Source organism: Taudactylus pleione, unplaced genomic scaffold, assembly GCF_031769625.1.
Source record: "Taudactylus pleione unplaced genomic scaffold, aTauple2 ptg000004l, whole genome shotgun sequence".
NCBI lineage: Eukaryota > Metazoa > Chordata > Amphibia > Anura > Myobatrachidae > Taudactylus > Taudactylus pleione.
The window spans coordinates 9426207-9570385 of NW_028284407.1; the positions used below are offsets into that span (position 1 = coordinate 9426207).

Consider the following 144179-nt stretch of genomic DNA (forward strand, 5'->3'; position numbering starts at 1 on the left):
ACAGTTGGTCTTGTTTGCGCTGGCAGGGTGGGTCAGCGTGGTGGATGGAGCCTGGCTGGATGCGCAGGCTGCGGCAGGTCGGCGTCTCCGTGTTTGGGATGCGGGCCGGTACCTGCGTGTGTGCCACGTCGTGCAGCGGGACGGCCGGGTGAGGCTGTTCGGATGAGGGATGCCGTGTGTGTGCAGTGAACGCCGGCTCCTCGTGGTTCCTGCGGCTGTTGGCGCCCAATGTGGGGCGGGGGCGGGGAGGCTGAGAGCCGGGCGTGTCACGGTCACAAGGCGGGGGTGCCGCTCGTCGGAGGTGCTGGCAGCTCCTTGTGATCAGCGGTCGCTGGGACAGCAGGGGGGTTCTGCAGCAGGAAAGAAGGTTTCCAGGACGTGATGGTAGGTGTGTGTCTCCAACGCGTTTCGGCTGTGCCTTAATCATGGAGGTTACTGTTACATGGTGCAGCAGTGTTTTAAAGGTTGGTGTGGAGGTGGGTGTGTACGGAATTGGCCAATGGGGGGGGGAGGTGTGTGCACTGGGCGTGGTCAGGAGTTGATGGCAATCTGGAGGTGTTCTGTTGTTGGAGGCCAATGGGATATTGCCGGATGGTAAAGGGTAATGACAGGTGTGTGGGCGGGCTTAATGACGAGTGTGCAGGTCTGTGGGAGGTGATGCTCTGGGGAGCGGAGTGTAGCGTGGTGGCAATGGTTAATAACAGGGTGATCGGACATGATAGGGAAAGTTGGTGTGGCGATATGGGGCACAGCCGCACCAGTAGCTGCAGCACAACAAGAACGGCCATCTAACCTGCCGCTGTATACCATCAGAGACTGCCGACCACCACCCCCAAATCGCAACGCCTACACAGGCACCTACCGGTAGGTAAGTTGTACAAATTGCGGGATGCCGCCACATCATCTATCCTTACCAGACTTCCACCTACACTGTGCCGGGCGTTAAGACTGTCGACCAAAGGTCCAGCAGGGACAACGTGCTGGTCCAGAACTGCACGGAAAAGGAGCCCCCTAAAAGGGTCTACCCACCTTCCCCCCCGTGCACCCATCCTGCTCTTCCCCCTACTGCTCCTGGGTCAATTACCCTCTAGTAGCATTGTGCCTACCTACCTTAAACCAATAAAATTACCTTGACCCAACACCACCGTCTACGTCTCTCTGTCATACAGATCACTCTTACCCAAGCACTTTACACACTGCCCCACCATATAGAGAGCGCGCCTTACCCAGCTTTTACCAGTCTCTAAACTAGGTAGGAACAGGTACTCCTACCACAGGCGCAGCACTCTTACACCCCCTACCCCCATACCTCCAGATACACGCACATCCCCCTCCCCCCACCTCTCTTCCCCCCCATTACTCTTTCCCTCTCCCTCCTGCCTCAATCCACCCCCACAGTCATATCAGTGAGCGCGGTTCACCACCCTTTATTCACTTCATTTGATCAGAAACCATTTAACCTACCAGTGTGCTTTAGGACTGAGGGAGGTACCAAAGCAACCAACAGCCACCCCCACAAACATGGGGAGAACATACATACACCACACAGATAGGACAGTGGCCTGGATTGATCCCACCACCCGTGAGCTGTAAGGCCACAACGCTAACCACTGTGCCACACATGCATCATAATGCGGCTGGGGATTTTGCCTTTGATTGGATAACATGTTTAATGCTTTTATGCCACACACTATTGCCAGAACTTCTGCTACTTTTCATAAACTAGATGGAACATTGTATTGTTTATAGTAGGTAAATAGGCAAAAGAAATACTCTCTTCAAAAATTCCCAGTTGTCTCCAGCATTTCAGCCTAGTAGGGTTAATTAGCCTTAGTGACCATTTAAAAGTTCCCGTGTCTCACATATATATATATATATATATATATATATATATATATATAGCCATCAAAGTTTTCCAACTGGGAAGTTTATCAAACTGCAGTTGAAAAGGACAAAGTGTTTTGCAGGCAGGTGAAAGACAGTTTTGTGGAGGACAGATAACCTCCAGCATAGGACTTGGTAGCAGAGATGCACTTAATGAGGCCCCGTAGGATCAGCTGGACGATGGAGAAGCACCTAATTTCCTGTGGATTTCTCTCCTTAGATGCAGCACAATTATCACACTCCTGGTCTGCAGATTTCTACATTGTCTGCATTAGTCAGATTGAGGAATTTGAGGTATTAATCATGAGTGAAGCCGTTATTTATCTCCTACTGGGTGAGAAATAATCATTTTGGTGCTAGTGGGGCAGCAGGCCAGAGGTATCAAATTAAGTAAAATATGTAAACATTACTATGGATTGCTTCTTTGATTAATGGTTTGATATCTACCCCCCAATAAAAAAATAAATAAATCTGTGCTGGCACCTGCTAGCAGAATCACTAATTATGTTTAGGTTCGGATCTGACCTTCCTCGGGTAGTGTTAGGTTATCCTGCGGTCGCATTGGATGTATAAATTATTATACACTGGTGTATTTAACACCCCAGTTTGGTTGCACCAGGTAGATATGAGACCTCACTAATCTGCTATTGGGGAACCTTGCACTTCCCTCTGTTTTACTTCCTGCTGCCGTCATTCTACTCACATCGTGACTCCGCTCCTGTCCCCTGCAGCAATGTCTTCACTAATACCTCTTTTCCACCAAAAACCCGGATCCGACCAGGGTGTTCAGACATTGTTCCAAATCAGATCAGACCCCATTTACACAGCACCATCGATCTGGGTTACTCCCAGGTCAGCCCCGTTCACACTGAACCTGGGTCTGCCCTGCTAAACTTGTGAGGTCATAAAAAGTGGGAGGTGACTGCTCCACAACACCAATCAGCTCATTTTAGGCATGACCCTGGTCTGATAACCTGGGTTGCGCCGTTTACACTGCACCATTACCCAGGTCCATCCTGGGTCAGACCCTGGGTAGCTACCTGAGTTGGATTGCCGGGTCACTTGACCCGGGTTATTTTTCAGGGACCCTTTTACACCGAGCTGCAACCTGATAACGTGATGTGTTCTAGATTTATTTATAAACCTTAACTTGCTATAAAGGATAATTAAATAATTCACACCAATACAGATTCTAAAATAAATTACAATGTTTTTACTTAAAAACAGTGTAATTATACATGTATTTTGCCAATGCAGAGTTACAACAAAATAATTTTGTGACACCCAGTGCAGCATACCAGTCAGCCAATTTCATACATACATACATACGACAACTGCACCCAGCACCCTCGTTGTGTGCTCCCCCCTCCCTCTCTCTTTGGGGAGTTTTTATACTTAATCCTGGCTATACCTCCAATTAACCCAATGGGGAATATTAACTTATTTAATATTCATACGTACTAGACCCTAATTGTTTATATGTCCTAACAAAAATATTGACAATATAATGTTATCTTCTCTTTCTGTTCTCATTTAGCCTTCAGCTCCTGCTTCTTGTAGACCAAGACTATCTGATTAACTCTTTTTATTTATAAAATCTGAGACTGGCTGTCTGCTAGTTTGCTCGCATTAAAACTGACACAGATTTAAACCTACAAATTCTGATTGCTGAACCATTAAAAAGAATGGCTGCTTCATCAGTTCTAACCTATCCATATCTCCGCAGTTAATCACACCTACATAGAAATAAACACTAATCTCTATATACTTAATAATACATAATTTAAGATACCTTTGGATAAAATATTAAACAAAATGACTGATGCAACAGGGACTCATTTACTTACTTTAGAGAGGGAAGGGTAGGCCTCAATCCTCTCCAGGCCTGAGACCATTCGACAAATGCGACCCAGCTGCACCTCACACAACTATACTAATACTGAATATCATCTTAAACATTTTTATATATTATACATTGCAATATAGGGAAAAATAAACGAACATAAACATGCATATATTCGTGAATTGCTGAAGGAATATGTACGACCCAGCAAAACCCCAGGTTTTTGCTCTGGTGTAAAAAAGGGTATAACACAGTCGCACAAGTGAATTACAGATTGTTCTATATTTGTCCTCTTCAACCAGCAGATGGAGATTAAGGTGCTGATGCATAATTGCATGCAAAAATAGCGTTTAACAGAGGTTTCCAAACTCCATTTCGGTCCACGTTTTAAGGATATCCATGCTTCAACACAGGTGACTTAATTAGTACCTCAGTCAATTTGATTTTATTATCTGGACTTAAGCATGGATACCCTAAAACCTGGACTCTAATGGCAGAGTATGGGAGCCCCTGGTGTATACACATCCATGAGCAGAGGGGTACGTGTGTCCAGGTTGGTACTGATAGCATATACGCATAGTCAAGACAGGTGCAAAAATGACCCCACCTAACGTGTATATGTGTGTTTCTGCTGGTCTGCGCGAGTCACATAAGGCAAGTACTCCATTACTGTACGTCAGACCACATTCCCCCTCTAAGCAGGCACAAGTGTCAGATGTGTCCGGTCTGCATAGCTTTGAGAGCATGGGCCGAGCAAGAAAGTTCTCAGACCCAGATCAAATACATTTTAAATGTATGTGCAAACCATATAGTGATCATAAAACCTCCCAATGATTCCTGTCCTGTGACCCAAGGTTGCAATTTGTATAAGCAACTTGATATTTACAGCAATAGCCACTAAGTTACAGGATCATTTGAAGCTCTTGCGTTTTCACAGCACGTGTGAGGTCGCCGGCCCAATTCATTTATCTCACTTAAAAATTGTAGTGTATTCATTGTATTTTGCACCATTATATAGAAACACTAGTTTATTTTGGGAGAAACGTGGATACAGTCGGACCTATTCATCATTTCAGGTGATCGCTCCTGCGTCCCTTACAGGACCAAAGTGGCACGTGTCCCTGTATAGTAAAGGTCTTAGCGCTTGACTGCAGGTTCTAATGCCATCTTTAGATGTCGTTATGCCCTCTGAGCCCAACTCTCTCCTATGGGAAGGAGGGCCGGATCCCTCCGCCCCTTGCTGTGCACAAACGCGTGGACCAAGTTTGCACATGTGCCCTCACACTGCCCGACAGTGTAAACTTTCACCGTTACTAATTAGCAGCTCCAGAGCAATTCTCATTTGTAGAATTGTATCGTTAACTGCAGATCGCACATAAAGTTATAGTATAACATTGAAAAAAAGAAATAAAAGTGTAATGGCTGCTTTGGAAACCTCAGATCAAATCCTTCTGCCCTCCTCATTAGTAATTTATGAGATATTTCAGTTTGACAATGAACTAAGGATCAATATCTGCTCCCCCCTCTTCCTTTCTTACAATGTGTTTTGTTTTTCAAATATATTTTCCCCACCGTGAAATCATTACCCATACTAATTCCCACAGGTTGGATCATGACCCTAATCTTTTCAGTAGCTACAGTAAAATATTCACACTAGGATGCTATTTTCCTGTTGTATGTCAGAAGGCATATTGCAGCAAATGCTTCACGCACCTCGGAGTGCAGCTTGTGGAACTGATGAGGTGAGGATCACTGCAAGACAGCTCTGTGCTGCTAATCACAGGACTGTGGAAACACATACATCATCTGCCACACGGGCTGGCATTTCAAGTAAAAACCTTCACATTGTGTAAGTTGTCGGACAAATGATGGCCCGTATGTATGTGCGTCTCTGCAGATGGTTCACCGTCTTCAGTCGGGGGGGGAAGCTGAGCTCGGCGTTTTTCCCGTAGACACAATTTAATATTAGTGACACAGTTTATGTCCTCTGCAAAAACAATAATGGAAGATAAGGTGACATAAATTATTTGCAATCATTTGACATATGCTGGGTATTGTCTATGCAATAATCTCTCGGAGTGTCAGTTCGCGATATGGACCGCGCCACAGCCATTTTGCATCATTTTCCTAAAGCTTCCCCGTGGTGTAATTTTACATTTAGACTATTGGGAACTGAAAGCCAAACAAATCCTATTACATTTAGTCACTCGCCAAGTTAGCAGGATAAGAACACTGAATGGCAGCAGAATTAGCCATTAACTTTTTTTTATTTTTGAAGTAATTTCTGTGTCTGTTGTACACCCATCAGCCGTAACTTATAACCATCTGCCTAATATTGTGTAGGTCCCTCTTGTGCCGCCAAAACAGCTTTGACCCATCGAGGCATGGCCTCCACAAGACCTCTGAAGGTGTCCTGTGGTATCTGGCACGAAGACGTTCGCAGCATATCCTTTTAAGTCCTGTAAGTTGCCAGGTGGGGCCTCCATGGCTCGGACTTGTTTTTCCAGCACATTCCACAGATGCTCGATCAGATTGAGATCTGGGGAATTTGGAGGCCAAGTCACCACCGTTAACTCTTTGTCATGTTCCTCAAACCTTTCCTGAACATTTTTTGCAGTGTAACAGGGTGCATTATTCTGCTGAAAGAGACCACTTCCATCGGGGAATACTGTTGCCATGAAGGGCTATACTTGATCTACAACAATGTTTAGGTAGGTGAAATGTGTCAAAGTAACATCCACATAAATGCCAGGACCCAGGCGTTCCCAGCAGACCATTACCCGAAGCATCACACTGCCTCTGCCGGCTAGCCTTCTTGTCATAGTGCATCCTGGTGTAATCTTGTTCCCGGGTGAAATTACGCGTACCCACCCAACTGTCCACGTGATGTAAAAGAAAACGTGATTCATCAGACTAGGCCACATTCCATTGCTCGATGGTCCACATGCCCATTGTAGGCACTTTAGGTGGTGGACAGGAGTCAGCGTGGGCACCCTGGCTAGGCTGCAGCATTCTAGCAGATCAGCCCAACGTGCATGCGCACCAGATGTCCAGGACAAGATGAGACCTCTCTTGCTGTGCTGTAACAAAGAAGCTCTGTACAATGGGAGGAAAAAAGGTGTGGGCATCTTTAGTATGACAGGGGGCTTACCTGCCCCCTAACTCCACCTACAGAGGATTCTATTCTCCATGCAGGTTTGCTAACTTTCTGTCCTAGGACGTGGCTACTGATTGGTTGTGTGGATGCAGATTGTCATACAGTAGTGGTGGATACTCCCAGGAGAGAACCACTTGGCTCAGACAGCAATCAGACACACACTAGGTCCAGCCAAGTCGCTTTGATCCTGAGAGGACGGGTCATGATGGACAAAGCTGTAGTTGATGGGTTAGAGCACAGGTTCTCAAACTCTGTCCTCAGGACCCCAAACAGCAGTGGCGTATCTATAATGGGTGCAGTGTGTGCGGGGCACATGGGCCCCAGAATCCAGGGGGGCCCCGCACTGCACACCCTGCGCTCATATTATTTTAAACTTGTTCGGGTGTCAGCGCTGCTCAGAAGACCGGAAAGTGGCCGCCACAGCCATTTTTCCGGTGTTCTGCGCATGCGCAGTAGACTCTGGTGGCTGGCCAGCCGCGTCAGTCGGTCCCGCATGGGGAGTGTACACGGGCCCCCTCCTCTCTTAAGACGCCCCTGCCAAACAGTGCATGTTTTGCAGGTCTCCTCACAGAATTGCAAGTGAAATAATTAGCTCCACCTGTGGATCTTTTAAAATGTGTTAGTGATTAATGAATACACCTGTGCACCTGCTGGGTGACCTGGAAAAGGTGAACTGTGTGGGGTCCTGAGTTTGAGAACCACTGGGTTAGAGAATGTAAAATCACATGGGACAAAACCGAAGTAAAAAAACAGGCTAAACAAGACTTTGTGAATTGGAGGTAATGAGAGCCTACTAAAAGCTGCCTACAGGTAAGGTCTCTACAGTAAGACCTAACTGACTTGACCTTTAGCTAAGTGCTGATTGCAGTAAGTGAAAAAGAATATGCAGATGTCAGTGTAGATGGTGCACTGCCACCTGTCCAGGGATGGACATCGGAAGCCTGGCATCAAATGGCTGCCGGGCTTCCAACATCGAATAACGCAATGTGATGGCTACTAGACATTGCATCAAAACTCTTCCATGGTTATACTGTGCTCATGTGCAGAATCAATCAGGGCTTCGCGCATGTGCAAATTAGCTGAGCTGTGGCCGGGCACCACTTCAGCCATCGGAAAGCTGCATCGGCTTCTGATGTCCATCCCTACTCCTGTCATCTGTACCTGGTATTGCGGTGGATCCTCCCACGGTAAAGGTGTGTGCAGTCACCTGTAGCGGTTATAGTGGCAGATCCTCACAGCATGCTTATCTGCTGTATCCAAGACAACTACAATAGACCAGATAACAACTGTCTACACAATAGAATTCTCTGAAATTTAATTATTTAATAAAAAAAAACAAGTTGCAACATGTATATCAATAAATGAACACACGATGCCCATGTTCAGGCAGCTGAGCGATTATTTGAAACTGCACATGAGCAAAAATGTCTGAAAATCCCTACGGCGCATGATTTACAGGGTGTACGCAGAACGGCGCTGTTACGATCAAATTAGATGTTATCAGAAATGTGGAGGAAAGTGACGGGCATTCCTGGGCGGTGACTGGGAGCTGGCTAGTAGTGCGCGCATAAACGGGGCGTTTGGAGGGTGTGTTATGGGAGCGTCATGGGCGTGTAGGTTCAAGCGGCTACGTTTACAGACGCACAGGCATAGGAGGCCATGGTCAGGCGGAGAAACTGCATCTGCCATAAGGGGACGTCGTTTAAACCCTGGTTGTCGGAATGGCGACTCTCAGAATCCCGGCGCCGGCATCCCAACAGTAAGTAGTAGGGTTAGGTTTAGGCTGCAGGGGGGTGGGGAAAGGTTTAGGCTGTAGGGGGGAGGGTTAAGTTTAGGGGTAGGTTTAGAATACTTACCAACGGAATTGGTATGTTATACCGCCAGACGCCAGCCCGGCAGATGAAATACCGATGCTGGAAGGCCGGCATATGGAGATCCCGACAGGGTAAGTATAAAGGCTATCACTAACCCTCCCTGCCCCCTCCTAACCCTCCCTTAGGGGTGCCTAACCTCCCCCCAGGAGTGTCTAAACCTAACCCCCTCCCTGCACCCCAAACCTTACCCTCCTGGGGCCTAACCCTAAGTCCCCCCCTCCCACGGCTCCCAATGCCCGGCTTACCTACGATCGGTATGCCGGGCGTTGGGATTTCGTCGTGGGGCTAATAATAGGCATCGGTATTTAGATGCCTATCATTAGTCCCATGCCGGGATTTCACTATCTGGAAGCCGGCGGTCGGCATTTCGACTGCCGGCTTCCAGACTACATTCGCTTACCAACAGGTGTTGGTATCCTGACCCTGTCGGGATGCCGGCATCTGGAATCTGACTGCTGGGATCCCGAGCGCGGGCATCCCATACCCAACCTGCCATAGGGCTGGTGCAACTTTTGCTGGTGCAACCGATGGTGGCAAATAAGGATTCACCAATCAGTATTACATCGTGCATGGGCTCTAAAAATGGGCGTCTAAGTCCTTGACATTGGGCTGCACAGATGTACACTAAGGGAGGTACTTGTAGGCCATTTGCATAAGGTCACCACTTTAGATGCCAATAGACGCTGCTGCGTGCGTTTCTGCGTGCTACTGAGAATCAACCCCATAGAGTTAAAAAGATATATATATTTTTTTTTTATTATTTTGTGCTTGAATTACTTTGTATGTAATGTGTAATATTGTATTTGTTTAGTATTTGGCCAAAATCATTAGATGTGTATTTGCTCTTTTCTATGATAAACCATCTGGCACTGTTATGTATGTTCCCTAAAACCGCCATACACAACCAATATCAACACAATGCACAAAAAGCACCGTGCGTTTCTAAGTCCTAACATTTCATGTGCGATGTTAGGCCTCTCACAGCAAGTAAATGTGTCAGCTTCTGATCATCCATCATAAATCATCATGATCTATACTATCAGCTGAGTTGATAATTCAGATGTATGATTCATTGGTGGCACCAAGGTTTCCTGGGCTCACATGACCTCCTCCAGTGTAATGGTACAAAGCCGGCCATTTACCACGCTGTTCCAATCTTTCAGGCACATCAGGCTGTTGATGTTTTCATTGCTTAACATTAATAGCCAACCTTAGCTACATCACTGAGGCAATGTAAAGTCTCAGGTACAGAAAACCAGTTGTGAACCATAAAATTATGTTTTTTAAAAAAATGTTAATTTTAAAAACCAATATATTTTTAGCATAGTGTAATAGAATGGAAATGGTCCAAGAAGAATGTGGCTATCTTTAAAAAGGCAAAACAAGTGTAACAGGATTAGTGGAAACGACTTGATGCAGAGATGTACACATTGCTGATATTTACTCAGTTGACCGATTATCGGTAATCTGTCTAAAGGTGCATGCACACTAGACGATATGCTCAGTGAACTATATCATGTAGTGTTCCCCCTGCAGTGCCGGGCTCAATGTCGTTAACGATATCGTTCAACGCCGGCACCCTCCCTCATCTCTGTGCTTGCAGAACCTGACTATATCATCAGGTTGCCCTGCAAGTACGGGCGATGAAAAATATCGTCAATGACCAGTGGGAGCGCGCATCGCTGGTCGTTGACAGCATACACACTGGCCGATATTGTGAACGAGAACAAAATCGAAATTAACATTTTCATCTTATTTTGTAGAAATTAAGGAGTGGGGCCATTCATGGATATCGCCTGCTAACCTTTCACTCCCAATCTGGCCCACTGTCCCCATACTATTCCTCCCAAAATAATGCTACATTTTCAGAGCTTGAAAGTGGAAACCATTGCCATCTTCAGATGGGGCTGATTCCCGGACCCCTGCACCTTCCTATGGTAATGAGGTCCGGGTATGCAAAGATGGATCCCACCACCCCTGTACTGCTCGATCCGCCGAACACCATGTTCTTTGTGTGCATGCTTGAACCTAAATCAGACTCGGCAGTCTCCACACAGGTGCAATGTTAAATTGCTTTAGTGTTTTAGTAATTACCTCTGCTACTTGCAGCGAGGTGGATACTTAATTATCGGGGGCCACTCAGCCCCTGCTAATGACTAGGCCCCTAAATAAGATAAACATTCTGGTAAACACTAGAAAATTAATTTCTGAGAGTTTACTTATAAAGACTATTAGCCGCCTAGGAAGTATCCAACTTACTTTCCTAATGTAAATGACTATTTCTATATTTGCCTCTTTGTTTTGTTTATCTGATCTCCCCTTTCCCCATCTTTTATTTAAGCTGGGTACACACTATATGATATATTGTGTAATCTTTCAACCAATCTGCACGACCATCGAATAGTGTGTGCCCCCTATCCGTTGTTTTCACCCGTAGTTCATTGCATCATCCCATTGGATGTTTTGCATGGCGTTACATGAAGCATGTAATGATATATCGCGTTGTCATATAATGGATCATGTAGTGTGTACGGCGATGTGATATATCGTTACATCACATCACCGCGTTGCTGGGTCACACCCAGAGGCATCACCGGGACTGGTGAGACCCAGTACGCACACTATGGGCCTGATTCAGACCCGCTCGCAAGCGAGTCGATGGTGGGAAATTACGCATGCACGGCGTGCGCAAGCCCTGGAGTGAGAGAGAAATTCTCTTGCTCCGTGGCTTGCTACAAATGGGGCGAGCTGTTGATGTCGCCCCGTTTTGTGGGCGGTGGCTGTACAAACGGAGGCATTCCTGAAGGAACGCCTGCCGTTTCTGGGCGGCCCTACTGACATCACGAGTGATGTCAGCAGTGAGCTCTGGGGCTCACGGCAGATGAGACCCTACCACAAGGGTCTCGCGAACAACACCTGGCCGCTTGCTAAAGCTGTGGGTGGTCACCCACAGCTTAGCGAGCGGCCAGGAGGCCAGGTTATTTAAAACAAAACTGCCACCCTGATTCAGAGCAAGTGCTCGCTTTTTGCGAGTGACTCTGAATCAGGCGCAATATCCCCCCGCGTACGGCAAAGCCGTTTGCATCCAAAAGGGACGTGGCCTGACATGAAATCACAATCATATCACTCTGGGGGCGTTACTAGCAGAACCCCCGGAAATGCTGGGTTGCCCCTGGAGACTAGTCCTGCACTGCCAGCTCCTCCTCTGTGACAGGAGCCGGGTGCTACAGGAGAACGTCACACTGCAGCACCCGGCTCCTGTCACTGAGGAGGAGCCGGCCTTTTGGTGTCGCCCCCTCCCGGGGTGACATCCGGGGGCGGCCCGCACCCCTATTGTGGTGCCACTGGTCACACCAGCATTAGAACAAAGTCTATTTATGTGACAATGGATTGGAGAGAGTGCGGTTTCAGCATATTTAGAACAATGGGCCTGATTCAGAGCCGAACGCTCTGACCAGAGCGCTTGCTCTGAATCAGGGCCCTCCTCCATGAAAATGGAGCGGCTTCCTGACCGCTCGCATAGCTGTGGGTGACCACCCACAGCATATGCGAGCGTCCATGATGATGGTCGCGATGGTCGCGACCATCGGGCTTGCGACGGAGACCCTGCGGTAGGGTCTCGCTGCCGCAAGCCCTGGAGTGATTTTGGCTCTATCAGAGCCAAAATCACTCCCACTGACATCACTAGTGATGTCAGTGGGGCCGGCTTCAGACGGTAGGCGTTCCCATGGGAACGCCTCCGTCTGGCAGGCACGCCCCCGGCATGCCCACCAAAGGGGGCGTGCTGTCAATCAACATCGACAGCACGCCCCCTTTGGTGCGAGACCCGGAGCGATGGAGAGCCCGTCGCTCGCCGGGTCTCGTGTATGCGCACTGCGGAGCTCCCTCCGTCGTGCGCAATTCGCAGTGGGGGAACATCGACCCGCTTGCGAGCGGGTCTGAATGACCCCCAATGTCTATTTATGTGACAATGGATTGGAACAAGTGTGGTTTCAGCATCTACAATATTAATACCGGTACTTCTACAAAGAAGGGAGAAGGTATTCCTGCAGTTAGAATAGTAACTGGTATTCTCATAAGCATAATTAAATAAAATACATATTTTTAGATTAGGGGCCTTTTAAATACACAAGAGTGACTATTTCACAGGTAAATTGTTTTACTGGACGAGCTAATACATTTACCTTTTTCTCTGCTTTTAGGGTAAATTCAGTATAGTGCAATGCCATTCCTGATCTCATTCATCTCTGGAGGCCAGCTACAGATAATGGAATTACTGACAACTCCACTCTCCTCTCTCTCACTGCGCTTGATCACGGATTAAAACCAACACTAAGTTCTATTGTTCTCATCTTCCTTTCCCTTTTTATTTTGCTGGACATTTAAATGAAGAAAAAGGTTTAATTAATGTGCTTAACATAAAACCTGGGGAAGAATCTGGCAATAAATTATAATGATCTCTGCGAGCAGACTTCCGGCTTCCTCGGTGATAAAATTGTGACTGTGCAATAGGTGGCAGGAGGATACATTTATACTGAGGCTACTACAGACACTGACAAATGAGCTTTCACTGGACAGTTTCCACTAGTATAGGATGGGTCTCTGTCACAAGTCTTTATGAAGTGTCATATTGTCATACTATATGATTAGGCCGTATTAAAACAGAGTTATGCAGTTATATCGGAAATTGGTACTTGGAACGAGAGGTAGGATCAGGTAGGGTGTGGCTGGTTTTTAGTAGATGGGCCTAGCACCAGCCGGGTTACCTCAGCCACTCCAGCTCGGCCCCCTCCTGTCTTGTCCCGCCCCCACCATTCCCTATTCTCTGGGTGCCAGGTCCCTCTTTCCCGTCGATGTGCTGGGAGACTGCGGAGCATGCCCAGGCTCCCTCTGCATGTTGTGTATGTTGGGTGTGACGGGCACACACACACAATGACACAATCTCTATCACCCTTCAGTTTTATATAATAGATGTAGTCACCTCTTCAATATAGAGCCATATTCAATTTGAAGCGAAAAGCCGTTTTTACGTGTTTTTGGCAAAAACTCGCCGATGATGTAATTTTTGCCTGTTTTGGTTTTATGCAGTGTAATAGGCAAAAAAGTTTAGCCTATGAATAGCAGGCGGATAAAAGTGCAGAATTGGGGTTTTGGGGTGCAACATTGCGGGAACCCCGTGCAGCCTTCAGACAGTCCCACAAAGGGAAACTGTGTAAAAAAAAAACACATGAGGACACCCCAAAAAATCACTTTGAATTTGGGGACAAAAAAAAATGTTGGAGGACAAAGTTAAAAACTAGCGAACTAGACTCTAGGGGAGTCCCCAAGTATGCCCCAGGTGTTTTTTTGATTGCAGGTGCTTGGTGCAGGAGGATTTTTCATGATTTTTTTCAACTTAACTTTAGCAACTTTTAAATTTGCTGGGATAAGTTATTTTTTGGGATAAATACTCCTGAATACTATTCTTCACCACTTATACAAAAACGCTATTTAGCAGCTATAGAGCCCATTTAAAAACACCAAATACCTTCAGCAAGCCAAATAGGGGGGTACCATAGTGAACCCCCAGGTCAGAACATATTTTGGGGGGTGACAGGCCGATTTCCCCAAATCTAACAGGACTTTCCGCCTGTTCAAGCTTCGCCGGGTCCCGTTTTCGCGTACTTCCATATTGAATACGGGGTAAAGCGGGGACGGCCGCGATACTTTTCCACCTACAAAAGCCGCGATGTAGGCGAAAAGTCTGGGAGGTGAAAAAGTATTGTGGATCCGCTGTAATTGAATACAGCTCATAGTCTTCAGTCATAGTAATAGTGGCAACACATTGTAACACTGGTTGTGACATTGCTGCCTGAAGTGCTGAGGCCTTGGGTTCACAATCTGACCAGGGATTGCATGGTTTGTGTTCAAAGCCGGTGCTGCCATTAAGCTATACGGCCTGAGGTTGTTACAGAGGGGGACCATGGTTAGAGGTACCTGAGCTGAAGGGGAAGCATCCAGCAGCTTCTTACATGTGATGCTTATGAGTGTTATCCAGGAGGAAATCTGGTATGTTAACTGGCTTCCGACTACAGTGTTTTGGCATTTGTGTGTCTGTGGCAGGAAAATTAGACTGTAAACTGCACTCTGGCAGGGACTAATACGAATGAATAACCATCTATGACTGAACAGCGCTGCAGTCCCAGTTAACCTTGCATAGTATGAACTAGAGAACTAGATACCAACAAGTGGGAAACTAATTAATAGACTTTCTGGTTTCCCTTTAAGTTTTTTGTTTCACAGACCTATATACAGCATAACCTAAGCCGAGTCATAATTTCTTTATGCAGCCCTTGGATGTGTCACAGAACTGCTCTGATGAAATAACTGTATCCAATACACATAACTGAGCTGACTGGCGCCATATCCAAGCAAAACACAAAACCGTTTATATAAAGGAATGGTGGAATACAGAAATAAACAAGAAAGATATAGCAATGCAGTTAAAAATAGCTGCAGGTTGGGATGGGAAAAAATAAAATTATGTACCGGTATATTGAAGGTCAAGCCCCCATTTAATGGGCCACTAGGACATTTAATTATGGGACCGCCAAAAATGTATCCACATTTACATACTATATATGTAATTTGAAAATAACTTAAAGATATTACTGTAAATTAACCTTTATGGAAGCTGCTGACTGAATTTAATTTTGTGTTGTTATTTCCGTCTTTTTATGAGACATTTTCTAATAGTTTCACCAGCCATTCCCTCATATTGTGTAACGATGAGCAGGGTACTTACAGCCATCCAAGACTCCATGTTTACCTATGTGTCACATTCTACTAAATCATTATTCCACACTTTCCTTGTGCTACCAAGTGACATCTTTTTTGGCCATTTACATATTATGAGTAGACTGGGATCTCTGTGGTGTTAAGATGTTCTCTGCTGTATAATTCCCCTTATCTGTGTAAAAGAAGCAATGCTCACTATCCATTCTTATTATCTGGGCTGTATTAGATAATATTTATTGAGAAGGAGAATGTAACATTGAAAAATTTGCATTGTATACAAGGTCAGTGGCATAAATACAGGAGACAACGGAAGACGGTCGCCTCAGTGCGCAAGTCCTGATTGGGGCACACTGACCTCCTCCATTGTTCCATGTTCTGCTTTATGCGCCACAGAGCAGTAATAAGCAGGGAAACCAGGGGGCATGTGCTGTGTTCCTCCCTCTCCCAGGGCCCCCACCCAGGTGTCCGGTCTCTAGGGACAGATTTCAAACAAAGAAGCCGCATCAATCTACATAAAAGGGGCAGGGCAGAGCCTGGGACCTGCTAGCAAGAATGGAATACACTGATCAGCAATAGGTAGTATTTGTGTCCTGGAGTGTTGGTAGCTAATTGGGAGAGGAGTCTGTGTGTGTCTGGGTGCTGCTGCTGCTGGGGTGTTGGCAGTGAATGCAGGGGGAGGAGAGTGTGTCTGGGTGCTGCTAGAGTGTTGGAAGTGAATGTGGATGGAAGTGGGTGAGAAGAGTGTGTGTCTGGGTACTTCTGCAGTGGTGGAAGTGAAACCAGGCAGAGGAGAGTGTGTGACTGTGCTGCTGGTGTATTGAAGGTGAATTCAGGGGGAGGAGAGTGCATGTCTGGGTGCTGTTGGGGTCTTGGAAGTGATTGTGGATGGAAGTGGGTGAGGAGAGTATGTGTCTGGGTGCTGCTGGTGTGTTGGAAGTGAATGCAGGGAGAGGAGTGTGTGACTGGGTGCTGCTGGAGTTTTGGCAGTGAATGCAGGGGGAGGAGAGTGTTTGACTGGGTGCTGCTGTGGTGTTGGTAGTAAATACGGTTTAGGGGATGTAAGTGTGAGTACTGCTGGGACTGGGGCATTGGCTGTGAATGCGAGTACCTCACCTCCGGGCTCCTTGTATGAACTTATGCCCCTGATCAGCAACTGTATGCGCATGGCATCCTTTCAGCGTTACCGTCACCGCTTCTCTCTCTGAGCACAGCTGCTGTCGTGCAAAAGTGTCCCCAACCTACCATGGTGCACTGCGGCCCTTAGGAGCGGAAAACGGGCTGTCCCTCTCAGGATGGTTGGGAGCTATGGCATGGTGTTGGTCTACACAGTGCCATGTGTGACACACTGTACATTCTCAGAAGTGCCTGTCCTTGTATTGTTTTTGGCAAAGTTGTCATCATAGTCCAGAGATCAGAGTTTGAATAAAGCATTGCTGGGCCGCTGTGGGCTAAAACTGAGAGCAGAGTGTCAGCGGCTTTGTGTGTGTCGCTATGATCCATCCTGCATGTCTGTGTGTGGGTGACGGACATCCTGTCAGCCTCTAACCTAAATTCCCTGCATGTCTGAGAGACAGGGACTGCGGACTGTGCAGTATTTTTATAGTTTAATTATAGTTATTATAGTTTAATCAGCTTTAACTATATTTCTGTCACAAATATTTATAGCTACACTCTTTTCTACAGCAACAGTGATATAATCCGATGGTGTCCAAATCTAATCTTGCCTTAGGTGGCCCTTTCGGGGGAGATTTATCACACCTTCTATAAAGAAATGTGGAGGTGTTGTCCATAGCAACCTATGAGATTGTGGCTACCATTTTATAGATCGAACTACATAAATGATATCTAGAATCTGATTGGTTGCCATAGCCAATATCTCTGGTTATCCTCTTCAGAAGGTGTCAGGTGTGGGAACGACATCTGAACACAGGAATTTACCATTTTAGTTTTATGTTTTCAAATGTAGGTAGTATTTTATGAAGTCAAATCAATGTTTTCTCTATCTCTGTTTCATTGATTTGGAATTGCTGTATGTGCAGAACTACTGTGTCTCTGCGGGATGTAGTTAGAATCCCGACACACGGGAAAACGTCTTTTGGAATCCCTACTTAGTACTAAAGATAAACGTCTAAATACAGACGCCTATCTTTAGCCCGACAACGGAATCCTGACAGACGGCCTCCCGAACTAAGCGGGAGGGTTAGCTGTTAGCTGAGGGGGTGTGTGGGTGGGGGGATTGCAGTGGCAAACGCAGGATTCCTTGAGGGGGGTTTCCAAATGCTTGATTTTAGAGTGAGTGTGGCCAGTCCATGAATAGAGCATAATTTGCACTTATCCAGCTTTGCGTCATACAAAGTGTATTGTGTGTCATATTTCCAGCATATACAGGGCCAGCAATCACAGTAAGCCATTATATTCAGAAGTGTGGCCATTCTGTCTGAGCTGAATGTTTTTATTTCAGATGTAGGCACCATTCCAGAGCATTGGAGCAAGTCCGGGTGTCTGAGGGAGCAGCAGAAGAACATAGCACTGCCCTGGACATACTGTACATATTAGTCTCATTATGCACTGGATAGTGTATTATTATACAGTATAATTAGGCCTATAGATGGTCTATAGCAGAGAGAGCACCCTTAACAGTGTATGTTTTTCAGATCTCCTAGTTGGTGCATAGGTGTATTTATTCAGAGCTGTAACTAGACTTTTTGGTGCCCTGTGCTAGAGAGAGCATTGGCGCACCTGAAAAAGGGCCTGGTCTCATGGGGAAGGGCCAGGGAAGAGATAGAGGAGGCCAGGAGATGCTGGGGATAAAAGAAGAGGAAGCTCCAAGCGAGAATAATAATAAACAGAAAAACTGACAGGCCCAAACAGCGCCCCCTGCCCTGCAGTACCCTCAGGTCGCACCACCCTAGTTACTGCCCTGTATTTATTACTGGCTGACACATGTTAAAAGGTCCACAGATGGTGCTAATTATTTCATGTGTGATACTGAGAAGAACATGCAGCACTAGTACAATTCTATTATATTACTATTTCTATTTTGGTCATAGTGTGGGTTGCGTAGGGGGGTTTCCAGGCAATCGGAACCCCCCCACGTTTGCCTATGGGGGGAGGGTTAGGTTTAGGCACCCCCGGGGGGACTTAGGGTTAGGCACCGCTGGGGGAGGTACAGGAAGGGGGACTTAGGGTTAGACACCACCCCGGCAGTTTTATGGTTAGGCACCCCTAAGTGGAGGGTTACGGTTAGCGGAGGGGGGGGGGGAGAGTAGGGTTAGTTCCCTACCCCGTTGGGATTCTGCTGTTTCGGGCTTCCGGCGTCGGCATTTCCCGCCGGGATTTCATATCCAACTCGTCTCTACAAGAGCCTTGCAAAGCAGTCAGTGTATATTCCATTGATATATCTGATTCAATTCACTCAGGGGTCTGACACAGACTAATACTTGACGCACGCTTTGTAATCTGTTCAGATCTATGAGCAATTTTGTCCCATGTTTGAAGGGTAAAATTGCACAGATCAAATTGGATGGCAAAGTTAAATTGTGTTATATTAGAATAGAATTTGGCTGCATACTCTACCCTAGAATTTAATGGACTGATACAATTGACTCTTCAGGCACAGGGCACAGCTACTGTGATAACAGCTGCAGCTCCACATTTTAAGGACACATAATAGTAAAGAGCAGAATGTACTGTACATATCCGAAAAGGTTGTCCTAAGTGTTGTGATTGGCTCACATCCTACCCTGGGGCGACCTCAGTAGCCACGTACATCCCACTGCTTTCTAGTCCTCGAGCTTCATTAAGATCAATGCGATGTGGCCATGTGTTTCTTATAAGCTATACAAATCTATACACATCAGTTATTTGTTATAATAAAGCAGCAAAACCTTATTTTTGCTGCACAATGAAATGTTGTAAGAACTTCAAAGGGATCCAGTATGATTTACCGCCGGCCGGTGGTTCTATTCCCGACAGCGGCATCCCGGCAGAGGAGAAAATTCCGATCGTCCTCAGTACGTATAAACTAACCTGATTCCCCCCCTAACCCTCCCTTAGGGGTGCCTAACCCTAATCCCCCCTCTGTGTGCCTAAACCTAACCCCCCCTTCCCCGCCGCCTAAACCTAAGTCCCCCGGGGGGGCCTAACCCTAACCTCCCCCTCTGGGGGTGCCTAATCCTAACCCCCCCTTCCCCTAGCCTAAACCTAACCTCCCGAGAGAGGGTGCCTAACCCTAAGTCCCCCCAGGGAACCCTAATCCTAACCCCCCCCCCCCCAGCGCGACTGTCCGCGCCCGTCACCCGGCTTACCTTCAATCGGTAAGCCGGGTGTCGGGCTCCATGCATCGGGAAAATGACAGGCGCCGGGATTTCGACGCATGTCATTTAACCCTTGCCGGGATTATATAGTCGGGAAGCTGGCGGTCGGGATTCCGTCCATCGGCTTCCCGACTGTTTCCCCTTCAAAGAGCACAGCTACAGTGATAAAGGGATGTAGTCAAAAGGTCATCAATCAGAATGTCGACACTCACATTGTGACACCACAGTGTCAATAATTACCATGTCAACATCGTTCAAATTTCGACAGGCAACATGTTGACATTAGGGTTAGGTTCTGGATGATTAGGCTTCAGGGAAAGGTTAAAGTTAGGCACTAGCAGGAGGGTTAGGGGTAGGAATCAATGGTTAGAGATAGAGATGAAATACTCACCAGAATGCTGCAGCATCGTAGGTCCAAACCGGAAGTGACGGTCACATGACCGCTGGAACCCGGAAGCCGCAATGAACCTGCTGCAGCCGTCAGGAGCAGATAAGTCACCGCTAGGCCACCAATGACGATATGTCAACATTCTAACATCACTGTCTACATGACGAATGTCGACATTAAGAGGGAGATGTACTACGCCTAAAGAGTGATAAAGTACCAACCAATCTGCTCCTGTCATTTTTCAAACACAGCCTGTATAGTGACAGGATCTGATTGGTTGGTTCTTTGGGCCCGATTCAGCATGGATCGCAAGTCAGCAATCGCACGCACCTGCTCGCTGCAAAATTATGCAAATGAATGCGATCGCAGTACTATACCAGGACGCCCACCACTGTATAAAGCCGCCCACTTCCCATTACATATATCCGCAATTCAGCGTAAACATCAGACCCATACGCACAGTTGTGGTTGAGCTGACCCTGACTCACAACTGCGAAACTTCCTGTCGCCATCTAGACCTCTGGCTGTGTATGCCCTCACAGGGGCTTAATTATGCACACCCCTGTAACGGCGTTCAAATATACAGGCACACCTGCGTTCCTTCGACCCCACCCCCTCTCCACCCCCAAACGGCACTTCCTGTCAATCATTTGTCAATGTCCCTGCATATCCGCTGCGTATGCAGCGGCCGGTTTGCGCACGCGCGATGCAGTGCAGAACGCAAACATCGACTGGGTGCATGCATCCGCAGACTTGCGATCCAAGCTGAATCAGGCCTTTTATCTCTCTATCACTATCCAAACGCTTAGTACATCTCCCCTTAGGAATGTCATATCATACTACACCCAGTGATACCATCTGCGGCCCCACATTTTAGGGCTAGAAATTCAGTTATCTCAACACAAAATAGATGACAAATACTGGTCTCCTTAATGTTTTACTTAAGGATACATAAATTATACACCGTTTTCTTCACGGAATCCCTCTAAACGCTGCTTGTCGGCATGCCCTGTTAACGCTATTATTACACCAGATTTATGCCGCTCTCTACCCCATCACTGTTCTGTCCCATGGCCTACACACATCAACGTCTTTCTAAACCTGCACTTGCTCAGACAAGATTATAAACCCCAGCTCCATACAGCGATCTGTTTCTGATTCGGTATGAATTGTACTTATTTTGCTTCCAACTGCTTTTGTCAATCTCCCTGTATACTGAATTACATTTCACAGTATGCGCTAATTATTACTGCACTTATTTATGGCCCAGATTTTAATTATGAACCCCCGCACACCCTATAAAAATACAATTACACAAGGATAACAAGCGCTCCAGTCCACTAAATCATATGCCTAGTTTCAGTTGGCTGCTTGTTTGTTTCTTGTTCATCAGGGTTTTACAATCTTAATTTACAAACATTGTTACATTTTAATGCGCAGTAATACCAATAGAACATTGATTTTCATCATCCTCAGCTGTAGCAAAGGCATGTTTAGGAATTTGGCACTGTCTGTTTCCATAATTGATTGAAAGGATTAATCGATGTTGGGGGAAATATGCAAATAGAAGGTGGTGACCAAACTCTGAGTGTTACATAACAGTCTATGAAAGGGAACAAAAAGGAATGCTAATACTTCCCTTGGGTTGCAAGGATGTTGATACCGTAGATAGTAAAATTTTATTACATACTAAACACGCTCACATATACTTACCTTCTCCCCTGTGATCGGTCCCCTTGTCCAGTAGAAATCGCAGGGTTTCCCTAAAAAAAAAAATACCTACCTCCTAGTGCAGGTTGGTCCTCTTCTCCTGTAGAGTTCCGGCCTTGGCAAAATAGCAAAATGCCTTATCCCGTACCACGGACACTGTTCCCAAATACATCTCTACCCCGGTAAATGATGGAGACCGGTGGTTGCAGTCATTTGCCGACCGCTAGCCAATCAGAGGCCGCTCTAGAGTAAACGGCCGCTGATTGGCTGTGAGCCGCATGGCTGTCAAACAACAGCCACGCGTGTCACAGCCAACCAACTGCCGCTCTAAAGTAAGCATACAATATTTTATGTGATTTTTTTTATGCAATTTGCAGTCATTTTGTTGTTCATGTGAATCAGTGTACCTCCATTCCCTTTCTGTATTCCTGTGCAAATCTGTTTAAATACTTTAAATGAAGAATATGCAACAATAGCAAAAAACTTTTTGCAGAACCGCATATGTGCACATAATTTAACAGTACTTTCTTGCAACTCGTAGGAACCAATCAGTGCTGCCGAGAACAATGTCTGGTCCCCAATCAGCGGTGTTTTAGGTCTGGAAAGAGCTTGTGTGTAGTTGTTCGTGGCCCCATTCCCCCCTGATAAAATGGAGCTGATGTATGTACAGAAAATCACAAAGACTCAGGCACTATGGGGGTCATTCAGACCCGGTCGTTAGCGCTGATGCGCTCGGACCGGGTCGATGGCCCCCTACAGAGCATGCGCACGACAGCTACGACCGACAGCACCGGTCGTAGTGGGTCTTGATCCAAAGGGGTGAGCTGTCGATGTTGATTGAAAGCTTGCCCCGTTTGGAAGGCGGGCCGGGGGGGTGGCAGCCCAAACGGGGGTGTTCCCATGGGAACGCCTACCGTTTGGGGGTGGCCCCACTGACATCACTAGTGATGTCAGTGGAGAGCTTCCGGCTCAGACAGAGCCGAAAGCTCTCCGGGGCTTACGACAAGGGAGACCCTACCCTAGGGTCTCGTCGTAAGCCCCGTTGGTCGCGATGGTCTTGACCATCGCGACCATCACCTTAGGCGGTCATAAGGCTGTGGGTGTTAACCCACAGCCTTACCACCGCAAAGGAGGACGTCTTGAAAATTCAAGAGGTCCTCCCCTCCCCTCGACCACACGCTCTGTGCGACTGGCTCTGAATGAGGTCCTATATTTCCGGCCCTATATTCTGAAACTTGATGCCGGGCCAGTTTTCCAGTGACTTTTTCAGAAGCATGGCGCTGGCACATATTTTCAAAGAAATGAATGGAATGTAGGCCCTGATTCAGAGCCGGATGCTCTTTCAGAACGCTTGCTCTGAATTAGGGCGTTTTTTTTTTTATGGAGCCGGCCACCTGGCCGCTCGCTAAGCTGTAGGTGACCACCCACAGCCATTGCGAGTGGCCAGGTGATGGTCGCGATGGTCGCAACCATCGGGGCTTGCCAAGAGACCCTTGTGGTAGGGTCTCGTTCCCGCAAGCCCCAGTGAGCTTCCTGCTCTAAATAGAGCAGGAAGCTTACAACTGACATCACTGGTGATGTCAGTGGCGCCTCCCACAAACGGCAGGCGTTCCTTCAGGAACGCCTCAGTTTGTGTAGTCACCCACCCAGCCCACCACTAAAACGGGGAGAGCTGTCAATCACAATCTCGTTTTGGTGCGAGACCCGTAGCGACGGAGCGCCCGTCGCTGGCCGGGTCTCACGCATGCGCACGCCGGAGGTGGCACATGCGCAGGGGGGCAAACATCGACCCGCTTGTGAACGCATAGCGCTTGCGAGCGGGTCTGAATCAGCCCCATAGCGCTAGCAGTCAGGTAAGTAAATTTAATGAGATCCATAGGATTCCATGATACGAACACTGCCGCGGCCCGGCATGCTGCGGCGTACGCGTGCATGGCAAGTCGCATGCCGTGATGCGTGCGCACGTTTGCCGAATCGTCGGCAAAGATGAGCGAGGATACATCTGTAAATATGTCACCGGTCCAGATGCAGATACTTCTTGCTCACACAGCCTTGATGAAGGTGTTACTAGTGCAGGTGCAGCCTAAGGGGTGTGACCAAATGTACACCTCCAAGCTGTGGGCCTGATTCAGAGCCGGACGCTATTTGCGGACGGTCGTTCAGGAAAAGGGGGTGGCTATTCAAATGAACCGTTCGCTCTTTGCGGTCTGTTCATGCCTCCATGTCTGAATGAGCGAACAAATCTTGCGGTCGTTTTTTGGATAACTACGCCCCCTGGCCGCTCGCATCCTACATCATGTCCGCTATTTATTAGATTAATCGAGTACATCGACCAGCGTATGAACTGCTCGCTATTCTTGTGGTTGGTTTTTCCTACCACAATCTTGCGAGCAGTTCTGACTATAAAATAACCCAGTGACGTGGTCAATGACGCTGCTGTATTAATTATGCACACCCATAAAATGCCCGTTTTGATCTTTAAGCATGCCTGCGTTCGGATCTCCACTCCCCGTTTTCAAGCACCTTCCCCTGTTACCACCCACATACGCCTCCTCCTGTCACTCAAAATAGCAGGCATTCGCTATTTAGCGAACAAACGATTTTCGGCCGCACTGACTGGTTCGCGCATGCGTATTACGATCCGTACGCATGCGCAGTTGGGCAAACATCGCTCGGAACGAACGAGCGGCCGCTTACGAGCGGCTCTGAATCAGGCCCAGTGCTCATAGCTTCAGCAAAAGTGTGTGCTGTGCACACAGACTGAGAGGGGTGGATACGCACTCAGCTTACTTGGAGTCCAAAGCCCATCTGCCTCATCAGCATTGCCTCTCCAGGGCCCCCAAGGGACGCCCAGCTTGGATACTTTGTATCATTCACTCCCCTGTCGGTGCCTCTGATTATAAAGGAATATTTGGGACGGCCAGCATCACTCTCTAAATATCCAGGCAATTGTAATAGTTATTTTTCAAAGCAGTAGAATGATAATTATTAGCTTTTCGGGAACTTTTTGTGCACATACTACATATAGTAATATGTGTCCCACATTGTGCAATATGCAGATGTCACAGAGACGGATGATATTGTACAATGTAAAGAGTACATTTTACTCTCAATCCATACATTCAATACAAAGTTCTACTCTAGCCTTATAATGATTTTTTCTGCTCTGCAGACATTTTCCCTACAGTGTTTGGGTGGCAGAGTAATCCCAATAATACAAATTTTATACCTGAAAGCATGGCGACGGCAATGATCTAAATAACTGGATGTCAGAACACTTCAGTGTAAGTCAAAATCTAAAACGAATAAATGTCATACTAGGCAAATCTCTGAAATAACATATTTTGCTCTGTGAGAGCAGTGTGTGAACGCTGCATGTGAAAGTTGGTCATTTGTTTTCATCCAATATCAAAACACACAACGTAATAGTCCGGAAGACTCCTGAATTTCTGGGAGTCCTCCTGGAATCCTGGGACAGTTCGCCACCTTCCTGGATCCCGGTTGTCTAGGGATGGCCATCGACCATCGATGATTCATAATCATCGATAGTTTATGGTCGATGTCGAATGCTTTTACCATGGATGGGGGAGAACCAGATGGTTTCCCTCCATCGATGGCACAGTATAACTAAATTAGAGATGTGCGCCGACCCTCGTGTTTTGGTTTTGTATTTGGATCTGGATCCCCCCTTGTTTTTGATCCGTTTTGGTTTTGGAACTGGATTTTTTCTTAAAAAAATCATAAAAACAGCTAAAATCACATGAAGTGGGCCTGTTTTTGCTCCTACAGTATAATTAACCTCAATAACATTTATTTCCAGTAATTTTCAATAAATTTTGACCACCTCACAATATTATTTGCTTCATCTAGTTAAGGCCAAAAGGTTGCATCCAGCTAGCTGGCTGGCTAAGCTAAGTGACACAGTGGGCGGCACTAACATGTGGCAGTTCTGCTTCTAATTTCCAACACGGATACGGTGTGTTATACAGTGTGGGTTAGATACACCAATAGTGCACTTACTGTGACAGCAGTGTCGGCAGAGCGGGGTTGCTGATGGTGTCCTCAGTACATGGAATGGCAGTGCTGCGGTGCTGGCAGTGTCCTCAGTGAAGGGCACCGGTGATGTCGGCAGTGCGGGGGTGCCAGCGGTGTCTTTAGTGCAGGATGGCTGGCTGTGTCGGCAGTACGGTGGTGCCAGTGGTGTCTTTAGTGCAGGTTTGCTAGCTGTGTCGGCAGTGCGGGGGTGCCATCAGTGTCTTTAGTGCAGGTTTGCTGGCTGTGTCGGCAGTGCAGAGGGTTGCTGGCGGTGTCCTCAGTACATGGAATAGTAGTGCTGCGGCGCTGGGCTGGCAGTGTCCTCAGTGAAGGGTACTGGTGATGTTGGCAGTGCGGGGGTGCCAGTGGGGTCTTTAGTACAGGTTTGCTGACTGTTTCGGCAGTGCGGGGATGCCAGCGGTGTCTTTAGTGCAGGTTTGCTGGCTGTGTCGGCAGTGCAGAGGGTTCCTGGCGGTGTCCTCAGTACATGGAATGGCAGTGCTGTGGTGCTGGCAGTGTTCTCAGTGAAGGGTACCAGCGGTGCCGGCAGAGCGGGGTGCCAGCGGTATCCTCAGTGCAGGTTTGCTGACTGCGTCGGCAGTGCAGGGGTGTTCTCAATGCAGGGTGCCGGCGGTGTCCTCAGTGCATGTGTGCTGACAGTGTCGGCAGTGCAGGGGTGCTGGTGGTGTCCTCAGTGTGGGAGTGTCGGCAGTGTGGGGGTCACTGACTGTGTCCTCAGTACGTGGGGCAGCGGTGCAGGCAGTGCCGGCAGCGGTGGTGACGGCAGCGGGGATGCTGCCAGGTGGGGTGTCGGCAGCGGGGCGTGCCGGCAGTGTCAGGCGGCGGGGGATGGCGGGCGCCATCTTCTTTTTCTTCAAGTGCATTTTCAATGGGCTTAACGCTTATTGCCTGAGAGCCGTGACAGACGGCTGTCTCAGCCAATCAGTGTTAAGCCCACTCAATACAAAACCTCGTAACCCGACAGCGGGGTCGCGAGGTTTTGCCTCGGATGAGGGATCTGGGGCAGGCAGGGAGTTCAGACCAGGACTGGGTTTTTTTCTCTGGATGCAACCACATTTCAAAGACATACTGGTAAGGTAATTAGTTTCAGATTAAATTAAACCTAGTGTGTGTGGGTCCTTGTGGGAGTACAGAGTGTAAGCTCCGCTGGGGCCAGGAGAAATAAGAATGATTATTCTCCCTTAAAGTGCTGCATAATATGTTGTTGCTATATTAAACAATGTTAGTAAATAAATTAGTGCCATCTGCAGTGTGTAAATGGCATATATACTTTCATTATTCTAAATTAAGCAATTTATGTGCAATGTATCAGATCAAAATATTTAATCATTCACATAAAAAATTACAGGTGTCCTCTAATACTTCAAACCTCACAGAGCCTGCTGTGATCCTGTGTGATATCAGACTAAGGTACTGTATGTCCATATGCAAATGTACTTTATTAATATAATTAATAACATTTATATAGTGCAAGCATATTTTGTTGCACTTTAAAATCAGTAGCAAAACAGTTATAAAACATTTCTTATATCAGACAAACAAGGGATGGACATTTGAAGCCAGTCATGAATTTGAGGATGGGCTTCCAACACTGAATCTTTCCATCCCATGATAAGTAACGATTGCATAAAAACCATTCGATGGAAGTACCATGGTGGTGGTTTGTGCATGTGCAGTAGAGACAGCGGCGATTTTTAAACAGCTGTATTTTACCATTGCTTCTACTCCATTCGATGACAGAGAATATCGAAAAAGCTGCCATTGAATGGAAAAAACAGTACCATAGCAAAGAAATGACTGTCAATGTCCATCCCTAAGCAAAGAGGTAAGATGACCCTGCAATTGAGTCTAAGCACAGAAAAGGTGGGGAAAGGGACACCTGTAAATTAATGGGTAAAAATTCTAAACTGCGCTGACAGAAACAGCAGGAAATAACCCTCATAGGCTCTTGTCCACCCTGCATACAATTGCATTTAATACATATATAAGCACATATACTATGTGTAATGCTTTATGTACACAATTCACACCAATCATGGATTTGCCTTATTATAATTAACATGTTGCTTGCAGGTTCTTGGAAATAGCATCAGCTAATATCAGTGCATCCTCCCTACCTTTACCTATTGCTGTTTGCAACTGATAATGTTCATGTGCTGCACTGATAAGAGACACAGGCGTTCCAATTATCCTGTGTGTTTCCTTTCTCTGCCCTGTGTATTTTGCTCCCCTCCCCCAACACACACATCCTCACTTGCAAATCTATCTCGTTCTTGTGTATTTTATTCAAGTCTTTTTTATTTTTATCCAGATTATTTCCCAGTCCCTGTGTGCACTCTGCACATTATGTTGTATGTACATGTTGCCTCAGAACATATAAATGTCATGTACAACCTTAAATATAAAACGTTGAAAAGCTATGTTTGTCGATTTCTCTGTTGCAATCACATATATTAACAAAAGGCGCCAACTAGTGGCTCATTCCATATTGCAACCTCCTCTACCTTACTGTACAGGAAGTGGACGAGCTGCTAGCTTACACTACACACATTTCAGTAATATTGTTATAACCATTTACAGACAGGCAATATTTTGCACAAAAAAAATCGGAAAGGGGGTATCCCCCAGATGTCCCCCAAGCCCACTAAATTGTACCTGCAAAAATACTTGAAAACTATATGGTAATAGAAATTTAGAGATATTTGTTGCATGCATTTGCAAATACATGGTAAAGCTGGGCATCCACTATACAATTATCTGTCAGATAACTGTCCAATCTGGCTGGTTGGAATGAAAACCTGGTAATGTATGGGAGCAAATGACAATCGTCCATTTGCTCACAAACACTGGAGAATAGCCAAAAATGGTTGTTCAGACAAATTGGTTAAACTTAAAACACACACATGTAACCAATTTGAACATTTTTTTTTTGTCCTTTTTTCAGTGTTTAAAACCATATGATCGACTGTCATTTGCATCCATACATTACCAGGTTTTCATTCCAACCAGCAAGGTTAGACAGATATCTGACAGAAAATTGTAAAGTGGATGCCCATCTTAATGGTGCATACACACGGTCAGATTTTCCTTCAGATCTGAACGATAACAATTTAAAAAATCGTTCAATCGTTCATATCTGAAGGAAAATCTGCCATGGGAGCCTTCAACGATGAACAATGCGCGTTCCCGATAGTCAGATAACGATATCTGACGTGTTTGCAGTCAGATTTGGTCGATTTCAGTCATTTTAATGCAGTAAAAAATCGTTCAATCAATCAAATCGTTGGTAAAATCATTCAAATTGTTTGTAAAATCGTTCATCTGTCACCGTGTGTATGCACCATTAGCCACCAGATCATGGCTTCTCTGATACTGGTGGTCCCTACATTGCATGATAACAGTACCCACTCTGGGCTTTGTAATTGTCTATTGTAAGGCCTCATGGTAAAGGCACATACAGAAATACATCCATATTGAGAGCCAACTGGGAGTCACCCCTGGGACCTCCAGTATTAGAGAAGCTGTGAGCTGGGGGACATCTGAGGGACACCCCCCTTTCTGTTTTTTTTTTTGTTTAGAATGACCCCCTCCCTTTCATGCGCCTGAAGAGTATTGCCAAATTGATATTAGCAGATTCCACTTTATGTTTAATATTTTGCACAAGGTTGTGCAGTAGTTATATTAGTTTTTTTTAATATGTGCTGAGAAATATTGTTGCTCCCAACTATTTTCCTGCTAGTTTTCATTGGGCGCGGCATATACAGTATATTGTATAACTTACGTCAATGGTAGATCAGCGGACTTAACCCATGCCACATGAACACACTCTACACCATTATGGAACCACCACCAGCCTACACTGTGCCTTGTTGACAACTTGGGTCCATGTCCTCATGGGGTTTGCGCCACACCTGAACCCTACCATCAGCCTGAAACACCTGGAACAGTGACTCATAGGACCACACCACATGTTGGTAGTCCTCCATGGTCCAATTAGTAGTGTCACAAGCCCAGGTGAGTAGCTATGTACGGTGTCGTAGTGTTAACAGGGACACTCTGGTGGGTTTTCTGCTTCCATATCACATGGACGCTAAAGAACGCAACACTGACTTGCTGGATCTGCATCTGTACCTTCTGTATTGAATGTGGATGTGATTTGAGCCAGTATCGCTCGTCTGTTACCACGTACAATTCTGGCCAGAACTCGCTGGTCATGATCATTAAGCACCCATGGTCGGCCACTGTGCTGTCCACTGTGGGTGGTAATGCCTTCCATGAGATATTCCTGGTACAAAAATGACACCGTAGATCGAGGAATGTTGAATGTCTGCACAACTTCGGAAATGGAATATCCCATCTGTCGTACACCCACTATCGTGCCCCATTCGAACTCCAATAGTTCACGTTGCCTTTCCATAAGCAGCTTAGCCGGTGTCCAAACTGACTCAAGAGATGTCAGATGACAACTGATGCAGGTCTGAGCATTTCCAAGACGTCATGGTACGTTGACGCCACCTACCATTACCTTTACATACTGCTATCCCATGACTTTTGGCATTTCAGTGAACAAAAACATTTTCTCTGTTTTCAATAAAATCAATCATTATTCTGTTTTATAGGGCTATATTTAAGGGATATATAAATTGCAAAAAAGTGTACTATTATCAGTGAAATGGGCTTATAGTGCTTCAATGTCTACAGAGTCAGTATAATGTGAAGGTGTGACCATTATTTATTCACTAACTCAGTGACAAACAGCACCGGTCTTGGAGGACAGTCCCAATTTCCCATGAAAAAAAGGTACCTGTCCTTACAGCTTGTGACCATGGCTAGATGGAGGTTGGTATGACAGCGCATAGGGTACGGCTGAGGTTTTCATTGGCTGACATTGGCCAGCAGTGGTGGCACACAGGCAGTGTATGACTGACATCAGTAACATACTAACCAATATCCCCCCCACTCACACATCCATCTGGGACAACCTGGCTCCAATGATATTTCTTTCTCTGTTTGGACTAGACAGGTTCTAATGTTTCTTACAGAAATCACACCCCTCTGGAGCTTCCCGACTTTTGCAAAACTTAAAGACAATGACCAAATTCCAGACTGGCTTTTTTTTTTCAGTATTGCTAATTTTCTTCAATACATGCTGTAACAGCAACACCTGAACACAGCGCAGGGACCTATTTATCAAAGCATATTTGCGGGACATTCCCCCAAAACACCCATTTTTATTGTACCCATAAAAATTAGTATCCCCTGAGTGTATGTACGGGGGATTACAGATATCTGCTGTTTTTGTTCTCAAAAGCAGCTCCCATAGGTTTCTATGGAGGCTGCTTAATTGCTGAATTTAGCAAAATCCGGAATGCAGAGCTACAGTCCTCAGAATGCTACGGGAGAGGAGTTCGTAGGATCCCTCACTGGTGATGTCTGCTTGTGCAGTACCGCACTGGGAGGCAGAAGCCTATGCCATCATTTTATTGTTTTACTGATCGCCGGGTTGGGCTCCTTTGGGAGTCCCTGAAACCTGGTCATGGATAAGGACACACGTCACAACATATTCATACAGTGTAGGCAGCAGAGTAAACACTGCCGAGGTTTTCTTAGGTGGTACTTGGTCTCCTCATGCACCTTTATGTTGGCATCAATCTGGACTGGAGGGCACTCTGCTTCACATTTTTGGGGAATGTCCAAAAATGTAATCTGTTTGGATAGCAGTTCATTAGCTTATCTTCACTATCATTACAGTTCGGATGCCTCGTTACTTGACAAATTTTATTTTCCTTCGATCCACCCAAATTCACTCGGGGATTCATTTGTCATATTTTGAATTCCACTTAATGTAAAATTTCCGCTTGATGGTAAAAGGTGGAATCCCTCACCTCTCTTCTGTATTGTGGAGCGAGCAAGTCTAGTTTATAAAATGGAGCATACCATGTGTATCATTGCTAACACCCTATCAAATGTTCCTCTATTCCCTTGTTAGATAACCATAGGACCCCTCCATCTCTCTAATTTGGCCTCTAGCTTCTCAATGGTTGTGCCCGGAGCCCAGGACCCTGTGAACCTGTTGACACCCGCTTACTGTTATAACTCTACAACTGTTATCTATCACTGGCATGAATGACCTGTGTCATCTGGCATATATTAATTTGCTTCATTGTTTCATGTTCTTTGATCAACCTCCAATATAAATTCGGCACCTGTATACTGTTGGCTGCATTTACCCCTTACCCATCCCAATTTTCCATTCCGTACTGCAATGCCCTCTCTCCCCCCCCCCCACTCCGCTCCACTGACTACTGTTTAATTTTTTTTTTAAATATATATTTTTTCCAATAAACAATGTTTTTATAAAAATAAAACCTATCATATCATTTCATTAGCTGCTAAGGGCAACACCATAGTTTTCCTGTGCACTAATACAAATATCCCATGTTACAAAAAAGATAGTGATGTGAGTTGTCTTTATACGTCATGCCAAAACTGTGCTCACGAGGGCGGCTGGGATGGTCGCCCAGGGACCCCCATACACAGGGACCTCCCACACATGGCTACATCAGCCATGTGGGGACACTAGCATATGTGAACTGTGGTGTCTGTGTGGTTTGTGAACTTGAGGTGCTACAGTGTGTTTAACACATTTGTAGTGCTGGAGGTATTTACATAGTAAACTTATTACTAACATCACTAGCATGTTATACTGACAAGTTAGTTGCCCTGGTTGCGGCCCCCACAAACCTTAATCCGTCCCTGCTCTTGAGCTCAGCAATTTTTGGTTATGCATCTGAATGTGGGCTGATTTTGCTGGCGATACATGGGGCCATGGGTTCTGTACTGTGAAGTCCTGCATTAATTATACACGCACATGAGTTAATGGGAACAGCTTGTGCAATTCAATTAGAAATGTCAAGTTATGGGCATTGCTGTTATAATGTGTGTAATTCTGCAGCGCGTGACCTATGGGAAGTGCACGATAAAGTGGGGAAATCATCTTACACCCCCCAAAAGTGGCAAATAAGATAGCAGGACAGTGTAGGAGGCTTTTAGTGACCATAAGTAAAGTATCAGAGGCCGTTACATTGTGTCACATGGTTGATTTTGACAACTTTTAAAAAGGATAGTCAGCATGTGTATTTCTGCAAATAAAAATGTATCCAGTATTTACATGTACATTTACATATCTCTGTTGTGATATTTAAGCGTTTATATATAACTTTGTAAAATATTGGAAAAAACTATTTTCCCATCAATTTACCTCAACACACATCTTCCTCATCACCAGATGTGACAAGTCTTTATTGGTTATATTTTCTTATTTAAACACCTCTAAATACTGCACTGGGCCTGATTCAGAGATGAACGCAACTGCAAATCGCACGCAGATCGAGCGATTGTTTGCTATTGCGCATGCCTATGCATCGCAGTGCGCGAAGGCAGTAGTGCGATCGCCCTGCGTTCACGCAGACCACGGAGGCCTATTGCAGATTGATTGACAGGAAGTGATCGTTTGGGGGTGTTGACTGGTGGTGGTTAGCGAAACGCAGGCGTGCCTGGCCGTTTGAACGCCGTTACGTGGGCGTGCATAAATTAGCCACTACAATTGCATACGCAGCTCTATGTGGCAGAAGAACTCCCTGGCCTGCGTCAGGTCAGATCTGCCGCAAGGGTAAAATGGCCGCCGATGAACTTCGGTGTTACCGATGTTTATGTAGGTATGCGTAGTCGCACGCAGGTGAGAAGGCAGTAGTGGGCGTTTTTATGCTCGGGTGATCTTTGCTAACATTAGCATATTTTTACAACTGCGTTGCGTACGGAAACGCAGTTGCGATCGCATTAGCGGCCGTCTCTGAATCAGGCCCTGTGACCCTTATACATTAAAAAAAGGAATTTTCCCTAGTTTTCACCTACACTGGCGATGTGAGCTAAAAGAAGCGATTTCTCCCAGTGAAACCCATGCAAATTTCTAATTAAATAGCACTAAAAAGTCTCGCAACCTAGTTTGCGACTAATTAAATTCAGCCCATGGTCTCACAGACCCAATAGCTAATGTATTATCAATTCTGAAACAAGTAGTCTTGTGGGTATATTTACTAAAGTGCAGGTTTTTAGAAGTGGAGCTGTTCTCCGTAGCAACCAATCAGATTCTAGCTATTATGTTCTAGACGGTGCTAAATATAAAGTAGAATCTGATTGGTTGCTATGGGCAACATATCCACTTCTATAAACCCGCACTTTAGTAAATATACCCGTGGAGCATATAATCCTCATAGGGGGGAAGAGATAAACTGAAAAAAGATAAAGTACCAACCAATCCGCTTCTGTCATTTTCCAGGTTGTGTTTGAAAAATGACAGGAGCCCATTGGTTTGTACTTTATCTCCATCCACTTCTCTTCAAGGCTTAGTACATCTACCCTTTGGGGGTAAGACAATTGCCCACAATAATTTTTTGTGTGGTAAAAATGGGACTTTACCACAATTTTTTTTTCGAGTAATTCAAATACCCTCAGTTTTTACTGCAGGAAAAACATATAGGATCTGGGATAAGTTCCAGGATCCATATGTTTACGCAATCATGGCCAAAAAAATGGTACTTATCGGGTGTTTTGTTTCACCTGCTTCCGGGCAGATGGTGTAGGCTTCCTGTCAGCAGTCCAGCATACGCTGCTGTCTGCTGGGATGCAATGGGACAAGGGACACAGGGCCTGATTCAGAGCCGGACGCTCTGAACGAGCGCCCGCTCTGAATCAGGGCATGTTTTTTATTTTTTGCGAGGCGGCCTAGTGTATGCTCGCATAGCTGTGGGTTACCACCACAGCTTATGCGAGCGTCCATGATGATCGGGCTTGCGACGAGACCCTTGCAGTAGGGTCTCGTCTGCCGCAAGCCTGGGAGTGATTTTGGCTCTATCAGAGCCCAAATCACTCCCACTGACATCACTAGTGATGTCAGTGGGGCCGGCCCCAGACGGTAGGCGTTCCCATGGTAACGCCTCCGTCTGGGCAGCCACGCCCCTGGCACACCCACCAAAGGGGACGTGCTGTCAATCACCATCGACAGCACGCCCCCTTTGGTGCGAGACCCATAGTGACGGCTACCCCGTCGTTATTCGGGTCCCGCGCATGCGCACGACTGAGGCGCCTCCGTCGTGCGCATGCGCATTTGGGAAACATCGACCCGCTTGCAAGCGCTCAGCGCTCGCGAGCGGGTCTGAATGAGACCCACTGTGTGTGTGTGGGGGGGTTGCTATCACACTGATTGCAGCCCCCATGGATCTGCCCATGGCTGAGGGGCTCGCAGAGCCCCCCACTTCAGCACGGACCTTTTTTTCCCTAATGGGGGTACGAGTAGGCTACACCCACCGATAAGTTCAGAGTCTCCGAGGCTTATTGAAATAGCCTGCGGAATCAATTAGCCGGTGGTAAAGTATCGCAGCTAATTGAATTATCCCCTTAGTGTCCAATGTGCCTTTTTTCTTGGCACAGTCCCTGGTTTTAAAGAGGTGTCCCTGGCAATTGTTGTCCCTGGGAAGTAACTTTTTTTCTATATTGACAAAATGCACAATAGCATTCCTCTATTTCTTTTAAGTTCAAAAGAGTGCTATAATGGAATTCAATAAACATCTATATATTAATAACAGAAGGATGACTTTTATAAGTGACATACTTCTATTTAGCCATTGCCTGAGCAGGGCACATCATATACCAAAATAATGGTCTTGGTCCATAGATTTGTAGAAAAATATTGGTGCTGTAATTTCGGAGTTATGTGGCAAAACGTCCACCCACCATTTGCAATGCATCACCATTGTGCTCTGGAAAATGGGACAGTTGGTGAACTCTCCCTGTGCACCCTGGAACATGTGACCTGCTAGATAGTCTGGAAACTGTGTCAGTTACTGAACTCTCTCTGTGCACCTACTGGGTGACCTGGAACATGTAACCTGCTGGGTGATCTGGAAACTGGTGGCAGCTATTTGCAGCCACATATATCAGCGCGTCTTGCGGGGACCTCAATCACAGACTGCGGTGTTATTTCATTATTCACTTCTCCACACTTTGTTTACACCAAAAATGCCCATGCCTAGAGGCCGGCCTTGAGGACATAGACGTGGTGGAACCCTTACAGGTTGGCCAGAGTGCGCAGTTCAAAAATCTTACAGTCAAGAATATTATCGTCACAACCTTGGTAGAGGAGATTAATGGACATTTTTTTAGACTGCTGTCACAATGTGGTTGTTGCACCATATTTAGCAGAACTCTTTATGACAAATACCCTCAAATTATGGACTCATTATCTCCGCATCCTCGGTAACTAATATTCAAAATATCCTCCATAACTAAAGTGGTTACCGCCGGGATTCCCTAGTAATATCTAATAATAATAACATACCTTATGCTATTTTAGATCTATGTAGATGACAGTATTGCACGTGATGTGTTTTGATGCATCAGCAGCTGCGTTGCTAAATACTATTTACAATGTTGTCAACTATACGTCTGACTTATGGTGTATACACACGGGCCGATCGATAACGATATCGTCGTACAATCTCCCGGGTGTACTGGATGATCGATATCAACGATCGCAGGTCTCTATAGTAACCTGGTCGATATCGACCAGGTTGGACTGCATACATGGTCGATGGACGATATCGAGATCATCCATGCGTGCCCGCGCATCGCAGGTCGTTGGCCACCGAAAAATGAACGATAACGATATGATCAATGTCGTTCATATCGTCCATTTTAATTGTACTGTGTGTACGCAGCTTTAGACATCTTGGAGAGACAGCTCAGGGATGTCATGTGTAAATTCAGTACAACAGCTGAGAGGCAAGGCACGTCACCCACACCCCGCATAGTGTGATTTTAGGGTCTGATTTTGACTTACGCAAATCTTTAAAGTACACCTTTTAGTCACCAAATGAGCCTGGTTCAAGTTTCCCGAGCGAACGATTTGGTCGCATTTTTGACGCATGTTCACGCAAAAATTGTACTTATCTTGAACCACTTGCAGCTCCACATAAAATGTAGGCGGCTATACGCATTTTTATGTGTATGCAAAAGTAACAGTTTTATTATTAACATGAAATCGTACCCTACGTATAGTCAGAAACCTCTTAACTGCAGGGTTGTCGGCTATAATCAAGATATATACCTGATAGACAGGCGTGTAGTGTAAATTGCAGGAACTTCTTATCCAGAGGGGCCTAATCCATTAAAATACTTCTACATGTCATATCTATATTTGTCATATGCCTGCACGGAACAGATATACTTAAAGTTAATACTGTTGTGACACAAAATGATGGCATGTTACATAACCACTGAAGACTTGGACAAGAGTTGGTGATTAAAAAAGCTATTCATCAACTTGGGAAGACTTATGGAGCTGTACACCCTCTTGTCCTACGCCTGGTTATAGAGTGCATACTTCAGAAATGTGACCCCTTATCTGTGATTCGTATCTGCGCTGACTTTAGAAAGCCTTCCAGTAAAACTCCTGGGTAGATTGTGAAATCTCTGTACAGCAGATGGCAGGTAGTGATACAGACCGAGACATCAGCAATAGAGAACAGGGGACATTTCAAACCCGAAGATACTTATCTCAACTTCTCTCATTAATATTTATCGTACTGTACAAAATCTAAGGACACTGCAGATTTACCTGGCTGTGGTTTTAAGGGGCAGATGTTACTCTCACTACCTACATGATGACATTGAGTATATTGGAATTATGTTTTAACTCTGCAGTGAATGAAAGCACTTACTGTAGCAAGATAACACCTGTTCTTTTCCTTATTAAGTTTCACTTTTATACTTATACTGGTCATTTAAGGTATCAGGGGATAGAAGGATGGTCACTGAGCATCATGCCTGCCTTCTCTCCTGGAATGCCTGTGGGCTTCCAGAGAACTGTAGGACAGTCACCTGAATCTGCTTCCTTCTCCACTAAAGTGGACAGTTAAGGGGGCTTGTTGATGCAACTTGCAGTGAATTGTGTAATCGTATCATAGTGGCCCGATGTCCCAAAATGCGGCATATGGATGGTCATCGGTGAATTAACCATTGATGGTGCTATCGGTGGTTGGTCTCAATAGTATGAAACCATCGGCTGGGAACCATCGATGGTTTCATCCACTGCTGGTCATCTCTGCTTTAATTCTTGCCGGGCAGGTGGCCAATCAGGAAGTGGGTGCGGGGCATCGTGGGTCGTGTTGGGGGTGGAGCTAGGCTCCACATCCCGGCACATGGGGAAAAATCCCATCATGTGTCTCCTTGCCATCGATGGAGGAGAACCATTGGATCTCCGCCATCAATGGCAAAACCATTGTCCTTTGGTGGTTAACTATCGATGGTCATCCCTATTTGGGCATTGAGCAGAAGGTAGAGAGCCGCAATGACGTGATTCATAGTGCCATGCTCTCTTCATCTTCCATCCGCACCTTCCCCCGTTATCTCCCAGAGTTCATTTTCAAAATGTCTGTTGTTATGCTAAACCAGAGGTTCCCAATTGCAGCCCTCAAGGCACTCCAACTGTTCAGGTTTTAGAGATATCCATGTTTGAGCACAGGTGGTTAAATCAAATTGACTGAGGTACTAATTAAGTCACCTGTGGTCAAACATGGATATCCTAAGTTTAAACTTGGACTATTAGGGTACCTGTGGTCAAAACCATTCCCAGAAATGTATATATTTATTTTATCTTGTTCTTAGCGTCTAGAATGCATGAGCTGCATATAAGGTATGGATTGCAATTCAGCCGCGTGTTGATTATTATTATTAAATCCTTATCATATGGCACCACAAGGATTCCGCAGCGCCTAACAAAATACATGAACAAATGAGCACACAAGAAATCGCATATTAGCAGTACAAAACAATGCAGGACAAGGACATGGGGCCTGATTCAGACCCGCTCGCGAGCGCTATCCGCTCGCAAGCGGGTCGATGGTGGCCCAGTGCGCATGCGTACGACGGAGTCGGCTCCGTCGTGTACATGCGCGAGACCCGGATAGCGACTGGCAAACCGTCTCTCCGGGTCTCGTACCAAAGGGGGCGTGCTGTCGATGTTGATGTCAGTGGGAGATATTTCGGCTCTGTGAGAGCCGAAATCTCTCTGGGGCTTGCGGCAACAAGACCCTACCACAAGGGTCTCGTCGCAAGCCTGATGGTCGTGATGGTCTTGACCATCGCGACCATCTTCCTGGCCGCTCGCTATAGCTGTGGGTGGGCACCCACAGCTATGCGAGCGGCCAGGAGGCCGCTCTAAAAAACAAGAAGGCCGGCCCTGATTCAGAGCGAGCGCTCTGTCAGAGCGTCCGGCTCTGAATCAGGCCCATGGTTCATAAACTGATATTCTAGTAGACATTCCTAACTGCAGTTTTACAACTCTTCCTAATGCTGGACAGATGTGTTACAATCAAATTGTATTGGATCACTGCAACCCGATTGGGTCTTAAAGCACGTTTTTAAGTCTAAATTGATTGTACACCATTTCTTATTGGCTACACACAGGCTGCATTGGAGTAACAAGGTTTTGACATGAGCGGGAGAGAACATGGGAAAAATACAATATATCCGCAGCACTGCCAAGAACTCAGGTTCCAGACAATTCTTAAGGTGCCCGGAACTGGCACTACGCCAACGCAACTTGCAGAAAAAAACAAAAAAGTGTAGTAAGCCGGCACAGTTCTGATCGGGATTTCCTCAAGAGGAGCACCCCCTGGCTACGCCACTCTTGGGCTGAATCTGAGCTACAGGACTGTTTTTCAGGTCAACTACAAATAATACAAAAGGGGGTCAGATTTTCCATCCGCTAGACTAAAACCCATCTGATTGCATTTAAATTGTTTAGGGTGAGGATAGACACTGCCAAAAGAACAAATCTGCACATGTGTAAGCAGCTTAACTGTGTGTATGGCAAATAGAAAACATCAGTTTAATCATTGGCAAAGGCTACAGATGTTTCAAAGACGCTGACTTGATTTTACATGGAAAATATAAGGACCCCCTTAAATAACTAATGTTTTGGTTTACTACTGTGCATGAGTAAGACTGAATTGTGTATATTTCTCCTTGTAACTGATGTCACGGGTTGTACGTGCTGAATTTCCCTAAGCCGGCCGCACTCAGGGCCTGACGGAGAAAGGATCGCAAGTTCCAAAACGCACGCTCCCGGCCGATTCCTGCCTTCTGCGCGTGCATAGGCATCTCAGTGCTCTAACCAGCCACTGCGATAGGGACTGAGGGCCTGATTCAGAGCCGGCTATTTGCGCTCGCTTGTTCAGAAAAAGGGGCTGGCTATTTAAATTGAGCGCTTGCTCTTTGCGATCTGTTGACGCCTCTATGTCTGAGTGAGCGAACGGAACATGCGCTCGCTATTTTGTAAAGACACCCCCTGGTCGCTCGCATCATACGTCATCTCCGGTATTTATTAGATTAATCGAGTACATCGAAAGGCGTCTGAACTGCTCGCAGTGCTTGTGGTTGGATTTTCCTACCGCAATCATGCGAACAGTTCAGGGTAAGAAACAACCAAGTGACGTGGTCGATGACGCTGCTATGTTAATTATGCACACCCTTAAAACGCCCGTTTTGACCGTTTAGCATGCCTGCGTTCGGATCTCCACTCCCCGTTTTCAAGCACCTTCCCCTGTTACCACCCACAAACGCCTCATCCTGTCACTCAAATTAGCAGGCACTCGCAATTTTGCGAACACACATTTTCCGACCGCACTGACTGGTTGGCGCATGCGCATTACGACCCATACGCATGCGTAGATGTGCGAACATCGCTCGGAGCGAACGAGCAGCCGCTTACGAGCGGCTCTGAATCAGGCCCTGAGATTTACTATGCAGACCCATCGCAGAGTGATTGACAGGATGTACCGTTTGGAGGTGGTGAGGGGGGGTTGGTCGGAGAAGCGCAGACGTGCCAGTGCGTTTGAACGCCGTTACAGGGGCGTGCATAAATTAGCCACAGCGTCGACATACGCAGCCTGAGCTGTAGCTGGGGACAGGAAGTTTAGCACTGACCTGCCGTAATTGTGCGTGAGGCTCCGGTGGTACTCGATGGCACTGATGTTTTCGCAGACTTGTAAGGTATTACGGGTGTGAGTAAAGAAAAGTGGGCGTCTTTATGTTGTGCAGCGGCGGCACTGCGATCGCAGTCATTTGCATAATTTTACGGCAGAACTGTGTAGGCGTTTGCTTCCGCGATCGCTTCAGCCATCCTTGCCCAACTAGGCCCTCACTGCGATGTGGCAGGAATCTGCTATCGCTGATGGTCTCAGTAAGTTTTGCTGCATCTGTAAATAATATATAATAATAAGAAGGGGGAAGTTGTGTTTCCACTTGTAAAACATAATGAGAAAGATAAAATGATTTGCAGCTGATAATACTAGAGAAAAGACTGTATTACTTTGGCATCATTTGTTGTACTTGGATGCCCAGTGTAATTCTAGCATGGTAATATAAAGTCTGAGGACCTGATTCAGACCCGCTCCCTAGGATGGGTTTGCTCCTAGATGTCCGATTTATGCATTGTGCGCATGCCTACGCATCGCAGTGCGTGTGCGCAAACCAGTGCAAGAGATCGGGAAGCGTTCACTTGCTGCGCATAGATAGCCCAGCAGAGCGAGTGACAGGAGAGGCCGTTTGTGGGTGGTGACAGAGGCTGGCCATTAAAAACGGGGGAGTGGAGATGCGAACGCAGGCGTGCCTGAGCGTCACAACGCCTTCTTAGAGGCGTGCATAATTAAGAGGCAGCATCATTGTACACATCACCTGCCCGATTTTAACACTCAAGTGATCGCAGTGCTTGCGGCAGGGTATGGTCAACCACTAGCTTTGCGATCACATCCGATGGTACCCGATGTACCGATGGTTGCATACACTTCCTGGACATGACGTGCGCAAATGGGCATTATAAGACTGGCTGGTGGGCGTCTGTATACACAAATCGATCGCACGCCAAGACATAGTGGGCGTGGTTATGCCTTGCCGTGCGATCGCCTGCCTTGCCAAATTTGCATGCGCTGGGTGCGAGCGTACGCATCTAGTGAGCGGGTCTGAATCGAGCCCTGAGTTATATGGGAAACTTGTTCACAAGAGGATTTAATGTATCGGTAACTATATTGGATGGACAATTAATGTAACAAGTTCCCCTTCAGTCTAGCTGACCATAGTGGGCTGGTAAGGTTTTTAGATGCTACAATCACTTCTAGCTAGCCAATTAGCTGCCATATTGTATTGTAGAGTTTACATAGAATGGGGGAGATATACCAAGCCTTGGAGAGAGATAAAATTGAGAGAGATAAAGGGCCCCATTTATCAACGATGCATAACCTCTTTATGGTTATATCTCTCAGGTTATATCATCCTTTCTGTATTTAACAAACAGCCATAATCTAAAATTACAGCTCGCTCTCGTCGTTTTAAAGATGGCGAGAGCGATGCGGTCCCCATTGCCGGCAATGGGGACCCCGCAGCAGCCCTTCCGACTTCAGTGAAGCCTTCCAGGCACTGCTGGGTCCTCGCCGGGAGGGGTAAGTAATCCTAAATACCAGAGGCACATTTGTTTGTAACACTGCGATACTAAATGAAATAGGTTCGTTAATAAATGGGGCCCGTATGTACCAACCAATCCGCTCCTAACTGTCATCTTACAGACTGTGTTTGAAAAATGACAGTTAGGAGCTGATTGGTTGGTACTTTATATTTGTCCACGGCTTAGTACATCTACCCCATAATGTGAGGAGTTGAGGGGAAACCTTATTAACAACTTTTCTGATGATTGTCACAAGAGACGGTGGACTGGGCCGGGCTAGCAGCTCTGCATTGGGGCATCATTGCTGTATAGTGTATAGAGAATAAGACCATAAATATATATAGCAAGCCGGCGGCAACTGAAGTGTCCCAGTCTCGGCTGTTGCCATGGTGACCAGGCAATGTTACTAAAAAGTGCTGACTGTAAAATTCCCAACATCATTTCAGGAACACTAAAAACAGTGAAAACATTATCTGATGTGACCCAGGGAACAGGGTGTATTAATACCTGGCACACCAATTATCATCTGTGCAAATGGCGATTTAATGGAAAGCATTTTAATTTCCCAACTACAAAGGAATTCAGAACTGACACTTTAATAGGCAAGGTGAACATAATGGTTATACAGTAGCTTCTCATGCAATCAAACCTTCGTTATGCATCCTAGTATTTTATTATCCCTTGCAGCAGCTGTCTGGTGTTGAGTGTCGCTCAGCTGACTGTCTGCTATTATTCATTCTTAAGCCAATTTCCATTTTTGATTTCCCTAATTGTATCATATAAAAAAGATACTGGAGCGCAGGGCACCAACGTGTGCTAATTTTCACCGTGCAATATAGGATTCGGTCACTGGGAATGTTCAGCAGCAGTAAGAATGCACCTGGAGCATCAGATCTAGTGGGAATAGGGTTAGAGGATCAATTTACTAAACATTTGGCAGCAAAAAAATTGGTAACGCTTATAAATGGGCAAAATAGGACACAGTGCATTTTCCATACCCCTTCCCATTATAATAATATCAAATAGGCTGATTTTACCAGAGCTGGATTAGGGACCACATATGGGCCAGGGCTGATAGTGATAAAGGGTCTATCATGAGAAGCAGAGGAGGTGTGACCTGTGCTGGGTGGGTGTGGTCAGTGCCATATGGGTGTGGCCAGTGCTATGTGGGTGTGTACACCCCCTACACTATCAGCCTCAATGTCTCCTTAAATATGTCAAAGAGATAAATTATGTGATTTTGTAATAGAAATACAATTTTGACGATTTTTAATTATGGTCAACTGTGTGGCCAGTTGTGAGACTGTTTATCATCATCCTGAAATGGTGATGGGCCTATTTTGATGTGGAGGACTGGAGATGTAGTCCCATCCGTCCCATTATTAATCTGACCTTGGGTTTCACTCAAATTTAAATAGTTATGTGGCTAAGGAGAAACGCTATACATTTTAGTTTACAAAGGTTTTGCAATATCTGTATACAGGCAGTCAGACTGGCGTACAGAAGCGTACAAGGGCCTGATTCAGAAATGCATGCAAGCGCAATGCTGATAGCAGATTCCTCATTATCGCTAATCTGCACGTGCGCAGGACCCATTCTGTGAGTGTGCAGAATGGGTCCTGCTAAGACGCACACAAGCCCTTGAATGCCTGAGATACAGGCAGAGACATTTAAGGGGCGGTGCGGCATTCCAGGAAACAGCATGATGTGTAAAATAAAGATATCAGTGTACCTTACTATTATCCCTTTCCTGTGTGATCTGGAACCCATAGTGTGCTGCACTGCCATGCTGTCCTAAACATTCTGGGGGAGATGTATCAAACCTTTGACAGAGATGAAATTGAGAAGTTGTACAAAGCAACCAATCAGCTTCTCTAATTTCATAGACTGTGTTAGACAAATGACAGTTAGAAGCTGACTGCTTGCTTTGGGCAGCTCTGACCTCACAGCATACTGAGAGCATATATATATATATATATATATATATATATATATATATATATATATATAAAGCTAGTGACCCTCACAACAATTATACCAGCAGTGCCCCATTTGGGGAATATACCAGCTTTGTGTAATGAAGTTGAAGAAGTGCCCCAAGGCCATCATTGTTCTGGTACTGTGCCCTAACTTTTGGGACATAAAAGTTGTTTTGTGCTTATTTTATTGCCTAAGGAATCGTTAGATCACAAGTGTCCACCATTTTTTATTTTCAAATTATGGGTGCCCTACCAGCAAGACCTATGGGGGGGGGCCCTAGCAATATTTAGGCACTTCATCCTCAGAATGATTCTATGACACGGCCCATTGCACAAATACCTTTGTCATGTACTTTGCACAGGACCCCTGAATGTCCAGCTCATCTCCTGCATTGTGGCAGATTCATGATTGTACATTCCCATTTGGCAGCCACTTTACGTCAGTCTCACTTTTTACATTCCCAACTTCCAGCCAATCCTCTATTGCAAAAATGCACATACCCATCCTTCCTCAGCTCCCCTAATTTGCACAAACCCCTTATCAGAATGCACCCATGCCGCCCATATTACACAAATAGCCCTCATTGCACAGAGCCCACAATGCCAACCACTCGGCACAGAACCTCATATGTACATCTCTTTTCATTACAGAGACAGCATCTCCATAATGGTACTTACCAGGTCACCATCACAGATAGAGTCCAGTGCATGTGGCATGTGCTCTGTCTGGATGTTCCAGTCTAGAAATCAGAAATCATATTGACAGATCGTCTTAGACCAGCCCCAGTCTCCAGGATGGCAGTACATGAAAATCACTATCCTGCGAGAGGGAGTATATGATTTCCATGTGTTGCCTGGATCACTACTCAATGCTGAATTGCACTGTACAGCCCTGAATTGGGTCCCCTCTGTGCACTAGGCAGGAGCCTTGGTTGCCTCGCAGACTTGCTGGCTTTGTCACTCACCTACCATCACTTTCAAGTAGCCTAGTTTACATGGTACCGTCCATGGAAGGGAGACAGTGCCCAAAAACTGCCAGTGTCTTGACATGATAGTAGGTCTGAGTTTCCCAAATGTGGTTCACACGGCACCCTCATTTAATTAGTACCTTAGTCATTTTTATTTAATTACCTGTACTCAAGCATGAATATCCTTAAAACCTGAACTTTTAGAGTTCCCTGAAGATTGGGTTTGAGAAACACTACAGACACTGGTGTAACTACCGTGGGTACAGGGGGTGCGACCACTATGGGGCCCCCATAGGTCAACTTACGCCCCAGACTACAGTAGGTGCATTATGGAAAACCTTTGGCCCAGCCTTACTATAAAGGAATAAAAGTGACACTATGCATACCACCAAGCTGTAAATTAATTGTTTATTGCAGTTCAGACCAGGTCATGGCGCAAAGCCATATCTGGGTGTTTTTAGTTTGGGGCGTATAATTATGCGGGGATATCTAGTATTATTACCCAATGTGTCTATGAGTCATATTGCATTATGTACACTGAGACAAAATTAGTTAAGCTTTATCCCTTTCATTGTTCAACACAAATGTGTTGGTGCTATTATTTATTTATTTATATATAGAGAGGCACCATAGTCAGTAGCGCTGTACAGAGAATATTTAATCATTTACATCAGTACTTGCCCCACAGGAGCTTACAGTCTAAGGCCCTCAATCAGATCCGCTCGCAAGTGGGTCAATGGTGGGGCACTGCACATGCGTGCGCAAGCCCCGGAGCGAGAGAGAAATTCTCTTGCTTCGGGGCTCGCTACAAAAGGGGCGGCTGTCGATGTTGATCGGCAGCTCGCCCCGTTTTGTAGGTGGGGTGGGGGGTGGCCAGACAAACGGAGGTGTTCCTGAAGGAACGCCTGCCGTTTGTAGGCGGCCCTACTGACATCACCAGTGATGTCAGTAGGGAGCTTCCTGCTCTGTTAGAGCAGGAAGCTACCTTGGGCTTGCGGTAGACGAGACCCTACCGCAAGGGTCTCGTCGCAAGCCCAGATGGTCGCGATGGTTGAGACCATCACCTGGTCACTCGCTAAAGCTGTGGGTGGTAACCCACAGCTTAGCGAGCGTCCAGGAGGCCGCCTTTCTAATCAAAAGCGGCCGCCCTCATTCAGAGCAAGCGGTCGCTTTTTGCGAGCGGCTCTGAATGAGGGTCTAAATTCTTTCCCCATACGAGGTTGGGATTGAACCCATATTCCCAGCATTGCGCCGCCCTGCTGCCCACGTGCAAGTATAACACTGCGCTGCCGACTGTTTCATTGTCACTGAAAACTTAACTTGAAGGAGATTATCGTGAGATATATTTCACTCCTGAATTATTGCAGCAAGTGCTGGAATTATTAAACAGCAATGTTTTTGGCCATCCATCTTTATTGTCTTAACACAAAGGGAAAATAAACCAGAAATGTCACCGCTGTAGAGATAAGGACGCGTAACGCTACTCTGAATAAATGTCCATCATTGCTGAAGACAGACCAATATCCTGACATGTAAGGGGGCGGGGGGGGGGGGGTGAAACAATCTGATGAGTTAATATCAGGTAAGTCTGTACCTTTAACACTGATACAAACATGTTATACTTGTCACATTAAACTAATTACCATTAAAGTAATAGACGCCTGTCTTGAGACAATTTTAAAAACGTTTATCTAATCCCAAGTGGAATCCTAATGCTGACAGGGCTCACAAGTGGAGAGTGATAAAACTTTGCACAATATAACATTACAGGTTTTTGTGAGAATAAATCTTAAAGGTTTTCAACAAATATTATAAGAGTTGTCATAAATCAAGCTTCATTTTAAACTAGTTATTGCTTGTCCCCCTCTGATTAAAATAAGATTTTGGGAATGCAGTGTCATATTCACTTCATGCTAATACTCTTGATAAAAACAGTGAGAGCTGGAGGATTTTCTGCAGGCCGGGCTCCCCCTGCTGGCAAGTGAAGGAAGCACACAGTCAACAAGCCACATTCCAGAATTGTTCTCTCTTTTCAGAAACGCTAAGAAAAACTGACGTAATAGATGGGGCCATCGAGCTTCTGCAAGAAACAAAGATACACTGCATGCTGCATGCATTGCTAGTACTGCATCATTATAATTTATTTTATCAATTACAATGTTACAGCAAGCACTATGTGCAGATAGCTTTAAAATTGCTAAATTAAAATGATAATGCAATGGCAAATGTGTCATTGAGGATGTGAATCCCAGTGTCTTTAAGTCCTTTGTGTACAATTAGTTATTTTGTGATATATATATATATATATATATATATATATATATATATATAATTATACACCCATTCAGGGCTGCCATCAGAAATTGTGGGGCCCCGCTCTGTGCCAAAACAGACAGGGCCCCTTACCTTGGGGGGGTGAATGGGCAGTTTGTCAGAAGTGGGCGTTGCTGTGAATAATGTGGGTGGAGCTACAATAGAGGTGTGGCATCAATTGGTGGGTAAAACCAGTTTAAATAATGATGTGAGAGCAGTGTGAGGGGACGAGAGCACGGTGAGGATGTGTTAACGGGAGTCTCTGTACCTGTTCTCTGTACCAGGAATATAGAATGTGGTCAAGCGCTTCTCATTTGTAACCAAAGTAGCTTTCTTAAACAAAATAAACTGTCTTAAATTAACTGTGGTACCAGAAAGCGCTAAAAATTAAGTGTAATAAATACAATAAATATGCCTGAAATGATAGCAAAAAATATATAATATAATAAAATATATAATGTATAATAAAAACGGATCTGCAGGGTGTAATCAATTAATAGGACATACATAAAATGCACACTTGAAATATGTTTATAGCCCCTTTTGTATGAATGTGGTGATTAACCTCTCGGGTTCCGGCACAGTAAGTACTGAAAAACTTTCTCTGTCTTACCCTACCGAGTGATCTTCTGTTCACTCCGTTCCAGCTTTTAGCAAGCGGCTGTATGATCACTCTGCTCCGTCCTGAGCGCTGTTAGCGGATAGCCCAGGGAAGTCTCCACGAGAGAGAGTAAAATCACTGTTGCTTGGTGACTTCCTTCACCAACATGTTTCGTTACAATGAGTAAAAAGTTACTAGGAATATCTGGGTGGGAAGTGGGATCCCCCTGCAGTGGAAGCCAGGCAATGAAGATCCTGACAGGTAAGTATTTTTTCTATTTACTAATATATATATAGTAAATTGTTTTCCTATAGCTCATCCCCCAGTAGCTCCACCCACAGTTCCGGAATCCATTTTTCCAGAAAAATAACCCAGTATATGCTTATATGATATGTGTGTATGTATATGTATATCTATCTTTGTATGAAGGTTTTAAAATACAATATAAAGATAGAGCTGGGTAGTATATTACTTGTCCTGTATGCAAACAACAATTGCATTTGCACCCATTGCAGTGCAATATGGTTTGCTTGAATGCACATTCTATACCCAGGCAAAATTTGTACCTAACTGCGCACATGAAGTTTAATTCTGGGGGACAACATTACACATTTGACAACATGGGCGATGTTTGGCTTGTGATGTGCCACCATTAGGAGGGGTTACTTACACGCCGTTCTGACGGCACATCGCCAACATGACAGATCATGGAATTGCCCCCTCTGTGTACTTTTCCACAGAGTCAGTAAATTCAGCTAATTATATATGACATTGTTACATTTCATATAAAACCCCCTTTCCTCGTGTGATCGTATTTACAAGGCAACTAGTATTAATGAACAATTCTTTTATAGTGTGCTAAATATTTAAGAGTTGTTAAAAGACATTAACATCCCAGCTGAGACTCTTAGCTTTGTATAATCTGAGGCAAAATGTATTATTTAACCACATTTTATGGCCTGCAATAAGATCTTCGCCATACTCTTGTGTCTATGTTTTACTGGCTTTTTAATTGCCACCCGGGCTCTTTTGTTTCACAATTGTACATCAGTACAATAAATATGTTATTTTTAATGTGTGGAATGTTGTTCTATAATGCCAAAAAGTTATGCGGAAACCATGTAACACCCAGTCAGACCGTAGTTATGTCATTGACTTTTTGGCAAGATGACTGGCAGCCTGTGAGTGTCCTGTCTGTTCTGCTGACGCAATGTGACACTACTTTGGTGGTGGAACCTCTCTTAGGGACAAGAGATCACCTGGGTGTTTTGCGTGTACATATAAACACACAATGGTTTATTAAACACTATGCAATATAAAGGGTTGGGTATGAAATCCCAGCTGTCGGGATGTCGCTGGTCAGAATACTGACACCCATAGGAATGCAGGTAAGTATTTTGCTAATCCCTACCCTAACCCCTACCCTAACCCTCCCTGGTGCCTAACCCTAACCATCCCCCCAATGCCTAAGCCTAACCTCCCCCTCCCCATACCCTAAACCTAAGGCCCCCTCCCTGGTGCCTAACCCTAACCCTCCCCCTAATGCCTAACCCTAACACCCCGATACTTACCTTCGGGATGCCGACGGTCGGGACACTGGTGCAGGGATCTTGACCTGTCAGGATTTCGGCGCCGGTATTCAGACCGTCGGCATCCCGCACACCGTGATGCCAACTACATCCCAATATACACAGTGGCCAGTGGATGAAAGGATGTATCGGGTTCATTGCCAGCCATGCAGAGGCCTCTGTCTTCTAAGCAGAGTACTTATAATGTCCCTCATTGGAGGTTGTACATAATGCACAAGTGCAGCATATTACAGCACAGAGAACAAGTTGTGCATTTAGACCTAGAATATTGGACATTTTATAGAAGGGGAGATGTACTAAGCCTTGGACGGAATCGGTATGAAATACCGACAGTCGGGATCCTGGCGGTCAGAATCCTGTCGCCGCGATCCTGACAGGGTTAACATACCAACATTTGTTTGTCGGTATGTTAACCCTCTCCCTCTCCCTACCCTAACCGCCCCCCCCCCCCAATGCCTGAACCTAATCTCCCCCTCCTGGCACCCCTAACCCTCCCCTCTTACTGCCTGACCTTAACTCTCCTCCTAGGTTGGGATGCCGGCACCGGGATTCTGACTGGCATCTGTATTCTGGCGCCGGTAATGTAAGCATCGGCATCCCAACCGCCGTGATGCCGAATGCACACCCCTTGGACATAGCACCTAATTCAGCAAGGGACGCAGTTGCTAATACGCACGCAATCGGCCGATTGTTGCGTTCTGTGTATGCATCGCAGTGTGCGTGCGTGGACCAGCCACTGCGATCGGGACTGCTGTCGCAGTGACTACACTGACCCATCGTAGAGTGATTGACAGGAAGTGCCGTTTGTGGGTGGTCGGGGAAACGCAGGCGTGCCAGTGCGCTTGAACGCCATTGCAGGGGAGTGTATAAATTATCCACTGCCTGAGGCCTGATAGCGTGCGTGGAAGTTAGCAATTTTTGAGTAAGGTCAGAGCCTGTACAAGTGTGTGTGAAGCTGCGACAGTACTCGATTGTACCAATGGTTTTGCAGTCTTGCTAAACATTAAGGATGTATGTAAGGTAAAGTGGACGCAATGAATTAGCATACTATCGCAGTTGAACTGCGTGCGTAATCGCTATTGCATTCGCAGTTGCTTTCCGTAATGAATCAGGAGATTCCATAGATAAAGTGGAGAGAGATAAAGTACCAACCAATCAGCTCCTAACTGTCATGTACTAGTTTGCCTAGAAGACAAAGGCCCTCATTCAGAGCCGCTCGTTAGCGGCAGTACGCTCGTTCCGAGCGATGTTCGCACATCTGCGCATGCGTACGTTTTTTAGTACGCATGCGCGAACCAGTCAGTGCGGCCGAAAATCGTTTGTACGCTATATAGCGAGTGCCTGCTATTTTGAGTGACAGAATGAGGCGTATGTGGGTGGTAACAGGGGAAGGTGCTTGAAAACGGGGGAGTGGAATTCGAACGCAGGCGTGCTTAAAGGTCAAAACGGGCGTTTTAAGGGTGTGCATAATTAATACAGCAGCGTCATTGACCACGTCACTTGTTTTTTTTAAACTCAGAACTGTTCGCAAAATAGCGGTTGAAAAAACCAACCACAAGAATAGCGAGCAGTTCATACGCTGTACGATGTACTCGATTAATCAAATAAATAGCGGACATGACGTATGGTGCGTGCGGCCAGGGGGCGTTTTTATCAAATAAACGAGCGTATGTTTTGCTCGCTCGTTCAGACTTAGAGGTGTGAACAGACTGCAATGTGCGAACGGATCATTTGAATAGCCACCCCTTGTTTTTGAACGAACGACCGCAAATAGCGAACGGCTCTGAATGAGGGCCAAACTCCCCTTGGCTTAAGTATTTTAGCTCTGATACAATATCCTTGTAAGGGACAGTCTGATAACACATTAGTGATTATTTATGTGATCGTGTATTTTTGGTTGCAAATTACAAGGTCATTAGATGTCATTGAGGAGTTCTCTGCCCACGTAGAGCTGTGATGGGCTACAGGCAGCCATCCGATCCAATGATGACTGGCACTTGCATACACAGTTCTCCGACAGTATTGCGGTGGTGCCATTTCGCTGGAAAGTAAACTAAGGGCAATGAATAGTTATTGTTGGAGCTGTCTGATTGGCTGCCAGGGTTGATAATTGGATGGCAGTTGTTCTAACTTCTTACCAATGACTGTAATCATAATATGGGTGTGATTATCAGACAACTATATTAGTGGTCATACCCAATACACTTGGGGCCTGATTCAGACCCGCTCGCTAGGATGTGTTCGCACGCAGCCAGCTGATGTTTGCATTCTGCACATGCACAGTGCGCGCGCGAGAACCAGTTTATGCGATCACGAAGCGCTCGCTGTGCATAGACACCTGAATGAGTGACAGGAGAAGCCGTTTGCGGGTGGTGACAGAGGTTAGTTGCTGGAAATGGGGGAGTGGTGGTGCGAACGCAGACGTGCTTGAGCGTCTTAACGCCGTTTCAGAGGCGTGCATAATTAAGACGCAGCGTCATAGTACACATCACATGGTTGTTTTACACACTGAAGCACTCGCAGTAGGGTATGGTCGCTTCCGATGGTACTCGATGTTACCGATGGTTGCATACACATCCTGGTGATGACATTCATAAGTGGGCATCCTAAGACAGGCTGCTGGGCATCTGCATACGCAGCGCGATTGCACGCCAAGACATAGACATAGTGGGCATGCTAATGCCTTGCCGTGCGATCGCGGATTTGCATACTTTCGCTGCGTGCGTTCGTTTCTAGCGAGCGGGTATGAATCAAGCCCTTGGTTCCAATCAGATATTGATCATGATTGCTGTCTTTTTGTCTGGGAAACTGCTGTTCAGTGTTTGACCAGCTTTACATTCACCCCTTCACCACCCAACATCCCTTTGCATAAAAAATGTGCCGCGTGGGATATTAGATTCCATAGGTATAGGTAGGGCATCACTAGGAATTGATATACCCAACTAGAAAACTTCGAAGGGATTTCCCCCAATCACCATCATTTCTACTCTACTGCTATATTATGGCACATTAGAGTGCCATGCAATAGTACAATACACGTCTCTGTGAATAATACACCCTAAAGATCACAGCAGGAATGACCATTACTTTCAATTCTACTTCCCTATCCCAGCACCTGTAAATGTTTATTGTGCAGACTTCGCTTTGGTGAACGTCTGGATATGCAGAAGCTTGTGAAGCTGTCTCCACCAGTCTCCACCTTAAGGTTGCAATAGCGAAAGTGAATAGTTTCCAGGTTCACAGATAGTTGCTTATTTATAGTAAATGTAGAATCAACCATTGGCACATTGATAATAATCATTATGTGAAGATCCTGAGCTTTCTAATTATTGATGTCCCATCTTAACATGATAACACAAGGATATATTTATAAAATGTTTATGTGTTATGGCCCTGATTCAGAGCCAGACGCTCTGACAGAGTGCTGGCTCTGAATCAGGGCCGGCCTTCTGGTTTTTTAGAACGGCCTCCTGGCCGCTCGCATAGGTCTGGGTGACCACCCACAGCTATAGCGAGCGGCCAGGAAGATGATCGCGATGGTCAAGACCATCGGGCTTGCGACGAGACCCTTGTGGTAGGGTCTCGTTGCCGCAAGCCCCAGAGAGATTTCGGCTCTAACAGAGCAGAAATCTCTCCCACTGACATCACTCATGATGTCAGTGGGGCCGCCCCCAAACGGAGGCGTTCACATGGGAACGCCTCCGTTTAGGCAGCCACTCCCCCAGCCCGCCCACCAAAGGGGGCGTGCTGTCACTCAACATCGACAGCTCGCCCCCTTTGTTGCGAGACCCGGAGCGACGGAGTGCGCGTCGTTATCCGGGTCTCGCGCATGCGCACGACGGAGCCGGCTCCGTCGTGTGCATGCGCACTGGCCCACCATCGACCCGGTTGCAAGCGCACAGCGCTTGCGACCGGTTCTGAATCAGGCCCTATGTTCAGAGCCTTCATCGAGAATAAGGGTGCTCAATGCCAGCAGTGCCAGCCAGCACCCCTTGCCTGGTGCATCCCATGATTGGGCTTTACCCCTTTCAGGGTAGAGGAGTGCTTCCCCAGGCAACCTGCAAGCGACTATGTGGCCCCCTTGACTTTTCGCCGTGGGTGATGGCACCGGTTACGCGCCCCTTGTTATGGCACTAGTTGTGTTTGTCTTTTTCTAGGACAGTCTTGGAATTCAGACTCCTGCAGTGCATGGATTAATGGAACCAATGGTCATAGATTGTGTTGCTGCACCAGACACTCAAAGACAATGATGTAGTGTTTGCTATTGTGGGAGCAAACGTCATGTCACAGGGGTGTCCCAGCTTTCAGTTTCAGAGGTAATAGGAGAACTGGGAATATTACAAGCCAATGATAAGTCAGTGGTTTCATTCATTTCAAAACAGAGATGTATTCACTTTCCTCAAGGCAACCTGATCCCTCGTTGGATTTATCAGCCTATATATATTTAGCTTGAACATTCCAGCATTATCTCACTGCTCCATAATTGCACTGGATAAGATCCATACCATTAAGTGACTGGTGTTTCAAAAGTACTCTCTGCTTCCATCAACTATCAACATACCACAAAGGTCTACACATGTGTAACGCATTTCTACATGCTGATGGCTCCAGATTTACACTTCTCTAATTTATTGCTGAAGTAAAATAAGAGAGAGGGAATGGGAGATAATTTAGTGCCTTAAATATTGCGGATTATATAACTGCCATTGTAAATCCATCTACTCAGAGGCCCCACTTAGAAGCTTTACATCTGGAGCTGGAAATGCTCTATTAAAAACAATTGTTGCTTATGTTAAAATCAGTTGTAAAACATGACTTTGATTTTATTAATGGCCCGTAATGCTAAAAACAGGCTTATGAAATATATATTAGTGGCCGGGCTTTTACAGAAGAGTTTAACGTAAGTACCCCAAATGTAAAAGATGCTTCATTTTAAATTTATAGCGGCAGAAATACAGTTTATGCTGAATATGATGTAATGCTGTAACAGCTAAGACGGTACAGTTAGCTTTATGGCTGTTTTGCAGCTTATCTCTGATGCAGCCAGTAATACAGGAGCTACTGCCACGTACAGTTATTACTGACAATATAAGGGGAAAATTAAAAAAGCTTCATTTCTTTTTACATGTGTTATAGGCAATGTTTCATCCATATGCGCTGTTACACAGACAACTGGCATGCAGCAGTATTGGGCAGCGCAGACAGCGCCTGTTGCTGTGGAGTTTGTACGTTCTCCCCATGTTTGCGTGGCTTCCTTCTGGGTTTTACGTTTTCCACATTCCAAAAAACATTCTGATCGGTTAATTGGATGCTGACAAAAATTAACCCAAGTGTGTATGTACCCATGTGATAGGACAGATGCACAGAGATGGTTTGTCTTATGGGTGTGTTATGGGTGGGTCTAGGGCGTGTCACATGGCTGGTGCAAGTTTCGGTGATGCCACCAATGGCGGAGTCTAGAGACGTACCAGGTAGTATTCCAGCATCTACGGTCTCCATCTTCGCGCATTCATATGCACAGATGTACACCAGGGAAGGACATTGTGGCGGCATTCGCATAAAGTCACAGACAGGGGAACGCCAAAAGTCGCAGACGCTATCGAGTCTATGTCCACCTTTGAATCAGGCCCATTATTGTGTTATCAATAAGACTAAATACATAAATATTTTTTATTGCCCAATTCTCATTTCAGTTGTCCATACAGCGTTACATTCTCATGCCCCTTGGGAATGAGATACGTTTATCTAGATGGAAACACGTCGTCTGGTATGAGGGCAATGAAGGCTTTGTCCTTATTGGGATATTAAGTTGCCATTGACAGTTATATGGCTTTATGTATTACATGTTTAACTGGATATTTGAGACACTGCATTAGTTATGGTGAAATGCCAATGATTGGAATAACATTATGTAGAATCTCAGGGGTCTGTCTGGGAGTTATTGCTTTAAGAAAAAAACAAGCAATATAAATAGTTCAGAATGAAACTTTAAGTTGAGTGGATCTAGCGTGAGTGACTGTATCAGGGCCGGATTAAAACTTGTGTGGGCCCAGGGCAACTAAATTGTGGGGGGCCCCTTCAACCCGCATGGAGCCTAACCCTTCCCACCCACACGGAGCCCTCCCCCCTCCCCACTCCACCCCCCAAGCCACATGGAGCCCTACTGCCTCCATCCCCACCCCTGATTACTCACCTGTCACCTCCTGATTCTGGCAGAGCTGTTTTGTAGTCCCCTCCTCAGCTGCACTGACATGTCACGTGACGCCGATGAGGGGACTCGGGAGCCGTCCTGTGCTGTTTGCAGCAGCACTGACTGTAGAACACAGCTGCAGGACCTGAGCCCCCACCTGGGAACAGGGACCAATGGGCACCTGTTCTCTGCAGGGTCACACCGACCCTGTGTGGGGGCCCCTCCATCAGGTTTGCCGACTTTCTGGCTGCCTCTTCCGGGAGGGAGCAGCCAGATCGGCATGACAGGTGGGCGTGGCTATCTTGAGGAGGCGGGGCCGGCCAGACGACATGTATTTGTGGGCGGGGCGGGGGGGCAGGGTCACGCGATCGCATAATTTTGGCCCTGACCCCGCTACACAATGCCGATATTACAGGCATTGTGAAGCAGAGGGCGGAGCCAAAATGACGCGATTCAGCGTGAATCGCATCACCAGAACCCCCTGCTGTGGGGGTTTCTAAGGTAATTGCGAGGGGGATAGGAGGGGTGGGCGGCAGCCGGGAGGATTGCCTGCCTTCCCGGGAGGTCGGGAGCGGCACCCGATTTTCGGGTAGGCAGGTATGCCTTTATGTATGGGGGCCACTGGGCAGCCGCCCCTGTCGCCCTCCCCTTAATCTGGACCTGGACTGTATATCACCCATGCAAAAATACTCCTAACGTCTTCAACTGGCTACAGTGAAAATTAATGTGGAAAGTATTTCAATTATATATTTGTGCACCCAAGACATTTAAAATGTTAAAACATCGTAAATACTGGGAAGTAGAGATGAGCGGTTCGGATTCTGTGGAATCCGAACCGCTCCGAACATTGGGGATCCGAGTCCACCCGAACCCTGTTCGGGTGTTCACCGCCTGACTCGGATCCCCGTTCGGGGCCGAACGGCGGCCGCCTGATGTCGGATTCTCACTAGAGAATCCGACATCAGGTCTCCTCGCGTGTAGGGCAGAGCGCAGTGATAGCGCTCTGCCCTACACAGACACACAGCCGCCAGCGGCAGCTGTGTGTTTGTTACAGCAGCCAATGAGAGTCACACAGACTCTCATTGGCTGCTGCACGGAGGGAGCCGGCTGGAGCTCACACATGAGCTCCGTCTTCCGGCTCCCTCCTCAGCGTGTGACAGAGCGGACGGCGCGGGAGCGGGGATACAGGTAAGTTTTATTTTTTTTATTTTTTTACTTGTCAAAGGTCCGGGGGCGCTACTGGGGGGGGGGGGGGTCTGCACTACTGGGGGGGTCTGCTACTGGGGGGGGCTATACTACTGGGGGGGCCATACTACAGAGGGGCCTGCTACTGGGGGGGCTATACTACTGGGGGGGGGTCTGCACTACTGGGGGGGGGTCTGCTACTGGGGGAGGCAATACTACTGGGGGGGCCATACTACAGAGGGGCCTGCTACTGGGGGGGGGCTATACTACTGGGGGGGGGTCTGCTACTGGGGGGGCCATACTACTGGGGGGGATCTGCACTATTGGGGGGCCATACTACAGAGGGGCCTGCTACTGGGGGGGGGGGCTATACTACTGGGGGGGTCTGCACTACTGGGGGGGGTCTGCTACTGGGCAGGGCTATACTACTGGGGGGGCCATACTACAGAGGGGCCTGCTACTGGGGGGGGCTATACTACTGGGGGGGGTCTGCTACTGGGGGGGCCATACTACTGAGGGGCCTGCTACTGGGGGGGGCCATACTACTGGGGGGGCCTACTACAGGGGGGGCCATACTACAGGGGGGGCCCATACTACAGGGGGGGCTACTACTGGAGCAGCCTACTACTGGGGGGGCCTGCTACTGGGGCAGCCTACTACTGGGGGAGCCATACTACTGGGGGGGCATACTACTGGGTGGCATGCTAATGGGGGGCATACTACTGGGGGGGCCTGCTAATGGGGGACATACTACTGGGGGGGCCTGCTAATGGGGGGCATACTACTGGGGAGCATTCAACTGGGGGCACTGCATAGTGGACCGTACTACTAAGGGGACTGCATAGGGGGCACCACTGCTGGGGGACATTGTGTAAGGGACACCGCTACTGTGGGCATTGTGTAAAAGGGTCACTACTGTGGGCATTGTGTAAAAGGGGCACTACTGTGTGTCGTAACATAAATAAGAGACACTACTTTATGGTGTAATGTGAATCAGGCCCTATGTGCGGTGTAATGCTAATAAGATTGTGCACTGTGACTCCTAGGGCCGTAGCCCACTTTGTAAACAAGTACTGTGACTCTGCTGGCCGTACCCCACTGGGTGGGTGCACTACTTTTCATTTCTGCCACTGCTGTGTGGCAATGTGTCATAGATGTGATTTATACTGTGGTGTCTGTGTCGTTGTGCCGCTGCTTTGTCGCTTAGTAACCAGTCAGCTCACTGCAACCTTTGGCCAATAATGTTGAAAACAATATTATAAGCTGTGATATGGTCTAAATTGACTGGAAATTAATGTTATTGAGGTTAATAATACTCTAGGAAGAAAAAAAAGACCAATTTATGTGATTTTAGCTTTTTTTGTCAATTTTTGTAAAAAAATCCAAATCCAAATCCAAATCCAAATCCAAAGCCAGTCACCGCAGTTTGGCAAATCCAAATCCAAATCCAAAGCCGGACGACGAATTAGAACCAAATCCAAATCCAAATCCGGCAAAAATGGTCCGGCGCACATCCCTACTGGGAAGTCAATCTGACCCTTTTTTAGGGAGTTTTGTTTGCTCCCAAATGTAACACTTTCTGACTGAATTACCCAGGGTCTATTACCTAATTGATGAAAACACCACTTTTATAGCAATTAAACAACTCTATGTTAATCTAGTTAAAAAGTCAGCACTAAGGGGGTATATTTACTAAAGCGTGGGTTTTTAGAAGTGGACATGTTACCCACAGCAAACTGGGAGACTTGCCCTCACCTGCAGGAGGCTGGGAGTGGCACCCAAGATTCGGGAGCCTCCCGGCAATTGCAACTGCTCACCCGGGATAGAGACACCCATTACAGCTTTTGCACATCTGTAAGACCTCGCAATCCTGCGTATACATCGGTAACATTGAGTAACATGGGACCCTCACGCAGAATTACAACAGCACTGACCTTACTCAGAAATTGCAACTGTTGTCGCACACAGTGAGTACTAAAGCTGCGAATGCCGTCGCAGTGGCTAATTTATGCACGCCTAGGAAACAGTGTTCAAACGGGCAGGCACGTCTGCGTTTCTCCAACCACTCCTCTGTCACCACCCCCAAATGCTGACGTCCCGTCCCTCCATCTGTGATGGCTTTGTGTCTGTGTAAGTGAACTCATGTACTGCTGTGCATACGCATGTGCAGTAGTCACCATCGGCCGATCTGCGCACACTGTTGCAGTTGCCATCCATGATAAATCAGGCCCTAAGTTAATTCATAGCCTACTGTTAGTTCTATTTAAATTCTGTTAAAACTAGGGCAATGCAAAAGAATGGTTTAGGGACCATGAAATGATAGATCTGTTGCCACCTCGGGCCTCAAGGCACACAGTCCAGGTTGTAAGGATAGCCATAGTTGAGCACAGGTGACTTAATTAGTACCTCAGTTATTTTGGTTAGGTGCGTACACACTGGGCGATAAAGTGGACGACTGAACGATAACAATATCGTTCAGTCGTTCATCATTTTGGTGTAAAAAAATGGACGATATAGTGAACGATAACGACAATGTGCGTTCGTTCATTGGGCAAACATGCAGGCCAACCTGGCGATATCGTCAGGTTGCTGCATGTTGGGGAATGGGGGAGAGAGCCGCGCGCTGGACGATATTGTTAATGATATCGTTCAGCGGGTGTGCTCAGTGTCATGAACGATATTGAGCACACCCTGCCAGGGACACACTAGACGATATCGCTCAGGGAGCATATCGTCTAGTGTGTATGCTCCTTTAAACCATCTGTGCACAAGCATGGATATCACAAAAACCAAGTCTGTTACATACCTCCCAACATTCTGAGTCCCAGAGTCGGGACCTCCGCACGCCAAGGGCGTGTGTGCCCTAAAAAGGGGGCATGGCCGGCTCGTAAAGGGGGTGTGGTCTGATGGCACACCCCGTTTACATCACTAATGGGGCGTGCCCTGCATCTCCAAGATGTGGGGCTGGCCCTGGGCTTCCCCCCGTACTGTGAATAGATACTGTGCATCTATTCTCGCTCTGCATACACGCTGCTCTGCTATGCAGAGCAGCGGTGTATGCTTCCAACTTCCGCCCCACCGCAGGACACTGCGGCCCGCAGGTGGGACACTAGGACAGTCCAGGAAAAATGGGACTGCCCCGCTTAATGCGGGACAGTTGGGAGGTATGCTATTAGTGTGCCTTGAGGACTGAGGTTGTGATTCACTGCCCTAAAAGTTGTGGATTAAAATCTTCCAGCTATGATATGCACTGCCTATAACAGGGGCACAGAGTCCAATGCCAGGACCTCTGTATGGCACAATACTAGTTACCAGCATGGTGGGCTGAACCAGAATATTGGCAAATGAGTGGGGTCTGGTACATGGCAGTGGAGAGTAATTACCACAGGGATTAAACAGAGAATGAGGGATCATATTATATAGGGCAGGTGATTTGAATTTGCATTTTGGCATCAAGTTGCAGTAGCGCATACGGGGGGGGGATTCTGAGATCCCAGAAACCCCCCCTGACAGATTGGAGTGCAGGCACATGCCCCCTTGCGACAAATTGCCGCATTCGCGGGTCAATATGGAGGAGGCTGAGCCAATATGATGCAATTTCATTAGAATCGAGTCATTTGGCCCCTCCCCCCTCCCAATTGACCCACGAATCACAACATTTTGCCGTGAGGGGAGGGGCCTAATTACACGATGCCAGCCTGCTAGGTCCTGTACCGATCAGATCTACTGCAAGGTAAGTTTGTTTGTAATGTATATGTGACATATGTGTGTGTATATATATATGTGTGTGCGTGTAAGGTATGTGTGACGTATGTGTATATATTTGTGTGCGTGTAAGGTATATGTGACATGCGTGTGTGTATATGTGTGTGCGTGTAAGGTATGTGTGACATATATATATATATGCGTGTGTATGTATATGCATGTATGTGTATACACACATACATATATGTAAATATATATATGGAAACCTCTCCATAAAAATCCTTTGTTTGCCCCTGAGTTGCCCATCAGCAGAGGTGACTGCGAGGATAAGAAGCTGTGGTTGCCACACATCTTCCTGACAACAAGCATGATACAGCAATGAAGCAGGAGGAGACCTAGGGGAGCAAACAGTGCAGCCACGCTGAGCGGCTCCAGGCAGAGGGAAATGGCAAAACATAGTTGCTCCGATATCAGGAATATCTAGAAATTTCTCTCACTGAAATTATGGCAAATAATGGGCTTATTATTTTGATAGGACCATAACACACGCAATATGCTCATTCCAAAAGTAACAAAAAAAACCACTTTGGGGAGAAATTTCCTAAATATCAGGGTTTCCCAGTAGGATTGCACCCCACTGATTTATTAATTTTTTACACTATCAGCCCAGGTTTAACAGCCTAGTGCTGGCCAGCAATTTTTCTCTTAGAAAATAATAGAGAAGCCTGCAGCATAATTGTGACAGGATCAGGCTTCAGAAGCCGATGGACATCGATGGTGGATTGAGGGCCTCCATCAAAGTTGTATGCAAACCCGATGGTTTGCGTACATCTCCAATGTTAGCAGACCGGCGCATGTATCGGATCTGTACTGCGAATGTGCCGGTCTTCTATCAGGGGCTCTAATTACTACAATCCACATTTGTAATGCAGATTGTAGTGTGATATTATCGACTGAATTCGCATTGCAAATTCAGGCAATATCACAGGGATTTACTACAAATCCCTTGCAGGGACAGAGCTTGCGAGAAAGCTCTGTCCCTGCGAATCCCCTCCGCACTCTAGTCACGATATTTTCGCAACAAAATACAGTGACTCGTGCCCCGCGCATGCGCCGACCGACCACTGCTGCTACCCCCCGGCGCTAAGCCCCGCCCCTGACTCTAAGCCCCACCCCTTGTGATCGCGCCCCCCCCTCCCTTAATAACACTTACCTGAAGTCATCGGTGCTCCGGTGATGTCTTCCATGCCTCCAGTCAGCTGATATTGCATACTGCACTGGGACCCGATCACCTGATGACCGGGCCGCAGTGTAGCATGAGAGACCAGCTGACCGGAGGGGAGTCATCACCGGAGCCCCGACCACCGGTCCCTGGAGTCAGGTAAGTGAATTTTTTTTTTTAGTAATTTTGCCTTTTAGAGCAGAGTAGGAGTCCGGTAACCGGGGGAGACCCTGGATAACGCCACCCACAGGTGGCGTTAATATCACAGAGCTTTCCCCGGTATTTTTTCACATTTAATTTTAGTAACTTTGGTTGGATCACATTTCCCATTACAATTATGGGATATGTAATCTGCTTACTAAAAATAAGTGATACTAAGGGCTCTATTTACTACAATCCGCATATTGAATGCAGATTGTAGTGTGATATTAACAACTGAATTCGCATTGCGAATTCAGGCAATATCACAGGCATTTACTACAAATCCCTTGCAGGGACAGAGTTTGCGATAAAGCTCTGTCCTTGCGAATCCCATCCGTGACAAAGTGCAAGCGCATGCGCCGACCGGCTGCCGCTGCTACCCCCCCGGGGCGCTAAGCCCCGCCCTTGGCGCTAAGTCCCACCCCCTTGATTGCGGACCCCCAGCTACGCCCCCCCCCTTAATTACACTTACCTGCATGATCCGGGCCTCCGGTGATGTCCTCCATGCCTCCGGTCAGGTGATATCCCATACTGCACTGGGACCTGATCACCTGATGACCGGGCCACAGTGCAGCATGGGAGACCAGCTGACCAGAGGGAGGACATCACCCGGAGCTCCGACCACCGGTCCCTGGAGTCAGGTAAGTTAATTTTTATTGTTCACTATTTTTTATTTTTTGCAGTGAATCAGCTTGCGGTCTGTTTAGACCACACAGCTGATTACAGGGACCGGCTTCGGGCTCTGCTCTCCCCGTTAAAGCAGAGTAGGAGTCCGGTAACCGGGGGAGACCCTGGATAACGCCACCTCCAGGTGGCGTTATTATCACAGGGCCTCCCTAGGTATTTTATTCACAATTTATTTTTAGTAACTACCAGACAGATCACATTTCCCATTACAATTATGGGAAATGCGATCTGATTACTAAAAATAAATGATACTTAGGGGTTGGAGTAGAATTTTACGAATTCTACTCCAATTACCCTATAATAACTATAGGTGATACTAAAATAATGTGAAAAGGGTGTGAAAACATCCTTTTTCAACTTATTTTAGTAAAAATAATGTTAATAAATAGAGCCCCAGATCTCTTGCAGTCACCCAAAGCCGCTGCCTGCGGGTGTTTGGAGCTGGGCTGCGGCCATTTTAGGGGTGGGGTGTGAGAAGCTGGCCTGCGTTCTTCGAGACGGGGGTGTGCCGCCTCCGTTTTCTTGGAGTGCCGGGATCAGATTCTGCGCCTTCTGACCACGGCTGAGCACTTCCGTTGCCCATTCTAAGTAAGCTTACTCAGATGGAAGATTACTGCGGCCATCGCGACCGATGGTCGTGATAGTGATCCGAAGCTGAATCTTCAGACCTGGATCGCAGGTGCTGGCAGGAGGTGTTTTTTTTTTCCCACAGACGCCTCCTGCTTCATTACCGTATATTAGCATCGCTGCTGCATCCAATGATCCATCAGCCATGCTAACTGCGACCATCTCTGAATCCCGCCCTGAGTTTATACTTACTTGTTGGCATGACTTTACATGTATGAAAAGGCTATAACAAACAATGCTACATGATAATACAATAATAACAATAAATAATAGCTTTAATATATCATACGTCTTACCTCTATGAAACACACACACTAATTAACTAATTATATATACGGTGTATACTTTGTATGTGTGTGTCTGTATATGTATGTGTGTATGTATATATATATATATTATATATACATTTTATGGTAACAGTTTGTGTTATTAAAGTGAATAGGATACAGCTGAGCAGCAGATGAAGATTTATATCACATTTATTAAGCTATTCTGCCACCATCAACAAAGTACAGCAGTCACTGGCACTATCTCTACCAGCACATCATTATTACTTTTTGTATCAGCACGGTTAGCAATACAGTGATTATATTCATAATATTTATAAAACTGAACAATCAAAACAATGCATAACATCTGTCACCAGTGATCCATTACTTTTTATTATAATAAACCTCATATCGCATGTACGGTGCTGGTCTCTCTGAAGTCTATGAATTTTCTTCTCTAATATACAGCTATAGATTTGCTTTCCAAGACAATTAAAGGTGGCAATTAAAAGTTTCAAATAACTTGTAGGATTAGCAGAAATTATTACCGGGTAATTTATTACTTTCTGCTTGGAAGACATTTTTACATCAACAAAGAACAGGTGGCTGGGAAAATGGAGATGGACCTCTGAAAAGTACTTGGTGTTATTTAAGGGTTAAAAAACTAATATGGTAATGTTAACCAAAAATGACATTTTGAGGATTACAAAAAAACATAATACCACATAATAATAATAGCTAGTGATAACTCCATCCAAAATGGAAAATTCAGTCTTAATACTAATAATAGTCATACTTTGTATATCTAATCTATATAAAAAAATCAACTGCTGATAAAAATTATGTCATCACATTGGAATGTAATGACAGTCTGTCTGAACTCTGGGCCTGATTCAGACCCGGTCACAAGCGCTGAGCGATTGCAACCGGGTCGATGTTTGCCCACTGGGCATGCGCACGACGGAGCCGGCTCTTTCGTGCGCATGCGCGAGACCCGGTTAGCGACGGGTGCTCCGTCGCTCCGGGTCTCGCACCAAAGGGGGCGAGCTGTCGATGGTGATTGACAGCTCGCCCCGTTTGGTAGGCGTGGCCGGGGGGGTGGCTTCACAAACGGAGGCGTTCCCAAGCGAAGGCCGCCATTTGTGGGCAGCCCCACTGACATCACAAGTGATGTCAGTGGGAGAGCTTTCGGATCTATTAGAGCCAGAAGCTCTCTGGGGCTTGCGGCCACGAGACCCTACCACAAGGGTCTCGTCGCAAAGCCCGATGGTCGCGATGATCTTGACCATCGCGACCATCAACCTGGCCGCTCGCTATAGCTTTGGGTGGTTAGCCACAGCTATGCGAGCGGCCGGGAGGCCGCTCCAGAAAAAAAAAACGCCCTGATTCAGAGCGAGCGCCCTTTCAGAGCGTCCGTCTCTGAATCAGGCCCTCTGACCCATCCAAACCAGTGTCAGAGATGCACAGGAGAGAGTGATAGAGAGAGACAGTTGGGGATGGGGAGAAATGTTGGGTGTGGAAGAGAGAGAAAAACAGAGACTTAGGGGTCTATTTACTAAGCAGTGTTAGGAAACAGAGTGAAAAGTGATAAGAAAGTGATAAGGTGCCAGCCAATCAGCTCCCAACTACCATCTTACAGGCTGTGTTTGAAAAATGACAGTTGGGAGCTGATTGGCTGGCACCTTATTACTTTTTTTTATCACTTTTCACTCTGTCTCCTAACACTGCTTAGTAAATAGACCCCTGTAGCTTTGGTGGTTTCCCTGATGTCTGCCAGTAGTAGTATATGGATACATAATATTCTTATTGAATTATACTCAAAATATATTTTCAGTTATGGACAGTGTCTTAATCTACTTAATTGCCACAATACTCATTTGATTACAAAATCATTTATCAGTTGCTCACTATGCAGTGCCATATTTCAGTGAAAGTCTGTACGACATTCATAACTCTTCATGATAGCTAGAATGTAATTGCATAGCTGCTAACTGTTGTGGATTTCCAGGTATAATTCCATACTCGCTCATGACTCTTTAACCACTTAACTGGGCTTCAGCTGACACATTCGCATCCGGCTTTTAAAAAGTAAACGTGTTCTGCAGACCCCCAAACAGTGATTTAGTGGTCTGTGACTGTTGACATCCCTGCCAGAACAGCGCCCCAGAGTGCCATGTAAACGGACATATTACACCAGGGGTTGGGAGTTATACAAGAGGGTCTCTTTTACCACTAAGGGGGTAGGGATTTGTTAATGGGAGCTATTGCCAACTTGGGGGCCTATTATCTATAGGCATGGGAAGTCATTTTTACCTGTGTTAATACCAGGTGTAAGGTATCTTGCACCTGATTGAATCACATCCTAAATGATGGGTAGAAAAATAAATTTATACAAATGGATATTACTATTGCACTACAAAGATGTAATTGATGATAAATCAAAATGCGTTGGGTGAAGCTTAGACCACCAGGGCCGGATTAATGGGGGGGGGGCGACAGGGGCGGTCGTCCCTGGGCCCCCATACATGGAGGGGCCCCCACTAGCAGCGGTGCGCTGTCTGCGCCCGCCACTAGTGTCCCCTCCGCTAGTGTAGTGTAGACCACGCAGTGAGCGTGGCCACACTACACAGTTACATACACACAGCCGCCGGCGGCAGCTGCGTGTATGTTACAGCAGCCGATGAGAGTCAGACAGACTCTCATTGGCTGTTGCAAAACGGAGCCAGCTCCCCCCCCCGCAGCTGCATTCTGCTCATAGCTACAGTGTGGTGTAATCTGATTTAATAACAGTGTTCCCAGGAACACCATTCTGGACACAAGACACTACAGCTCAGAGCCGGCCCTAGCCAATTTGGTGCCCTAGGCAAAATTTTGACTGGTGCCCCCTATCATATAATCCCACCACCAAACATATTATTTATACGTGGACGCCAAAAATAACATATTGGTTTATAACTTTTTATTTCTTTTAAGTTGTCGAGAGTGCCGCCTTCATCGATGTACATATGCCCTCACTTGCTTAAGAGAGGTAACACGGAAGGCACCGGACGCAAGTTAACATTGAGCAGGTTGGGAGTGCCGGCTATCTGCATATTATATATATATATATATATATATATATACACACACACACATATATACACTGTTATATATATATATACACTGTTATTTATATACACATACATATGTGTACACGCAAACATATATATGTTCATACACACATATACACACACACACATATATATATGTGTATATATATATATATATACATATACTCATATATATATATATATGTGTATATATACTCATATATATATATATATGTGTATATATACATATATATATATATATATATAAATATATATCTATATATCTATATATACATATATATATATATATATACATATATATATATAAATATATAATATATATATATGAGTGACCGTCATATATAGCTGACAGCTGTGCTTTATATTATTTGTCCCACCCTGAGTCAGACTCAGTCTTCTTACCTGCGCAGCGACCATTACAGTGGCTGTTGTACAGTGGCTGTGGGCTGTGGCTGGGCCAAGATGGAGGCGGAGGCAGAGCCGTGAGCTGTTGCTCACGGCTCTGCTCCGCAAAGGCCCATGGGAGGTGTGGCAGCAGCTGGGCATGCACAGCATGCCCTCCCGCGGCCATCTTAGCTCCTCCGACCTGTACTGTCAGAATGAGCTTCTATGCAGAAGCTCATTCTGACTAAGGGGCCGGGCGGATGCGGATGACAGTCACATTCCTGGCTGCCGCCTGGCCATCCGCTGTGCTGCCCGATCGGAGAGCTCCGATCGCGGCAGCGCGCTGGGGGGTTAACTGTGCAGGCGGGGCGGGCTCTCCCGGCTCTAGGTAGGTGCCAGTGGGACTGGGAGGGAGCAGCGGCTAGCGGCTGTTGCCGGCGGCGGGGGGCAGAGCTCAGCCAGCCCTCAGCCCTGCTTGATGGAAAATGCCCCTAGCATGCAGAGTCGCCCCTAGGCATTTGCTTATCATGCCTATGCCTAGGGCCGGCTCTGCTACAGCTGGAGAGCTGTGAAACTCTCTATTGTCGCTACAGTGATGTTTAAAACTGTTTTTAACCATTACACTGCACAACAATGAAAATGTTTCCGATGTGAATATAGTTACCTCTAATTGATTTCAGCATGCAAAGAATGAATATGACATTTATAACTCTCAGTTAGCTCTGAGTTCCGAGTTATAGCCCATTTATGACGATGTAGGGGTATTCCTAGTGAAGTGGGCAGAATGGAGAGTATCTTACCAGCAATCTGCGTTCCACGCAGAGGGGGCGGGGCCTATTGACCCAATTACATGAATCAGTTATTTATCCCCTCCCCTATTCAAATATATGCGATTCACGGGATTACCCACACAACATAACTGTGGTGCACTGAGTGACAAGCATAGTGAGCGATTCCACCAAGACATTTCAGCATTGGAACAAAGATATCAGGGTAGGCGATCACTACTTCTGGACAGTGACAAGAGATGCCCCAGAAGAGGAGTACAAGCGACAAGCAAAGAGAAAGCACCCCCATGAATAGGCCACTATATTACATAGTACTTTCGTATGCTGTATGTTTGTTTCGTATGCTGTATGTTTGGTTCGTTTTGTGTTCTTATTTGTGATTGATTGAATTAAAACAACTGTTATTTATTTATTTTCTATCAAGAAAATATCAATTATTTTAAAATAGCTTTTCACTATGACTATATTACTAATGTACATACAGTATAGTACAAGTAGTGTAGCTCAAAAAATAGAGCTAGTAAAAACATTCTGAAATCATTTTAGTTTTTCTTGACCTGAAATTAGTAACATAGGACTATTTTTAGAAAGGAAACAAATTAAAAGTATTAATTTGTTATACAGTGTTATTGGTAACACTAAGAGCAAACTTATTATTATTATCATCATCAATTATTTATATAGCACCTAAATATTGCAAAGCACTTTCCGGAGAATATTAATTCAAATCAGTACCTGCCCCAGTGGAGTTCAAGATCTGTATCCCTACCACACCGACCCACCATAGGGTTAATGTTATCAGAAGCCAATTAACCTCCAGTATGACTTTGGAGTGCGGGAAGAAACTGGGGCACCAGAAGGGATCCCACACAAGCACATTAAGATCATACAACATTCCACACAGTTAGGGCCATGGATGGAATTGAACCCATGACTCCTGTGAGGCCATAATGCTAACCACTGGGCCACCATGCTTCCCCAATTAGATACTTTTTTTCATATAAAATTACTGCTGATACTGGTTGCAGATCACTTAGTTCTTTTTTTCGCTTAATCATAAATTTAAATTCTTACTCATCCCTGAGAGATAATTATATAGGTATTTGATATGTTAGATTGATAATTATTTTTTGACACATGATTTGAAATGTTGTTAATTTATTATTATTATTATTATTATTATTTATTTATATGGTGCCACAAGTGTTCCGCAGCGCCTTACAAAGTACATAAACAAATAAGTTGACCAATGACTTGCAGTACAATACAATACAGGATGAGGGCAAGGATGATACACATTGCTACATTATCGACCATAACACCCAGATAAGCAACAGAGCAAAGCAACCAAGTGTTAAGTGCCCTATGAGGAGTAAGAAGTAGATGCAAGGAGAGAAGGAGAAGCACAAGAGGGTAGAGGGCCCTGCTCATAAGAGCTTACATTCTAAAGGGGAGGGACAGACAAACAGGTGTGACACAGATGGGGTAGACAGGGAGGAAGGAGCATGTAGCAGCAAGTTAAGATGAGAGCTGGAAGGCTTTGATGAAGTAGTGGATCTTGAGAGCCCGTTTGAAGGATTGTAGAGAGACGGAGAGTCTGATGGGAAGAGGGAGAGAGTTCTAGAGGTGGGGAGCAGCACAGGCAGAATCTTAGAAACGGGAGTGGGAGGAAGTAATCAGTTGGCATGAGAGGCGGCGTGCATTTGTTGAACGAAGAGGGCGGACAGGAGAGTGAAGGGAGATGAGGTCCGAGATGTAAATGGGAGAGGAATGGGTGAGGGCTTTGTAAGTGAGTACCTTGAATTGGGTTCTGAAAGGGAAGGGGAGCCAGTGCAGGGCTTGTAGGAGAGGGAGGCAGATGTAGAGAGTTTGGAGAGAGCCGAGCAGCAGCATTGAGGACAGACTGGAGAGTGGAGAGAAGGGAGTTGGGGAGGCCAGATAGGTGGAAGTTACAGTAGTCCAATCTGGAGATGACCAATGAGTGTATGAGGGTTTTAGTGGCATCCTGGGTGAGAAAGGGTCTAATCTTGGAAATATTTTTAAGATGAAAACGACAATCACACTACAAATTGTTGAATAATTGTATGACACTTGATTAATTGGAGATTTTATTTTTTGACAATTTTATTTATATTTGTAAATCGCTGAGACCCACATCATTCTTTTCAATTTTATGTTTTATTATATTTTTTATAAGGCTGCACATGTTTATTTTGTTCAGTAAATGTTAGCAGATTCTTTCTAACTCTAGTTAATAATTAATCAATATAATGAGTGCAAAAGATTTTAATTATTTATTCCTTCTTTTTTTTTTTTTTTTTTTACTATCACTAGAACTGTTAGTAGCTGACGTCTAATTTTTCAGTAAATTTAATGGTGAGGGCTAGTTATGTACCCATGGGTAGAATATATCAATTCATTGGGGAAGGGTGTGTGTGTGTATAATGATACCGACTTATTAATTCAATAGTGGGGTCATGGTAGTGCCTGTTAACTTAAGCTTTGGTGATGGGACTATGTATTTACTGAAGGGGTGTTTTGGGGGCTAATAATTTAATGTGTTACAGAGTTTGAGAAGAAAGAGGGCTGTTTAGTAAATGTGATTATTTATTATATAATGTTGCGGCTACTTGGTAAAGTAATAGGTTTATTTATTAAATGTGAATGTTATTAATTTAATGTTGAGGCTGGACGCAGGTAGGGAAGTCTATTATTAAACGTGGGTGCTATTGGTTTGGTTTGGGGGGGTGGGAGGCCTAGGATGTTTCATTTATTGCTAGACTTTACATGTTTCATGTACCTATCCATTTTTCCGAACAGGGTGGCAACATTCCACAATCCAGACCAAGCAACCAGTGAGCTTAATACGCCAGCAGCAGGTATAGAAATCTGCAAGAACTAGTAGGAGGAAGCAAGACACTCTGCTAACGGTGGAGCAGTCCCGATTTTGGGTGACTGTCTCATTCAGTCCAGTCTTTGTCCTCTCTGCGTGGACAATTGGGAGGTATGTCTCACTTCACACTGCTCTGCTCAGGAAGATGGTTGCAACTAACCGTAGCACACACATCATTGCCTGGTCCTGTGTATTTGAAGTGGATCAAAATAGGTTGGAAAGAAGGCCTAGCACTGGCTAAAATGAGAGCCATCCCTTGCATTATGGTCATGTCCACTCTGGTGGCGTGGAAACATCCTCTAATGATTTGCCCCTGAGCTGCCGTTGCCCCATTATAACATATATGTTTCCAATGGTTATTTGGAAGGAAAGCAGAATCACGCCCTGAGTCATCTCACCTGACTCATTCACTCAGGTGAATTTACAGGGACAGACATTCTTTTTGATTTCCACCTCCTTGAATGAGTAGGAGGTGGGCCACACCCCATATGGAGACTGGCCATGCCTGGGTCCATCAAGCCCCAGTCCAACTCTGCACGGAAGTTCAGACACTTATATAATGTCACGGTGCCTGGTGGGTAATTACTTACCCAGTGTGATGGCAGGACCCTTGTCCTCCCCATGCCAGGGGACTGCTATCAGTCTAGGGGGCTTGTCTTCCAGCTTCCCGGTTTATGGCCGTTCACCTTCCCCTGCTCTGATTCTTGCAGGGTGTGTTGTTCTCTGGTTTGCAAGGTGCCAGAGTATCGAGTCTCCTGCATGTGCTCCGGCGTTTCCTCTGCTGCTGTTTGACTCTATTCCAGTGTATTGATCTTGGCTTGTTTCCACGTTCTGCACCTGAGTTTGTGACCTCCAACCTCGACTTGTTTCCACATTCTGCTCCTCTCTCTGTGACCTCTAACCTTGTCTTTTTTCCACAATCTGCACCTCTGTCTGTGACCTCCAACTTCAGCTTGTTTCCACGTTCTGCACCTCTGTCTGTGACCTCCAATCTCACCTTGTTTCCACATTCTGCACCTCTGTCTGTGACCTCCAACCTTGACTTGTTTCCACGTTCTGCACCTCTGTCTGTGACCTCCAACCTTGACTTGTTTCCACGTTCTGCACCTCTGTCTGTGACCTCCAACCTCGACTTGTTTCCACATTCTGCACCTCTGTCTGTGACCTCCATCCTCGACTTGTTTCCACATTCTGCACCTCTGTCTGTGACCTCCAACTTCAACTTGTTTCCACGTTCTGCACCTCTGTTTGTGACCTCCAACCTTGACTTGTTTCCACATTCTGCACCTCTGTCTGTGACCTCCAACTTCAACTTGTTTCCACGTTCTGCACCTCTGTTTGTGACCTCCAACCTTGACTTGTTTCCACGTTCTGCACCTCTGTCTGTGACCTCCAACTTCAACTTGTTTCCACGTTCTGCACCTCTGTTTGTGACCTCCAACCTTGACTTGTTTCCACATTCTGCACCTCTGTCTGTGACCTCCAACTTCAACTTGTTTCCACGTTCTGCACCTCTGTTTGTGACCTCCAACCTTGACTTGTTTCCACATTCTGCACCTCTGTCTGTGACCTCCAACTTCAACTTGTTTCCACGTTCTGCACCTCTGTTTGTGACCTCCAACCTTGACTTGTTTCCACGTTCTGTACCTCTGTCTGTGACCTCCAACCTCAGCTTTTTTCCATGTTCTGAACCTCAATCTGTGACCGTCAACCTCGTCTTTTTTCCACGTTCTGCGCAATTGCCTGCCACCACGACCTCAGCTTGTTTCCTTGTTTTTCACCTTTGGCTTGTGACCCTGACCTTGGCTTGCCTGACCACCTTTCTGTCTGCTGATTCTGTACCTTGCCTGCAATAAGAGGGCAACGACCTGCGGATCCTCAACAGCAAAGTCCATACCACCTGGTAGTGGTTCTTGGGGAAAACCGGGGGGGGGGGGGGGGGGGTGTTTGGGGTGTCTGTTAGACTCCGCACCTCAATATTGCCAGAGCTACCCCCAGTCTGACTGCATCCTATTTCTATTAAATACAACATGTGATCAAAGTGTTGGTAAGGTTATTGCTAATATGTTTTTGTTAAGTCAATTATTTTTCCTGGTTTTTGAATATGCAGTCACTAATTTCAGCATTTATTGACAAGGTTCTGCCATTTTATTCACCTGCTTCAAATGGAATTAATACGCGGCACCGGTGAGAAGCCACATAATAAGGGGAGCACAATAATACACGTTCTTCATTATTTTCAAAAAGATTTAGGTTGTAGTTGAAGTTATTTTGTTTTATAAACGAATATTAAAGAAGGAAAGTGTGAGGACTACTTGTTGTTCTTCTCCTGCTTATTCAATTTGAACAGAGATGATGATGTTAACATTTATTGCATTTAGATTGCTCATACATCACGGCTGACACCCGGAGCACGTCTCCTATATCTACCACATATGTGCTTTATTACGTACCTGATTTAATACTTCATTTTCCAAAAGAAGGAAAAAGCATTCAGATTAAACAACTGAAATGCAATTTGCTGGAGTTACAAAAGCATAAAAGGAAATAGCTTTGCTTTGTGGGACTTACTTAGAGTAAATCAAGAATATGGTGTATAACTACTGGAATGGTAAAAGAATGATTTTTGTTCTTTGCTTATTCTCAGCTGCCCGTCTAATACTTGCCAACATGACCACATTTCTCCTGGCTCTGCCCTAGGCCTCTCAAGCCATGTCCCCACCCACGCTTTATAATATAATAGTGCAGAGCGCAAAAAAGGAGTGTGGTAGAAAATATAGACGTTCAGTATGTCAACATGGATGGGAGGTCGACCAATCAGTTTCCCATAGGGCTAAACATAACCCTAATATTTGGAAAAATTGGGTATCGACATTATGTAGTTTCAAGTTTGTGTCATTGTTGAAATGTTCAACGTCGACTTCCCGTCCATGTCGACATTCTAAATGTACAGCAAAAAAATGTTAGCCCATAACACCATATCCCATTCCACCTCCATGACAGAGCACTTTCTCCATTCACATACTAACCCACATTATATAATATTACATACTAACCCACATTATATTACATAGTAACCCACATTATAATACATACTACTAATCCACATTATATTACATACTAACCAACATTATAACCCACATTATATTACATATTAACCCACATTATATTACATACTACTAACCCACATGACATTGCATACTAACCAACATTATATTACATACTAACCCACATTATATTACATAATAACCCACATTATATTACATACTAACCAACATTATAACCCACATTATATCACATACTAACCCACATTATATTGCATACTCACCAACATTACTATGGGCTCTATTTACTACAATCCGCATTGGTAATGCAGATTGTAGTGTGATATTACCGAGTGAATTCGCATTGCGAATTCAGGCAATATCACAGGGATTTACTACAAATTCCTTGCAGGGACAGAGCTTGCGATAAAGCTCTGTCCCTGCTAATCCCCTTCGGAGCCTTATCACGGTATTTTCGCAAAAAGTACCGTGATTAAGTGCCCGCGCATGCGCCGACCGGTCGCCGCTGCTACCCCGGCGCTAAGCCCAGCCCCCGGCGCTAAGCCCCGCCCCTGCGATCACGGACCCTCCGCGACCCCCCCTCCCTCCCCCCGCGACCCCCCTCTCTCCCTTACTTACACTTACCTGCATGCTCCGGGCCTCCGGTGATGTTCTACATTCCTCCGGTCAGGTGATCTCCCATACTGCACTGGGGCCCGATCACCTGATGACCGGGCAGCAGTGCACTGTGGGAGACCAGCTGACCGGAGGGGAGACATCACCGAAGGCCCGATCACCGGTCCCTGGAGTCAGGTAAGTAAATTTTTTTTTTTACTATTTTTTTTTTCTTTTTTTTTACAGTAATCAGCTTGCGGTCTGTTTAGACCACACAGCTGATTACAGGGACCGACTCCCGGCTCTGCTCTCCCCGTTAGAGCAGAGCAGGAGTCCAGTAACCGGGGGAGACCCTGGATAACGCCACCTCCAGGTGGCGTTATTATCACAGGGCTTCCCCCGATATTTTTTTCACATTTATTTTTAGTAACTATGGTCAGATCACATTTCCCATTACAATTATGGGAAATGCGATCTGCTTTACTAAAAATAAGTGATGCTTAGGGGTTGGAGTAGAATTTTACGAATTCTACTCCAATTGCCCTGTAATAACTATAGGTGATACTAAAATAATGTTGATAAATAGAGCCCTATATATTAAATACTACCTCATATTATATTACATACTAACCAACATTATATTACATTCTAACACACATTTAAATGCTAACCCACATTATATTACATACTAACCTAAATTATATTACATACTAACCCACATTGTTATACATATAAAACCACATTATATTACATTAGTACCCCCCCCACATACACATTAGTACCACCCTCACATACATTACATTAATGCTCTCCCCCTCACACATTACTACCACCCTCACATACATTACATGAATGCTCTCCCCCTCACACATTACTACAACCCTCACTTGCATTATTAGCAGTTATTTATATAGCGCACACATATTCCGTAGTGCTTTACAGAGAATATTTGGCCGTTCACATCAGTCCCTGCCCCAGTGGAGCTTACAATCTATATACACACAAGGGTTAATTTTTGTTGGGAGCCAATTTGCCTACCAGTATATTTTTGGAGTGTGGGAGGAAACCGAAGTGCCCGGAGGAAACCCATGCAAACACAGGGAGAATATACAAACGCCACACAGTTAGGACCGTGGTGGGAATAGAACCCACGGCCTTAGTGCTGTCAGGCAGTAATGCTAACCATTACACCGTCTGTGCTGCCCTACATTAATGATCTCCCTCTCACACATTACTACTACCCTCACATACATTACATTAATGCCCTCCCACTCACATATTACTACTACCCTCAAATACATTACATTAATGCTCTCCCCCTCACATATTACTACTACCCTCACATACATTACATTAATGCCCTCCCCCTCACATATTACTACTACCTTCACATACATTACATTAATGCCCTCCCCCTCACATATTACTACTACCCTCACATACATTACATTAATGTCCTCCCCCTCACATATTACTACTACTCTCACATACATTACATTAATGCTCTCCCCCTCACATATTACTACTACCCTCACATACATTACATTAATGTCCTCCCCCTCACATATTACTACTACCTTCACATACATTACATTAATGTCCTCCCCCTCACATATTACTACTACCCTCACATACATTACATTAATGCCCTCCCCCTCACATATTACTACTACCCTCACATACATTACATTAATGCCCTCCCCCTCACATATTACTACTACCCTCACATACATTACATTAATGTCCTCCCCCTCACATATTACTACTACCCTCACATACCTTACATTAATGTCCTCCCCCTCACATATTACTACTACTCTCACATACATTACATTAATGCCCTCCCCCTCACATATTACTACTACCCTCACATACATTACATTAATGCCCTCCCCCTCACATATTACTACTACCCTCACATACATTACATTAATGCCCTCCCCCTCACATATTACTACTACCCTCACATACATTACATTAATGTCCTCCCCCTCACATATTACTACTACCCTCACATACCTTACATTAATGTCCTCCCCCTCACATATTACTACTACTCTCACATACATTACATTAATGCCCTCCCCCTCACATATTACTACTACCCTCACATACATTACATTAATGCCCTCCCCCTCACACATTACTACTACTCTCACATACATTACATTAATGCCCTCCCCCTCACATATTACTATTACCCTCACATAGATTACATTAATGCCCTCCCCCTCACATATTACTACTACCCTCACATACATTACATTAATGCCCTCCCCCTCACATATTACTACTACTCTCACATACATTACATTAATGCCCTCCCCCTCACATATTACTACTACCCTCACATACCTTACATTAACAGCCCTGCTCATTATCTACTCCCACGTCCACATGTGATTGGTTGACAGGCATGGAGCTGAGTCAATCAGGCAGGGGGCTGGTCCCTTCTATAACGAGCAAGACATTGGGAAGTAGCCAGCTACAATGAAGGAAACTATTGCAATAGCTGGCCATAAAAAACTCAGGACCACAGAGCATGGCCCTTGGTACCCTCATGCCAGTACAACTATAGGTGTTGGGTGGGACCATATGTTAATGGCAATCAGCGCCCTTGACTTACTGGCCCATGGTCACTGCACACCATCTGTCTATGGAGGATCTGCCACTCTGTAAAAGGCTACCAATGTTATGCAGATGACAGGTAACTCGTTCTATCCATTAAGCCAGGCATCAGTAATCTGTTGTACATTTCTACCTATGGTATCTACAAGAATTGATGAATACTAGATGGTTAAAACGCAATGCTGTCTAACCAGCCTCATTGCATGCACTTTTAAAAATCATTGAATAATCCCCAACCACAAGTATAGGGCAGAACCTTTGAGTGCACCATATCCTACTCAATCCATCCGTTGCTCAAACGCAAGATATTTGACTGCTCAGAATCCATCTCCATCCAGATTACACTCAGGAACTTTCTCTGATTCCCCACTGTAGAACATCAGAATCCATCTCCATTCAGATTACACTCAGGCACTTTCTCTGATACCCCACTGTAGAACATCAGAATCCATCTCCATTCAGATTACACTCAGGCACTTTTTCTGATTCCCCACTGTAGAACATCAGAATCCATCTCCATTCAGATTACACTCAGGCACTTTCTCTGATACCCCACTGTAGAACATCAGAATCCTTCTCCATTCAGATTGCACTCAGGCACTTTCTCTGATACCTCATTGTAGAACATCAGAATCCATCTCCATTCAGATTACACTCAGGCACTTTCTCTGATACCCCACTGTAGAACATCAGAATCCATCTCCATTCAGATTACACTCAGGCACTTTCTCTGATACCCCACTGTAGAACATCAGAATCCATCTCCATTCAGATTGCACTCAGGCACTTTCTCTGATACCTCATTGTAGAACATCAGAATCCATCTCCATTCAGATTACACTCAGGCACTTTCTCTGATACCCCACTGTAGAACATACGGCCTGTTTTTCACCAGCAGGTGCCATGCTCAGACACATTTAACAGCAGACTAAGAAGACACTTGGCTTATGAGTGTATATAAATGTGTCTGAAAACCTTAAAGAAAAACTTTTGTTGAACAACAATCCTTTTGTGTGATGAATACAACTTATTGACTGGTTCCCCAGCCATTCACTTAGCTGTACTGTATCTCTGGCTATGGGCATTGGTTATGGTACTTGAGGTTGAAAACCTAGTGGAAAATTATTCAAGGTGGATAATTTCAGTTCTGTAGATTCCTAATTATGACAAACCGTTTTTTTCCAAGTATTATTGTCATTAGGTGAGGGGCTGTCACTGTCAACTAGCCACATTTATTTAAAAATTCCCAAAAGCACACTCAGTGTTGGCATTTATAGGATATTACGATATTATATATTATTAGATATTATATGAAATTATATAACTTCATACAACGGCGGCTCTTGGGGTATATAAAAGACAAACAGCAGGACACCACTTGAAACTGTTTCTGCTCTTTGCTATTTTTTTGAAGTCTTAAGTAGATGAGTGGTTCGGTTCTCCAGAAATCCGAATCCACCAAAGTTTTGTGAATCCGGACAAATCCGAGTCACGGTTCTGATCTTCCCATAGTTCGGAATTCAGATTTTAAATCTCAATTTTGGGTTTTAGACTGCAAAAATTACATGATTTTAGCTGTTTTTAAAAACATTTTAGCTTTTTTTTTAAAAAGAAAACAGATCCAAAATCAAAACACTTTAGGGTGGTTTTGCAAAACCAAAAAGAAAACATGAAGATGAATCCCATCCGAAACCAAAACACGGGCTTAGTGCACATCTCTAGTCTTAAGTCATAGCAGACTGCCATTTTGGCCACTTTTTATTTGAAAATGTTTTCATTTTGTATCTCAAAAGAAGTAATATAGAAGCTCCTGCTAACATATGCAAATCTGCAAATGTGATACTTACCATCCTCGCTTAGCTTTTATGAATATTTAAAAATGTGGTATATTTCTCTTTCAAACTAATAGTAGAAAGCTAAAACTGGGTAACAATTATTCTTTAAACAAAAAGTATGGTGGTTGCTCATATCAGCTTAATGACATAGCACAGGTGCTTGTAAAGGGCGGGGTTTACACTGAACACAGAAAAAAGGGATTTGCCCTCCAGCACACTGTAGCAAAATCAACAAAAATACTTAAATCCTACATGATAATAGAGATTCAGAGGTATTATTTACACACATTTGCAAATATATGAATAAGCGCCAGGCCTCGTCAAGGCTTCTCTATACTGGCGTCCCTAACATTATGTTATTATGCAATACACCAATTTGTAATTATATGACCCAGAGTGGGTGCTACTATTATGTAGCAATAATTATTTTGGGGTGAGCGTTTGGGAGTGGGGCCCCCGGAGTTGTTCTGGCTGGACTTTTTTCAGGGCATCACCACTTAATTCACATAGAATATTTTTATCACTTTTCTAATTGTTTGTTTATTATTTATGTCATCTGAATTCTTTCACATTTCATTAACACTTATTGATTTATCCTTACACATCTATCCTTTACACTTCACTATCACCTTTTTTCCCCTTTTCGTGTGATGCCCTGGGGATGGTCCTTGGCTGGAATTGTTTGGGGTACCTTGCTTCTCGGACGTGAACCCCTTAATGTTAGGGATGCCAGTATAGAGGAGCCTTGACGAGGCCTGGCGCTTATTCATATATTTGCAAATGTATGTAACTAATACCTCTGAATCTCTATTATCATGTAGGATTTAAGTATTTTTGTTGATTTTGCTACAGTGTGCTGGAGGGCAAATCCCTTTTTTCTGTGTAACAATTATTCTTTCCAAGCAACATAACGTACATATTTGTTTTAGATTATACAGTATGTTTTTTTTTTCCTTTCTCCAATGGGACTCTGTATTACCAGTACGACACTTTGAAGTCTTTTTTGAAAATGTATCGGAAGCTTGAAGAGATTTCCACACTTCCATTATATAATCAACAACCTTGTGTTCTTTCAACAGGCTCACACACATCATCGCGGCCTCTGTCTTCCAATCACAATCACAGGAAATACATTGGCAAGTTGAGGAAATAGATCAAAATTCTTGACTTCCATTGTATGTTTGCCAGCTGGTCCCTTGTGAATATAATAATCCCAGTTTTCACAGTGTCTACTGAAAGGTGATAATAGGTTTACATGAATGGCACGCGTCATTAATGGGAGGTAATTGTTCTTGGCAGAGACTAGTGGAAATTTTCTGGAAAATATTTGGAAAAAATATAATCCCGGTTCTCACACCCATGTTTTTTTTTTTTTTTCATTGAAGAAACATATTTGCTGAAATACATTGCTCAAATAAAGAACGGTGCCGTGTCAGTCTATACAAGAGACCCTTGCAAGCTTTCAGCACACAAACCCACCTTTGTCTGGAACCTAGTTAACACACTTTGTGTTTAACCAGCTTTATTACACCTCTCTCTATACATTTTTCTGTGTTTTTCTTTTCATGTGTTCTCTTTATTTCGTTTCATCGAGGTATCTCTGAATTCTTTGTAATATATTGTTTATATTTTTTAACATTGTTTATTGATTTTCCAGACAATGAGGCTAGCTAGCTATAATTTCCTGTATAGTTAATGATTGTTATTGCTTTAGTTTTTTTTTATTTTTTATATTAATTTTTATTGTCTTTGCAACTTGATTTACAGGAAAATTATTTGGTGCATTTGAGCGGGTTTGCAGGATTAAATGCACACTCTAATAATGTTTTAAATGTTTGTATATATTTCACTACAAATTGACCATTTCATACAAGTAAAAGGCAAAAATATTTTTGAGTCAAATGTTATATTTAGGTGTCAAATTAGCGCTTCTTAGAAAAACAGCATTGCTGACCCTTGCCACCTCAGGGGGGACAGAATATTTCATCGCAGGGAGGATGGGAGGGAGCGGCACAAATCTCTCTCATTACCATTATGTGTGCCCATGCTCCATATCAGATCCTCCAGCAATGCTCTGAGATAACCGGCCTCTTTGTGTATTATATGGAGGCACATGTGGAGGAAACAGTGGAAATATGTTGCTTTGATATATAGACTCAGGACCCCTGAAGTTGTACTGTAGATGTTAGCATAGTTAACTCACTATGGGGCCTATTCATCAACCGATAAATGGCCCGGTAACCATGCCCATTTTTAAGTTACCAGGCCATTCATCATTAGGGGTATTCAGCAAACTCCAAAAACTTTCAGTTTTTGGAGTTTGTTGCCAAGAAAAAGTGCCATCTTCAGACGGTGCTTGTTCTCAGATCCTCTCTCCTTCCTATAGGAAGGAGTTCCGGGGATGCAAAGAGGGATCCGAACTGAATTGCTCCGGTGTCAGGCTTCCCCCTTTGCGAGTGGTATCCCTCGCAGCGAGTTCAAAACTTCATCATCATCCATTGTCACCTACCTGCTCCCTCTCTGTAGAATCCAAGTGCCTTCGATCTCCAACACCAATACCTGCATCATCACCTACATCCTCATTCCTGATTGGAAGTAATTTAAAAAAACAATTGACTATTAAACAGTCCTTTGATAGAGGAAGTAAGTATAACAGCTGTCACCCAGTTTCACAGCGGATCACTGACGCCATGACTGCTGTGCTAGTATTAGATGGTGAAATAATAAAAAATTAGGATGATAGTGTGGAGGAAGTGCAAAAGGAGGATGAGGGGGAAATTTGTGTCCTATCTGAAGCTAATGTGGATGTTGATGATAAGGATGTGGTTTGCGTAAATCAGCCACCAGTGGCAGCAGTTCTTGCTAATGATAAAAAAGAAAGCCAGAAAAGCAACGTCTTGGGTGTGGAATTATTTTAATCTAAATTCTGACAACAGTTGTGAAGGCATCTGTTCCATTTGTAAAGCCAAAGTTAGCAGAGGAAGGGACGTTAACCATCTAGGCACCTCCTCCCTGTTACGTCATTTGCAGCAAGTTCATGCAATTTGTTTAACAAAATTATAATTTGTAAATTAATAACAAGCAGTCCAGTATCAGCTACCAGCAGTTTGGACCATAACATGCATCTCCACCACCAACACCCTCATCATCAACCTCCTCCTTAATAATTGAAGGTAGTCCTTACAAAAATGTTTTGTGGGGCCCAAACAAACCAAGGAGTTCAGCCACGAAAGTGTCTGTCCTAGTCGCTAAAGTGCTTGGTGTGTTAAACTGTGCATGTCCTTTTTAATATCCCACATAAGAGTGGGTGGGAGGGACAATTCCATCTTGTACCTCTTTCCTTTTACATTTGGCACAATTTGGGGCATTGCCGACTGACATTATTATAGTTTATTAAACTGCCATCCTGTCTGCCACTGCTGTGTGGCAATGTTTTATAGATGTCTGATATTTTTTTAAACTGCCGTGCGTTTGTGCTGCTGCTCTGTTGCTTACTTTAGCCAGCCAGCTCGCTGCAGCCTTTGGCCTATATTAGTGAAAAATAGTGAAATCAATATTGTGAGCTGTGAGGTGGTTAAAAATGCCTAAAAATGCCTGAAAATCATTGTTATTAAGGTTAATATTACTGTAGAAACAAAAACAGGCCCAAATTATGTGGTTTTAGCTGTTTTTATGATTTTTTAAGAAAAAAATCCAGATCCAAAACCAAAACACGGAGGGAAAAAAATCCAAATCTAGATTCAGATCCAAAACCAGGGGAGATCCAGATGCAAAACCAAAACCAAAACACGGGGGTCGGCACACATCTCTACTTTTAAGTAGGGATGTGCGCCGACCCCCGTGTTTTGTTTTTGTTTTTGGATCTGTATCTCCTTCAAGGTTTTGGATCTGGATTTGGTTTTGCAAACCACCCTTAAGTGTTTTGGTTTTGGATCTGGATTTTTTAAATAAAAAAAGATAAAAAGTTTTAAAAATAGCTAAACTCATATAATTTATGCAATCCAAAACCCGAAATTCAGATTTAAAATCTGAAATCCAAACTGTAAAAAGATCAGAACCGCGAATCGGATTTACCCGGATCTCCTCAGGAGATTAGAACCGCGACTCAGATTATACCTGGATCCACAAAATTCGGGTGGATTCGGATTTCTGGAGAACCAAACCGTATGTCTCTAATTATTACACACGACGCTGCGCCCCGGCCCTGCCTCCCTGCATCAGCGTCCATCTAGCAGGAGCTGTAGGACCTGAAATGGGCGGGAACACCACTGACTGGCTGCAGACAGCCGCCCTCCCCACCCCTGGCTGCCACAACACTGTCAGCAAGAATTTATAGTCCCCACTGATAAAACTGCAATAATGTATAATAGTTTATGTGGAGCAAAATGTGCAAAAGAGAAAAGAGTGTGGTGCATTTACTCATTGCTCACATTACATCAGGTCCCCAGTACTAATGTAAGAGCTTCATGGGGTGGAGATGAGATCTGTATGGAGCCAATAGTGACCTTTGTATAAACCATTTCTCTTCCCAATCACTGCTGTTATCCTGATTACATGATGTATATGTACAATATGGGCTCTGCTAGTTATAGATATCTTACATGCACCAAGCATATACATTCTATAATACTAGAAGTGGGACGTGTGAGGCTATGGGAGGTTCTGTCTGATTCATGTTGTTTTTAAGACAAGGAACAAAATAATAATTATAACAGATGGTCCAAGGGCCATAATTTCAGTAAGTATATCTACTTCATTCCAGGTACAACATAATCCCTTTTATCTCATACATTAATGTGTAGCAAATGTATGCTGGATAATTATGGTCTAATATCATTAATTCTTCCTGTATAACATGTATTTATCAAATGTAAATGGATAAGTCTGTCTGGGCCGTTTCCATGGTAACAATGGATTGTTGCATCATAGTAACAGAGTAGACAATGTAAGTGGTTACTCAGCTGGTCACTCATTTGTCACATGTGACAAGAGAAGACTAATTTTCTGCTTTGCTGTTACTATATTTTGTGTTCTATCCTGAACACAATATTATTTTTCGTTGGTGATGACTCCCAGAAGTCCTCACCTTTTATTTCTTATGGCTGCTGCATTTATTTATATTATGCCAGCTTGTGGCTTTGAGCTGGTAGAAAAAAAGGACATCTTCAAGACCATTTACTGCCCAGCGTTCCTGCTCTTTGATACAGCTGAGTTCCTGTCGGACACGACCATTGTGCTTACTTGCCACTGCAAGCCTGAAGAGTTTAAGTCTGTGGTGTGGTACTATCAGAAGACCATTGGTGGTGAGCTCACCAAGGTGCTCTCAGATGTCAGCGGAATACCCCAAGTGGACCATAACAACCTGCACATTAATTATGATACCCTGCATAGGTTCAGCATCCGTGAGTACAACCTCATCATTTTTAAGACCCAAAAAAATGATTCCGGGCACTACATATGTGGCACACAGGGCAAGCAGTTCTTCTATGGCTATAGTGTTGACATTCAGGAATCCCAAAAAGCACATGTAGTATTTGAAGACCAGAATGAACACGCACAAGATGACCTGGAAATGAGAAACTTTGTGTCCTTCACTAGTTTCTCGGACTGGACTGTATGTGATCGCTGTGATGTGAAAGGAGAGAAGAGGAGACTGGGCTTTTGCTATGTAAGGAGTAACTATCTTTACCCAAGATATCATCTCCCCAACAAAGATGTGGCTCCATGTGGATCCGGTGCTGTTCCACCAAGATTTCAAAAATATCTTTCCAATCGCAGACCAGAAATCCTAATCAAGAGCTGTATGACTCCCTGCAGAAAGGCACAAACAGGATTCCTAGGAAAGATCCAAAATTTGATAAGTGGGGTGATGAAACTTAAAGATCGCATTCCTTGGCTGCCCAAGCTACCCAAGGTACCAACTCAAATGTACGCTAAGCCTGTAGGCAGCAGCCTGATCATTGAGTGTCCAGGAGCCATGCCAGGACAAGCTGTGGCTTGGGATAAAGATGATGAAAGGCTTTACAGAACAACACATCTAGTTGGGCCTAAAGACTCTAAGAGAGTGTACATTGACCATGGAAACCATCTGAACTTCCGTTCTCTAGAGCTCAGTGACAGAGGAGTCTACTACTGCTGGCTTCAGGGGAAGATGAAGGCTGGATTTAGGTTGGCTGTGCAAATTGAGAATGTCAAACTCAGTGATCCAGAGTCTATTGCTACCATCAAAGACATTAGCAGCTTTTTCTTCTGTTTATTCATCTTCTTCTTGCTCTGCAACTGTATAAAGTGCTGCCACTACAATTTCAGATGTGTGCCATTATAACTGCAGAGTCATAGTCTGCCTGGGCACAAGTACACTACAGAGACTGCTGCCTGGCCACAATTCCACTACAGAGGTCAGAGCCCAGCGACAAGACCACCCCAATAGCCAATTCCCAGCCAAAACACGTATCCACTGTTCGCTGTTTGGCCACAAATCAGCACCAAAGGCCGCAGGACAGCTACAAGATCTCCCAGAGGCTGCTGGATGGCCACAAGATCTCCACAGAAGCCGCTGGATGGCCACAGTACCATCACAGAAGCCACTGGATGGCCACAATACCATTCCAGAAGCCGCTTGACGGCCACAGTATCATCACAGAAGAAGCTGGACGGCCACAGTATCATCACAGAAGCCACTGGATGGCCACACTTTCATCACAGGAGCCGCTGGACGGCCACAATACCACCCCAGAAGCCACTGGATGGCCACAGTATCATCACAGAAGCTGCTGGACAGCCACAGTACCATCCCGGAAGCCGCTGGATGGCAATAGTATCATCACAGAAGCCGCTAGACGGCAAAAATACCATCCCAGAAGCCACTGGATGGCCACAGTACCATCACAGAAGTCACTGGATGGCCACAAGTCTACCCAAAAGGCTACACCAAAGATGCTGCCCGGCCACAATGTCACTTCCAAGGATGCTGCCTGGCCACAATTCCACTACAGAGGTCAGTGCCCAACCACAAGACCACTCCAAAACCCAATTCCCAGCCAAAAGACATCTCCACTGTCTGCTGCTTGGCGCAAATCAGCACCAAAGGCTGCTGGACAGCCACAAGATCTCCCCAGAGGCTGCTGGATGGCCATAAGATCTCCCCAAAGGCTGCTGGATGGCCACAAGATCTCCATAGAAGCCGCTGGATGGCCACAGTATGACCACAGAAGCCACTGGATGGCCACAGTACCATCACAGAAGCCGTTGGACGGCCACAATACCATCCCAGAAGCTGCTGGATGGCCACAGTATCATCACATAAGCTGCTGGATGGCCACAGTACCATCCTAGAAGCCGCTGGATGGCCACAGTACATCACAGAAGCCGTTGGACGGCCACAATACCATCCCAGAAGCCGCTTGACGGCCACAGTATCATCACAGAAGCTGCTGGACAGCCACAGTTCCATCCCGGAAGCCGCTGGATGGCAATAGTATCATCACAGAAGCCGCTAGACGGCAACAATACCATCCCAGAAGCCACTGGACGGCCACAGTACCATCACAGAAGTCACTGGATGGCCACAAGTCTGCCCAAAAGGCTACACCAAAGATGCTGCCCGGCCAAAATGTCACTTCCGAGGATGCTGCCTGGCCACAATTCCACTACAGAGGTCAGTGCCCAACCACAAGACCACTCCAAAACCCAATTCCCAGCCAAAAGACATCTCCACTGTCTGCTTCTTGGCGCAAATCAGCACCAAAGGCTGCTGGACAGCCACAAGATCTCCCCAGAGGCTGCTGGATGGCCATAAGATCTCCCCAAAGGCTGCTGGATGGCCACAAGATCTCCATAGAAGCCGCTGGATGGCCACAGTATGACCACAGAAGCCACTGGATGGCCACAGTACCATCACAGAAGCCGTTGGACGGCCACAATACCATCCCAGAAGCTGCTGGATGGCCACAGTATCATCACATAAGCTGCTGGATGGCCACAGTACCATCCTAGAAGCCGCTGGATGGCCACAGTACATCACAGAAGCCGTTGGACGGCCACAATACCATCCCAGAAGCCGCTTGACGGCCACAGTATCTTCACAGAAGCTGCTGGACAGCCACAGTTCCATCCCGGAAGCCGCTGGATGGCAATAGTATCATCACAGAAGCCGCTAGACGGCAACAATACCATCCCAGAAGCCACTGGATGGCCACAGTACCATCACAGAAGTCACTGGATGGCCACAAGTCTGCCCAAAAGGCTACACCAAAGATGCTGCCCGGCCAAAATGTCACTTCCGAGGATGCTGCCTGGCCACAATTCCACTACAGAGGTCAGTGCCCAACCACAAGAACACTCCAAAACCCAATTCCCAGCCAAAAGACATCTCCACTGTCTGCTGCTTGGCCGCAAATCAGCACCAAAGGCTGCTGGACAGCCACAAGATCTCCCCAGAGGCTGCTGGATGGCCATAAGATCTCCCCAAAGGCTGCTGGATGGCCACAAGATCTCCGTAGAAGCCGCTGGATGGCCACAGTATGACCACAGAAGTCGCTGGATGGCCACAGTATGACCACAGAAGTCACTGGATGGCCACAGTACCATCACAGAAGCCGTTGGACGGCCACAATACCATCCCAGAAGCCGCTTGACGGCCACAGTATCATCACAGAAGCCGCTGGACGGCCACAGTATCATCCCAGAAGCCGCTGGACGGCCACAGTACCATCACAGAAGCCACTGGATGGCCACAATACCATCCTAGAAGCCGCTGGATGGCCACAGTATCATCACATAAGCTGCTGGATGGCCACAGTACCATCCTAGAAGCCGCTGGATGGCCACAGTACATCACAGAAGCCATTGGACGGCCACAATACCATCCCAGAAGCCGCTTGACGGCCACAGTATCATCACAGAAGCCACTGGATGGCCACAGTACCATCACAGAAGCCATTGGACGGCCACAATACCATCCCAGAAGCCGCTGGACGGCCACAGTATCATCACAGAAGCCGCTGGATGGCCACAGTATCATCCCAGAAGCCGCTGGACGGCCACAGTACCATCACAGAAGCCACTAGACGGCCACAATACCATCACAGAAGCCACTAGACGGCCACAATACCATCCTAGAAGCCGCTGGATGGCCACAGTATCATCACATAACCTGCTGGATGGCCACAGTACCATCCTAGAAGCCGCTGGATGGCCACAGTACATCACAGAAGCCATTGGACGGCCACAATACCATCCCAGAAGCCGCTTGACGGCCACAGTATCATCACAGAAGCCGCTGGACGGCCACAGTATCATCCCAGAAGCCGCTGGATGGCCACAGTACCATCACAGAAGCCACTGGACGGCCACAATACCATCCCAGAAGCCGCTGGATGGCCACCGTATCATCACAGAAGCCACTGGACGGCCACAGTACCATTACAGAAGCCGCTGGACGGCCACAAATACCATCCCAGAAGCTGCTGGACGGCCACAGTATCATCACAGAAGCTGCTGGACGGCCACAGTACCATCACAGAAGTCACTGGATGGCCACAAGTCTGCCCAAAAGGCTACACCAAAGATGCTGCCCGGCCAAAATGTCACTACCGAGGATGCTGCCTGGCCACAATTCCACTACAGAGGTCAGTGCCCAACCACAAGAACACTCCAAAACCCAATTCCCAGCCAAAAGACATCTCCACTGTCTGCTGCTTGGCCGCAAATCAGCACCAAAGGCTGCTGGACAGCCACAAGATCTCCCCAGAGGCTGCTGGATGGCCATAAGATCTCCCCAAAGGCTGCTGGATGGCCACAAGATCTCCGTAGAAGCCGCTGGATGGCCACAGTATGACCACAGAAGTCGCTGGATGGCCACAGTATGACCACAGAAGTCACTGGATGGCCACAGTACCATCACAGAAGCCGTTGGACGGCCACAATACCATCCCAGAAGCCGCTTGACGGCCACAGTATCATCACAGAAGCCGCTGGACGGCCACAGTATCATCCCAGAAGCCGCTGGACGGCCACAGTACCATCACAGAAGCCACTGGATGGCCACAATACCATCCTAGAAGCCGCTGGATGGCCACAGTATCATCACATAAGCTGCTGGATGGCCACAGTACCATCCTAGAAGCCGCTGGATGGCCACAGTACATCACAGAAGCCATTGGACGGCCACAATACCATCCCAGAAGCCGCTTGACGGCCACAGTATCATCACAGAAGCCACTGGATGGCCACAGTACCATCACAGAAGCCATTGGACGGCCACAATACCATCCCAGAAGCCGCTGGACGGCCACAGTATCATCACAGAAGCTGCTGGACAGCCACAGTTCCATCCCGGAAGCCGCTGGATGGCAATAGTATCATCACAGAAGCCGCTAGACGGCAACAATACCATCCCAGAAGCCACTGGACGGCCACAGTACCATCACAGAAGTCACTGGATGGCCACAAGTCTGCCCAAAAGGCTACACCAAAGATGCTGCCCGGCCAAAATGTCACTTCCGAGGATGCTGCCTGGCCACAATTCCACTACAGAGGTCAGTGCCCAACCACAAGACCACTCCAAAACCCAATTCCCAGCCAAAAGACATCTCCACTGTCTGCTTCTTGGCGCAAATCAGCACCAAAGGCTGCTGGACAGCCACAAGATCTCCCCAGAGGCTGCTGGATGGCCATAAGATCTCCCCAAAGGCTGCTGGATGGCCACAAGATCTCCATAGAAGCCGCTGGATGGCCACAGTATGACCACAGAAGCCACTGGATGGCCACAGTACCATCACAGAAGCCGTTGGACGGCCACAATACCATCCCAGAAGCTGCTGGATGGCCACAGTATCATCACATAAGCTGCTGGATGGCCACAGTACCATCCTAGAAGCCGCTGGATGGCCACAGTACATCACAGAAGCCGTTGGACGGCCACAATACCATCCCAGAAGCCGCTTGACGGCCACAGTATCTTCACAGAAGCTGCTGGACAGCCACAGTTCCATCCCGGAAGCCGCTGGATGGCAATAGTATCATCACAGAAGCCGCTAGACGGCAACAATACCATCCCAGAAGCCACTGGATGGCCACAGTACCATCACAGAAGTCACTGGATGGCCACAAGTCTGCCCAAAAGGCTACACCAAAGATGCTGCCCGGCCAAAATGTCACTTCCGAGGATGCTGCCTGGCCACAATTCCACTACAGAGGTCAGTGCCCAACCACAAGAACACTCCAAAACCCAATTCCCAGCCAAAAGACATCTCCACTGTCTGCTGCTTGGCCGCAAATCAGCACCAAAGGCTGCTGGACAGCCACAAGATCTCCCCAGAGGCTGCTGGATGGCCATAAGATCTCCCCAAAGGCTGCTGGATGGCCACAAGATCTCCGTAGAAGCCGCTGGATGGCCACAGTATGACCACAGAAGTCGCTGGATGGCCACAGTATGACCACAGAAGTCACTGGATGGCCACAGTACCATCACAGAAGCCGTTGGACGGCCACAATACCATCCCAGAAGCCGCTTGACGGCCACAGTATCATCACAGAAGCCGCTGGACGGCCACAGTATCATCCCAGAAGCCGCTGGACGGCCACAGTACCATCACAGAAGCCACTGGATGGCCACAATACCATCCTAGAAGCCGCTGGATGGCCACAGTATCATCACATAAGCTGCTGGATGGCCACAGTACCATCCTAGAAGCCGCTGGATGGCCACAGTACATCACAGAAGCCATTGGACGGCCACAATACCATCCCAGAAGCCGCTTGACGGCCACAGTATCATCACAGAAGCCACTGGATGGCCACAGTACCATCACAGAAGCCATTGGACGGCCACAATACCATCCCAGAAGCCGCTGGACGGCCACAGTATCATCACAGAAGCCGCTGGATGGCCACAGTATCATCCCAGAAGCCGCTGGACGGCCACAGTACCATCACAGAAGCCACTAGACGGCCACAATACCATCACAGAAGCCACTAGACGGCCACAATACCATCCTAGAAGCCGCTGGATGGCCACAGTATCATCACATAACCTGCTGGATGGCCACAGTACCATCCTAGAAGCCGCTGGATGGCCACAGTACATCACAGAAGCCATTGGACGGCCACAATACCATCCCAGAAGCCGCTTGACGGCCACAGTATCATCACAGAAGCCGCTGGACGGCCACAGTATCATCCCAGAAGCCGCTGGATGGCCACAGTACCATCACAGAAGCCACTGGACGGCCACAATACCATCCCAGAAGCCGCTGGATGGCCACCGTATCATCACAGAAGCCACTGGACGGCCACAGTACCATTACAGAAGCCGCTGGACGGCCACAAATACCATCCCAGAAGCTGCTGGACGGCCACAGTATCATCACAGAAGCTGCTGGACGGCCACAGTACCATCACAGAAGTCACTGGATGGCCACAAGTCTGCCCAAAAGGCTACACCAAAGATGCTGCCCGGCCAAAATGTCACTACCGAGGATGCTGCCTGGCCACAATTCCACTACAGAGGTCAGTGCCCAACCACAAGAACACTCCAAAACCCAATTCCCAGCCAAAAGACATCTCCACTGTCTGCTGCTTGGCCGCAAATCAGCACCAAAGGCTGCTGGACAGCCACAAGATCTCCCCAGAGGCTGCTGGATGGCCATAAGATCTCCCCAAAGGCTGCTGGATGGCCACAAGATCTCCGTAGAAGCCGCTGGATGGCCACAGTATGACCACAGAAGTCGCTGGATGGCCACAGTATGACCACAGAAGTCACTGGATGGCCACAGTACCATCACAGAAGCCGTTGGACGGCCACAATACCATCCCAGAAGCCGCTTGACGGCCACAGTATCATCACAGAAGCCGCTGGACGGCCACAGTATCATCCCAGAAGCCGCTGGACGGCCACAGTACCATCACAGAAGCCACTGGATGGCCACAATACCATCCTAGAAGCCGCTGGATGGCCACAGTATCATCACATAAGCTGCTGGATGGCCACAGTACCATCCTAGAAGCCGCTGGATGGCCACAGTACATCACAGAAGCCATTGGACGGCCACAATACCATCCCAGAAGCCGCTTGACGGCCACAGTATCATCACAGAAGCCACTGGATGGCCACAGTACCATCACAGAAGCCATTGGACGGCCACAATACCATCCCAGAAGCCGCTGGACGGCCACAGTATCATCACAGAAGCCGCTGGATGGCCACAGTATCATCCCAGAAGCCGCTGGACGGCCACAGTACCATCACAGAAGCCACTAGACGGCCACAATACCATCACAGAAGCCACTAGACGGCCACAATACCATCCTAGAAGCCGCTGGATGGCCACAGTATCATCACATAACCTGCTGGATTTCCACAGTACCATCCTAGAAGCCGCTGGATGGCCACAGTACATCACAGAAGCCATTGGACGGCCACAATACCATCCCAGAAGCCGCTTGACGGCCACAGTATCATCACAGAAGCCGCTGGACGGCCACAGTATCATCCCAGAAGCCGCTGGATGGCCACAGTACCATCACAGAAGCCACTGGACGGCCACAATACCATCCCAGAAGCCGCTGGATGGCCACCGTATCATCACAGAAGCCACTGGACGGCCACAGTACCATTACAGAAGCCGCTGGACGGCCACAAATACCATCCCAGAAGCTGCTGGACGGCCACAGTATCATCACAGAAGCTGCTGGACGGCCACAGTACCATTACAGAAGCCGCTGGATGGCCACAAGTCTACCCAAAAGGTTGCACCAAAGATGCTAAATGGCCACAATGTCACTTCCAAGGATGCTGCCTGGCCACAATTCCACTACAGACGTCAGTGTCCAGCCAGAAGACCACTCCAAAAGCCAATTCCCAGCCAAAACACATCTCCACTGTCTGCTGCTTGGCCGCAAATCAGCACCAAAGGCTGCTGGACAGCCACAAAAACTACCCAGAGGCTGCTGGATGGCCATAAGATCTCCCCAAAAGCTGCTGGATGGCCACAAGATCTCCACAGAAGCCGCTGGACGGCCACAGTACCACCCCAGAAGCTGCTGGACGGCCACAATACCATCCCAGAAGCCGAGGACACTAAACAGCCACAACGTCACTTCCAAAGATGCTGCCTGGCCACGATTTTACTATAGAGGCCACGGGATGGCTACAAGGTCTCCCCAGAAGCCGCTGGATGGCCACAAGACCGCCCAAGTGGCCACTGGGCAGTCGCAAGTCTGCCCCTGATAACCTTCATGGCCACAACTCCACTTCCAAGGACACTACCTGGCCACAATTCCACTCCACAATTCTACTGTCTTTAATGCAAAATAAAATATTTGTTTTTCGTAATAACTTGTTCCGTAGATCTTTGATCCACCCTCTCCCAACGCTTCGTCCAGACCTCCCTACCCCATAACACCCTTACACATAAAGATAGGACATATAAACAATAACATTCTCATAAGACATTGGATTTTAGAATACTAAACTCTATCTAATCATATAATGTATATGGGTACATTCTCAGTAAAAAGAATGAATATTATATGTACACACTTTATTACACAGCATAACCTGATCCAGCACCATTCTTCATTATATCACATTGTGGGCTCTATTTACTACAATCCGCATATTGAATGCAGATTGTAGTGTGATATTATCGACTGATATTCAGGCAATATCACAGGGATTTACTACAAATCCCTTGCATGGACATAACTTGCGATAAAGCTCTGTCCCTGCGAATCCCCTTCGGAGCCTTATCACGGTATTTCCACAAAAAACACCGTGACTAAGTGCCCGCGCCGTCCGGCCGCCGCTGCTACCCCCCCTCGACGCTAAGCCCCGCCCCGGCACTAAGCCCCGCCCCCGTGATCTTGGACCCTCCGCGACCCCCCCTCCTCCCTTAATTACACTTACATGCATGCTCCGGGCCTCCGGTGATGTTTTCCATGCCTCTGGTCAGGTGATCTCCCATACTGCACTGGGACCCGATCACCTGATCACCGGGCAGCAATGCACTATGGGAGACCAGCTGACCGGAGGGGAGTCATCGCCGGAGGCCCGATCACCGGTCCCTGGAGTCAGGTAAGTAAATTATTTTTTTTACCAATTTTTTTTTTTTGCAGTGATCAGCTTGCGGTCTGTTTAGACCACACAGCTGATTACTGGGACCGACTCCCAGCTCTGCTCTCCCCGTTAGAGCAGGGCAGGAGGCCGGTAACCAGGGGAGACCCTGGATAACGCCACCTCCAGGTGGCGTTATTAATTATCACAGGGCTTTCCCCGATATTTTTTTACAATTTATTTTTAGTAACTTTGGTCGGATCACATTTCCCATTACAATTATGGGAAATGCGATCTGATTACTAAAAATAAGTGATACTTAGGGGTTGGAGTAGAATTTTTCGAATTCTACTCCAATTGCCATGTAATAACTATAGGTGATACTAAAATAATGTGAAAAGGGTTTGAAAACACCCTTTTTCACTTTATTTTAGTAAAAATAATGTTAATAAATAGAGCCCTATGGCCTCTATTTATTAACATTCATTTTACTAAAATGAAAGTGAAAAGGGGTGTTTTCACACCCTTTTCACATTATTTTAGTTTCACATAAATTTACTAAAGGGCAATTGGAGTAGATTTCAAAAAATTCTACTCCAAACCCTAATTGTCACACGTTTGGTAAGCAGATCGCATTTCCCATAATTGTAATGGGAAATGTGATCTGGCCAGAGTATATTTAAACATAAAGTTTCAGAATTTAATTTAATTTAAATCAGGGGTATTTTTCAGGCAGAACGGACTGGAACGCTGTTCCTGAAGCTCTTTTTAAAAATTACGTCATCTGGAAATGCGCTCCGGAACCCGCCTGTCAGATTCAGGTGGCAGCGGTGGGGAATGGCACCGGCTGCGAGCTGGCTCTAGATTGCAGACTGGCAGCCATCCAGTCATGAAGTAGATACAGTGTCGGCATTTTAAATAAGGAGTCAGCAGTGAGCCAATCACAGCTCTCGGACCGGCAATCCGAGTCAATAGTTGTGATTGGCTCACGGCCAGCGCCATTTATGAAATGCCACCGCTATCTCTTCATGACTTTAGCCACTCTGCCTTATCAGCCTTTCCTAAAGGTCTCTAGTGAGGGCTTCCATCAAAGGCCACTTGTGATGTTCTGGAACTGCACTATGGGGTGTATCTACTAAAGTCTGGGTTTTTAGACGTGGAGATATTGCGAATAGCAACCAATCAGATTCTACTTAACATTTATCTATTTATCTCGCACCTTGTAGAAGATCATATATAGAATCTGTTTGGTTGCTATGGGCAATAACTCCACTTCTATAAACCCGCACTTTAGTAAATATACCCCTATTTGAGAAGCATCCAGCAAGAGGTACATGGCCTTAGCCATTAGGATATCTTAGCAGTATTCTGTATGCACAGTTGAAGGAGTCACTTGCACGCTTATCCTCTTTAACCCTGCATAGTTGCTATGCTATGGCTTGTACTAAACATCTATAGCTGACACTTTATCACATACTCTGATTACATGCACCGTCCCATGACAGAAAGTATAGTGAAGATATAGACACATTTCAAGTTGCACTCAATGTGTTTTCTACACTATTTTAAGCACTATTTAAGCATATTAGTATAAGAACAAGTATAGAGTAGTTGAATTTGTATCTTAGGTTGAGGTTAAGTGGACAATACTACAAAAAGCAAAAAAAAGGAAAACCTTTTATATGGCAGGCGAGTGTTACACAGTGACACAGATCACTGTATATACGGAATCGGTATGTAATGCTGGTGGCTGATCATATACCGACACCAGAAGACTGGGGCTGGTACGGATACTAACCCACCCCCTACCCTACCCTAACCTCCCCCCTAGTGCCTAACCCTAATCTCCCCCCCTAGTGCCTAACCCTAACCTCCCCCCTAGTGGTGCCTAACCCTATCCTCCCCCCCTAGTGCCTAACCTCCCCCCTAGTGATGCCTAACCCTAACCTGCCCCCTAGTGCCTAATCCTAACCTCCCCCCTAGTGGTGCCTAACCCTAACATCCTTTCCCTACCCTAACATTCCCGGGGGGTGCCTAACCCTAAGTCTCCCGGGGGGTGCCTAACCCTAAGTCCCGCCGGGAGATCCTAAACTTAACCCCCCCCACGGCTAGAACCTAAGACACCCGGCTTACCTTTTGGTCAGCATGCCGGGTGTCAGGATTTCGTAGTGGGGCTAATGATAGGCGCCAGGATTTCGCCTATCCTTAGTCCCATGTTGGGCTTGCAGTGTCGGGATATCGGCGGGGCGGGATAGCGCAACCCGTATATACAATATACATTGGGCCTCATTTATTGTTAAGATCATAACAAATAGAAGGAGAAAATTTACATCGAAACAAATATACAAAAGGAAAACCACATTGTTTTGCATGCAGGGAAGCTGGTTGCTGTTGCTGTTCCTGTTCCTTACAAATACGGATCATATATTTATATACCGCAAATTAGATTTGACATAGGGAACACCACCTCCTACTGTAGCTCTAAATCTGTCCGCACCCCGTGTTGACCCAGTCATCTGTAGTGCAACATGGTTTTATCTAGCTGGAGTTACTGCAAACTGGAAATGAGGCCCATAGCGCCGTAGGAAGCAAATTGAAACTAAAATCCCAATATAAGATTTTAATTATATGTATTTTATGTGGATCTGGCTTATTCAAAGTTATTTATGTGGATCTGAAGAACAAAAAGACACTGCGCTCTAGTAACTAAGTCCCAACATAGTTACTAGAGCGCAGTGTCTTTTTGTTCTGTTGTTATTAGTGAGGTTGACAATCACCTCTTTTCACTGCTGCATTGGTAATAGATTGCTGTAGCTTATTAGCGCTGGGGGGTTCTTTTTGTGTGTGTTCATTTATGTGGATCTGACTTTTCATTAATATGGGTCCTGCTTTTCTTCTGTATGTATTGTTGTGGCTTTCCCTATATATTTAGTATGGATTCTGGTTTTCTGTGGGTGTATGTGTGAATTTACGGCAGATTTCTTTCCTATTCTGTATATGTATAATTATATATATACCTGTATGATAGATTGACATTATATCATAACACCCACCTCCACAGCCCAAACTTTTAATTTTATTTTTTTTACAATTGGATATGCACCAATTGTTGCCCCACCCATGGTAGCTCCACCCACATTTCCCTTAGCTCCACCCACCTCTGCATACCCCCTTGCGGTACCTGTACCTATTTCTCTACAAAAATAGCACTGATTTAAACCAAATTAATAGGTAGAAATTGGATGAGTTTAGGGCTCCATTAGAGATGAGCAACAGTTTCAAAACCGCTCCGTCAAATATTTACCTCGATTAACAGCAAAAATGTGCACGTTTGGCTACAAACCTTAACAGCCCGCAGTGTGGAATAGCATTCTGAAGAATGGTGAAGCAAGATTGTAGGACAGATGCAGAGTTGAAAGCAAGTCAGGTTTTACATGCTCCAGAACTGAGACTACAGGCAATGCTGGGTCATATTGAGCACAGTTGCATCTTCCCTTGCAGCTAAATGGTCGGTAACCAGAGTTGGGAAAAGGGTTTGCACCAGGGATAGCAGTAGCAGATTCAGGAATATATGACACAGGGTCAGAGGGTAGAGGCCTCTGTGAGTACAGGGCTGTCTGCAGTTACCTTGCTGCTGCAAAGCAGTGCAGAATCATTGTAGGGGGTACCGGTCCTTGGCAGCCCATCGCGTTGCTGGGTGCAAGTTGTGAGCAAATGAACATTTCAGCTTCCCTCTCGCCAACCATAAAACACCAGAATACTCATGCAACAATCAGGGCCGGATTAAGGGAGGGGCAGCAGCCCCAGGGCCCCCACACAGGGTCGGCGTTACCATACCAGGAACAGCTGCCCAGTGGCACCTGTTCCTGGGGCTTTCGCGGCTGTGTTCTACAGTCGATGCTGCGCTGCATGCAGCACTGACTGTGCTGCCGCATACATTGCAGGGCTATTGAGCGCAGGGTGGCTCCCGAGTCCCCTCATCGGCGTCACGTGACATGTCAGTGACGCTGATGAGGGGACTACACTGAGCAACAGCCCTGAGCACTGTGAGCAGCATCATCACACTTCTCCCTCCCAGAGAGTAAGTCGGCGGCCGCCGCATGGGCAATTGAGTATTGGGCAGACTAATACGTACTGACTCTCCCGAGTCAGTGCACACACCCCCGGCGGTTGGCGGTAGTCAGGGCTGCCATCAGAAATTGTGGGGCCCAGTACTGACAAAATAGGCAGGGCCCCCCTGGGAGATGGGAGGAGCTACACCGGGAGGGGGGGTGGGGGGTGGAACATCAACTGGTGTGCAAACCAGTTTAAAAATTGCTGTAAATTCACACACACAAAACCAGAATTATATATATATATATATATATACATCAACATCGATTCTAATGTGTGTGTGTGTATGTATGTATGTATATATATATATATGTACACCAGACCCACATAAAATAAACTGAAGAAGCCGGATCCACATTAATAAGCCAGAAGGAAGGGGAAGTGTAGGACGTAGGGTAGGGAAAGCAGGCTGGACAAGGGGGAGGTGACAGGGAAGGCTGGTTGGACTTGGAGTGGGGCAGGGTAGGCTAGCTGTATTAGGTGGATGGGCAGGGAAGGCTGGCTGGACTAGGGGGTGAAGGGAAGTCTGGATAGCTGGACTGGGGGGAGGGCACAGGGCAGATAAGGCTGTAACAGGGGGGAGGCATAAAGAAGGGAAGTCTGAGTGGACAAGGGGGGGGCATAAAGCAGGGAAGTCTGAGTACAAGGGGGGGCATAAAGCAGGGAAGTCTGAGTACAAGGGGAAGGCATAAAGCAGGGAAGTCTGAGTGGACAAGGGGGGGGCATAAAGCAGATAAGTCTGAGTGAAACAGGGGTGGGGAGCACATGTGAAGGTTAGGGATTAACTTGTTTAGTGGTTTGTTCAGCTGGCTGCGCTGGTGCAGCCAGCCAGGTACAAGCAATGCTTTTCAATATGGCGGGAGACGGGTCCCGGGTGCCAGCAGTGCTGCACCGGCAGCCAAGGTCCAGGGATGGCAGGGAGAATTGATATTAAACGCTGCAAGGTATTTCAAATATAGCGCCAGGCCACGAGACAATCACAGCTTGCGGACCGTCAGCCAATCAGGTGCGGCCGCTCCTGATTGGCTGCCGTTCTGCAATCTCAGGTTAGCTTGCCGCCACCAGCATTGTATCTATCACTGGCTGCTGGTGAAGCATTGCTGCTACCCGGGCCCCGCTCTCACTCTCCTCCCTCCGGGCCCGGGACTCAAGGCCCGGCCCCGGCTGTCCCCCCCTGATGGCGGCCCTGGCGGTAGTAATGTGAAAGTGGCCATGGCAGGGCATGGGCACACTGCAGGATCACATGATGACATCCATGCACACACCCCGGGCCCCCCTGCGGCAGCGGCGTGAAGGTGGCTGCGGCATTAGGGCACACTGGCAGGATCACATCTATGATGACTCTTCCGAGTCCCGAGAGCAGACTACAGGTGAGGTGTGGCTGGGGGGGCCAACAACTTAGTTGCCTTGGAGACCCCACAAGCTTTAATCCTGCCCTGGAAACAACAAAAAGTACACTAAATAAACAAGCCAGGTTATCTCCTGGGCTGGACGTTTTTTGGGGTGCTCTGTGCACCGGACGTGAACCCGTTAGTGTTAGGGACTGCTAGTGACAGAGAAGCCGTGACGTGGCCTAGTAGCTTCCCGTGTATTTGCAAATGCATGCAACTATATCTGAATTCCTATTACCATATAGTCTTCATAGATTGTTGTAAGTATAATTCACTGTGCTGAGGAACAATAGGGGGTTAACCCCCCCTTTTTCTACTTGGTATGACCCTTCTCTTTCATGCACCTGAAAAATACTGCCAGATTGATTGAGCAGCTGCCATTTTTTGTTAATTCCCCTAATTGGACTGTTGGAAAAGTAGCTTGAGAAACCGGAGAAGCGATTCCGCTATGTATGTCGGGCGTGTAGGTCAAGACCTTTATTCACTTCGCCAGGATCCAAGGGTTGTCAGGATCTTACAATCGGATCAATACATTTTGGCGACTGTGCTGGATCCTAGTTTTAAGTCATATGTCATGTCTTTCTTCTCAACAGACACAGATCTGAAGAAATGCAAAGAGCTGTTGGTAACCAAATTGTCAGCTCAAGTGGCACATGATGCAGCGATGGCTTCTCCTTCAGTTTCTCCAGCAAGTGCATCTGCCGAGAAAAAATAACTTTCCAAAAAGACCCACTGGTGATGTAGTTGAGTCAACAAAACCAAGTTTTGACATCTGGTCGGGTCTAAAAGAATTGCCTACAATTAATGAGACCTCTACTGTGACTCCATCTGATACAATGAAGACTATTTAAAATTTTTTAATGATAGCGCTAAATAGGCATGTCAGACAGTAGCTGGAGATTAGACCTAAAATCTGTGTCCTAAAAACAGCAACTGAAAGAGTTAGTGTTAGTTTTAGGCTAAATAGTATTATTCTAAGCATATCAACATTATGGTGTCACATAATAAATGGCAACATTTTGCAAGTCGACATATCATACCACGCCCTACAAACAGGCCTGGCGACAGGGGGTACACTCGTGCCAAGCTCCAAGGTTCAGAGGGGCCCAAGGTTTAAAGGTGCACAAAATGATATGGCTGCTGCAGCACCTACATTTCATATACAGCCGTACCGCGTCAGCTGCGCAATTAAGCAAAATAAAACAAACAACCTGGCCAGGGCACCCCTATCTCTCCTCCCCCTTCCCCCGTCACCTGGTCCGTGCTGCACATATTAATGAATGATCCGGTGATGTTATTACTAGGGATGTGCGCCAACCCCCGTGTTTTGGTTTTGGATCTGTATCTCCTTCAAGGTTTTGAATCTGGATTTGGTTTTGCAAACCACCCTCAAGTGTTTTGGTTTTGGATCTGGATTTTTTAAATAAAAAATAGATTAAAAGTTTTAAAAACAGCTAAAATCATGTAAATTTATGCAATCCAAAACCCGAAATTCGAATTTAAAATCCGAATTCCGAACCGTAAAAAGATCAGAACCATGACCCGTATTTACCTGGATCTCCTCAGGAGATTAGAACTGTGACTCGGATTTACCCGGATTCACAAAATTCGTGTGGATTCGGATTTCAGGAGAACCGTACCGCACATCTCTAATAATTACTGACCCACCAACATTGATTTAATCACCTGTGCATGATTACAAAAATCCTGAAAACATGACCTGGTGGTGGTACAGTACTTACAGAGTAAACCCCCAAGCCTCCAACTATCAGAGCATTGTTGGCCTGGTAACCAAGATCCCTATTTTTTAGATAGCATTGTTGGCCTGGCGTTGGAAAAAGCAGGATCATTTTGAGTTCTCAATTTCTCTAATCATGATTAATATTAACAGTGCTGAGTATGTGAGTGCTGAGTGGATGCCGCAGGAGTTGTGGATTTCAATGTTCACCTGTCTCCTCCAGTATAAGAATTAGGGGTGAGCGGGTTCGGATTTCTGAAATCCGAACCCCCCCGAGCCCCCCCGATCCGAGTCCGATCCGAGTCAGGCTCGACTTTTCCCGCCTGACTCGGATCTGAAATCGAGGCAAAACGTCATCATCCCGCCTTCCGAGTCTCGCGGGTTTTGGATCCTATATAAGGTACCCGCGTCGGCGCCATTTTCTCACTCGGCTGTGGACAGTGAAGAGGGAGGGTGGGAGTTAGGGCTGTGTAGTGTAGTGTAGTGCTGCTGTTGTCCACTACTTCAAAGTCCATAGGGGCTGGCTGTGTTGTGCTGTGCTGCTGTTGTTAATAGGGGCTGTGTCCACTACTTCAAAGTCCATAGGGGCTGGCTGGACTGTGTTGTGCAGTCAGTTCTCCATAGGGGCTGTGTCCACTCCAAAGTCCTGTGCAGTGTCCCAGTCCTAAAGGAGTGCTGTAGTGTTGTCCAGGGGGTGCTCTGTCCATCAGGGGTGCTCCCCCCAAGTGCTAAAAAAATAATATATTTTCTGTGTTTGTGAATTGTGTGCGCAGTAGCCGCACGTGCATCAACAAAGTAGTGCCAAGCGTGCGCCTGTGTCATAAGTAAAGGGCCGGCTGGCTTGACCGTTAAAGGGTGCTGTAACCCCCGAAAGTACACTCCAGTCCAAACCAAAAAAAAAATTATTTTCTGTGTTTGTGAATTGTGTGCGCAGTAGCCGCACGTGCATCAACAAAGTAGTGCCAAGCGTGCGCCTGTGTCATAAGTAAAGGGCCGGCTGGCTTGACCGTTAAGGGTGCTGTAACCCCCAAAAGTACACTCCAGTCCAAACCAAAAAAAAATTATTTTCTGTGTTTGTGAATTGTGTGCGCAGTAGCCGCACGTGCATCAACAAAGTAGTGCCAAGCGTGCGCCTGTGTCATAAGTAAAGGGCCGGCTGGCTTGACCGTTAAAGGGTGCTGTAACCCCCGAAAGTACACTCCAGTCCAAACCAAAAAAAAATTATTTTCTGTGTTTGTGAATTGTGTGCGCAGTAGCCGCACGTGCATCAACAAAGTAGTGCCAAGCGTGCGGCTGTGTCATAAGTAAAGGGCCGGCTGGCTTGACCGTTAAAGGGTGCTGTAACCCCCGAAAGTACACTCCAGTCCAAACCAAAAAAAAATTATTTTCTGTGTTTGTGAATTGTGTGCGCAGTAGCCGCACGTGCATCAACAAAGTAGTGCCAAGCGTGCGCCTGTGTCATAAGTAAAGGGCCGGCTGGCTTGACCGTTAAAGGGTGCTGTAACCCCCGAAAGTACACTCCAGTCCAAACCAAAAAAAAATTATTTTCTGTGTTTGTGAATTGTGTGCGCAGTAGCCGCACGTGCATCAACAAAGTAGTGCCAAGCGTGCGCCTGTATCATAAGTAAAGGGCCGGCTGGCTTGACCATTAAGGGTGCTGTAACCCCCGAAAGTACACTCCAGTCCAAACCAAAAAAAAATTATTTTCTGTGTTTGTGAATTGTGTGCGCAGTAGCCGCACGTGCATCAACAAAGTAGTGCCAAGAGTGCGCCTGTGTCATAAGTAAAGGGCCGGCTGGCTTGACCGTTAAAGGGTGCTGTAACCCCCGAAAGTACACTCCAGTCCAAACCAAAAAAAAATTATTTTCTGTGTTTGTGAATTGTGTGCGCAGTAGCCGCACGTGCATCAACAAAGTAGTGCCAAGCGTGCGCCTGTGTCATAAGTAAAGGGCCGGCTGGCTTGACCGTTAAAGGGTGCTGTAACCCCCGAAAGTACACTCCAGTCCAAACCAAAAAAAAATTATTTTCTGTGTTTGTGAATTGTGTGCGCAGTAGCCGCACGTGCATCAACAAAGTAGTGCCAAGCGTGCGCCTGTGTCATAAGTAAAGGGCCGGCTGGCTTGACCGTTAAGGGTGCTGTAACCCCCGAAAGTACACTCCAGTCCAAACCAAAAAAAAATTATTTTCTGTGTTTGTGAATTGTGTGCGCAGTAGCCGCACGTGCATCAACAAAGTAGTGCCAAGAGTGCGCCTGTGTCATAAGTAAAGGGCCGGCTGGCTTGACCGTTAAAGGGTGCTGTAACCCCCGAAAGTACACTCCAGTCCAAACAAAAAAAAAATTATTTTCTGTGTTTGTGAATTGTGTGCGCAGTAGCCGCACGTGCATCAACAAAGTCGTGCCAAGCGTGCGCCTGTGTCATAAGTAAAGGGCCGGCTGGCTTGACCGTTAAAGGGTGCTGTAACCCCCGAAAGTACACTCCAATCCAAACCAAAAAAAAATTATTTTCTGTGTTTGTGAATTGTGTGCGCAGTAGCCGCACGTGCATCAACAAAGTAGTGCCAAGCGTGCGCCTGTGTCATAAGTAAAGGGCCGGCTGGCTTGACCGTTAAGGGTGCTGTAACCCCCGAAAGTACACTCCAGTCCAAACCAAAAAAAAATTATTTTCTGTGTTTGTGAATTGTGTGCGCAGTAGCCGCACGTGCATCAACAAAGTAGTGCCAAGAGTGCGCCTGTGTCATAAGTAAAGGGCCGGCTGGCTTGACCGTTAAAGGGTGCTGTAACCCACAAAGTACACTCCAGTCCAAACCAAAAAAAAAATTATTTTCTGTGTTTAGCCGCACATATATATCAAATCGATATAACATAAATGGAGGACCAAACTTTCTCCGATAAAAATAAAATAGAGAAAGAACAAGAACCACTTCCTCCTAGTGCTGAAGCTGCTGCCACTAGTCATGACATAGACGAAAACATGCCATCAACGTCGTCTGCCAAGGCCGATGCCCAATGTCATAGTAGAGGGCACATACAATCCCAAATGGCAAAGTTCAGGAAAATGACCTTGAAAAAGACATTTAAATCAGCTGAAGAGAAACGTAAACTTGCCAATATGCCATTTACGACACGGAGTGGCAAGGAACGGCTAAGGTCGATCCCTAGTATGTTCATGACTAGTGGTTCAGCTTCACATGACGATGGAAGCCCTCCTCCCACTAAAAAAATCAAAAGAGTTAAGCTGGCAAAAGCACAGCGAAGAACTGTGCTTTCTAAGAAGATATCACAAATCCCCAAGGAGAGTCCAAGTGTGGTGGTGGTTGCGATGCCTGACCTTCCCAGCACTGGATGGGAAGAGGTGGCTCTTTCCACCATTTGCACGCCCCCTGCAAGTGCTGAAAGGAGCACCCACAGTCCACTTGCTGATATGCAAATTGAAGATGTCACTGTTGAAGTACAACAGGATGAGGATACTGGTGTAGCTGGCGCTGAGGAGGAAGTTGGCGAGGAGGATTCTGATGGTGATGTGGTTTGTTTAAATCAGGCTCCGGGGGAGACAGTTGTTGTCCGTGGGATGAAAAAAGCCCATCACGGTCATGCCTGGGCAGAAGACCAAACATTCCACCTCTTTGGTCTGGCAATATTTCTATCCAAATCCGGACAACAACTGTCTTGCCATATGTACCATATGTAAAGGTGAAATAAGTAGGGGTAGGGACGTCAACCACCTAGGAACATCCTCCCTTATACGGCACCTGCAGCGCGTTCATAAAAAGTTACTGTCCAGTTCAGAAACTTTGGCTAAGACCGTAAGCAGTCCAGGGACACCTAAATCCCGTTGTCCTGTTGTATCCAAGCGCCTGCAAACCACACCGTCAACTCCCTCCTCGTCAATTTCCTCCTTAGTCAGGATCGGAAGTAGTCCTGCAGGCCATGTCACTGGCATGACTGACTCTCCTATCCGGGATTCCTCCGGAGGATCCTGCATTGCTACGCCTACTGCTGCCGTTGCTGCTGTTGCTGCTGCTGGGAGTCGTTCATCATCCCAGAGAGGAAGTAGGAACACCACTACTTTTACTAAACAATTGACGCTCCAACAGTCCTTAGCGAGGAGGATGAAGTACGACAGCAGTCATCCTGAAGCAAAACGTATAACTGAGGCCTTGACTGCTATGTTGGTGTTAGACGTGCGTCCGGTATCCGCCATTAGTGCAGTGGGATTTAGACAATTGATGGAGGTAGTGTGTCCCCGGTTCCAAATCCCGTCTAGATTCCACTTCACTAGGCAGGCGATACCGAGACTGTACAGAAACGTCAGAAAAAGTGTCCTCAGTGTCCTGAAAAATGCCGTTGTACACACTGTCCACTTAACCACGGACATGTGGACAAGTGGAACAGGGCAGACTAAGGACTATATGACTGTGACAGCCCACTGGGTAGATGTATCACCTTACGCAGCAACAGCAGCAGCGTCACCAGTAGCAGCATCTCAGAAACGCCAGCTTGTTACAAGGCAGGCTACGCTGTGTATCACCGGTTTCAGTAAGAGGCACACTGCCGGCAACCTCTTAGAGAAACTGAGGGAAATCATTGCCCAGTGGCTTACCCCACTTAGACTCTCCTGGGGATTTGTGATATCTGACAACGCCACCAATATTGTGCGGGCATTACATCTGGGCAAATTCCAGCACATCCCATGTTTTGCTCACACAATAAACTTGGTGGTGCAGAATTTTCTGAAAAGCGACAGGGGCGTGCAGGAGACGCTTTGGGTGGCCCGAAAAATTTCTGCCCACTTTCGCCATTCAGCGACTGCGTGCCGAAGACTGGAGCGCCAGCAAACACTCTTGAACCCGCCCCGCCATCACCTGAAGCAAGAGGTTGTGACGCGGTGGAACTCAACCCTCTATATGCTTCAGAGGATGGAGGAGCAGCAAAAGGCCATACAAGCCTATACATCCACCTATGACATAGGCAAAGGAGGGGGTATGCACCTGACTCAAGCGCAGTGGAGAATGATTTCCGTGTTGTGCAAGGTTCTCCAGCCCTTCGAACTTGCCACACGTGAAGTCAGTTCAGACACTGCCAGCTTGAGTCAGGTCATTCCCCTCATCAGGCTTTTGCAGAAGCAGCTGGAGAAAGTGAAGGAGGAGCTAAGACGGAGCGATTCCGCTCGGCATGTGGGACTTGTGGATGAAGCCCTTCATTCGCTTTGCCAGGATTCCAGTGTGGTCAATCTGTTGAAATCAGACCACTACATTTTGGCCACCGTGCTCGATCCTAGGTTTAAAGCCTATGTGGTGTCTCTCTTTCCGGCCGACACAAGCCTGCAGAGGTGCAAAGACCTGCTGGTGAACACACTGTCAGCTGAAGCGGAACGTGACACGTCAACAGCTCCTTCTTCATTTTCTCCCGCAACTGGGGCTGCCAGGAAAAAACTTAGGTATCCTAAGCAACCCGCTGGCGGTGATGCAGGGCAGGCAGGACCAAGTTTGGACATCTGGTCCGGACTGAAGGACCTGGGAACAATTTCTGACATGTCTACTGTCACTGCATATGATACTGTCACCATTGACAGAATGGTGGAGGATTACATCGGTGACAGCATCCAAGTAGGCATGTCAGACAGTCCATACCAGTACTGGCAGGAAAAAGAGGCAATTTGGAGGCCCCTGTACAAACTGGCTCTATTTTACCTGAGTTGCCCCCCCTCCAGTGTGTACTCCGAAAGAGTGTTTAGTGCAGCCGGGAACCTTGTCAGCGAAATGCGTAGGAGGTTGCTTCCACAGAATGTGGAGAAGATGATGTTCATCAAAATGAATTATCAGCTCTTCCAGGGAGACCAGCCTCCGGAAGGTACAGAGGGACCTGTGGTGGTGGATTCAAGTGGGGACGAGTTAATACTTTGTGAGGATGAGGATGTACACACTGAAGAGGGTGAGGAATCGGTGGATGAGGAGGATGAGGATGACATCTTGCCTCCGTAGAGCCAGTTTGTGGAGGGACACATTAATTGCCAGCTTGTTTTGTGGGGGCCCAAACGAACCAATCATTTCAGCCACAGTTGTGTGGCAGACCCTGGCGCTGAAATGTTTGCTTTGTTAAAGTGTGCATGTCCTGTTTATACAACATAAGGGTGGGTGGGAGGGCCCAAGGACAATTCCATCTTGCGCCTCTTTTTTTTCTTTGCATTATGTACAGTTTGGGGCCTAGTTTTTCAAACTGCCATCCTGTCTGCCACTGCAGTTTCACGCCTAGATGGGTCACGTGTTTGTGCCGCCCACTCGTGTCGCTTAGCATAGTCATCCAGCTACCTCGGTGCAACCTTTTGGACATAAAAACACTATTGTGAGGTGTGAGGTGTTCAGAATAGACTGGAAATGAGTGGAAATTAAGGTTATTGAGGTTAATAATAGCATAGGAGCAGAAAAACCTACAAATTCTGTGATTTTAGCTGTTTTTATGCTTTTTTTCAAAAAAATACAGATCCAAAACACAAAACCCAGAACCCAAAACACGGAAGGGTGGTTTTGGCAAAACCAATCCAGATCCAAAACATGAAGAAAGATCCAGATCCAAAACCAAAACACAAAACACGAAAAGTGGCCGGTGCACACCCCTAATAAGAATAGACTGTTAAAGTGGCTCTGGGAGAGTGTGCATTAGACGTACATCATGGATATTCTATCTATAATTTTATAATTGGGTTAGGGTCCTTCTGTAAGCCTTCTCTGAGTATTATATATATATATATATATTAGGGGTGAGCGGGTTCGGATTTCTGAAATCCGAACCCCCCCGATCCGAGTCCGATCCGAGTCAGGCTCGACTTTTCCCGCCTGACTCGGATCTGAAATCGAGGCAAAACGTCATCATCCCGCCTTCCGAGTCTTGCGGGTTTTGGATCCTATATAAGGTACCCGCGTCGGCGCCATTTTCTCACTCGGCTGTGGACAGTGAAGAGGGAGGGTGGGAGTTAGGGCTGGCTGGGCTATGTAGTGTAGTGTAGTGTAGTGCTGCTGTTGTCCACTACTTCAAAGTCCATAGGGGCTGGCTGTGTTGTGCTGTGCTGCTGTTGTTAATAGGGGCTGTGTCCACTACTTCAAAGTCCATAGGGGCTGGCTGGACTGTGTTGTGCAGTCAGTTCTCCATAGGGGCTGTGTCCACTCCAAAGTCCTGTGCAGTGTCCCAGTCCTAAAGGGGTGCTGTAGTGTTGTCCAGGGGGTGCTCTGTCCATCAGGGGTGCTCCCCCCAAGTGCTAAAAAAATAATATATTTTCTGTGTTTGTGAATTGTGTGCGCAGTAGCCGCACGTGCATCAACAAAGTAGTGCCAAGCGTGCGCCTGTGTCATAAGTAAAGGGCCGGCTGGCTTGACCGTTAAAGGGTGCTGTAACCCCCAAAGTACACTCCAGTCCAAACCAAAAAAAAAATTATTTTCTGTGTTTGTGAATTGTGTGCGCAGTAGCCGCACGTGCATCAACAAAGTAGTGCCAAGCGTGCGCCTGTGTCATAAGTATAGGGCCGGCTGGCTTGACCGTTAAAGGGTGCTGTAACCCCCAAAGTACACTCCAGTCCAAACCAAAAAAAAAATTATTTTCTGTGTTTGTGAATTGTGTGCGCAGTAGCCGCACGTGCATCAACAAAGTAGTGCCAAGCGTGCGCCTGTGTCATAAGTAAAGGGCCGGCTGGCTTGACCGTTAAAGGGTGCTGTAACCCCCAAAGTACACTCCAGTCCAAACCAAAAAAATATATATTTTCTGTCTTTGTGAATTGTGTGCGCAGTAGCCACACGTGCATCAACAAAGTAGTGCCAAGCGTGCGCCTGTGTCATAAGTAAAGGGCCGGCTGGCTTTGACCGTTAAAGGGTGCTGTAACCCCCAAAGTACACTCCAGTCCAAACCAAAAAAAAAAATTATTTTCTGTGTTTGTGAATTGTGTGCGCAGTAGCCGCACGTGCATCAACAAAGAAGTGCCAAGCGTGTGCCTGTGTCATAAGTAAAGGGCCAGCTGGCTTGACCGTTAAAGGGTGCTGTAACCCCCAAAGTACACTCCAGTCCAAACCAAAAAAAAATATATTTTCTGTCTTTGTGAATTGTGTGCGCAGTAGCCGCACGTGCATCAACAAAGTAGTGCCAAGCGTGCGCCTGTGTCATAAGTAAAGGGCCGGCTGGCTTGACCGTTAAAGGGTGCTGTAACCCCCAAAGTACACTCCAGTCCAAACCAAAAAAAAATTATTTTCTGTGTTTGTGAATTGTGTGCGCAGTAGCCGCACATGCATCAACAAAGTAGTGCCAAGCGTGCGCCTGTGTCATAAGTAAAGGGCCGGCTGGCTTGACCGTTAAAGGGTGCTGTAACCCCCAAAGTACACTCCAGTCCAAACCAAAAAAAAATATATTTTCTGTCTTTGTGAATTGTGTGGGCTGTAGCCGCACTTGCATCCTCAAAGCAGCAGCGACAAGCGTGCGTCTGTCTGTTAAAGGGTGGTGACACCCTCAAAGTGTGCTACACAAACAATAAAAATATTGTTCTTTTTTTTCTGTCTTTGTGAATTGTGTGGGCTGCAGCTGCACTTGCATCCTCAAAGCAGCAGCGACAAGCGTGCGTCTGTCTGTTAAAGGGTGGTGACACCCTCAAAGTGTGCTACACAAACAATAAAAATATTCTTCTTCTTTTTTCTGTCTTTGTGAATTGTGTGGGCTGTAGCCGCACTTGCATCCTCAAAGCAGCAGCGACAAGCGTGCGTCTGTCTGTTAAAGGATTACATCGGTGACAGCATCCAAGTAGGCATGTCAGACAGTCCGTACCTGTACTGGCAGGAAAAAGAAGCAATTTGGAGGTCCCTGTACAAACTGGCTCTATTTTACCTGAGTTGCCCCCCCTCCAGTGTGTACTCCGAAAGAGTGTTTAGTGCAGCCGGGAACCTTGTCGGCGAAAGGCGTAGGAGGTTGCTTCCACAAAATGTGGAGATGATGTTCATAAAATGAATTATCAACTCTTCCAGGGAGACCAGCCTCCAGAACGTACAGAGGGACCTGTGGTTGTGGATTCCAGCGGGGACGAATTAATACTCTGTGAGGATGAGGATGTACACAACACTGAAGAGGGTGAGGAATCGGTGGATGAGGAGGATGAGGACGACATCTTGCCTCCGTAGAGCCAGTTTGTGCAGGGACAGATTAATTGCCAGCTTGTTTTGTGGGGGCCCAAACGAACCAATCATTTCAGCCACAGTCGTGTGGCAGACCCTGGCGCTGAAATGTTTGGTTTGTTAAAGTGTGCATGTCCTGTTTATACAACATAAGGGTGGGTGGGAGGGCCCAAGGACAATTCCATCTTGCACCTCTTTTTTTTCTTTGCATTATGTACTGTTTGGGGCCTAGTTTTTCAAACTGCCATCCTGTCTGCCGCTGCAGTGCCACTCCTAGATGGACCACGTGTTTGTGCCGCCCACTCGTATCTCTTAGCATAGTCATCCAGCTACCTCGATGCAACCTTTTGGACATAAAAACACTATTGTGAGGTGTGAGGTGTTCAGAATAGACTGGAAATGAGTGGAAATTAAGGTTATTGAGGTTAATAATAGCATAGGAGCAGAAAAACCCACAAATTCTGTGATTTTAGCTGTTTTTATGCTTTTTTTCAAAAAAATACAGATCCAAAACACAAAACCCAGAACCCAAAACACGGAAGGGTGGTTTTGGCAAAACCAATCCAGATCCAAAACCAAAACACAAAACACGAAAAGTGGCCGGTGCACACCCCTAATATATATATATATATATATATATACATATATATTAAAAGAAACCTACAGCACTGACATGTCTAAAGCCTGGATGTGTTGTACCTAGCATTTATCTTTTACTATGAAGATCCAGTTGAATATAAAGTACTATAATCTATCATGCTGCAGGGAAAGACTGCCTCAGTTTCGCAGAGGTTAATTTTTACAAGCGCGCTCTGATGTAGAATGCTCACTCCCAGCTGTGTGTGAGCGCAGTCTGGCTGGAGGTGCGGGGAGAGGGGAACTGTATGAGGCAGCAGATTGGAGCTGACAGAGCGTGATCCATATTTTTCAGCTAATAAATCTCTGTTATAGAATTCTGTGCCCATCTCCCTCGTCACTTTACACTGGGACATCGAGGCCTAACATCACAGGAGCACAGGCACTGGCTTTCTGCTTGAAATGCACCATACAAACAATGCAGCCTTACATTTCTCCTTTACCTTCCCAACTGGCTGACAATACCTTTCTGTGTGAAATGAATACTGCATTAATTTAGGTTACAGCTAACATTTACCTCACTGTGCCGTCATACCTAATCAGTCCTGGATTTTTTTACTCTAGTCACCTACGGCCATATAAAATGTGCAATATCGTTCATACTGGGAGACGATTTAATGTCAGATTACCAGATCGCAAAGAGCAATCGAGCAACATTGGAGAGAGATGGAATGAGCTCCCCAAGGTCCACCACCTGCTAATCTTTTTTAAACTCAACTTTTAAGGGCATATTTATTAATTATCAGGACTGGCTACGGAAAATTATAATTGCTTATTGCGGCAATAAGAAATTAATGGATCGCCGGCAGTGGCTGCTCCAGAGGTGGCGCTGCAGCAGAGTCCAAAATTCAAATAGGGGCGCCACACAAACTGCCACCCCAAGCGCTGCCACACATCGCCTGCTCGGACTCACTGGCAGTTGGCGTGGCTCCCCTATTTAAATTTTTAGACTGCACTGCAGCACCACCTCTGAAGCCACCACGGATTGCCGGCATTTACCATAGTTTACATCCAGGAACAGGGGCTCCGATAGCCCTGCGATGTGTATAAGTAAAGTGATCGCTAATGCGATCACTTATGTGCAGTTTGCTGACTGTGCATGTGCGAACGGAGAGTGTCGGGGAGGGATCCGTGCGGAATGTAGCCCATAAGCTATAAAGGCTGATGCCATCTGAAAATGCTGTCAGCTACCTGGGCCAAGCTCTGAAATGCATTGCGTTCCAGAGTTTGCTAAATTTGGCATTTAAGCACCCCCTCTAGAAACCTATGGGGGCTGATTTTGCAATCGAATACTGGGGATCACAGCAGACATCTACGGGCTCCTAATATACCCCCTTAATGAGTTACGCAGCTTTTCAATTTACTATCAATATATTGAAAATTGATTGTAGGTGTCTAGATTAGTTTTAGTTTTATATTCAAAATGACATAAGGTAACCCTACATAGCATAAACTCAGAACACTATGTTGGTTACCATCGACTGTTTCTTTTGTAAGTTTATCAGTGGGAGCTCTAGGGCCTCTTTAAGACATTAATGGACTCGGATTATATTAGTGGACCCAGATGCCCCTTTGCAAAACACAATTAATTAATTGCAACTGTATCCAAAAATAACAAAAATATATCTTTATGGTTCTAATATTGCTAAATGGTTTGACTGCATTTTTAGAATTTTGGGAGACCCGATCACAGCTGTCATGATGTCTTGGTCAAAAAAACTCAACTGAAAAATGAGAACTCTCTTTTAAAAACAAGGGATCTCTGGTCTTCCTAGGACATCAGTGGGATAAGGGAGAAACTCTTTTATACTTGTTAGGACAATAGCACTGCAGAGGTTATAAGACATCTAGAAGAGCTCTGAGAGGTCTTCACCATTAGGAAGCTGTGACACACTTACCGGTACTCAGATGTCTGCAGGTCTTTAACTCCAGGTAGTAAAGGCTTGTCACCTCAAAGTACTGTGGATGTTTGATGTACTAAGCAGTTCCACCAGATGTTAAATAGGTTAGAGTGGAACAGTAGTGCAATTGGTAGATGTTAAATAGGTTAGAGTGGAACAGTAGTGCAATTGGTAGATGTTAATGGCTAAAACTGATGAATAGACAGGAACTTTGTAAGCAATCAAACTGGCAGCAGACAGATAAACAAAGCATATAGGTCTGGATGGCAGCAGGAAGACTCTGGGCATGCAGTGGTGATGTTGGACACAAGTGACCAATGTTTCCAGTTTGCACATACGTCCATGTCGCACTGCGCATGCATCCTGATAGATACCGCCAGGAGATATGATACAATTTTGAAAGCAAAAGCTGGGGATTTCAGTGGGCATTCCTGGGAGGTAACATGGGAGTGGCTATCCAGACGCAGTTGTGTCACTGACAGCATCTGCATCTAATGATGCAGTAGTGCTTCTGATACAGGTCACCATGTTGAGACAGAAAAATTGCGCTTACCATAGGGCTGGTGCAAGTTTTGATTTTGCAAATCGGTTGTGGCACTAGCATAAAGACACAGGTTGCGGAATAACATGCTGCTGCAGCCGGGTCTACGTGCACCTGTGAATCAGGCCTTTATGAATTTACATTCCTGGGTGAGGAGCAGACAAACTATGGGGTCTATTTACTAAGCAGTGTTAGGAGACAGAGTGAAAAGTGATAAGGTGCCAGCCAATCCGCTCCTAACTGCCATCTCACAGGCTGTGTTTGAAAAATGACAGTTGGGAGCTGACTGGTTAGACCCCTATGTCAGTTATAATTCCAGGGTCAGGGCTGGTGATTTGTACCAGCAACAGACTGCTGGCTAGCAGCTATAACATTGCAGCCTGGCTGTCCCTCTTGCTGCCTTTTATCTCTAGGGACAGGGGTCAGAGTAGCATGTGCTGAACCCTGATTGGAGGAGATTAGCACATTCTAATTTGAGGAGTCCCTGATTGGATGAGCTCAGCCATTAGCTCTGTATGGTCCCACACTGTCTCCTCTATCCCCCTGACTCTATCCTTTCCTCCTGTGCACCTTACTCTCTTTTTGATCTCCCATTCCCTTTGTGTCGGAGTCCCTGTAGCCCTCTTATAATATCTATACCACATACTATTTGACCCACTACTAAATCTATTCCCGTACTGCTCACAAACCACTTGTCCTCATCATGTTTCCTGTTAATCAAGCTCAAAATCCCAACATCAAACCCACATCATCCTGTAATTCAACCATCATTTTAATCAAAATGATTGAAGTATCCAAACATATATCCTCATGTGATTCAGCTAAAGTTAACACCTTAATATATCAGAAGCAGAGCTTTATTTCTTCGAAAAAAAAGGTATCAGTACACAGAAAAAAAGTACCAGTACTCACCTCTGGTTGCAAGTTACTACAAGATGTACTACAAGATTTATTGTAGCTTCCATAACCTGGACAAATATCAGATGCTTATTTTATTAATTTCTGGAATTATTTTACTAATTTCTTCCTGTTTCTGGAACTATTCATAACAATAAAAACATACCAAAGAGAATGTGCCAACACTGCACTACTTATGAAATGATCAGCGGATGACTCAATCTATTAACAGTACAGTTACTTAACCAGTAGTGTTGGTTTATTGATAGATAGTAGGTACACCAGTACTTACTGTTACATGCACACTGATGATGGAGCAGAGCGGGGTTCTATACAGCTCACTAGCCGGTGAGTGAATGCTGCTTGAGGGTAGTGGTTCAGGATGCTCTAATTAGGGATGTGCGCCGGACCATTTTTGCCAGATTTGGTTCTAATTCATCGTCCGGCTTTGGATTTGGATTTGCCAAACTGCGGTGACCGGCTTTGGATTTGGATTTGGATTTTTTTACAAAAATTGACAAAAAAAGCTAAAATCACATAAATTGATCTTTTTTTTCTTCCTAGAGTATTATTAACCTCAATAACATTAATTTCCAGTCAATTTAGAACACCTCACAGCTTATAATATTGTTTTCAACATTATTGGCCAAAGGTTGCAGTGAGCTGACTGGATTCTAAGTGACAAAGCAGCGGCACAACGAAACAGACACCACAGTATAAAGCACATCTATGACACATTGCAACACAGCAGTGGCAGAAATGAAAAGTAGTGCACCCACCCAGTGGGGTACGGCCAGCAGAATCACAGTACTTGTTTACAAAGTGGGCTGCGGCCCAAGGAGTCATAGTGCACAATCTAATTCACATTACACCGCACATAGGCCCTCATTCAGAGCCGTTCGCTATTTGCGGTCGTTCGTTTAAAAACAAGGGGTGGCTATTCAAATGATCCGTACGCACATTGCAGTCTGTTCACACCTCTAAGTCTGAACGAGCGAGCAAAACATACGCTCGTTTATTTGTTAAGAACGCCCCCTGGCCGCTCACACCATACGTCATGTCCGCTATTTATTAGATTAATCGAGTACATCGACCAGCGTATGAACTGCTCGCTATTCTTGTGGTTGGTGTTTGCTACCACAAATTTGCGAGCAGTTCTGGCTATAAAATAACCCAGTGACGTGGACAATGACGCTGCTGTATTAATTATGCACACCCATAAAACGCCCGTTTTGACCTTTAAGCACGCCTGCGTTCGGATCTCCACTCCCCATTTTCAAGCACCTTCCCCTGTTACCACCCACATACGCCTCATTCTGTCACTCAAAATAGCAGGCACTCGCTATATAGCGTACAAACGATTTTCGGCCGCACTGACTGGTTCGCGCATGCGTACTAAAAACCGTACGCATGCGCAGATGTGCAAACATCGCTCGGAACGAGCGTACTGCCGCTAACGAGCGGCTCTGAATGAGGGCCATAGTGTGCCTGATTCACATTACACCATAAAGTAGTGTCTCTTATTTATGTTACGACACACAGTAGTGCCCCTTTTACACAATGCTCACAGTAGTGACCCTTTTACACAATGCCCACAGTAGTGCCCCTTTTACACAATTCCCACAGTAGTGACCCTTATACACAAAGCCCACAGTAGTAATGCCACTTATACAATGCCCACAGCAATTGTGTCCCTTACACAAGGCCCCCAGCAGTGGCGTCCCTTACACAATGCCCCCAGCAGTGGTGTCCCTTACACAATGCCCCCAGTAGTGGTGCCCCCTATGCAGTCCCCTTAGTAGTAGGGCCCCCTATGCAGTGCCCCCAGTAGTAGTATGCTCCCCAGTAGTATGCCCCCCCAGTAGTATGCCCCCCATTATCAGGCCCCCCCAGTAGTATGCCCCCCATCATCAGGCCCCCAGTAGTATGCCCCCCAGTAGTATGCCCCCCAGTAGTATGCCCCCCATTAGCAGGCCCCCAGTAGTATGCCCCCCGAGTAGTATGCATCCATTAGCAGGCCCCCAGTAGTATGCCCCCCAGTAGTAGGCCCCCCAGTAGTAGCCCCCCCAGTAGTAGGCTCCCCATTAGCAGGCCCCTCCATTAGCAGGCCCCCCATTAGCAGGCCCCCATACACACATTAAAAAAAATAAAAAATAAATTACCTGTATCCCCGCTCCAGCTGCCGTCCGCTCTGCTGCCACGCGACAAGGAGGGAGCTGGAAGACGGCGCTCCTGAGTGAGCTCCAGCCGGCTCCCTCCGTGCAGCAGCCAATGAGAGTCTGTGTGACTCTCTTTGGCTGCTGTAACAAACACACAGCTGCCGTTGGCGGCTGTGTGTTTGTTCTGTGAGCCCTGATGTCGGATTCTCTAGCGAGAATCCGACATCAGGCCGCCGCCGTTCGGCCCCGAACGGGGATCCGAGTCAGGCGGGGAACACCCGAACAGGGTTCGGGTGGACTCGGATCCCCTATGTTCGGAGGGGTTCGGATTCCACAGAATCCGAATCGCTCATCTCTAGCTCTAATAGCTTTATATGCAGTGTGACGTTCAGGGGTAATTTAGCTCAGAAGAGGGGTCAGTGGTGCAGTATCTAGATGCATAATAAGATTTCGCACACAGATTTCAGGTTCAAGTGGAATAAATGATGAGGGTTATGCAATATGTTCTGAGATTAATAAACCAGTGTGATTTCAGTGAGCTTGCTGATAAATTTAAAGCAGCAATCAGTTAAAAGGCTGGTTGATCTCGGAACCTATCACATAACCTCCAATATGTCAATTTATTAGTAGCTGCTATGAGAATATTACTCTGATGCGTCTTAGTGAAATATCTTCAGTTGACCAAAACAGAAGCATAGAAATTGACGGCAGATAAGAACCACTTGGCCCATCTAGTCTGCCCTTTTTGACCTTTTGGTAACCTACACCAAGTGATCCTCAGTTCTTTGTAAGGATATTCTTCTGCCTATCCCAAACATGTTTAAATTGTTCTACTGTCTTAAGGTGCATACACATGTAACGATTTTTTGAACGATTTGTCGTTAACGACATAGTTATCGTTCAATCGTTCCAAAAACCGTTCAGTTTCTGAGTTATAACGATGAATGATAATCGTTCAAGCGCGCTCCCGTTTGTAGTTTAAAGTCCATTTCAGACTGTCCAACATAACGATTTTCATTAAGGGAAGGAAATGGAAACTACAGAGGAGGAAAGGGATCTAGGAGTCACTATTTCACGTGATTTAAAGGCAGGTAAGCATTGTAACAAAGCAATGAGAAAGGCAAGTCAGATGCTTAGTTGCATAGGGAGAGGAATCAGTAGCAGAAAGAAAGAAATAATAATACCACTGTATAAGTCATTGGTACGGCCTCATCTAGAATACTGTATTCAGTTCTGGAGGCCATATCTCCAGAAAGATATAAATACATTACAGACTGTACAAAGAAGGGCAACTAAAATGGTGTGTGGCCTACATCACAGAACTTATCAGGGAAGACTAAGAGATCTCAATATGTAAGTCTGGAGCAAAGAAGGGAAAAAAGATGACATAATAGAAACTTTTAAATATATCATGGGTTTTAACAAGGTGCAGGAGGGAGACAGTCTTCAAAAGAATAAATAAAGGATAATAATAATAATAATAAAGAAGAGAAGTACTAAAACACGAGGACATGCACTGAGACTGGAGGGATTCAAAGGAAATTTGAGGAACAATTACTTCACAGAAAGAGTAGTAGATAAGTGGAATAGCCTTCTATCAGAGGTGGTAGAGGCTAAAGGTGTATACAGACGTAACGATTTTGTAATCAACGATTTTCTGTCAGATTTTCTGTCAGATTTTCCCTTGAAAAAGTGAACGATTTTTTGAAGTTTAATGAACAATTTTTACAACGATGAACGAAAAATGTAGAGTGCCTTCAGATGATGCCTTGATCTTTCATGTTAAAATACTTAAAGGGGTATTCATGACACTTGGAGAGACATAAAATTGTGAAAGGTAAAGTACCAACTAATCCGCTCTTAACTGTCACTTTTCACAGTCTGTAAAGTGACAGTTAGGAGCGGATTGGTTGGTACTTTATGTCTCACAATTTTATCTGTCTCCAAGCTTTCATCAATACCCTCCATTGTGATCTCAATGAGGGGCTATTTATCATTATCTGTGGATTGGCCACTCTGCTTTTCAATTAAACTCACCACGATTTGCGTCAAGAAAACCTTAAATATCAGAGCAATTCACCATTCCTCCTGTATTGGGACTGCTGCATAAGCAGCTCACCAGGAGGAACCTAAAATCTTTAGTGGTATCTGTATTAAACATTGGAGGGAGATAAAGTACCAACCAATCCCAATTGTCATTTTTCAAACACAGCCTGTAAAATTACAGTTAGAAGCTGATTGGTTAGTCCTTTATCTCTCTCCGAGGCTTGATACATATATCTTTTCACTAATAGCAGGCTCTGTCCTTGCAGTGGTTTTATACACCTGCACACTGTGAAAGCATTAGGAGGCCTCAGAGAGATCTACATGGATCCCTCTTTTCGATTTGGGAGCTCTTTCAATAAAATAGAGCAAGATAACAGACTCTGAAGATGAAGTTCTCTCCCAGAGATGAAACCGAAAGTGTTCGGAGCTTGATAAATGGCACAACTGCAGTGCTCCAATACATTGTATGGGGACTGCAGTGTGCTCCAATACTTACAGTAATGTAACATGTCTGCGACATCTCCTTAATAGATAGCCTTTCGGTTAATTTAATGGTAGCCATGTGGAAATCGCTGTTTCCGTGTGCTGAAGATAAATAGGTCCCTGAGTCTCCTTAGTGCTATTCAACCAGCTGTTTGGATATGGTGCTAATCTCTTTAAAATAAATTTTAGCCTGATCCCCTCAAAAAGCAAAGGAGTTCAAGATTACTGATCACCTAACATATTGTAACGATCCAGTTCGCTAATTTCTATTTCTTGGTTAATATTCAAATCATGATGTCACTAGTGTTCCGATTGTTGTTGTTGTTAAAATCAATAAAAATATGTAACAGTATGATGTATAGGACTTTACCACCACATACGGGGCAATGCAATTCAGCGTGATACTGAATAACCCCGGGAAGGAGGTCCCGGAGCTATTTAATTGACTGAGCTGGTAAGTCCAATGGGTATGGTATAAAAGATAGACAGTTAAAACGTTGACAATGTCTAGATAGACACCAGATGTTAGACAGACAATAAGTCGACAGGGACAAAATGCCGACACACTAAAGGTCGACATGGAAGAAGGCCGGCAGCTGCAAATGGTCGACGGAGTCAACAGGTCAACATGAAAATTGTTGCCATACTAATGGTCGACACATAATTGTTTTGTTTTCTAAACCTAATCTTCATCCTAACTCTCCCTCCTGGTGTCTAACCCTAGCCGTCACAGTAGGTGCCTGACCCTAACAGTCCCTTCTAGAACCTAACCCCCCGGTAAGTGCCTAACCCTCCTTCCTGGTGCCTAACCCTAACTGTTGGGGTAAGTAACTAACCCTAACCCTCCGGTAAGTGCCTGACCCTAACCGTCCCTTCTAGAGCCTAACCCTAACCCTCTGGTAAGTGCCTAACACTGCCTCCTGGTGCCTAACCCTAACTGTTGGGGTAAGTGACTAACCCTAACCCATCAGTAAGTGCCTAACCTCACCCTCTCTCCTGGTGCCTAACCCTAACTGTCGGGGTAACCCCCCCAAAAAAAACAATGTGTCAACCATTTGCGGGTCGTCATTTTGGCCATATTGACCATTTATACATGTCGACCTTCTTCCATGTCAACCTTTTTTCCATGTCGACCTATTGCCTGTCTAACATTTGGTGTCTACCTAGACATTGTCGACCTTTTATTTGGTTACCTATAGTTCGGATATTAAGTCCAACTTCAGGATTTCTGCTCACACCCTCCTGAGGTGTGAACAGAAATCTGACTTAAGTGCCGGTTGCGAAGCTGTTTTCCAGTTAGCACGGTATTAACAGCCTCGCGGCCAGCACTTTAGTCGGAGAGTGCCAGTTACCGCAACTAAACACCCAGCTTAAGGCGTGGTAACCGGCATTCTCTAGTCGGACTTAACAGCTCAGTGATGGGCGTAACTACCATAGGTGCAAGGGGTGCAGCTGCTGTGGGGACCAGAGCTTAGGGGGGCCCATCTGTCTTGTCAAAGTTACATGTGTTATATGCATTTGGTGGTACATAGGGGCCCTTACAAATTTTTGCTATGGGGCTTTCAAATACCTAGTTATGCCCCTGAGGGCAGTGAATTGAATAACTCCGGCAAGGAGTTCCTGGGGCTATTCAGCATCACACTGAATTGAATCGCCTCTCTAGACTGTCATCCATAAGGGACATTATAATACTTGTTTGGGCTTTTGTTGGGGATATTCATATGAAGTTTAGCTATAAAGACATAAAAGAGCTCCCTACCCTCAAATATATCACAATCTTCTACGTATTTTCCTGACATCATGTATCATAAACCTTATTTGTCATTTCTAGAGTTCCACAAAATGGGCCTCCCTAGAGGTTAAGAATAGAGAAAAAAATTGTCAATTTATATTAGAGACGTGCGCCGACCCTCGTGTTTTGGTTTTGGATCTGGAATTGGTTTTGCAAAACCGCACCTTGATGGACGGACAGAGCACCCCTAGACAGACAGATCACCCCTGGAGGACACAGCAGTCCCTTGATGGACGGACAGAGCACCCCTGGTGGACACAGCACCCCTGGATTGACACAGCACGTCTGTTCACTACACTCTCCACAGACGGAGTGAAATGTCGCCGATGACCAGGGACCTTTATAAATTCCAAAACCCACGAGAATCCGACAGCGGGAGGATGACATTTTGCCTTGTTTTGGTTTCCGAGTTAGGCGGTAAAACCCGAGCCTGACTTGGATCCTACTCGGATCCCCTATGTTTGGGTGGGTCCGGTTCTCTTGAGAACCAGACCCGATCATCTCTAATTTATATATGAGGTATGGGGGGAAAATAAACCATTGTTTTTAAAAGGCTTTTTATTTTCGGTTTAACAAATTGCAAGAGAGAAACTTTTTTGAACAGTTTTCAAACTGGAAAGCATTTAAATTAATCCTGGTGGCATTGAAGAACCTTTGCTGTGACCCTTCAAGCATTTGCTCACAGAAATATTTTTCAATTAGAAGACAAGTTTTCTCAGTGGATATATAAAAAGACTACGGAGACCCATTTATGCGGAGATAATCAATGTTGTTGTTTTTCAGGAGAAAAATTAGCTTTTATTGCAATATTTTATTATTAATGACATGTTCTTGTAAGAAGGTTTCAGGTTAATTATATTTTCATAAATGCTACAACATATACTGCATGCTGTGCATGCCTGGCATGTTCCACAACAGAGGAAGGGTTTAAAAAGCCCATGTAGGTTATTAATTTCCAGGCATTACATTAAAAAACACACTGATGAGTGGAAACACACTAATACTCAACACCTAAAAATATTTCCTGCTCTATCCCAGAAGGATTGCTCCAAATTAAAGACATTTACCTAGGATCTAAAAATATATTTCCTCCTGTTAGAGGGAAAGAATCCCCTATGTATAATTATATATAAGTAGAGTTTATTTTGACTTACTTCTCCCCTACTTGGTATATTAAGGTACAAATAATATAATTTATCTGCAAATTAGCATTTTTAAAGAATGAATATAATTTATGTGTATGATATTAGAGGGTAGAGAAGATGTGCGCAGACCCTCGTGTTTTGCTTTTGGTTTTAATTCATCATCGTGTTTTGGTTTTGGCAAAATCACCCCCAAGTGTTTTGGTTCAAATTCGGTTTTGGTTTTCAATTTCTTTAAAAATGTATAAAAACAGCTAATATCATTCAATTTGGACCCGTTTTTGTTCCTTTAGTATTATTAACATCAATAACATTAATTTCCAGTCATTTACAGTCACTTCTGACCATCTCACAGCACCTGACATAAATGCAGTCGGAAACACGTGAGATCCATTTTTAAAATCCGAGTTCTGAATTACGAGAAGAATCGAGCTGGGACCCGTTTTCACTCAGAAGCCCAAAGTGATTCCGAACTGGGGCTCCATTAGACTCGGAACCCCTAAGTTTCCTACGCAAACCACACATCTCTATTAGTGGGAATGTAGTTAGTAGACCGGTGGATGACATGCCGCCGGTCTGAATCCCGACGCTACGAGTCCGACACTGGATGTAAGATGTAGATTTAGACAGCATAGCTGTGTTAGAGTTAGGTTTTGGGGGGGTTAGGGTTAGACACTCCTATGGGGGGGTTGGGCGTTAGGCACCACTGGGTGGGGGGTTAGGGCTAGGCACCAAGGGGGGGAGGGTTAGGTTTAGGCACAAAAGGGGGAGACTTAGATTTAGGCACTAACAGGGAGGGTTAGGATGCAGGGTGGGGAGGATTAGGTTACAAAGAGGGAGGGTTAGGGGGAGAAGGGGGGTGGGTAAGTATACCAACCATCGTTGTCAGTATTTTGACAGTAAGCATCCCGACTGCTAGCTTTACGATTCCTATTAGAGGGGTGGAAAACCTTATGTAAGCTTACCTGATTACAGATGTGATGTGGTACAGTACATAACAGGCTAGTCATTCTTGCAGCAGATACTGACAAGATCTGGAAACCTGGAGTGGCGTCACTAGGGGGGTGACACCACTCCAGGGCTGCTGCAGACGACACCCTGCACAGCAAATGCAGCTGATTGAGTGTCCTGAGCAGTGCAGGATGCTGGAACAGCGTTAAATGCAGGTATTAACTGGGTCTCTCATAGGCGCAAAGCAGGAGACTTCTGTCCCACTGTATCACTCTACACAGTAAAGACAAGATGGCCCCTGCACATGCTCAGTAGTGTTCACGGTTGCCATCTTGGAACAGGGCATGAAGCCTCCCTACTGAACAGCAAGACTGGAGTCTGTGCATTAGCGCACTTCTCTTTCAACAATGTCATGATGTCACATGTTTGCGTGTGGGAATGTCACAGAGCACATTTTGCCCTGCTACGGCCCCGTTAATAAGTGCCTCAGTCTGATCACTGGTCAGTCACAATGAGTTAGAACTTGTCTAAGTAATACTACTCTGCTACTACTCACTGTCTATATCAGAGATGGGGAACCTCAGGCCCGGGGGCCGTATAAGGCCCGCAGAGTCATTTGGTCTGGCCAACTGAGATTTTCTCTGCTAGCCTCATCTGGCTAGCAGGGTTCCTAGAATGGCACCCTGCAGCCAGAATCTATGCAACAGTGCCGCCAAGAGTGTCCTTACGGTCGGTCACACTGCTGCTGTAATCACCGGCGATCGTGGCCCCGCCATGTGTGACGTTACATGGAGGGGACGTGACCTGCACCGGGCCAGTGAATAATGTTATATATAGCAAAATGGCCCTCGGCATAAAAAAGGTTCCCCCCCCTGGTCTATATGATAGAAGGACATTACACTGAAAATGGATTCTCTATAGTAGGTCAATAGTCACTATGTCGACTTTCATAATGTTGACATGGTGCAAATGTCGAAAGACAACATGTCAACATGTTTAGAATGCTGACATGCAGCCTGTCGACAGTCATCATGATGACACTGATGAAATGTGCACATGGTCACAATATCGACAAGGCTTTTTTCAGGTTACCCTAATCCTAACCCTACCTGTGTTTTTGCATGTTTTAAGTAACGGGCTCATTCATTATCATATTATGTGCCTGAAGTACCGCATTCAGCAAACTCCGAAAACTGAATAGGGACTTACGCCAGATGGTAATGGTTCTGGAATACCCAGTCCTACCTATGGGAAGAAGGCCCAGGGTGAAGAATGGTCCAATTGGATCTCTCCACCCTCTCCCGCCCTGTATCTTCTCTGACAGTGCGCACGTTTAAAATTCAGCCTCTATTAATTAGCAGCAGAACCAGCAGTGGTAGGTATCCTGGGGGGCGGCTGCTTTTCAGAGCAATAATGAATTGCTCTGGTATTTTTCATATCCATCGTCGAAACCGGCAGCTAGTTGGACACTTAATTATTTGGACTAAACGGCCCTTGATAATGTATAGGTCTCTAACTCTTCTAATATGAAACACTTGTTGCTGTGAACCTGTTCTGTTTTTCTTATAATTGTATGAACTATTTTCTGTAATTGTTTCTTGCAGCTATATCTTCAGCATATTGCCATCAATCTTGGCTGATATAATATTTTTATATTGACGCACTGTTAAACACGTTCCCTAATTTCTTACATTAAATTAATGCTGTTTATGTGACATCTATTTCAGTCAATTATTATCCGCTGGACATTCAGAGTGTGACAAGGGCCAGTGTGGAACTGTCACCAATAGCTGGGCTACAATACCAATATATTTATATTTTATATTTATATATTTTTTCACAGTTTTTTTTCTCTGACTTTTTTACCTTGATATAATTTTTTACTGAAACATTTAGCCTGGGTTGTGATTTTTTCAGAATTCAGTTGTATTGCACAAAACGATCATGTTTGTATTTTTTAATTTCCCTAATAAAGCTTTATTTTAATTTATCTAAGCGGACCCTTTTATTTATTGGGCTTATTATAGTTCCAGAATTATGGGCTGGTTATCACACCGACGGACATTGGGACAGACACATGAATGTCCAGAGCTCCATAATGACTCACTAAAGGTGATTGCAAGCACTAGAAGCATTTGTATCCATCACTGGATGGGAAGATTTATGTCGCTTCACTTCTGTCCCATCTCCTGAGTACAGGAACCACGATACTGAACATCCAGATGTAAAGAGAACATTACGTTGCTGAGCAACCACTACAGGACAACAGTGTTTCAACGCCTTCCTTTGTCATTTATGTGGTGAGTATTCCACCATTTATATTTCACCATACACCGACACCAGGGCCGTACTGGCCATCTGGCACTTCTGGCAAATGACAGAAGGACCGATGGCCTCAGGGCCGGCTTGAGGAGTGCTGCTGCCACTGCACAGGGCGGAAGTCACCTTCGGACTTCTGGGAAAAGCTGTGTGGTTTTGTGATACATTAATGCCCCTTACACATTATGCCACACTCAGTAATGCCCTTATAACAAATTATGCCACACCATAATGCCCCTTTAACACATTATGCCACACCATAATGCCCCATAACACATTATACCACACCGTAATGCCCCTATAATGCATTATGTCACACCATAATGCCCCTTACAACACATTATGCCACACAGCAATGCCCTTTATAACACATTATGCCACACAGTAATGCCCCTTACACTTTATGCCACACCATGCCCCTTATAACACATTATCCACACAGTAATGCCCTTTATAATACATTATGCCACACTAAGTAATACCCCTTATACACATTGTGCCCCACAGTAATGCCCCTTATATATTATGCCACACAGTAATGCCCATTCCTCCCACCCTGAAAGAACTATCTCACCAACCCTCCTCTCCACTCCTGCCAGTCTGTCATCTCAGCTGAAGACAGGTTGCACAGTTTCTATGTCAGTGTAGAACCAGATTATTGGGAACATAGGTTATAACCTGTAAACTTTGTATCTGGGTGAATACAGATGCAACATTTATTAGATTTTGAAAATTATTTCATTGACTTCTTCCTGTTTCTAACACCTGTTACACAATTAAAAGAGACACAAAAATGTCACTCAGAACTGGAAGTTTATTGACTTCATGAAAATGACAGAATGTATGGTAAAATCGGATAACACATATAACACAAATACTGTACAAACCTGATTTTGTTTTTAAATATCACATAGTTACATGTGGTTTAAAAAAAAACAAAAACAAAGAAAGCCTTATTTTGTTTCTTTTTAATAAAGAGGTTGAATAGCCGATCCCGTGAGGCTGACATCTAGTCCTGGATTGCCTTCTGTGGCCAGTTATGCACTCCTCCTGCAGAGTGTTACAGTCAAACTTGCTAATTATCATGATCCAGCTGAGACTATCCATCCCTATTAAGCTAATGACACAACAAAAGCGAAGTTTCAACATAGAGTGCATTATGACCAAGAAAATGTGTTTGGGTTGAATTTTGGCTCACAAGGTTGCAAACCATAGAAATTGTGATTTGCTCTGATCAGCTCCAGTTTCTGGGGTCTCAGCTCTGATCTGTCCATCCAACTTCCAGTACTCTGTAATCTCTGTGGCAGGTGCAGGTATCACAATACTGTGTGTTAAAGCTAAAAAGGATGCTTAGAATTTAACATTTAGTGATTATTTGGTGTTGGTATCAGTGGATGAAGTGGAAATTTTTAAGTGGGGTATGGAAATATCAGGGGGGCTTTACTTAGGCAGACACAATCCTGAGCCCCCCTTATATTTCCATACCCCCAGTTCCTCCCCTCACAGTTCACCTGCCCTCACACCTCCCATCTCACCTGCCCTCACAGCACACCTCCCACCTACCAGTACAGCTCACCTGCCCTCACACCTCAGCTCGCAGCTCACCAGCCCTCCCAGTACAGCTCACCTGCCCTCCCAGTTCAAAGCACAGCTCCCAGCTCACCCACCCTCACAGCTCCCAGCTCACATCATAGCTCCCAGCTCACCTGTCCTCACAGCTCCCAGCTCACCTGTCCTCACATCTCACAGCAAAGCTCCCAGCTCACCTGCCCTCCCACCTCACAGGACAGCTCCCAGCTCACCTGCCCTCCCACCTCAAAACACAGCTCTGAGCTCCCCTGCCCTCCCACCTCACAGCACAGCTCCCAGCTCACCTGCCCCCCCACCTCACAGCACAGCTCCCAGCTCACCTGCCCTCCCACCTCACAGCACAGCTCCCAGCTCACCTGCCCTCCCACTTCACAGCACAGCTCCCAGCTCACCTGCCCTCCCACCTCACAGCACAGCTCCCAGCTCACCTGCCCTCCCACCTCACAGCACAGCTCCCAGCTCACCTGCTCCCCACCTCACAGCACAGCTCCCAGCTCACCTGCCCTCCCACCTCACAGCACAGCTCCCAGCTCACCTGCCCTCCCACTTCACAGCACAGCTCCCAGCTCACCTGCCCCCCCACCTCACAGCACAGCTCCCAGCTCACCTGCCCTCCCACCTCACAGCACAGCTCCCAGCTCACCTGCCCCCCCACCTCACAGCACAGCTCCCAACTCACCTGCCCTCCCACCTCACAGCACAGCTCCCAGCTCGCCAGCCCTCCCACCTCACAGCACAGCTCCCAGCTCACCTGCCCTCCCACCTCACAGGACAGCTCCCAGCTCACCTGCCCTCCCACCTCACAGCACAGCTCCCAGCTCACCTGCCCTCCCACCTCACAGGACAGCTCCCAGCTCACCTGCCCTCCCACCTCACAGCACAGCTCCCAGCTCACCTGCCCTCCCACCTCACAGCACAGCTCCCAGCTCACCTGCCCTCCCACCTCACAGCACAGCTCCCAGCTCACCTGCACTCCCACCTCACAGCACAGCTCCCAGCTCACCTGCCCTCCCACCTCACAGCACAGCTCCCAGCTCACCTGCCCTCTCACCTCACAACACAGCTCCCAGCTCACCTGCCCTCCCACCTCACAGCACAGCTCCCAGCTCACCTGCCCTCCCACCTCACAGCACAGCTCCCAGCTCACCTGCCCTCCCACCTCACAACACAGCTCCCAGCTCACCTGCCCTCCCACCTCACAGCACAGCTCCCAGCTCACCTGCCCTCCCACCTCACAGCACAGCTCCCAGCTCACCTGCCCTCCCACCTCACAGCACAGCTCCCAGCTCACCTGCCCTCCCACCTCATAGCACAGCTCCCAGCTCACCTGCCCTCCCACCTCACAGCACAGCTGCCAGCTCCCAGCTCGCCAGCCCTCACATCACACCTGCCCTCATACCTCCCATTACAGCTCCCCTCCCATTACAGCTCCACTGACCTCCCATTACAGCTTCCATACCCTCTCATTACAGCTTCCATACCCTCCCATTAAAGCTACCCTGCCCCCCCATTACAGCTACCAGCTCACCTCCATGTCATCTTCCAACATACACCAGTGCCGCGCTGCACTCTGCTGACCGGCGCTGCTCCAGCCTCTTCTCCTCACTCCTCGTCGGTGCAGCATACTGAATTTAGCACCAGCTGCGGACCGGCAGCCAATTAGGGGTGGCTACGTGGCTGCCCCTGATTGGCTTGCAGACCGGCAGCCAATTAGGGACGGCTACGTGGCCGCCCCTGATTGGCTTGCGGCCGGCGCCAGATTCAAAATGCCGCAGGTCGCTGCTGATTGGCCACCGGTCCGCGAGCCATGATTGGCTCGTGGCTGGATCCAAGTGTAAACAGGCAGCGCAGCCGCTTGTTAACTTGCGCTGGGACAGTGACAGTCCCAGCGCCGGGTGCCGAAGTGAAGTACCGGTATGACATACCGTTTCATACCGGCACACTTCGAGCACTGGTTGGTATATAACGCAGGTACCAGTGCCGTAACGAGGCTCCAGAGCACCCTGTGCTGGCTCTGCTCCCTAAGAGCATGACATCATAACATCGCGCAGAGGGAGTAGGGCCGCCAGCACCTGGAAGTGCAGCACTGCCCAGCGCGTTCTGTGGTCACCCAGAGTGACACTGCCGCACAATACAGGCTGCAGGGTGCCGCTTCAGGTACCCTGCTAGCCAGAAGCAGGGGCCATGGGGCAGCGACGGTGCCACTCACAGATCCCTGTGCTTTGTGTGGCGGCTCTGCTAGCACACATCCCTAATTACAGCCCTGGTGGGTACAGCCATATTTAATAATGACTAGGTACTTGCCATCTCAATTCTGCACAAGCCATAAATTCTCCAAATATCACAGTGAACAAACTTGAAAGAAGGCATCATTAGTAAAGCTTTCATGCTTGCTATGGGAACATGTGCTCTAGGGTGCGTCCTGCTGTAAAATTTACCTCTGTCTAATCCTTCCAACACTCACAGTTTATGGCCATAGACGTGGAGAGTTTGGTATTGAGGGATAATATTATTGAAAACATGAAATAATGGAGACAAAGTACTTACAGATCAGGTGAAGCTTCACTACCAGGAGGATCAACATAGACATGATCATAACCACCCTGATCACAATAAGCAAGAACATCGCCTATACATAAAATGCACATTTCTATTTGTGGCATCTGATTTGTGCAGATCTTATGTTTTTCTCCCAAAGAGACTATGATGCCTTTGAACATGTTGGATCAGGGGTGACATTTCTATCTTTGTTCCCTGGCAAACTCATGATTTGCATCTTGCAATAGTGACTTGTCTTTTGCATAATGTATTTTTGGGAACTTTCTTGCCACTTTCTGTTATTTATTTATTAACAATTATTTATGAAGTGCCAGCATATTCCGGTGTGCTTTACAATTGGGAACAAAACAGTAAAAAAAGCAAAACTGGGATGTGAGGAGGTATTCCTGAAAGCTTGGAGAGAGATAAATGACCTGATTCAGATATGGATGGAGTTACACAGCCGTACACAAGTGGCTATGCAGATCCGTCCATCTCACATGCAAATGCAGAAGAAGGTGTCAGACACCTTGCTGCATTTGAGGTCCCAGTAATGCGACCGTCGTCACAGGGGCTGAAGCCTACCGCAGCCTGACCGGTGCCTGTTCATGCAAGAGGCCAGGAATCTGTGCCAGCTGACGCAGATCCTGGCCTCGTCCCTGCCGGAAAATGGAGGCACTCCTCCGGGAACGGCGCCGAAGCACGTTCCAGCTCCGCCCCCCAAATGCTGCAGCATGTCAGGGGTCTACTAGGCCACCAGCGTAGAAAGGGTCCTGAGCAGATGCAGACCCTTTAACATCGAAGATGGAGATGGAGCATGGCTGGCTTCACTTGAACACTTCCGACTCTGTGGGCCAGATTCAGACCCGCTCGCGAGTGCTGAGCGCTCGCAAGTGGGTCGATGGTGGCCCAGTGCGCATGCACACGATGGAGCAGGCTCCGTCGTGCGCATGTGCGAGACCCGGATAGCGACGGGCAAACCGTCGCTCTGGGTCTCGTACCAAAGGGGGCGTGCTGTCGATGTTAAGTGACAGCACACCCCCTTTGGTGGGTGGGCCAGGGGCATGGCTGGCCAGACGGAGGCGTTCCCATGGGAACGCCTACTGTCTGGGCCCAGCCCCACTGACATCACAAGTGGGGGTGCTTTCGGCTCTGTTAGAGCCAAAAGCACTCCAGGGCTTGCGGCAACGAGACCCTACCACAAGGGTCTCGTCGCAAGCCCGATGGTCACAATGGTCTTGACCATCGTGACCATCTTCCTGGCTGCTCGCTATAGCTGTGGGTGGTCACCCACAGCTATATGAGCGGCCAGGAGGCCGCTCTAAAAATTAAGAAGGACGGCCCTGATTCAGAGCGAGCGCTCTGTTAGAGCGTCCAGCTCTGAATCAGGGCCAGTGTTCTGAAGGCCCCTGTCCCTCCCCTTAATCCGGCACTGCTGCTGTTCATTGCTCCGGGGGAACAGCAGAACCAGGCCTTGTGTATCCGAGTTTATCTCTGAATCAGGCCCAAAGTGGAGAACGTACCAACCAATCAGCCTCTAACTTTCACTTTACAGGCTGTGTTTGAAAAATGACAGTTAGGAACTTTATCTCTCGCAATTGAATCTTTCTCCAAGTTTTCATGAATAGCCCCCTGGGTATTAACAGACAGGCAGAGATGTAACAGGGCACTGCTAGTGAGCTTACAATCTATAGGAAGGTTGTAGTTAATGACAGGCAAATGTAGGCAGTTGCATATGTTCCAACCTCTGACATGGGGTCCCCTGCAATGTTGTTTGCAAAGAAGGGGGCACCACCTAGGGCAGTGGTAGCGAACCCTGGCACTCCAGCTGCTGTGGGACTACATATCCCAGCATGCACTGCCAGAGTTTTGCTATTAGGGAATGCTACAACTGTGGCAGTGCATGCTGGGATATGTAGTGCTACAGCAGTTGAAGTGGCAGGGTTCGCCACCACTGTGTTACATCAGCACTAAGTTTGTTTGCTTAATTACCATGGGCGTTAGTCCTGCTGCTTTTCTTGTACAATGCACTCGCCCCTCTATACCCATTTAGCTTCATTGCTCATCTGACCACCTTCGAGCATGGAACTAGAATAAAAATTCATCACCATCAATCTCAGTATTGTAATTGATCTGATAGTAAATCGTATGGAAAATATTGTGTTAAATCTGGTCTGATTAATAAACTGATCTGTCAGCTGCTGAAATGTATCAAAGCTTCACAATCAATCTGCAGAATCAATCTCTGGTTAGTTCCTTGACTTTTAATACTGAAGTCTGTAATCTTTTAATTTTTGGGGATTCTAAAATATTTAAAGCAGGGCCATCGTCCCCTTATGCTCACCTCCACAAACACTGATGGGTACAGCTACAGACCATTAACAAACTGCTGCATTGAAAACCTAGATAGTGAAAGCCATTAAGCCGTTTACTTTGTTTCATTCATGTGAAATAAAGCTATTTTTCTTTAAATAAATCTATCACTAGGTACTTGTGCAGAGACTGGGGGAATGACAGGTTTATCTGCTGTACTGTAAAAGCCAACTGGCATAAACTGATGTGTACAAAGGACACGTACACCAACAACAGCCTCTGGTACTGCATCTTGCTAATGTCACTTACATTGATCATTCCACAATGGGCTTCAGCGAGAGTTCTTACAATGTTTAGAAAATAAACAGACCAAGTTGACTTAATTTTTAATATGTTAACTCTGTGGCACATCTGCTACTCAAAGCATACACCATCAATCTCTGCTTTTTGTATCATTTCAGAAATCTATTGTCACTGTTTAACTTGTAACACTAGATAGATAGAGAATAGATGTTCCTCTGGACAATGAAGTTGTAAGGAAAGCCTTTACGGGGCTTGCTATGATCTTTAAGGGGAAATTTGAACATCGATGGCTTAAGTCCATTGACAGCTAAGGTATCAAAAGTCATGTAACTAGTGGGTCACAGTTTTGGTGGTGATGAAACGCATTAAAAAGTTAAGAGACTTGTGTAAAATGTTTCTAGGTTGCCATAATCTTGCAAGAAAAATTACTAATACACTCTACGGGATTTGATCCCAGGTTTTGTATACATAGGACTATTGGTCCCTCTACTTGTTTAGACACCTTTTCTGAATGTACTTATCCTGGTCTCCACCCACTTCCTGGCTATAGCCAACCCCTTGTAACCTGGAGGTATATAAGGCTGTAAAGCTACAGCAACAGGGGCAGATTATTTTGCTTGTGCTGCTAGAGTAACAGCTCCTGGTTTTGCGATTTGATTTTCTGGGCTTTGACCCTTGGCTTTGTCTGACTCCAGCTCTGATTTGCCTGGCTTCCTTCCTGACCCATGTAACCTGCGTCACATAGACAAACCTAGTAAAAGTGGGCTGCCCATGTGTGTGGAGAGACAGCACAACAACCCTGTTGTTCAGTGCCGGATTAAGGCTTGTGGAGGCCCTGGGCAACTAAGTTGTGGGGGCCTCTCCTATAAAATTGACACCCTGCCACCACTATGCCCCTTACCATGCCCCACAGTGCCCCCTCTGTATGCCACACAGTGCCCCCCCTGTTTGCTACACAGTGCCACCCCCCCACCACCACCACTTCCCCGTGCCCCTGAATACTCCCATGGCATGGCGGGCTCCACTTGAATGCTTCCGACTCTGTGTTCTGCATGCCCCTGTCCCTCTACTTAACCCGGCACTGCTGTTGTTCATTATTCCGGGGGAACAGCAGAACCAGCCCTTGTGTGTCCGCTATAAGATGATCTAATCTATTTGCCATGACTTATAATTAGTGGGATAGTTATCAAGACTTATATACCTTTTACCTGCTGTATCTCAAAGATCACAATATTCTAACTACTTGCTTACAATTTGTACAGTATAATCATGTCTAGCCTACTTAGGTCATGCCAGCCTGTGGACAGCAGTATAAAGTATTCTTTAATGTTCTCCTTAGAATGTCTCATTCATTCCCAACACAATTTACAGTTATGAAATGTATGCGCCACACATCCATGTTAATACGAGCTTATAACACCTGCAAGCTACTGATAGCAGAACACTGTAATAATCATACAGATGGCAAACCCCAAACCACAGCTAATATAGCATCACTGTTGTGATCTACAACCCACCTCTGTCACTGGTGTTGATACTTTGAGGTTAACATTTCTGCACTGCAAATATTCCTGTGCACAATCTAGTGTGTGCGGTGTATAATCCTCTCATACTTCACAGTAACTAATCTTCTTCTGCTGCGCTTGATTTATGAATCAACCTAGTCTTTATCTCTTCTGCTGTATGCTGTAGATGAATCACAGATAAGACAGATATGGTGTAATTCCACACAACATAAGGCAGACTTTTTAACATTATTTAACACTGGCATTATATGAACATATAAAAATGTATTACCACGTTGTGTAGTATATACTGTAATTTATTTGTTTAGTGGTTAGATTAAATGTGTCATTGCTTATTCTTCATAGTGTTCTATAACATATGATAGATCTAACGTAGGGCATACTCCTGATGTTGGTCCTCTAGAGCCAATTTCCTGACCCCAGGGGGCAGATTAAGAGAGGAGGGGACTGTGGACCTCATTCAGAGCCGCTCGCAAAATGCGAGCGCTCGCTCTGAATGAGGGCGGCCGCTTCTATGTTTAGAGCTGGCCTCCTGGCCGCTCGCTAGGCTGTGGGTGACCACCCACAGCTTTAGCAAGCGGCCAGGTTGATGGTCGCGATGGTCAAGACCATCGCGACCATCGGGGCTTGCAACGTCTACCGCAAGCCCCAGTGAGCTTTCGGCTCTATTAGACCCAGAAGCTCACCACTGACATCACAAGTGCATAGGCGTTTGCGAGTGGGTCTGAATGAGACCCTGTGTGCAGCTTCCGTGCGGGCGCCCCCCCCCCCCTCTTGAAGGCACATATGTCAATTAGACATGGTGCTCGCACCATTTGTCCGGTGATCGCTCTACTGCACATGCACAAATCTTCAGGTTAATGGCATCTGAGCCATTTTCCCAGTGACTTCTGTGGTGCAGATGGACAGGCAAGCATTGTCTATGGGTGCAGTGTGTGCGATGTGGGCCCCCTGGAACCAGGGGCCCGGGTGCATTGTACACCCTGCACCTATTATAGATACACCCATAACTGGTCCTCCAGAACAGATTTGGTCAGTTGGGTTCACCTCAAGTGCTCCACCAGCTGTGCTCAGCAGCCGCAAAGGTTAGTGACAGAGATGTCGGTCACATGACTGATGTATGGTAACTACTCTTTTACAAGACTATGGGGGGAATTTATAAAAGCTTGTGAAAGATAAAGTACCCACCAATCAGTTCCTAACTGTCATTTTTCAAACACAGCCTGTGAAATGACATGAGTAGATTGGTTGGTACTTTATCTTTCACAATTTTATGTCTCGACAAGCTTTCATGAATAAGCCCCATAAGCAGACCAAGCTCCACTCTATTCTAACAGGACTCTCAACATCAGTAGCCAATTACTGGCTAATAGGTCTGTGTTTCCTTCCAGCTCCCTCTGTGTAAAGAGCAATGAAGACTTTTTATGGCCTGATGCCGAGTTGAGCTTACACCACTTTTCTTAATATAAATTGAGCAGATTTGCAACGCACATGATCACATAGAGAATGCGCCAATGGTGACTTGCGTGTATCTGGTACTTGTGACTGCTTACGACTAGAGAGGCAGAATGGGGATGGAAAGGGGCGTGGAGAAATATACATGTTATATACAGGGCAAGTGTAAATACACAATGACGAAGATGACTTAGCGTAAATCACGCGTATATGCTGCCGATGCATAGCCGGATGCCTCTCCAGATATATACATCTCTGTACAGGCCTGTAAGTAGGGGTGTGCAAGCGATGCCATAGCACAGGGCGCAGGGACATGGGGCCGGCACCATTGAATTAAACTAGATATATTTCATTTTTTTTAGATGTATTAAGAATGTTTGTGTTTTTAGAAAAGAAATGAAAATATCCAGCCTGTCACACCATTCTCTCTTTTGTGAAAGGAGATTAGTGCATGGCAGAGCCGTAACTAGGCTTTTTGGCGCCCTGTGCCAGAAAGAGCATTGGCGCCCCCCTCATTTTGCAAAGGGACATAATGAACCCAAAAAAGGGCCATGGCTTCATGGGGAAGGATCAGGGAAGAGGTAGGGGAGGCCAGGAGATGCTGGGGATGAAATAAGAGAAGCTACAAACAAGAATGATAATAAACAGAAATGTGATAGGCCCAAACAGCGCCCCCTGCCCTGCGGTGCCCTGTGCGATGGCACCGGCAGCACTACCCTAGCTACGGCCCTGGTGCATGAAGTACGGATTCAGACAGAACTTGGTAAGGTATGGAGGACATTGGCTCAGTGGTTAGCATTGCTGACAGCACTGGGGTCATGGGTTAAATCTTGTGGAATTTGTATGTGTTTATGTCCCCATGTTTGTATGGGTTTCCTCTGTGTGCTACAGTAACCTCCCTTACAACAAATACATACTGGAAGGTTAACTGGATTCTGATAAAGTGTATGGGAATATAAAAATAAGTAGGGGAGGGAGAGGAGTGGGAACCGATACACCGCACAGAGGAAGCCGGGGCAACGCTCAAATACATAAAGGTAAACACTCAATGATAGGGTAGTGTAGAATAGTAGATTGCTATTGTGGATAGTGCTATTAGGAGGGTTAAAGTCGTACAAAGGAAGAAAAAAGAAAACTCCTAGGGGCACACCTCTGTAAAATATACCTTTTAATAAGTAATTTTAAAATATAGGAATCACTCTGTAAACAAGTATAGAACACACATGAGATCAGATAGTAGATCTCAAACATTTTGCATAGTTATCTTTGCTTAATAGTCAATTAAAATTGCGAGACAGTAAAGAAATAATATAACAGTAAAAAGGAGAGAACAAAAGAATGAAAGTATTAGTGCACAAGGTGTAAGGTAAATGGTGTAGTAAGTCACCAATTTAGAAAATGGCGAAAATATATCAAAACATATACACATAACATGTAAAAAACACACATACATTTTAAAAGACAACATGACTACTAGTATGCTCATAAACATCAATAATAATATATGGTTAACTGAGGCGTCCCTCTAATAAATGGGAATCTGAGGTGTGCTTGGCTCCAGGTACAGTATACAATGATAGGAGTGTTGTAATTTTAAGAGAAGAAAGAGAAATAGACTGTGTGTTTACATGCACTGGGATCTGCTTTTCCTAGTCCTGTAGAACATCAGACTGGGAATGAGAGTCACGTGTAATGGCACAGTGAAGGATCAATATGCCCATTTCTGCTGCCAGCACTGGACTCTCCCTGTTGCAAAGCATAGCAGAATGCAGAAACAATGTCGCAGCTAGTGGGAGAACAGGGAAAATGACAGAAGTACCTGTAGGTGATTGGCAGAAAGATTCCCAGTGGGATAATGGTCAATGTTGCAGGGGTCCTCTGTGCACACAGGGGTACCCCTCGAAAGTGTATGGGAATGCTGAGGTTAGTCCTAAATAAATATCCCCCACCACCACCACATACTAGTTTTATAGTTTATCATGGAGCACATTTTTTTTTACATTATTTCTATTAATAAACCACAGGTACTTATAAGCATCGATCACAGGTACTTATAAGCGTCGATCAAATCTTACCAACTGCTACAGGGACAAAAATAAAAATCAGGGTTAATTTACCTATCACTTTAAAGTCACCTAAAGGTTGAATTTGAATAACCTGCTCCCTCCCCTAGTTGTAGCCCCAGGAGCCACTATTTGCTGTAGCATCTTCTGGCGCCCCATGGTTCTTCTGACAATGCTGCCCAAACATGCTAGTAAGGGAGTGGTGGTGATTAGTGAGCAGAAGGACCAATCAGGAGCTAAGATCCAGAGCTTGTGGCTTCTGATTTGTCTTCCCACTCACACTCCATTTACACAGCCATTTTAAGTCCAAATTAAATAGATTTTCCCTTTATATATTTCACAATGGCGGAGACCTGAAAAAACAGCTGCATGAAGTAACGCCCAGGGATCTGGTTATTAATAGAAGGAACCGGCTACTAAAATGTATTAATTAGGTAGCAGTTCAGCCTTAAAGGGATATAGAAATTAACCCTGATTTTGGTGCCCTGGTCGGATCCCGGACCACGATGCCCTGGCCGACATTAAACTCTTGACCCCAGTGTTGTGAGACAACATATACTGTATACTGCACTATACATATATTAAAACTGAGCCACTGTGCTTCCTAATTATTATTACATACATCTATTTAATTAGTGTGCCGATAATAATAATATAAAATGTGAGTTGACATCAATTATCATTCTCTTTACAAATTAATCATGATATTCATAGTCGTGTGTCCACTGCCCCCCTTCTATATATTCATTGTAGAACCTGTCCATCGATAAATTAATCCTGTGTATTTTTCATATATTTAATGTATTCCTTGTCTTTGTTATCCTTTTATAGCATTACACCCGAGGGCTTTCCATCTTCCTCCCTCTTCATACTCTTCGTACATTATGCAATCTTTCAGGATTAATTGATTATAAGACAACTGCATGACTAAGATTATGTGTCCTCAAGATAATTAAAAAGTGCGTAGCGATATTCTATACAACTGCATGTAATTACTTTCCATCATAGTCAGTCTCATCGTGACATAAAGTTTTTGTGGGTGTAATGTGTGTTACAGGATATTTGGGATTTTTTTTTTATATATAAATAAACGTAAAAAAAAGACCCATATAACCATTCACTCTAAATTAGAAAGCATCATTATTTGTACCGTCTGTATACTGTTACAGTATATGGTATTTAATAACATTGGCATATTTTTGAGCATTGTACTCTATGCATATATGTTTGTTTCATTTAGAGCCAACAGCTGTTACAACTTCAAAAAAAGAAACAATTTTAGGAAAACATCTGAGGAACTGTGGAACTGTCAGGGCACTTGCCTGGTGTATTTCACTTATTCTACAGAACTTACTAATAGTTTCTTCATGTGTGACTTTACCTCCCCTACTGTAAATCCCTCTGACAGGGAGGGCAAAGTATGTGTACCATATTCTGCCAGTGAAGCAATGCTGCATATTCTGAAGTCATTGGCCCATATGTTTTGTATATAGGGAATAGAAATATTTCAATTAGAGTGTGAATTTTTCTAATTTTTTCATTTGAAAGGTTTGCCCATTTTGTTCAACCATTCTTAATCAATCCTGCCCCCACCATTTACAGTATGTAGGGACATACTGTAAATGTAACATCTGCCTAGTCTGAGTGGATTGAAGTTTAGAACATATCGGCTGGCTATCTATCCCAATTGTCTTGCCAGGACAGTGGCTCTGATAAGAACCTAACTGGATGAAGAGTAAGTAGAATGGTGATAGCTTATACAGTACTGTATCTAAAGCTGGGTACACGCTGATAGATATATTGCCCCTTCTTTTGAACGGGCGATATATTTATAGTGCATTGCCTGGTGTGTACAGCCTATATGTCTGAACGACGTCGTTCACAGACATATCCGAACTGCTTTGCAGCACAGCAGATGGCCGATATATCTGAAAGATATATCGGTCATCTGCTGGTGTGTACAGGAGACCCTCCTATTGTCCGTAACTATACTGCGAGACCCGGTGGTGACTGACAGCTCAACTGGGTGGGCGATTTAAATGCCTGACCATTGGAGCTGTCAAACCCGGCACATCGGGCAGATGAATTGGTAAGTTTGTATACACTTACCAATCGTCAGATAGGTTGGCGAGGTCGACCTAGTGTGTATCCAGCTTAAGGGTCTGAGCATCCATTGCAAAGAGAAAGACTTGTCCAACTAAAACTTCTACTCAGCGACATCATTGCAACATCATTTGCCCTGTGATGGAACTCAAAGCAAAAGACAAGGTTGGGGTAACTTGCAGAGAGCATACCCTGGTGTCAGATGACCACAGGCCGCCCGGAGGTTCAAATTTGTGGGGGGATGAGCCTGGTGGTGCACTTTCCCTTGCAAGGGCCAAACGGTAGAACACTATCACTTTTCTGCAAGGTTCAGACATGGCTTGCCTACTGCACATGTACGGCCATTGGCTAGAGCATGCGCAAGTACAGGCAGAAGATCCAAAGATCCTGCTGTTACAGAAATGGGAAAATGTAGCCTATAGGCTACAATAGGTACTTAACAGAGATGTAAAATCCACAACACTCCTCTGAAATTATGTAACCGGTAAAGATTGCTTTGGTATGGAAATTAGAAAGACAGGTATCCCATTGGTGCAGGTGTGACAGTAGAATTACAGTTAAAACATGTTTAAATAATCCAACACTGTAATAGTTCAATTCTATTTTATGTCTCGGATATTGGAATAGACAGTGTTTCAAAAAAGCGGTTAGAGTTTCCAATAACATAAATAAATGGAATCGGTATGAAATACCGCCGGCCGCATGGCCGACCAAAGCAGAGTTCCCGACAGCGAAAGCCCAACAGCGCTGGAAATCTCGATCGTCGATAGGTAAGTATTGACTAACCTAACCTAACCCCCTAACCCTAACCCTCCTTAGGGGTGCCTAACCCTAACCCCCCCAAGTGCCTAACCCTAATCCCCCCTCTAAGTGCCTAACCTTAACCCTCCCTCCCCCTAGCCTAACCCTAACCCTCCCGGGGGGTGCCAAACCCTAAGTCTCCCCCGGGTGCCGTATACCTAACCCCCACTCCCCCCGCGGCTGTCCGCTCGCGGTGCCCCGCGTTGGGGAAACGTCAGGCATGTACATCTAGATGCCCGGCATTTCACCCTCGCCGGGATATGACAGTCAGGAAGCCGGCTGCCGGTATTAAGGCAGCCGGCTTCCCGATTGTATTCCAAATAAATTACGCGTTTCGTGGTTTGCAGCCCATTTCATTAGATAGGAAACCTCTACATTTTGTTTCAGGAGTACAAGTAGATGCCCTGGAATGGTCTTAGTAGAAAACCATATACATACATATATACATATACATACAGTATATCTACATTGTAGTGCTGCAAAGTTTGTCTGTGTCTGCTCTATTATGAGATACCTATCTTTCTACTACAATGGCTAATGCCATCTATAGATGTTGTTACAGTAGCTATTGGGGCCAAGCTCCAAAAAGCTAAGTAAAGAGCCCAATTTCTGGTATCTGCTGTGGTACCTTCAAAATATCAGACATCAAAATAATGCAGCAATTGACTGCAAATACATGGCCATAAGTCTGCTGAAAATAGCAGCGTGCAGCCTGCGGCCCTATACATGGAGCCTGGCTGTCAATGGCAGCCTCAAGTTCCAGGTAAAAGGCTACAAACTGTTACTTCTAGGTCCTGACCATCAGATTGTGTATGTAGCACATATGTACTGTAGTATGTGCCTGTACAGTACAGTGAGGAAGCATGGAGCTCAGGATTGTTCACAGGAAGTGTTAGCTACTGTCAGACACAGTTTATACTAAATCTGTCAGAGCTTGCACTAGGGGAGGCCTGACACAGACTCTCTTGGTGAAAGAAAAATAAAAAATAAAAATAAAATAATTAAAAAAATGTAAGACAATAAAAATAATCTGGTTTAACCACTTAATTGGCTACTATTGTTTCCAAAAATATCCTCCAAATTGTTGATTTTTAAAAAAAAATTCTGAAAGTATGTAAATAATAGCTATTTAAACCCAGTCAGCATAATTGTATTAATAAATATGCAGATTTGTTAATAAAATCTTACTGAATAAGGGTTAAATAGTTCTTACCTACATCTTTTGATCACTTAAAAAAAATCAATATATATATAAGCATACATACACAAAATAAAGCCTTAAAGCCTCAGGTGCTTAGCTGTATTACATTGAAAGCATGCAAATATAGGTTTCAGCACAGCAAGTAATATAACAGCACTTACCCACATGTATGTGTGTGATTATATATATATATATATATATATATATATATGTATTATACATAAATTAGGCAACCCCCTACAACAGATCCCAAACTCTGCAGGGTGCAGCAGACATCACCTGTCCCTCACCTGCCGTCAAGAGCCATGGAGGAGAGGACTACAGTGAGTCACTCAAAGACTCTTGGGAACTGCTGGGAGGAGTTATGCGCAGCAGAAACTCCCCTGGACACTCGGCCATCTCCATGACTATCTGGGCTCAGAGGACAACCAGCGCAGAGTGATGTGTGGTACTGCACGTCACTGGTGGAATGCACCAGCAGCCAGAGAAGAGGAGAAGAAGAGTCTCGGTGGCATTTAAAACATGGAGCCAGCCGCGAGCCAATCACAGCTCGTGGAACGGCAGCCAGCCAATTAGCAGCAGCCGCTGCTGGCTGCCGTTCTGCGAGCTGTAGTTGGCTCGTGGCCGGCTCCATGTTTTAAATGCCCCCGAGACTCTTTTCTTCTCTGGCTGCCAGTGATTTCACCAGTGACTTGCCGTACCGCACATCACTGCATTCCACACCTCAGCTACCCTGGGACTGGAGTCCCCGCAGTTCCCCCCTGAGCTGAGCCCAGCAGCTGCTGGAAAATTAGCTTCTAGTAGTTACCAGCAGGCCCAGTCTGGTGTGATCGCATCTCATGTGACCATGCCAGGCAAGTAACTAACCTGTTATTTGTTTAATGCAAAACAATAGAAAGCTATCTCAAACAGGTATATATGACTTTTCAGTAAAAGAACATGTAGAAAACTATGAAATGTGTTCTGGTCAAGAAATGCCACCAGTTATGAGTTAATAGAGGACTGTCCTCGAAGGAAAGGTTTATTATAAGGGTTTCTATAGGGACTGAGAAATGTTCAAGACTCCAAAAAGCCTATTATCAGAGCTACTCTTTAGATTGCATTAGCCATTGTAGGTTAGACAGCATTAGCCTTTGTAGGTTAGATGGCATTAGCCATTGTAGGTTAGATGGCACTAGACACTGTAGGCTAGACGGCATTAGCCATTGTAGGTTAGATGGCATTAACCATTTTAGGTTAGACAGCATCAGCCATTTTAGGTTAGATGGCATTAGCCATTGTAGGTTAGACGGCTTCAGCCATTGTAGGTTAGATGGCATTAGACATTGGAGGCTAGACGGCATTAGCCATTGTAGGTTATATGGCATTAGACATTGTAGGCTAAATGGCATTAGCCATTGTAGGTTAGACGGGATTAGACATTGTAGGTTAAATGGCATTAGCCATTGTAGGTTAGACAGCATTAGCCATTGTAGGTTAGAAGGCATTAGGCATTGTAGTTTAGCCGGCATTAGCCTTTGTAGCTTAGACGGCATTAGCCATTGTAGGTTAGACAGCATTAGCCATTGTAGGTTAGACGGCATTAGCCATTGTAGTTTAGATGTCATTAGTCATTGTAGGTTAGATGGCATTAGCCATTGTAGGTTAAATGGTATTAGCCATTGTAGGTTAGACGGCTTCAGCCATTGTAGGTTAGATGGCATTAGACATTGTAGGCTAGACGGCATTAGCCATTGTAGGTTAGACAGCATTAGCCATTGTAGGTTATATGGTATTAGACATTGTAGGCTAAATGGCATTAGCCATTGTAGGTTAGATGGCATTAGACATTGTAGGCTAGATGGAATTAGACATTGTAGGCTAGATGGCATTAGCCATTGTAGGTTAGAAGGCATTAGGCATAGTAGTTTAGCCGGCATTAGCCTTTGTAGCTTAGACAGCATTAGCCATTGTAGGTTAGACTGCATTAGCCATTGTAGGTTTTATGGCATTAGACATTGTAGGTTAAATGGCATTAGCCATTGTAGGTTAAATGGCATTATCCATTGTAGGTTAGATGTCATTAGACATTGTAGGCTAAATGGCATTAGCCTTTGTATGTTAGACGGCATTAGCCATGGTAGGTTAGATGGCATTAGCCATTGTAGGTTAGACGGCATTAGCCATTGTAGGTTAGATGGCATTAGCCATTTTTGGTTAAATAGCATTTAACATTGTAGTTTAGACGGCACATTGTAGGTTAGATGGCATTAGCTATTGTAGGTTATAACTATAAGGCATTAGACATTGTAGGTTAGACGGCATTAGCCATTGTAGGTTAGATGGCATTAGACATTTTAGGGTAAATGGAATTAGCAATTGTAGGTTAGACGACATTAGCCATTGTAGGTTAGATGGCATTAGCCATTGTAGGTTAGATGGAATTAGCCATTGTTGGTTTGATGGCATTTAACATTGTAGTTTAGACAGCACATTGTACGTTAGACGGTATTAGCTATAACAGGCATTAGATATTGAAGGTTAAATGGCATTAGCCATTGTAGGTTAGATGGCATTAGCCACTGTAGGTTAGACGGCATTAG

General features: G+C 45.9%; 1 long non-coding RNA gene and 1 pseudogene across 1 annotated transcript; both read left to right on the forward strand.

Annotated features, from left to right (window-relative positions):
- Nucleotides 1-26988: 26988 nt before the first annotated feature.
- Nucleotides 26989-80918, forward strand: LOC148543398 (uncharacterized). The gene is made up of 3 exons (XR_015877830.1): nucleotides 26989-27076; nucleotides 71202-71385; nucleotides 80476-80918. It is a non-coding gene; the product is annotated as an uncharacterized LOC148543398 (long non-coding RNA).
- A 3543-nt stretch (nucleotides 80919-84461) lies between these two features.
- Nucleotides 84462-85721, forward strand: LOC148543399 (Ig-like V-type domain-containing protein FAM187A pseudogene; annotated as a pseudogene).
- Nucleotides 85722-144179: the final 58458 nt, after the last annotated feature.